The 136,083-nt window shown below is 41.4% G+C and overlaps 2 protein-coding genes across 2 annotated transcripts; one reads left to right on the top strand and one right to left on the bottom strand.

The window, feature by feature from the left end:
- Window positions 1-1,018: 1,018 nt before the first annotated feature.
- On the top strand, window positions 1,019-2,319 carry Ptf1a (pancreas associated transcription factor 1a). Its single transcript, XM_021156819.2, has 2 exons — window positions 1,019-1,793; window positions 2,120-2,319. Exons 1-2 carry the CDS (start codon window positions 1,019-1,021, stop codon window positions 2,317-2,319), a joined length of 975 nt encoding a protein of 324 aa, XP_021012478.1.
- Window positions 2,320-18,043: 15,724 nt separating this feature from the next.
- Window positions 18,044-117,541, bottom strand: CUNH10orf67 (chromosome unknown C10orf67 homolog). The gene is made up of 17 exons (XM_021155844.2): window positions 117,425-117,541; window positions 106,066-106,186; window positions 103,788-103,931; window positions 97,863-97,937; window positions 88,061-88,216; window positions 80,803-80,950; window positions 79,696-79,754; window positions 75,273-75,338; window positions 50,209-50,280; window positions 49,082-49,330; window positions 35,916-35,978; window positions 35,513-35,592; window positions 35,373-35,438; window positions 32,768-32,855; window positions 30,664-30,744; window positions 30,532-30,580; window positions 18,044-18,379 (listed from the first exon to the last, which is right to left on the bottom strand). The coding sequence occupies exons 1-17, from the start codon at window positions 117,529-117,531 to the stop codon at window positions 18,321-18,323; spliced, it is 1,683 nt and encodes a 560-aa protein (XP_021011503.1). The 5' UTR covers window positions 117,532-117,541; the 3' UTR covers window positions 18,044-18,320.
- Between the last annotated feature and the right edge of the window lie 18,542 nt (window positions 117,542-136,083).

Here is a 136,083-nt window from a genome sequence, read left to right as displayed (position 1 = left end):
ATGTCACCACCCAACCCCCACTCCTCACTTCTCTGTGGTGGACAATTCAATTGACTCCTTTTGTAGCGAGTTTATTGCTCAGAACCCCTAGGGTCTGGATTTGCTTGTGGAAGAAACACACCCCACAGTGCTGCTCCGGACCCTGCGCCTCTTGTCTGGTCTCCCTTTCTTGAGGTTGGAGAGGGCACGGAGAGGCAGACTCTTGGACGTGTATCTACTCCCTGCGCTGCGTCTGGAACTCTTAGGTAATGAGACTAGGCCACTACCATCTCCGCACATCCTTCGCAAACTTGCAAGAATCCTTGAGTCTGATGATGGCATGGGAACCCCAAACCTAGTCCAGACTAGAGCAGCGGTTGTGCGCCCCAGGTATGAATAAGAGAAATGTCTCCAATCGGTCTCTAAGTGCCGCCTCCCTTGGATTGCTTGGGCTGGGCTGCGGGCTGGAGGCTGGTTGGGTGGAACACGGTGATATTCCAGCCCAGGGGAGGAAACGCAGCTCTATTCTACGCAGCGCAGCACTGAGGACCAGACGGGACCCTACAGGAGGCGGGCTTGGTGGGCTGTAGGGTAGCCCTGGGAGCTGAACACTGGGCAGGTACCAAAGAACGTAGGAGCGGGAGGAGTTGCACTTCATTCTGCTGCACTGGCTGGGAACCGAGGACAGCGTCCCTGCGGCTGCCAGTCCTGCGGGTCCCCTCCCTGCCCGCGCCCCGCGCTCTGATTGGCTGGCGCGCGGGGTCCCTGGCACGCGCCTGTGGATGTAGTTATAAGAATCCTCGCGTGCCGGCCCTCAGCTCCAGCAAGCGGGTACCATCCCTCTCCAGTGCCAGCCAGAGCCAGCGACCGCGCGCACTCCAGGGAGGCCCCGGTGCGGGGACCCGCGGCCACCTTTGCCTTCCCCAACCCCAACCCCACGAGGGAGGGGCTGAGGGACCTACCCGAACTGCCACGGATCACTCACAAAGCGTCAACCCGAGCAGCCCATTCGTCCTTCGGGGCCTCGGCGGCCGAGGGCATGGACGCCGTTCTCCTGGAGCACTTCCCCGGGGGCCTGGACACCTTCCCATCCGCTTACTTTGATGAGGAAGATTTCTTCACCGACCAGTCCTCTCGGGACCCGCTGGAGGACAGCGACGAGCTGCTGGGGGACGAGCAGGCAGAAGTAGAGTTCCTCAGCCACCAGCTACACGAATACTGCTACCGCGACGGGGCGTGCCTGCTGCTGCAACCCGCGCCCTCGGCTGCCCCGCACGCGCTTGCCCCGCCGCCTTTGGGGGATCCTGGCGAGCCCGAGGACAACGTCAGCTATTGCTGCGATGCAGGGGCTCCTCTCGCTGCCTTCCCCTACTCGCCTGGCTCACCGCCTTCGTGCCTCGCCTACCCTTGCGCCGCGGTGCTGTCCCCCGGTGCGCGGCTTGGTGGTTTGAACGGGGCTGCAGCAGCGGCGGCAGCAAGGCGGCGGCGACGCGTGCGCTCCGAGGCCGAGCTGCAGCAGCTGCGACAAGCCGCTAACGTGCGAGAGCGGCGCCGCATGCAGTCCATCAACGATGCCTTCGAGGGGCTGCGTTCGCACATCCCCACGCTGCCCTACGAAAAGCGCCTCTCCAAAGTAGACACGCTGCGCTTGGCCATAGGCTACATAAACTTCCTCAGCGAGCTGGTGCAAGCCGACCTGCCGCTGCGCGGGAGTGGCACAGGTGGTTGCGGGGGTCCAGGTGGCAGCCGGCACCTCGGAGAGGACAGCCCGGGTAGCCAGGCCCAGAAGGTTATCATCTGCCATCGAGGCACCCGTAAGTGCTTCTGTATCTCAGCTTCTCAGCTGAGGGAATGGGGACAGTAATAGACTCTTGGAAAGCCTGGCACAGGGACTGACTGATGAGGATGCACCGTAGACCATAGGAACCAGGAGTGTGACCTTTCTGTTTTCTGATATTTGACCAAGGACAAGCGTCCTCCCAGACACACACCTCCTTGGGTTCCAGGGTCAGGACGCTGAGAGTTTGAGGGGTGGAATAGAGGGGTGTCTCAATTGTCTCAGAGGGGACCCTAAAGGACCATGGGTAAGTTTTGGGAATATGGTTGAATATTCACAATGTTTTCTCCTTTTCTCTTCCAGGTTCACCCTCCCCCAGTGACCCGGATTACGGTCTCCCTCCTCTTGCAGGGCACTCTCTTTCCTGGACTGATGAAAAACAGCTCAAAGAACAAAATATCATCCGTACAGCTAAAGTGTGGACCCCAGAGGACCCCAGAAAACTCAACAGTAAATCTTTCGACAACATAGAGAACGAACCACCCTTTGAGTTTGTGTCCTGAGAAAGCTCACATCGGGTCGGGCCGCGTCTTTGTGCATATTGTATGTGTAAATAAATACCTATAATGTAAATGTAATTTAAAGACCCCATTTTTCTAATGGCAATCAACTGTTTGTTATTTATCTATTTATTATTCTGTTGAGTTAATGAAATAGATTGTCTTTTTAAAATATATAATTTATATAATTTATCGTGATATTCTATAATATGATTTCCTGAAGCACCTTTCGCAGAACAACTCTGTCCAGGAAACTCCGTGCTTATTTAATATCAGAATTGGTTTATTTCTGAGTGTTGTTAATAAACGTTATTTACATGTGTTTCTATAAGCTGTTGGTTTTGTAGACCATAGGAGTAACTGTTTCTTTCGAAAGAATTAACTTGCTTAAAAGTGGCAAGATCACAGACTCAAATCTAAACCATCTAAGAGTAAACTACATTTTATTTAGATTTGGTCTGAAGGGGAGCAGGTGTGAGTGGGAGGATGCGCCCCAGCTTCCCGATGGCCCCTAGTCTGTCTCCCTGGCTCTAGACAACAACCTGCTGGTATTTGTTTCCTAATCAAATACTCCAAGGAACAACTAGGCCATGGGTTATTTATTATTCCCATTTTCTAGAGAGGGAAAGCTGAGGCTTAGGGACAATGTTTGATGTGCCCCAAGTGACTGCCACAGTGCCTAATCTTAGTGTGTGAAATTGAAGGCTCTGTGTTGGAAGGGACAGAGGTTAGATCCCTGTCTAGGCGAGGGAAGGGGCTTTTCTGCTTGCACTGGCTTGGGAGAAAGAACTGCTTTAGTCCAGAGCTGTGAGTCCAGAGCTCTTCTGCATTTAAGCATCAAGCGTTTGAAAGTAGATTCTCTCTTGAAAAGGGCTGGGTTCGTCGACTTCGCTGAAGTCAGAAGACCGTGCATAACTTTGAGGAGTTTTAGGAGGAGCTCTACCTAGTTATTTCTAAAACTCGCTTTAGTAAATAGACCCCCTCTGCCCACAACAGCAGGGATGCCAGCCTGAGGCGTAGGAGCAGGGTCGCCCTCTAGCGAACTGAAACAGAAGCGCTAGACCCTCAGCCTGAAAGCTTAAGGAGCCAGGGCTGGGCTTGTCCCTCCCCCCTGTCATGGTGGACTCCAAGGCCCTCCGGACGCCCTTGCTCTCCAGCCAGTGGTATCTGGGCTCACGGTGGCGAGTGGAAGGGAGGAGCGTGGGGTTGGGGCAGGAGACGCTCACTTTGGCGTGGAACCTCTGACTCTGAGCCGAGGTCAAGGTGAACTGCTTCTCAGAACAGTCCAAGCCTGGGGAGTCAAGGTACCGTCCGCCATAGTCCCACTGTCCCTCCTACCCCCACCCCCTCTCCACCCCGGCCTGGCCGGAGGACAACGTACAGACAGCATGCTAATCGCTTTAACCTAGTTTCAGACCCACCGAGGGGTTCCCCCGCGCGCGCGCTGCGGGTGCCATGGACTTCATCCAAGGGTAATTAAAGCAAGGCTAGGAGCTGGACCGACCCCGCAGAGCGGCCTGGCCAGACACGCTGAGATTCTGGGTCGCGACGCTCCCAGGAGGCCTTGAGCCCTGGATCCTCTCACTTCTCCAGCTTTCTCCTCTTCTCCTGCCTCCTCTCCCTCTAAAAGTTGGTTTTACACTGGGGATGTTTGAGAAGGAGAAGAAAAATAATTCGATTTTGTCTTGTATTATGGCCTCATTAAACACGAAAGTTGCTTTTGTACAAATGCTACCATCAGGCATGTAATCTCATTACACTCATTAGAAAGTCAAATGTTAGACAGACTTCAACTTCATTATAAGTTATGGAAGTGTATCGTTTTTTTTTTCCCCCTCCTGTGTAGACCTGCTTTTCGATTGGATGAGGCAGTGTGGCACTTCGCAGTTCAAACACTACAATCATTGTGGTGTGGCACCTTTTATTTCGAATGCCACGTTTTTTGTGTGTGATTCAATGCATCAACACATCCTTTAGTGCTGTGCAGATCAAGCGGAAGAGCCCAGCTAAGCGTTCAAAGCACCAAGGTCTCTATCTTGTCACTCTTGTGTCCTGACTTGGCAAGTCCCTTTAAGCACAATCTTCAAAGAGACTGACAGTTTCTTTTTATTTACTCATAATCTATTCATTGCAGTGTAGCAATTCTTTTTCTTAAAAAAAAAAAATACAGCAGAAAAGCAGAACAAACGTATCATTTCAGAGCCTCCTTTGGCATCAGCGAGGCCAGGCCTTAACTGTGCTGGACACAGGGGAGCCAGGCTGGAGAGGCTCTGGCCTGCAGCATCTCTGGCCCATAGATACAGCCTGGCACTGGGAAGACCTTGAGGGGACAACTTGAGTGATGGGTATGCAGCAGTCCTAAGTCAATATGCCCCGCCCCCATCACCACCCCAAATTACAAGAAATGTTATGAAAATAATTGAGGTAGCCAGATTGCTAGGGGGGCAATGGAGGAGCTTTGTGAATCTTTGCTTTTGTGACCCAGTAGCCCTTGTGCTGAACCCTGGCCAGCCACCACTACTAGAAAGACTTTAAAGTTCACTCTGGTGGCCCTCATCATTTAGCATAATAAAGAAGCTGTGAACCCAGCCGGGGGTGTATTTTATGATGTTTACTGCAGAGCTGACTAAATCATTACTCAGTGATCCAGATTCCACTGCTGGTCATGGGCATGTGGGGGGGAGTATTGCAGAAGATGTAATTCTTTATTAAAAGTGGTGTTGCCATGGTATACCTTTCTCTTCGCAACTCTCTACCCTCTCCAGACCAAACCAAGTCTTCAACTCCAGACTACTCTGTTTTTCCATCTCAGATTACCGAACTGCCCTGTCTTCCAGTTTGAATACCAAGGACAATATTCAGTAAAAAGATTCTTTGCCCTGTCCTTCTTAGTCCTTTACACTTCCAGTGGATATCCATCATGGTTTCTTCATGATGCTAAAGGATAGATGTCATGCCACTTCCAAAATAAAAATAAAAATAAAAATAGAAATGTGACTTCTTATTGTCAGAGCCCAGAAGCACAGCCTTCATGCCCTTCCCGTGTTTTTTTTTTTTTTTTTTTTTACTCTCTTGTTAGAACTTCCAGTTTTGAAATGAACTTGGATTGTGGAGACTTTTGAAGTTCAGAAGGCCTAAAGAGGTCAAAAGAGGGCAGGGGGCCACTTCTGCAGCCTGGGCTAAGCAGCCTCTGGAATAGAGCCCCCTGGTGGATCCTTTTTCTGTCCATGGGGATAGCACTCTGGCTTAACTAAAGTCTCCTGGAAAGACCTGGAAGGAGCTGAGTTCTGTGGGTCTCACACAGCTGAGAGAGTAGGTGGGAAAGAGTGAGTGTCCCACTTCAGGCTGGGATCAGAGGGCATAAAGAACCTTGTTGGAGCTCCTGTGAAACCGGCTGCCAGCCATTCCCAGGACTGCTCATCTGCCAGTACCAGGATTAACGCTCCTCCATGGAGAGGGTGTGAAGCCTTTTAAATCCACAAACTCATCCTATTTCCATTAATGGGCCTTTGCAGTAGCACCGAGTACCAGCTGCAAGGTTGAACAGACACCAGTTGAGTACTCCCTGGCGAATCTCTCTGAGAAGAGCCCTTTCCCCTCCCTCTCTCACTTCCCCTCCCCTCCCACTGCCTTTCCAAAGCCTTCTGCAGCCTGTGGGAATGGTCCTAAATAATTCCACAACCAATTGCATTTTTGAGATCTGGAACCACTGGTAGGAAAAGATTCCCACGACAGGATGTGAGGTCTGGCCAACAGGTGTTCGGATTTGGCCCAGTGAGATGGAGAAACCCAGGGAGGGAGAGAGACAGGCCTGCCAGAAAGCAGACTGCTCAGGGCCTCCCGGCTTTACAGGCCGTGGAAGCCGCAGACAATCGAAATGATATCTTTATTGCTAGGTTCATGTCCTGGGCTATAACATATCAATCCCTGTCTTGGTTCTCTGGGATGCACCTGGTATTTCAAACTTGTTCTTTTTGTGCTTCTGGGTCCTGGACTGCAGCTGCCTAAAACAAGCAAAGAGAGAGGCCCTTACAATGTCTCCAAGACGTGTTGGCATGGCCCGCCTGTCTTTAATGTACCATTAACCATTGTCTTTACACAATATGGAGACTGTAAAGCATGACATGTGTTATAATAAAACACATTTTCAATGATACACTTGGACTTGGGGCTGGGGTGTAGCAAACAAACAGGCCCAAATCCTGTTTTGTCTCCCTTGCTAAGCCCACTGGCAATTAAACTTAAGACCAGTGTTTCCCCCGCTCCTCATCAGCCAATTAAGTTTTATGTCTCCTAATTTTTCACACAGAAAAAAAGTCTCAGTGCTGGTCCCTAAAGACATTGATTTTCTTGCTATCACCTGGCGCTCAGATCTTAGTCCCATTTATCAAGAAGGGAACGTCAGGCGTTACATAAAGTGACTCTGTTACCATAAGGCTCTCACCATCCTGGCCCATTGTCTTCCCTTGTTAATAACTCATTACCAGGATTTAACAAATCAACCATTACATATGTTTTGTGTCTCCATATTTTGATCCGTACGATTAAGCAGATGTTACGATTGAAAATTGAAAAGTCCAAGGCTACTCCAGTCTGAAAGAAAGAGGGCAGCCTCAAACAACGAGCTAACAATGAGATTCAGAAGATCTTCAGAAAAACATTTACCACCAATAAACAGACTCCAACCTGCTCCATTTCAACCATTGTGTGCTTTGGGAGAATAATTAAGTTTAATAGGAATAGGTCTGGAGGGTTTTCAATGCCAAGACCACAGGTGCGGGGTGGCATGATGAATGATTTGCCTGATTTTTGCCAAGCTCAAGGGCTCTTCTCTTGGACTTTCAAGCAGATAGAAAATATTGTCATTTCTTTTAATTCACAGCATTACTTTCAAACCGAACAAAGGCCAGAGCCGGGGGGAGGCGGGGGAACGGCCCGGCTGTAATGAAGCGCTTCGGAGGCGGAGGTGCAGCCCAAGAGGCTGAGGCGGCGACGGAGCGCGCTGCTGCGTTTGTGCGCAAGTGACACTCCTGTGCCACACACAAAAGGCCTTCTTCTCCCCACCTTCTGCTGCTTTTCAGCCCTCGGGCCCCTGCCAAACCGGCTCATAGGACGCCCGGGGGCTCCTGGCCCCCTATCCAGGGCAACTTAGCCTTTGGGACATCCATCGCTGCCAAGGCAAACCTCGCCAAACTTTCCCCAAACTCGGACGGCTGGGGAGGGACCCTGGCTGGAGGCGCGCATGCGCCCCGTCTGCTGCTGCCAGTTCCCAGGGTTCCGGAGAACCGGGGTGGAGTCGGAGGTGTAGCCCTAGAGGCCTGCCTAACCCCTACTATACCAAAAGTCGGGGTTCGGGTGCGGTCTGTCCGCCCAGGAGGCAGGAAGCAGCTGCCCGGCACCAGCTCTCCACCATTTTTCTACCTTTGCGCATGGAAATCTCCAAAAAGGGATCCAAGAAGCGGCGAGTTGAACTGGGGGTCATCGGCCTGGAAGAAGCCGGGAATCGGAGCCCAAGACTTCTTCTAAGGAGGCCCCAGGTCCCTGCGCCCCACTGACCTGGCAGGGAGCCTCGGGCATTCCTGCTGCTTGAGGTTGGGTGGCCAGGAACGCAGGTTGTTGGCGGGCTGGTTTTGCCTGGTGGCCTGAGCGCCCGCATTAGCGGCCACAGTAGTCGGGGCACAACCTTCTTGCTGGTCCCACTTTCGGGCTCTTTGGAGCCTACTGTTGCTTCCCAGAGAGGTTTGGCCTCTGAATGATCTTCTCAAATTAATGTCTGCAGGTTTCCTGGTGTGTCCACATCTGTTCCAAACAACCTGTTGCGCTGGCATTGCGTTGGAAAGGCACTGGCACTTTACTTGAGGGAAGCAGGCTATGTTGCTTGTCCGGGCTTCCAGGACAGGGTTTAAGGTTCTCTCTTAATGAGAGGCACCCCTCTCCTTCTCCAGTGATACCTTGCGTGCTTCATTCACCCTATCCTTGTCCCAACAACTCAAGGCACCTGGGCACCCTTGCACATTGCCTCCTCTAGGGTCTCCTCGTGTAATTCTTTGTATGTTAGGTAGCAAGATTAGACAAAGATCCGGATTAGAGGGATACCACAACTAATTCACCCCTTCACTCCCCCCAGCTCACTTCCCTCAACCCTCTGCAACCAGATAGAAAACTTTGGTGTATAAGCTCTGAGAAAAGAAAGCTAGCTCTTTATGAGCTCCTGTCCTAGAAAGACCGACGCTTGGGGGAATTCTCTCTCCTAAAGATTTTTAAAAATGGTGTCTATTTTGCAGCTTCCCTCCAGCCACTGCGCAGGCTTCCATTTCATGGTCATCTCACCAAGAGCTAGTCATCTACAGCTGGAATATGAGAAAAAGCTTTTGAAAACTGACTAGGTTGATAAATTTACCTAGGAGAGGTTTCTAGGAGTTTATTATGAAATCCAGTTGAACGAGCTTTGACATTAAAACAAACAAACAAACAAACTGGGCATGCTTGCACTGGATGAATTCAGAAGAAATTCATGACCCACTAACTGATCTGAAACAAGAATAGAAAATTTTAAAATGAGCCACTTCCAAGTGAAGGGCGCTTGGCTGCAACCTTACAAAGACCACAAGTGTATACGATTAAATATTAGGGCTCAGCAATGAGCATTTGTGGCAATAGCAAATGTGTGACTCCTAGCAGCAATTACTTGGAAGTTTTTCCGTACTTTTGAGAACATACTTGACGCCTCATTTCTTTGATGACTGCTCAATAGACACCCTGACACAGTAGCGGAGCTGCCCCTGCCCCAGCGCCCCTCTAGCTCACAGGGCTTTCATCCAGGGCTTGAATTGTGTTGTCAAAGTTTAGTAGACAGAGGAGGGGGCATGAGAACGGGAGGGTGTCTTGAAAAGTTCTGGAAATCGGTATATTTTGCAGGTGTAGAATGTGCCTAATAGCCATGGCTAGTGCGTGCTCCCCGATGGTGAAGGTCTGACAAGGACAGCTGGCTAGTTTTCAGTGTGAAAACACCCCCTCGGTGGACCAAACACAACGACACTGACCTTTCTGCAGGGGAACCAGAGATGTGCCTTTGACTGAATTAGCCACAAAGACGTCTTGCTATGACTTTTGTTCACCACGAAAGCAAAGAAATATTGCATCTAATATGAAAAATACTGTTCCCAGCTTTTCTGTGCCCCTTAAGAAGTAGTACAGTGCTGAATTACTGGCCCCGTTCTCCAGAAATGGCTGGACACAAGGCGGGGTGGAGGGGTGGGATGTGAGAATGGGACAAGGAGGAGGAGTTGGTAAGTTAAATTGCCTGCTGCTGTTTCCAAGTTCTCTCTGTGCAGCAGCAAATTTATCAATCTTTTCACCTGACAATACTTTGAAATATATCATTGTCATCCCAAGTTCTTTGATAGATTAACTGTAGGAACACAGCCTTTTCCAAGGTCAAGTTGAAGACTCTTGTTTGCTGTTTAACTAAGTTGTTTAAAAACTCAGAACAATGCCTGCCTGTTAAATTTTCACTTGTTCTCATGGGATATTGGAAAGCAAAGTTTCCTGTTGACTGAGTGTGTAGACACTTCATCTTTTTGAGTTAAATTCAGCAAACGGGATTAGCAGTGAGATCAACCCCTTGCAGATACAGAGGAAATTAAAGCTCTCTCTTATCCTTTCAATCTGTGTACTAATGTTTATGTGTGTCAGGGGCTGGTTACAGCCATACATATCATGGTCAGCTTTCTAATTTTATCCCAGTAGGAAGGTACAAATGTGCTCTTCTAAAGCAGGAAGGCACAGAAATTGTGGCCACTCCTGTGGGGTTTTGTTGATTGTTTAACAGAGCATAACCTGTTGCCTTAAAGCTTCTATAAAAATAAAGTCAATTCAAAACCACCATGTTTGTGGACATCCTTATTTCTGTTTTTAATCCCACAATTGGCTTCACAATTTCCTCTATATCTGCAATGATTGATTTTTTTTTATTCAACTAACTTTTATTTACCTTGCAATAATGTTCTGGACCAATGTGATAAATTACAGATATGCAAATTTCTTTGAATGGTGTTGTAAGTGTGTCTAGCTGGAGCTGAATGACTCCTTGCAAGTCAGTCTGTGCCCGCTCAGGACCCCAGGGAGCTGATCAAAGCACCCATTCTCTTTCATCCCCAGTATTCTCCTCCAAACTATTTCGATACAATATGTTTCCATGATGCACTTAATGTGCTAGGGACATAGAACTCATTACAACCTAGCTAGTTCTGCCGACCTCTTTGTTCCCCTGCAGAAAGTCAAAGAAAAAAAGGAAAAAACCCTGCCAGTTGCCAGCTTTCTGAAATGCTAAAGCATGCGTCATTTTTCACCAGGTCTGGTCTTGATATCCTCAAAAGACAAACTATGAAACCGGCCTCAGCCCTTTCTGGCATTAATTACACTGCCGTCCAGCCGATCTGTTTTTCCTATTATATGCATTTCTCAGCAGGGATTTTTTTTTTTTTTGCAAGACTAATGCAGCTGCAAGTGAAACTATGAATGCATTTTTATCACTATGGAAAAAAATGAGTGAAAAGACTTCGAAGCATACAGCAAAAACTTTTGAAAGCATTCTGGTGGGTAACAGATTTAGGGCAGGCTGGGGGTTGGGGGGGGTGCAAGGTCTCTAAATCCAAACTTGACTGAGAGTCTCTGAAGTTTCCAATGCGCTCAGTGTCTGTTGGTGACACATATTGTGCCATTTGAAATTTCCCTTTGCTACCCAGATAAATCTTAAAGGTTAAAGAGTCCCAGCAAAATTTTGGAATGGAAAGTCTTATTACATTCAACCAGGAGGCTCTTCCATGGAATTCTGGTCCAGGATAATGACACAAAGAATATAAATTTTATGTGATTCCCTTCGTTTCTTGGAGGGTTGATTGGTCGGTGGAAATGGCTGGCAGCCAGTTCTGGGAAAGATTCCAGACCTGACTCCGATTAACCCTCTCTGGTGAAACCCTGCTGGAAACCAACTCACCAGCAATTGCCATTAATCTACTTACTAATTAAGCCAATTCATTTCTAAAGGAGAAAAATTCCTTTCTTTAGCCAAACTGATGGGAGGAAATTTGAAAGAAGCGCCAAACTGTGTAACTGTAATTCAGCCAAGGACTGCTAAAACAAGGTGTTGATATATAGCAGCAGATTTAAAACAAGTTTCTAGGGCAACACTCCTTTGGAGGCGGTGGCATATAGTGCATAGTAGATGAAGCTCGAATAATGCTTCCCGGCGCCATGCCATCCCGTGTACTAGCCTTCAAAGTAACAGGTCTCTCTCCAATTAAATCTTGTGCCTTTTATGCACAAATAAATCGCCTCTCCAGCTTTCTTTTGGACCAGTCTATGCCAGCTTTATGTGACAGCTACTTCAAATATATCGCTTGCCACTTAGTTAATAGCCTTAGAATTTTGTTACCCAGATCCTAGGATCAGGTACAGAGGCAGGGAGCCTTGATGTTCACAATCAAGAAAGGACAAAGTTGAACATTAAGTGTGGGAGAAAAGCAGTCTGACTCATCTGGCATGCATGGTTCATGTTCAAGGGCTTAGACCATGAGGCAGGCGGAAGCAAGTTGACTTAGCCTAAGAGGCTAAATATTGGGGGTTGGATAATGAGTTGAACAAATTTAGGGTCTCAATTTTTATTTTACGGTTATTGAACCTCATTCTTTCTCACCTCTAGGCACTGGGGTCAGCCTCTGGATCCCAGTCAGGATATGGCAAGGTCCCACGGGCTCACCCTGGAGGGTTTCTGAATGGCTTAAGAAAGTACAAGTGTGCAAAGGCACTCGTGCACACGCACACGTCCAACGAATCTACAGGCTGATTGGCCAGTTTAGAAACGTCTTGCAGATATTATCACTTGCCAGGGTCGGGCAAATCTTAGGCCAGCCAGGATGAGAAACACCTGAGTCTGGTCCTGGGGAGATCAGATTATGTGGATCTGCACTGCTCCTGGGAGTGAGCTGGGGCTTGAAGGCCTTCTTCAAACTCTTTCTGAGATGTAAATGACCTCACTAGAAACAAAGATAAACAGATGAGATCTTCCTTTTTGCACCAACTGCCCTCTACCCTTCCCCTCCCCGACCCCCCCCCCCCCGCCCCCGCACTTCACAACATTTAAAAATGACTCTTGCCAAGCTGGGGGCTTTTTTAAATCACCAGGAAAATAGGTGGTGGGGAGGTAGATCTGGAGGTCAGATCATCCTGGGGCTTCAAACTAGATGGTGCCAGCCAAATTTTCCATTGTGACAGCTTTTCTGCAGCCCCAGGTTGTAGAGATGGCCTTCAGTATCTGTGATCAAAGCCAGTTCTGCTGCAAAGAACTAGGAGCCACTAAGAGAATAGAGGGAGGGAGACATTTCTTCTATGGAGCTGAAGATTCAGCCCTGAAAGTTATCTAATGTAATTTAACATTAGTGTTCCAATTCCTCTGAGTGAGAAGGAAAGTTAGGAATGGGGAGGAAGGAAAAGACAAGAAGGGCCACTGAGACAGAGAAACTCGAAGATACTGCTCCCTCCCCCAGGGTGCACTCAGCTCTGTAGGGAGGGATGTTTATCTGGTGTGTAAATTGAGAACCAAGAGCTGGGGGTCTGAGGCGGGGAAAGCCAGGACAGGAGAGGTGACGTTTCAGCTTTGAAGGGGAACAAAGGCCTGGAACTAAACTCTGGAGAAAGCCAGGAGCATGGAGAAGCTAACAAAGACTTTGAGCCTGTGACCACTGGTAGGTGTCAATGTGGACACTTACAGAGCGGGCATTAGAAGAGGGGAACACAGAGCCAGGCTGTCAAGCCAAGGCTTAACAGGAACAATGATAAAAACGTGACAACCTCCAGTTTCAATAGTGGTGAGACTCAAAGTGGAGTGCTCCAGAGTCTGTGTGGGTGAAGTCTTGGGAACCGGGGCCTTCCCCTCCTCCCCACTAGGGAACTAGCAAGGACCAGAGCTGGAAGGGCCTTTTACGAGATAACATCTGTCTCAAAGATTTCTTCAAAGTAATTTCACACTGTAAGATGCAAAGATGCAACCCTAGATCTGTGAGGAGAATATATTTGGAACCAGGTTTGCATCCAGAAGCCTCAGGTGGCTGCAAGATGTTCATGAACTTGAACAACCTACCTATCTTTTCCTTAGCATATTCTTCCACATACATTATCATTTGTCCAACTACCTATAGGAGAGGATGAATCTACATGTCTACATCCATGGGTACCAGAGTTTTGAAAGTATCCACCTGACAAGGAAGACTTAACATGTTGATAGAATAGTGGGAATGTGGCGGAGCTCAATAAGCCAGAGATTCCAACCTCTCCATTAGAAATGAGCAGTCTAGGCATTTACCAACAATTGAATCTCTTTTACTTTCTGGGACTGATAATTAGGGATTTTGTAACATGATCATTCGCAAAGATTATCACCCAGGGATTAGTCAATGGGCACAGTAAGAAGTCATGTTTACCCTAAGAACTCCAACACAGACACATTCCCCCCTATAAATTCTAGTAGTAAGACAAAATGCAATTTTTAAAAAAACATAATATTTCAAAATTCTGATTGTCTTTAATCAATGCAGGTCTCTCAAATAATTTTAAAAAGGGGATGTAAAGATCCCTAAAAGACTAATGACATTTCACAGGTAATGCAATTTAGAAAGAGACACTTCCATGTTTTCTTTTCCAACAATGTGCATTTTTGTAAACTGCTATAAATTGCAATTCAAAAGCAGTGATCTCACCACCCCCAATCATTTTTTATACTGATCAAATGAGTGCAGACACTCCCATTTGGGAGGGGCGACATGACATTTCACTTGGCAGTTCTAAACAGGTCACAGACCTTTCACAGACCCTAAGGCAGTGGGAGGGAGCTCTTTACTAAACCGTGTAACCAAATCAAACCAATGGTTACCCCTTTTCAAAACCATTGGAATGGTTTGCACAATGCTATTCACATAGCAGGGCAGAAACTGAAAGGATGGTCATCCAATGGAGATTTCTTTCCTTTTGTTTAAACCTGCACAGCTCGAAAAGTAATACTTGAAGGCAGACAATTACATTTGCCATGATCAAAAAAAAAAATCATATATGGTCCACATGTATTTTTGTTGGCACTGCATAGCATAGCTGTAACTGTCCATTTGTATGCATATATATGCACATGTATGTCTATGTATGTCTATTTATTGGAAATGTTTCTTTGTTTGAAATCATAGGCACAAAGACACAACATGGCTGCCCTGGAGATGACCTATTGCTTTCAAGTTGCTTGAACACATCAGAATTTCTATTGTTAAGGTTGATTAATTGAAACTGATAAGTTACCATGGATAAAGATGGTTTCTCTGTTTAATGTGGTGGGCCTGATTTGTAAATACCTCATTCATGTAGCTTTGCAGGGCAGCATATGGGCAAGAGTCATTCAGTATCACAAACATACACAGTTTATTATGCTTGTATGGGCACGACCAAAAGGCCTTTCTGTTTTAATGACAAAATTTCAATGAGAAATTCTATTTAAAGAGTCACCAGGAACATGAAATGCGATTTTGTAATTTATTCTCAGAGTTTTTGTGGGTGATTTAAAAGATATATTTAAATACAACATACACAGACACACAGACACACACACACACAATGTCTTAGCATTAGTCATTGGAGATAAAGCATTACTTGCCTTAAATGTGAGAAAACACATAAGTGTAGAAAATGTTAGCATCTTATGGTACCTAACCTACACAGGGTTGTTAAAGTTACCGAGGACGTGCCCCCAGTGAGAGTTCTTGCTGCCTAGTTACCAGTAGGAAGGAGAATGGTTTGGTGAATGATAAGTCCATTCAGGAAACCTGTTTTTCTTACTGAAAAAAAAAAAAAAAAAAAAAAAAACCAGAAGGCATTTAAAAAATCATCCAGGGAGTGTAAGCTCCTTGTACTTGAAAACAATGTCTCTTTCATTATATAAAAATATGATTACTTACCAGTAAAGGTAAGGTTGCTCTTATTTTTGAACTATTGTAGATAAACTTTTTTTTGTCTTTTCATTTAGGTTGCTATTCAATAACCAGAAAAGAGTAATAGCTGAAATTATGAAAGCCATGCTAATGAACTAAAGAGCTGATTATACCAGACCATCAAAGGGACAGTTACCATATTTAGCCTTTAACGTCTCATCAAATAAATTCTTTGGTCATTCATGTCCAAGCAGTTCAAGTTCACCCAACATCCCTCATTTACATGAGATGGGTCTTCACAGTTCAGTTCAGAGAGTAATAAACCACATTTGTCACAGTTGACCACCACTAGTATGTGTTTTATAAAGGGCTGGATGTCCACTGCAAAGCTAACGGGCACACCATCACTTGTAAAATCCCCTCCTGTGTTTTGAAGTGATAATCTGTATCTAATTTTTAAAGAAAAATTTACTTTTCTTTCAGTTTTTGGAGGCCGGTTTCTTTGCTGGATCTGAATAGAGATCATGGGTGAGGCAGTGCTGAACAGCTCTAGTGTGTGTATAACAAAAACCCACCTCTTTGTAGAACATAACAAATTATGCAGTGTTCACAGATGCACTTCACATTGTACCTTTTGTGAGAAAATGAAGCCCCACTCTGTTCCCTCCCCCCTCCCCAGGAGAAGCTGTGAATTGTTCTCATAACAGGGGACAAGACATTCTCTTAATATAGAAACTCTCTATGCATTCATTTGGATTTTTGGTCTATGTGATTTCACAAGTATGGATTCCAAGTCACAAGCAACTATTTCTATAAAGAAATGGACAGCTTGGGGGCCTCAGGATTATACTGTAAACAGTTCCCACCTGATACCTACCTTTCACTATTAAATATTAAGTGGAAATGCCATCATTACATAATTATATGCTTGAACTATGTATGAGTGACCACATGTGATGTTTCTTTTTGATTAAGATGCTAAAATATATTGTTAAAACTTTTGACTATTTTCTTTCACCTCCCATTCCCACTGTATTTCAATTCTGGGTTGCTGTTATGAGGAAAAAGCTATTGCTAGGCAATCCTGGGTAACCAGGGCAGTTGCTAGGCAATCCTGGGTAACCAGAAAGCAACTTATGTGGGAATGATGCAGAACGCAGCGATCACTACCCTACTTCCTGGAACCTTTGCAAATCTGACTTCTACTGAATGTTCTAGTCTTGTTGACTGTCTTAGAATATGAATTCCAAGCCTTGGAAAATTCTCTGTATCTTCAGTGCCTAGCTAGCCTCCGGTTTGATTACAATAGATGTTCCTAAAGTCTGTGGGATGAATGGATGAATGAGTGAACGAATGGCAAGGAGAAAGTGAAAGCCAGAAGACAATGCGTCCCATAGAATCTACAGCATTTGTGGCTTTCTCCCACACTGGCCCTGGTTCTGACCACATAATTTTATTTGACTGATAAGAGAGCAAAGGGTGGAGCCAATAGAAATTTGAACAAATCATGTACATGAGATTTGCTCTTGAGAACTTCAAGTCCATTTTGAAGAAGCCTGGAGTAGCCTAGTTGAAGATGGGAGACAAGAACCTGATTGCCTGTGTCAGGCTGCTCATGGTCAGCAGAATACTAAAGAGCCCAGCAACCATGAAGAAGACTAGCCACTGAGGTTAAGACATCTACAAAAGCCCAGAAGCCTAGCATTGCCTGAACCAGCAGTTCACTAGGACCCAGCTGGAGAGCTCACAGTCTTCCAAGAACTTTGTAGAATGGCCAGGTAAGCTCTGCTTACAACATTCAATGCCTTTCTAGTTCAATGTCTTAAGTCATTCTCATTCCTCCTAAAAACAAATACAGGCAAGGTCTTCATAGTAATAACTTTACTTCTGTGCTTACGGTGGTTTCTGTGTTCGTCACTTTTCTGTTGTGATAAAAGTCTGACTAGGACACCCCAAAGAAGAGTTTGCTTTGTCTCAGGAGTGCAGAGAATCTGAGTCCATCACAGTGGGAAAGGATTAGTGGCTGGAGCAGGAAGCATTGTTATGCACACACAGGGAGGTGGGGGAGGGGGCGAAGCCTCAAATGCCCACCCCTGAGATATGTTTTCTCCAGTAGGACTTCACCTTCCAAAGGTTCTAAAACCTCCCCAAACTGCCACCAAATGTGGTATCAAGTACCCAAATACTTGAGCCTGTGACACTTGTCATTCAAATCACCACATTTCCCAAGCTGGTTGACATACATTCTTTCTTAGTTCTCTAGGCTATACACCTAAATTCCAAGCATCTGAAGTCAGAAAGCCATGCTTCCTTTGAGACTGGTGCATGCCTCTCCATAGCTCCTGGTGATGGCCATCAATCTTGGCATTTATCCACTAGCAAGTGAATCATTTCAGCCTCTCTCTCTTGATTTCTTTTCTCTTCTTCTCCCTGTCCCCTCCTTTCTCCCCATCTCTACTATCTCTTTCCTCCTCTCTCTTCTTTTACTCCTTCCCCCCACCCCCCAACTCCAATTTGTCACCATTCAGTGCTTTCCCTGGGAGTGTTGAGAGTTTTGGGGTTTTTTGTTTGTTTGTTTGTTTGTTTTTTGTTTTTTTGGTGTTTTTCTCTAATATTGACACCAGATGCATTGAGTTGGTATAACCAGAGCGTTTAGGATAAAAGCCTGAGTCTGGAAGTTCCAACAAGCTATGGTCTATCAGTTGTCTCTTATAAACCAATTAAAGAGACAAACAATTGGGAAAAGCCGAGGAAAGAGATTTACTTAATGTGGTCACATGGGAAGAACAGGTAAAGGGGTTCATTGACCCCAGGTTCATCTTCAGGGTAAGGACATGAGCTTTATGCTTAAATAGAAAGTCTTGTGCCAAGGGGTCAGAAGAACACGTGATTAAGCTGTCTTGATAAAAGTGTTGCCTCTCTGAATGTTGTCTTGGTTCTGGTACTTTTGCGATATCCAAAGAGGTCGTTCTTGCTTGAATAGCTAAGGTAGTGGTCCTGGGATGATTACATCTGCTCCAAGATGCAGCCTCAGCCTCACGGAAAATGGTCCTCTCTCTCCGGGGAGTCCGTGTTGTTTCTAGAATCCGAGGTGACTGAAGAAGAAAAGTTAAGGGCAGTGACTTAACTCTGTGCCTTCGGCTAAAGTGAAACAGACAGACACAAAATAAAGGAAGATATATATCGTGCTTTCAATCTGCCTTTAGTTACCTATGGGACCAAAAGACAGTCAGTGACTTGGACAAAGGTGAAATGAACCCATTTCACTGATAACCCCCTAATAACTTCATCTTGATTTGTTTATATCTTCAAAGATCCTATCATAGCAAAGAAGATACAATTCACAAGAAACAGATTTGGAGTTTCATTGGTTTTGTTTTGCTTTGTATTCGTAGAAGGGTAGGCTGGGCATAATAACTACACACATGCTTTTTTTGAAAGAGCAACCATGTTTCAGACAGAACAGGTATAAACATTTTTAAAAGATGCAACAGACTTAATGTGAGTTAGTGTGTGTGTGCATGTGTGTCTGTTTGTGTGTTTGTGTATGTGTGTGTGCTTATCTGTGTTTGTGCATGTATATAGATGTGTCTGTCTTATATTTGTGTGTGTTTGTCTGCGTTTCCATGTCCATGTCTGCATATGTGTTTGTGTGTATATGCATGTCTCTCTGTGTGTATTGTGTATGTGTGTCTGTATATTTGCGTGTCTCAGTGTGTGTCTGCATGGGTGTTTCTGTGTGCATGTGTGTCTGTGTCTGGCTGTGTTTGCATGTGTGTCTTCATGTTTGTCTCTGTGTATATATGTCTGTTTCTCTGAGAGTATTGTGTGTGTAAGTGTGTGTGTTTGTGCTTGTATGTCTCTCTGTCTGTATGTGTCTTGTCTCTTTGTATGACGTGTCTACCTGTCTGTGTGTCTGTCTTTGATTGTGTATGTGTATGCATGTGTGTCTCTGTGTGTCTGTATGCTTATGTGTATAACTCTGTGTGTGTCTGGGCATGTGTGTGTGTGTGTATGCTGAGTATTGAACCTGAGAAATAAATATATGTAAGGCGAATGATCTTATACTAGGCTGTGTTTCTAGCTTGGAAGTACTTTTTTTTATTACATAATTTTCCTCAATTACATTTCCAATGCTATCCCAAAGGTCCCCCATTACCTCCCCCCCACTCCCCTACCCACCCATTCCCACTTTTTGGCCCTGGCGTTCCCCTGTACTGGGGCATATAAAGTTTGCATGTCCAGTGGGCCTCTCTTTCCAGTGATGGCTTACTAGGCCATCTTTTGATACATATGCAGGAAGTACTCTTTTAAAAAGTACTTTTAAAAACAGTACTTGAGGAATAATTTTGATGCAGAAGATAAATAATAATTATGACTAGTGATGTTTTTAGGCTAGATTGTATACATTAAGTTTAAATCAAATGAAGTTTCCTTTGTCTAGAATTTGAAAAAACTGAGTTGAATATATAGAATTATTTTGGGGGTGAAGGAAGAAGTGCAATGTTGTAGTGAATTCATTATTTAATATTTCACATGGACATGATAGTAAAATTTAAAAATAAAATTAAAAAGAGATACTGCATAAAATAAGTTTAACTTTTTTGTAGTAAAAAGGCATGTTAAGTAATTAGTCTGCTGTGGTCTGCATCCTGTCTCCTCTAAAGATGTTGAAGTCCAACCTCTTGTGTCAGTAAATTTCTTTTATTATACACAGTACCTGAGGAAATCAGCCTGTGAAGAAGAAAGGCTTGTTTTGAATATGGTTTCAGAGTTTCACTCCACCATCACTTGACCCTACTCTTTCAAGCTGTATCATGATAGAGAATGTCTCCTAGAGCAAAGCTTTTTGCCTTCTATTCAGAAGTAGATTAAAAATGCTGGAGGCCAGCATTCCACAACTCCTTCTAAGTACATGTCCCTGCTAAACTACAACCTCTTGTTAAATTTAGTTTCAGTTCTTAGTTTGGCAACTCCTCAATAGCACTACAGGCTGAAGTAAAGGGCTTGACCACATGGGCTTTGGGAGACTTCCCAAATCTAAATTATAGCACTCCAATACTCCTATGTGGTCTTACTGAGATAGAGTAGTGCAGACCAGCAAGTTAAAATGGGTTATTATGGAGAGAGAGGATGGATAGAGAGAAGATGGAAGGGAGAGGGAAAGAGAGAAATCAACATTTATATCTACAATCCAAATTTCTAAAATAAACACTGGTTTAGAATGCCAAAAAAGAAAACAATGAGGAAGTTGTCAAAACATAAATTCACTGCAGAGAAATTCACAGTAATAAAAGTCTGAAAGTGACTTAATATGTGTATTTATATTCAATGAAATAATTGATAATGTCCATTAAAAAGAAAAACATTATGTCTAAAATACACAAACGCATACCAAAAAACCAAAACCCAAACCGAAACCGAAACCAAAACCAAAAAACTAAGAAAGAGTAGCTACACCAACAATCAATTAAAAATCAAGTATCTTGGAAAGTAAAGTGAGGGACTAAGCAGGGTTTAAATCAGCACAGCTGAAGAGAGAATTGGAGAACTGGAAAACAGTACAGAAGGAAGCACACATAGCCTATATCATGTGTAGCACACGACTACATCCATAATACAGAAGCTTGAAAGTCACGTGGATTCGTAAAGTGCAGAATAGAGTTGGGAGGTGTTTCAAGAAAAAAGAATTTAGGGAATGTTGCATGTTGAAGAAGCAATATTTGAAAAGCTAACAGCTGAGAATTTTCTAGAAGTAAATAAATATATAAATTATCTCAACTATTTTCTCCATATTGACAGCAACTACTATAGAGCTGAGTAGACTGTAGTGGTAATAAGTATCAAGAATAAAAAGTAAACCATAAAAAAGTGAAGAAACCCCACAAATTTGACAAATTGCTACCTCACTTCCCAGAACCCTGCACAGTGGCTCAAGGGTGTTGACTTAATGGCAAAGTATGGAAGTAAAAGCAGCTGCCTGTGATAGTTAATATTGATGGCTAACATGGCCAGATCTAGAATTGCATAGGTGAGAAGCCTCTGAGCACACCTGAGATAGATTATGGTGACTGGGTTGTGGCATGAAGGCCAACCTTCCCCATGGTGACACCATTGCACTGGCTGGGGTCCTGGGCTGAGTGAGGTGGACAAGAACTGAACTCTGCTCCCACTCTTCTTCAGCTCCCTCCGAGCTCTGCTTCCATGTCTTCCCTGCTACGATAAACTGTGTACCCTCATTTACATGGGATACTTACAGAGTTCTTCACAAAGGAGTTATGTGCCAACGTATAAGGATCAAAGTCACCCGCACATACTCATAAACGCATGAACATACAACAACATATACACATAAAAAATAAACATACATGTTTGCACCGTGTCTGTTTTTCAAAAACTTTGAAAGCCTCAAAGTGACAAATTTGGACATCTCTGATTTAAAGACAATGAAGCCAGATGTCATTAGTTAAAGACAAAGTGATTCTGAGAAAATGCTTAGAAAAAGCCATATGCTAAAGAGGAAATGAAGATACCATAAAATACTTAGGTCCAAGTATTGAGTGTTGTTTGTCAAAACGTATGGAATATAGCTGAAATATGTTTTAGAGCTACAAATACGGTTATTAAAATGTGGTAAAAAATGCAATGAAAAATATACCAAGACAGGCATGGTATCTTGGCTCTATTATTATGTGGGAAATCTTAGCCAGGATAGTAAAAGAGAAATAGTCTGTCTATGGATGAGACAAGCCTTTCAAACTATGATTATTGGCTACACAAAAATGGCATTTTCAGACACACTATTATAATGATTATAGTACTTTCTTGAACACAAAATCAAAATGCAGCAGGTATGGTGGCATATTCCTTTTATCCCAGCACTTGGGAGGCAGATGTAGGTGAAGCTTTGGGAGTTCAAGGCCAGTTTGATCTGTCTACACGGCAAGTTCTATAACAGTCAGGGCTTCACAGTGAGAGACCCTATCTCAGAAAAAAAAATATCAAAAAGCAAAGTAACAGCAATACATATTTAGTATACGTAATAAGAAACTATTTGTCTTAGTCAGGGTGTCTATTCCTGCACAAACATCATAACCAAGAAGCAAGTTGTAAATAATTTTAAAAGTCCCACAGTCTTGTATATTAAAGTTCAATCCCTTTAAAATGTCCAGTATCTTTTAAAATTCAAAGCCTCTTAACTGTGGGCTCCACTAAAATACTTTCTTCAGCATTGAGTCCTCCGGGGTGTAGATATAATTTTGATTGATTTGAAAACCTCTCTATCATCTGTAATTATGTTGTATAATCTTTTAGGATGATCTTGCACATCTTTTGTAATTTTTTGAGAACTTTTGGATATGTAATTAATGTATTCTTTATTGATATGTTGAATAGTGTACTAAGACAAATTGGTACCAGAAGTGGGGTATTCCTGTGACAACCTGACCATGTTTTGGGGGAGGACTGTGGAAGGACTTTGGAACTTTGAACTAGAAGATCTATCCAGTGTTAAGAACTCTGTGGGATGTTGTGTAGGAGCTTGGAAGATAATGTTGAGAACAGTGCAGATGATGGAGGCCTGGCTTGTGAAATTTCAGAGGGAAGATTAAAGACTCTTTTCAGGGCTGTTGCTATTTTGATTGTGAAGATTCTGAGGTTCTGGTTAGTTGGGACTGAAGAATCAGCTGTGATTAACGAGATACCAGAACTACTAAAGCAAAATCTTTGCATTACTGGGACTATTGATGCTGGTTAGCTGTAGCTAAGAAATTAGCAGTGATTCAGAAGAGACCAGTATCATTGAGATGACATCTTCTGGGAAGTGTTTTCTGAGAGCACAGAATCTGTGTTTCAGAGATAGCCAAGGTTGTACCTTGTACTGTGGCTGGACTTAGTAATGTGCAAGAGTTACCCAGGTGGTACTGGTTTTGAAGGCATGAAAGAGTCACACAGAGCAGCTGAGGCTCGATACTGTGAGGGGCCACGGAAGGCCATTGGTGAAGGTGCAGCCTCAGTTGCAATTGATGGCCCAGGACTGAAGGGGTCATGCAAAGGAGTTGAGGCTTGGCACCATGAAAAGAGCCTACGAGAGGCTATTGTTGAAGCCAAGTTACAGTGGAAGACAGTAGCGTTTTAGAGATGCCAGATGAGATGACCACCAAGAACAGCAGCAGCAGTGGAGTACAGGCAGCTGAAGCCTAGAAGACAATGTGTGTGCTACAAAGGGCATGGCTGGAGAAGTGACCCAAGCCCTTGGAGGAGCCCAGAAGATTGTGAGTTGGATCCCAGACATTGGATGGTTGGAGATTGATTTTTGCTTTTGATTGTGACTGTGCTCTGATATTTTCCCCTCCCAATGCTATAAAAATATGAATTCTTCCTAGGTTAGTCTTTAATACCAAGAGAATGTATGTATATATGTATGTATGTATGTATGTATGTATTCATTTATTTATTTATTGTTTGTTTGAGACAAGGTTTCTTTGTGTATCCCCGGCTGTCCTGGAGCTTGCTCTGTAGACCTGACTGACCTCAAACTTTTCTGAGATTCACCTGCCTCTGCCTCCTGAGTACTGGGCTTAAAGGTGTGTGCCACCACCACCCGGCTCAAGAATATTTCTTTGCTTTTCTGTTTTCTTTTTAAAGAATTATTTATTTTATGTATATGAGGACACTGTAGCCGTCTTCAGACACACCAGAAGAGGGCATCAGATCCCATTACAGATGATTGTGAGCCACCTTGTGGTTGCTGGGAATTGAACTCAGGACCTCTGGAAGAACAGTCAGTGCTCTTAAACACTGAGCCATCTCTCCAGCTCCCTCAAGAATATTTCTTAATGGAGCCTGAAATGTCTGAGCCTAAACTTCACAATGTAAGGAACTAAGAATGGCTTAGGCAAATTTGCTGACAATGATGGAAAGACTTATTTTACATGGTGTCAAGCCTTATTTTAAAAATAAAAGCTGTTTAAACTATAGTATCAGAGAAGAAAAATAAGACCCGATGCATAGAATGGATAGCCCAGCCCAGAAGCTACTCTATAGAATCCTCCCCCCAAAATTAGCCTCTAGAGTCCTACCATGTAATTCCATAACAATTAGTCCTAGTACTTTAAAAAGCTGAAATATGAAAATCACGTTGATAATATTTTTAGGCACTGTATGTGATAACTTTAGTAGAGTTCAGACAATAGGCTTTTTATTTTTTATTTTTTTAGGAAAAAACCTAAGAAAACAAGATTCTGATTTTACTTATTCAATGCAGTGAGTCTTTTACATACCACACTGTGGAAAATATTGAGTGTTTACAGCAGCTGGAGCATGGGCTCCAGTAGACTGCAAATCTTCTAAATTTCCACCAAAGGAGAAGGAGTTTGTTGTATAGGTTGGTATAGTCACCATCCCAAATTCTTGGGGCAGCATTGTTTTGTATTTATTTAATGGTTCTTTTGAATATATCATATACATCTCATGTACATAATGAACTATCTTGGGGATAGAACTCAAGTCTAAACACAATATTGGTTTGTGTTTCCAGCTGGTGGTGTGTGCTTGATTAGTATTCTCAAGGTCCTGAATTTGACCCCAGCATTACAAAAGAATAAAAGAAATGAATTTATGTCTCATGCCTACCATATAGAGACAGCCTGAAGATTTCATGCAACATGTTAATTTTGTATATTTTACCAAATTTCATAGCACACACATTTCTTTTCTTTTTTCTTTTTCTTTTGAGACAGGTTTCCTCTGTGTAGCCCTGGCTGTCCTGGAAATCACTCTGTAGACCAGGCTGTCCTCGAACTCAGAAATCTGCCTGCCTCTGCCTCCCTAGTGCTGGAACTAAAGGCATGTGCCACCACTGCCTGGCTAGCACACACATTTCTACTTGTGGTGTCATGGATTTGCTTTCAAAGTATTTCTAAATGAGATTTTGAAAGAAATCTGGGTCAATAACTTGTATGTTTGTAGAATAAACTCTACAACAGATAAAATGAGCCCAAGGCATACACCAAAATACTATAATTAAATTTGGAAAGGTCACCTTTTAAAGAAAAAGTTAAAGGCGTCCCACTGTTGTTTAAAGAATTTAAGCAAATACAGTAAGTTTAATAGAAGCAGACTAAATTCCCCCTTTCTAAAACATCATTTAAAAAAGATTAGTTTTGTATGTATGGGTGTTTTGTGTGCATGTGTATCTGTGTACCTGTGTGCGCTGTGCCCATGGAGACTAGCAGAAGTTGGAGACTCTAGAATTGGAGTTAGCAGCCTTGTGGATTCTAGGAGCAGAACACACAGATTCTCCGCTTGGGTTTTCAAAACATGGCTGATCCTCCTGTTCAGTTGCCTTTTTCTTTTGCACGGTCATGGGACTTGAACTAAGGACCTAACAAATGGGAGACAAGCTCTTTACCTTGTAGGTGTCTCCCCCCCCCCCTTGTCATATGTTCAGTACCTTCTCTAATCTACAGACAACTCTTCAGAAAGCCTTTGGATTTTGTCATAGCTTCTTTAATACAGCTGGTTCCTAGACTCTTTCCTACTGAAATACAGAATTTATAGCGTTTGCAAGGATCAACTAAAAGACTACTGATGGCCCAGCTATCAGTTTCTTGTCTACTGCTCTAAAGCTTATGTCACAAGCAGGAACAATCTCTCTGAATAAAAGTATGGAAATAGGAAAAAGTCTCCAGGAAAGAGATCAGCTCAAGAGGCAGGTGACATGTAATTTAATACTAAACCATCTCAATCATAGAGAACTGGTGACAGCAAAGGACCAAAAATTGATGACAATGACATTAACGTTTACAGCCTCTTCATACTCCATACCTAGACAGTCAGGTTAGCCCTGGCATTTAAATATAACTCATGGGTAATACCATCTAAATTTTGTTGTCTGAGGAAGGTTTCAGTTGGTACACCTTCCTGGCTTGGGACCCACTGGGAAGCCAAAGCTGGACCTCAAACTCATAGTGATTCCTCTGTCTCGCTGCCTGTGCTGGGACTATAGGTGTGTGTTCATGTCTAGTCCCTATAGACATGTTAGTGTTTATAGCTACTAGTTAGACACGAAAAGGTACCCTGTATCAGCTTTACATGTAATTATATTTTAAAATACACATTTCAGTGTAAATCTGATCTTTAAAATTCTAATAATTATAATTATAGTTGGTAGTCTAGAAATGATATATAAGCTAACCCTAATTTGTTGGATTTTAATTTTACAGATGCCTAAAGTTACTTATAAACTTTTAATTAACATTTAGTCTTTCCAAGTGATAGCCAAAAGACATTGAAGAAAATACTTTCACGCCCAAATTTTTAAAGGGTGAAAAAGATTCTAAACATTTTTTATCAAATATATCATGGTCCTTCTACTATTCTCCAAAAGTTTTCAAGTGACCTATTGGGCATTTTTCTCCTAGAAATCCCAGAAAAATCAGCCACACAATGTAATCTGGGCTTCAGTTTGGGTTTCCCCTGGGTGCAGATACTGATGTTTGAGCCTTCTCTTCTTGACAAGGAGCTTAAACAGCCAGTGTTACTTTGAGGTTTTATCTGTGGGATTCGTGTCTTTTGGGCTCATTAAGAAGATTTCCAGAGATTACAAAGTCAATAACACCTAATTACTGGGTTGTGAGAAAGGCCTGCTTGAGTACATAGATCAGAGGCAGTGTGGAGCTCACAATGGGAGGCTCACATCCCACATCTCTTCACAGGCAAGTAGCAAACAAATTAATAATCTTAGTTGTGCTCTGCTGGGATAATTACTACCATGTAAGAAACTGCTCTGAGATCTTCCAGATAGTGTTGTGCCTTGTTTTCATTCCCTTCAATTGGCTGGGTTTTTTGTTTTGTTTTGTTTTTTGTTTTTGTTTTTTTTTCCCTCTTAAAACTGGCTATTGGAGGAATGAAAACCTATGGTTCTCTTTAGAACTGTCAGAACTTTGTAACGAAAAAGTCCCTTGCAGCCTGCTCAGGCAGGCCATCTCTGGTATAACATTGTTTTGATTATATGATATTTTTTAAATTCACTTTTCTCAAGGCATAGTATGTATTAGCACTAGATTTCAGTTCATCATGACTAATGGAAAACTAGTTATTAAAGAAACGGAGGTGAAGTTGTTTTAATTTATGCACCTGCTGCTCAACGTCTAGTTGCTTTCACATGGTCAATTAAAATATAGATCTGCCAGATTTCAGTTTAGCATTACATTAGAAATAGCTTGTGAAGTTAAGCAAGTGGAAGAATTAGCTCTGAAAGTCTTCCATAGATTATCTTATTTAATCCTTTTAACAAGTGTGCAGTAGGGTTGCCACCTCTTAGACAGCAGAGGAAAGCTGGAGAAAGCTGCCTAGGGATTAAGGAGTAAACTGAGATTGGAGGCAAAAACTGACAGCCTCCGAACTGCTTACCCTTCCTGGTGCATTACAAGGATGCCATGTCCTATTGACACAAAACTATGCTGGTTTCTACATGCTTTGGGGATCAGACAAAGCAGTTCAGAGGTGCCTGGCACAAAATTTTGGGGCACTCAGTTGAATCCTCAATTTCCCACTGTTGATATAACCATATGTAGCTTATAGCTTATAGTTCATAACAAGGTTTGATACAGCTCTTGTTGTACTCACACAAGCTACCTGCTAAGTGGAGGGAATCAATAGGGAAACCCATAACTCATGAGGTGCTAGTGAGAATCAGAGTTAGATCTTAAAAAGAGCTTGAAAAGAATGTCAGCTCTTCCTACCACATATCGGCTGCATATACTTCCAAGGAGTTTTATGTGAGGTGAACGTGCAGCCTAGGAACTGATACCTTTGATGCAGCATAGAACCCTGTTACAGAGAGAGTTATTGTCTTCATGTCCACTGGGGCATTTTAAATATGAATATTGATACGGATATTTTGAACAACAAAATGAAATGCAAACCAGGGACTTCAGAGTCCAATTTAAAAAGGGTCTGAAGGCATGAGTGGCTAAGAGCCCCTGCTCAGCAAGCACAAAGACCTGAGTGCAAATCCCAAGCACCAGGTAAAGACAATAGGCATGACTGCATATGCCTGTAACCTCAGCACTAGTGGTAGAGATAGGTGGATCCTGAGAACTTACTGACCAGAGCCAAAAAGACATGCCTCCAGTTCAGTCAGAAATCTGTCTGGACATCCATGGTGTACATACCACACAGTCATGTGTATGTGAACATACACACACATACACATGCACAGCATATACATGGTCCCACTTATGAAATGTATACCAGATATGTTATTGTGCACACCTTCATAGTATTTAAAGTGATAAAATTTTGCTTATAACTCAGATGCAAGTTAACTATATAGCTAACTCTTCATTAGTATGTATTTATACATTAGTACTTAAAATACTATTAAAATATTATTTCCTAGGAGCCACAAATGTTAATAAAACCCACAGCTTGGAATGGCCTGCTTGGTGGTGACAATGGTGTCCTCTGATGGATGCTATCCACCCCCAAGCTACCACCTCTGAAAACTGCACTCAGCTAAGAGATTCATCCACTTCCCAAATTACTAAATTATTTATTCAGCTTTCTACCTTATGTTAAACGTGTTTGTTTTTACTCAAAAAATAATGTAAAATTGATTTTTAATAAATTTCGGGTCATTTGGAGCTAATTAACCTGATACTGCGTTCTTCGTGCTATTAATACTTTAAGCAGACCTTTGAGAAATAACTTTTTTGCCTCTGGAAAGTTAATTAGAAATTATGTAGGTGTGTGTGTGTAAAGCCCAACACCTAGAGAAGCAAAGCAAAGTTCTTTACTGAGCTATTTCACCAGCCCTGGGAAGTCAACTGTGGATGCAAACTTTTCTCAACTGGATTGTTTGGTAATGTCCTGCTGTGATTATAATTTTCTAATTCAAGTTTTAGGTCAGCAACAAACTCTAAATTTACCAATCCACATTTTTTTTTGTGGTAAGCCACAAGTATATTTAGATGTTTTAGAAACGACTTACAATATAAGTTGGGATTTCCAATCTAGCAGATCTAAGTCATTATTTAAATACTGACATCTTTAAACATTGCTGTTTCCTAAGCTAGGAAGTCTAGTGTGAGCATGGCTGTAATCTAGTCAGCCTGGGGACATGTCCATCACTGTGTTTGCTCACAGATTCCGTTGTCCCTAGGAAGACAACCATTGACCAGAAATCAACAGTGCATGAAACCACAGGAAACATTCCCACTGCACAGATACCCAGGACAGAGATTCTTCACACTGCCTGCAGAGACTCGCATGTAAGCTCTTCTCATACAGATCCCCCTTGCAGAGTTTCATTAACTAATCTACTTTTAAATGTTTCCAGATGTTCCAAATGAATCACTCATTCAGGAGTTCAGGCAAGATCACTGCTTATAATAATAACTAACAATATTATATTTTATTAATTCTATTTGCTTACTATGCTTTACAAATTTATAAGCTTTAAATAATAAATTACCTCCCCTGAACCCTGAATATTGAACCTGAAGTCTCATATACTCTAATCAAACACTTTACAACTGACATCCACCCACAACCCACAAGTTTCTTTGGGTATCTGTCCTCACCCCTAGCACTCTTACTTAGATTTATTTTGGCTTCCAAGTTCAGAGGAAAGTTTTACAGATGCGTATAGACAAAATAAATCGTAGTGTAAAAGTATATCCAATTTGAAGCTCTTTAAGGACTGATCAAAGAGAAATGTGCAAGAAACAGTTTTCTCTTTCTGACAATTATTAAATTGGATAAATTGGATAAACAGACAGTTAGCTAGTACTTCAGAATTTTTTTTTCATTTTTCTTGCAGTCTAGTAAAAAAGAAATGACATTTTAACTGAGATAGCTTCTGAGTTTGAAACATGGCAAAGTATGCTTTCAATTAGCAGCAGTCAGAACACAGAAAGGCACAAAATGTATAAATTTACTGAAAAATCGCCATTTCATCATGATCCAAAAACCTCCAGCTAAACAAGAAAAACAAAATGGAGGGAGGATTTTTTTGTGAGGGTTGAGGCTAGCCTGGACTGCACACTGAGGCTCAGAAGAGAACGAAGAGGAGGAGAAATGAAGGTTGATCTCTCTTGTACACTCAGGCTATGCGCAAACCTTTTTCTAACAAGACAGGGTCTTCTTGCCTTGCTTTCCTTTGGCGCTGTGAGGGATGCCAGGGCCTCAGATATGCATGGACTATGGGAAACACCTCTACTCCTACTCCCCAGAATCTTACCTCCTGGAAACACCTGATCACTGCGTGTGTTCTCATTGCTGGGGTCCACCTGTACGTTAAACAAAATGTTTCATTACTGAGCTGTGATAATATCAATGGATTAATATTTAATAGGGAAAAACAATTACATACCATTGGTGGATGAGGGACATTTGGAGGAGAGGATGGCTCTGCCATGTTCACAGTGGAGTGCACATACAAGGGCTTAACTTTCTGGAAGACACAAGCATCAGATACTGTGGTTCAAGGGAAAATCACAGTCAAAGCAAAGTGATGTGGACACTGTTAGTCAGGCTCCTCTAGAGAAGCAGACTGATACAGTGAGCCTATGTATATAAAAACGGGATTTATTAGAGAGGTTTACAGATTATAGTCTGACTATGCTGAAATGGCTTTCTCCCTATGGAAAGTTCAAGAATCTAGTAGCTATTCAGTCCATGAGGATGGCTGTATTAGCAATTTGTTGTTGTTGTTGTTGATTTTTTTTTTATATGCTGGGATCCTGAAGAAGTCAGTTCTAATGCTAGCAAAGGCATGAACTGTCCAGTGAGATCGAGGACAATCAGGCAAAGAGCAAGGGCTTCTTTCTCCCATGTCCTTTATGCAGGCTGCCAACAGAAGATGTAGCCCAGATTTAAGGTGACTCTTCCCACCTCAAAAGGTTCAGATTTAGGGTGTGTCTCCTCACTCTGGTGATTCAATCATGATTATCTCACAGAGGAACCCAGGCTGGGTTTCAGTTTAGTCCAGATGTAATCAAGTTGACAACACATTCATGTAGCCATCACCTCTAACTCCTCAAGTAGAACATGATAACCCTGCTGCTAACTTATGTATTCAAATATGGATGGAGAGATACTTTCTTTTAAACCAATGGTGGTATACACCTAGAATCCCAGCTACTCAAGTGGCTAAGGCAGGAGAATTGTTTAAACTCAGACATTTGAGACTAGCCTGGACAATATAGAGATGCCCCAACTCAAATCAACAACATCAGTATTATCACAAACAAGAACAAGAAGCAAAGGTTCACTATTGAGGCTTTTGTAAAGACAATTCAAGAAAACTAGTCTCCTTTATGTCTTTTCTGACTCTCTTTTGATTATACCTTCAACTTGGGATTTTCTACAAGTTGGTCCATGGGCATAGTTTTGTGCTTATAGCTTATAGTGGAGAGAAACACTATAAGAAACCCTCTTAAATTATTTCTGAACTGATCATAGACATATAGACATATTTTCCTTGTTATTATTTCCTAAACAATGCAATATGGCAAACATCTATATAATATTAACTATGTAAATTATTCAATGAATAGTATATTGCATTAGGTAGTTCAAGTAATCTAGAGAGAGACTTAAAGTCTATGGGAGGATTGTAAAACATCTCATACAAACACTATATATATATATATATATATATATATGAAGTGTAGGTCTTAAGCATCCAAGGATCTTGGTACCTGTGTGGTTCTGGAACAAGTGCCCTTAAGATATGGAAGGGCATCAAACAGAAACATGCCAGAAGTCACAAGGTTACTTCAAATCCCAAATAGCTGCTGGAAGCTTCATCTAGTTTCACTAGATGGTGGTTTCATGGAGCAAGCCTGGATTCTCTTGTTCTCTCTGCTTCCTGGCTCAGGATGTGAACACTTGTTCTGATAGACTCTCCTGCCATTGTTGTTTGTCATGAAATGACACAGCCAAGGGGGAGCTCTTACTGCCAGCTTACACAGCATTATTTGGACTTTGAAGCTCTGTGAGCTAAGTGAATTCCTTTATTTTGTCATAGTGATGAAAATTTGCTAAGTGCAGTTTCTAATCCAAAATGAATGACTTGGTGCTCACTCTTCTTCCTTTTGGAGGTGACTGGAGACTTGAAGCATGAGCTTTGATACTCCTCAACATAATATCTGTGGTCAAAGATGAACAAATGGGCAGACACCACTACCCACAATAAGTAGCCTATTCTCTGGGATTTGCACTGGCTTCTATCATAGCTCATCCACCATACTCCATTATAACAGCATATTTCCACATCTGCTCATACTAACTGAGCTCTTTGGAGCCCTGCACTTTGCTCTACAAACAACCCCCCCCCCCCAGTAGCTAGTTGGGTGACTGTTATGTGTTAGTTCCAGAGCCTATGATGTGACAGCAGTTCAGTAAAGGATATATATCTTTCATAGACATAAACACATATATTCAAAGTCCATCTAAGTAGTCTGTGTACTTACAATATAATTGAAGGAGGTGTCACCAGTCATTGCACACTGCCGGTAAAGTGCTTGTCTAGTGAACATCTCATTCTTTAGGACATGAAAGCTATAACAGAAGAAGTGATATAATAAAGTGTTTTGCCATCATAGGATAAGAACAACACATGCTGTGTTGGTTGGAACCACATAATTTAAACTTATTTCTTCATTAAAAAACTACATATCCTAGCTCTGGAAAGGTATAGAAATATAACACTATTAACTATCCCTCCAAGTCCAGACTATAGATTCTCATTGAAATCATGAGGGTATTTTTGAGAAATCTCTGTTTTTAGATCTGGGAGAATGTGAGATATATTATTCTACTAGAAATCAAGGGGTCATCAAAGATTAGGTCAAAACAGTACATTCTTCATCTCCAGGTGGCTCTCACTGACTTGAGACTGGAGAACTTAAGCATCTGAAATAGTAAGAACCGCAATTTGTTACTTAGGAAATAATTAGCTCATTTCCATTGTTGACAGTGCTGAAATGAGGGGATTCATTGTTAGAGACACAAGGTCTAGAGTGTGGCTGGACATGCTCTTTCTAGTGATTGTAAATGGACAGGAATATCACAGCAAAATCTGGAAGTATCTCAGTGGTAGACCATTTGTCTAGCATGGGCAAGATTCTGGATCCCATCCCCAGTATCACAGAAAAATCAAAACAAAAGTCAACACATCAGCTAATGACTCTTTAATCCCCTCCCATACCCTCCCCCTTTGAATGTGAGTGTTGATAAGCGTGATTGACAGCTATGTTAATACAATGCCCACCCTACTTTGCATGTGGGAGCAAACAGGCTCATCCACAGCTCATAAAGAACCTCACTGATCCTGAATTTAGATCATGAGAATGGAGACTTTGAGATCATGAGTCTTAAAAGGGGTTTATACTTGAGCTGACACTGTAATGGGTAAGGTAAAGGAAGAAAGAGTTCAAGTATCTTAGGATAGAATTTTACATGTACTAGAGGCATAGATATTTGAGGTCAAAAGAGTGGCCATGGTAGACTGAAATTGCCACTAAAATGCCTACTCTTTCCCCATTCCCTCTTTGTAATGTGTGTAGTATGCATGTGTGTATAGGTGTGTTATACTTACCCATCACACACCTGATAGCTGCTGATCACTCATTCCATTTTCCCATTTATTTCAACTGCTCTATAATTTCTTGGTTTTCCCTCTCCATGTGCTTTGTGTGTGTAGATATACATATGCTACAGAGCACTTGTGGAGGTCAGATGACACCTGTGGGAATCATTTCTCTTCTTGTACCACCTGGATTCTCCCCGAACTGCCCTAAGTTCAAGACCTGCTTGGGCTATAGAGTGAGACCTTGTATTATACAGAAAAGAATCTAAAATACCTATTTCACTGAGCATAAAATAGTCACCAGCAGACATGTGAAGCAGAACAGGGACACAGAGGAGACATTTTCCCCTGAGGAGGGGATTTGAGCTCCCTATCTGGTATTGCTTTGGGTATCACACGAGATCTCAGTTGCTTGCTAGTCCTAACGATCTCAGCATCTGGTGTAGGATTTTTACAAATATGGGTAGAATGTGCTTATGACACGCAGGGCAAATATAGTATGTTTTCACCCCACAGAGTGAATGCAGTGTGTTGTCATACAGGAGTCAAACTTGGCTACACTGACCTACATCAGCTCATCGCTAACCTTCGTTATTATATCTCTTGCAAAGAAACTTCCGATATGTGATAAATAAGAAATCATGAGGGAAATTTAGTGGGAACAAGTGAACAGGAAATACATTTTTAATGCTCACATGGTAGGATATGGTGGGAAAGGAGCTTTAATCTCCATGGCATTTATACTCAATACAAACATTAGTACAACTATTCAGGATTTTAGTTTCTTACCTCTCCTACTCCCCCTCACTTGATTCTACCTCCCTTCCTCCTGTCTTTTCCTTCCATCCTTGTCATGTTTCTTAGACAGTGTTCCATTTACCTTTCCTAGGTTGTCTATGAACTTACTATGTAGGCAAGGTTAGCTTCATATGCCTAGCAATCCTCCTGCTCCAGCGCTCTAAGTGCTGAGATTACAAGTGTGTGCTACAGTGTCTGGATCAGAATTTCTGCTCTCACCATCAAAAGAAGAAAGAGAGAAGGAGGGGGAGGAGGGGGAGGAGGAGGAAGAAGAAAAAAGAAAGGTAAACAATTCAGGGGGAAGAAATTAAGTGATGTGTGAGTAAAGGTGAGCGAGGGACAGGACTTGTCGGTAAAGGATCCAGTACACTAAGCACTTGTGAAGATGATCCAGACCAATTTTCATTATTAGGTGCAAACTGCTGCTGAGAAAGATGCCTGGATGTGCCAGATTACATTGAGGATAGAAACAAAGAACTAGAGAATGAAAGTTTTGAATTATTTTTTCATTTATATGACTCTGAAAACTTCTCTATTCTAGACCAATTATGTTGTGTTTCATGTTAAAAGTACATGAGGCCCTTTAGCAGTTATTAATATATAAAGAGAGACAGAGGAGTCCTCATTGTCTAAAAGGATGAGTGGCTAGATTTCTACAAGTCCAGTTTATATATATTCCCACACTGTACCTGTTCTTGAGGATAAGAAATTTCTTCTCCCAGTTTTTGTTGGCCTGATCAGCATCTTTTTTAAACCTGGAATACATTTTCGGGTGGTTAAAAAGTGCCTCTGTTGCCAATGGATAGCCCTGAATCATTAAGCCTGGTACCTTTCCAGTCTCTTTCCCTCATCCTCCAATGCAGTTTTTAAAATCTCTATTTGATTCTCCAAAACTTTTTTTTCTTCTTCCTTTTAATAATAACAATGATAAAAAAAAAAACACAGCACAAGGTTAAGGACACAAATGTCATCACTCCTCCCTTCTCAACGAGAAAAGGCTATTTCTGCTAAATAGTAAACAAACCCTGATTACCACCAACAGTGAAAGAAAATGTTGAGATTCTTTTGAGAGAACAATGAGAGACCCTTGAAAGTCTGTGAAAGTCAGAAGTCTTCCTAACCCCACACTTCTACTTCCTGAAAGTGATAGGCTTTGTTACTTCTTAGGACTGGCTGGAATCTATAAGGGACCATGAGGTTAATAACCGAGTTTTTAGAGGTCATTTTCATACCTTAACCGCATGATATTTCAGAAATAATTCTTCAGGCACCATATTAGGTAGTAGAAATGTAACCTGTGGAGAGAAGGAACCACAGTGGAGACAAAACGTCATATTTACGATTAATGCATCAAGATAGTTTTTCTGTCTTTTTTTTTTTTTTTGGAAATAGAGACTCAAAATTTGCCATCTATAGTCCAGAGGTCCTCACAGTCTCAATGAATCCCTAAAATTCAGTGTGCATAGTGCACATACACATTTGGAGATGACAGCTACAGCAGTGAGTTAACTTTTACCATTATATATCTAAATCCTTTGAAAAGACTTACTCTATGTGCATGAGTATTTTGCTTGTATGTACACCACCTGTGTGCCTGAGACTCACAGAAGTCAGAAGGCATCAGATTTCTGGGAACTGGAGCTTTGCACGGTTGCTATAGCCACCATATAGATGCTGGGAATTGAACCAAGGTCCTCTGAAAGAGCAATGAGTGCTCTTAACCACTGAGTCCCCATGCGCCTTTACACTTTTCAAGAAGTGATGTGTCTGGATGACACAAGCTCAGTCACTTACCTGTGTCAGTTTGCTCGAACTTACATGCACAAAGGTGTAATGTATGTAGGTGGTACAAGGGGAGTGTTCAGAGAAATCACAGCATCAGATTACATTTAGCTCTGGATTTTGATGGTCAATCTGTTTTAAAATTATTTTTATTATTTTATTTAGCCTATTTGTGTGTGTGTGTGTGTGTGTGTGTGTGTGTGTGTGTAACATGGAACACAGTTTTGATCACAGAACAATTTTGGGGTTGGTTCTCTCCTGCCATGTGAGTTCTAAACTCATCAGGCTTGGCAGAAAGCCCCTTTACCGAGGTCATGGGTTAATCTTAATTCTCATCTTGACCAGATTTAGAAGTGCTTATGAGATAATTACTGTATTTGTTTGGTGGGAGTGGGTGCTAGGAGGGAGAGAGAGGGGATTCTTGCCCTGTCACTTTCTACCTTATAAAGGTCTTTCACTGAACTTGCAAATCACTGACTGGTCAGATTGGCTGGCCATCAAGCCCCAAGGATTCTTCTGTCTCCACCTCCCAGTGCTGCAATAAACAGGTGCACACTGCTATGCCCAGTGGTGCCGAGAATCCAAACTCAGGTTCTTTTGTGTGCACATCAAAATACTACACAGTGAACAATCTCCCCAGCCCTGCATATGGGGTTAGTGAGGTACAGTGCTAAGCATATCTGATAGAGAATTTTCAACTCTAAGATTCAGCTTCCACATATGTGGCACTATTCTATGGACAGGGTGCAGGGGGAAGCCATGGAACAAAAGGTGAAAATGGGGAAGCTAGCTAGTGGAGGCAATTCTCAGTCTGCATCTCGTCAGCCATGATGTGAGTGGCTTTGCTCCCATTCTACCCTCTCTGATATGATGGACAAGAATATCTGAAGCCATGGGCAAACCACATTTTTCTTTTCTTACGTTGTTTTCTTGATTGATAGTTATGAAAAGTATGACAACTACGTTGATTAACACAATGAAAACTGATGTAGTAAGTAGAGTGTGATGAGATTCAGCAGCAGACCTAGTTCAGGACTGAGGATGTAGCTTGGTTGGTAGAGTGCAGATCCAGTATGCATACATCTCTGAGTTCTATCCCCAGCACGCATAAACCTGGTGTGATGGAGAGGCAGGCAAGCACAGTGGGCAGTTTACTAACTGGGGACTCCACTTAGTTTGGTCTATGTGCATAACCCTCTTCTAACAAAGCACTCGGCATTCTGAGACTTTTATCTTTGAGTGCTATGGGTGCAGCTCATTCTCATGCATCTAGCCACCTGTTAACTGAGGACCCCAATCTGTGTAGAGGTGTACACCAACCCCCACTGAACAATGCCATAAGTTTCTCCTTTCCTTAACAAGCATCAAACTTACACAGATTCTATTCACTGGCACTTTCTTTGTGTCTGGTTACAGAGTAGGAAGCCTCACTGTCTTAAGCTAGTGTTTGGATGTGTGCCTAATAGGGCAAACTATAATATCAAAGTGGCCTTTTAGGAAGGATCCACTGTCTACCATCTTATACCTATGCGTGATTGAGCATCATATGATTCAATTAGATGCATTCTAGAAAGGGACACCCATGGCAGAGAAAACATTTTTGTAACTTAATCTGTCAGTCAAAACAGAGAAGCATCTGAATTGCACTTTTTAACAAGCAAACTTCTTTTAAACTCAATAGAAGGAATTCCCAAGTAATGCTTGAGGCTGTTGAAACCTTCATTTGAGTGGCCTTGCTGTCTAGTATATTCCTTTCTAGTCTCTACTCCTGCTTTGACGTGAATGAAGCTTCCTTGTTACGTTAAGATCTATGTAAGCTTTTATCTCAATTCTTTGAATAAGAAGTCAAGAACATAGAAACACCTGGTCCAAACCCTGATGAGCAAAGCAGCAATACCAGCACTCAGGTATGGAGGAGAAGGGTTAGAAGTTCAAGGTTCCTGGAAGTGAGTTTGAGGCCAGCCTGATTTTATATATATATATATTATATATATATATATATATATATAATATATATATATATATATATATATATATAGAGAGAGAGAGAGAGAGAGAGAGAGAGACTCTGTCTCACAAAGACAAAAATAATGATTAGTCAAAATTAGAGGTTCACCATGCCTGAAGGTATCCTTTTATCCCTGACTTTTAACGCAGATCTTTTGTCACTATTGGAAACACTGGGGGGAGGAATTAAGAAAATGGAAAACAAAACAAAACAAAAAAAAAAGGTCTTCCAAATGACAGGAGACAGACACATTTAAGGGCCACTCCACTCACTTGTCCCCAGCAGGGACGGTCCACTGGAATGGTCTCTCTGCAAAGCATGTGGTAACAAGGTGAACTCAGTTGTAGAACTTTAAGGTCACTGGACAAAAGCTCCAAGCATCTCAATGTTTTTACCACAATGCGAAAGAAATATAAACCAAGTTTTAAAAAGTCCATTTCAGATAATTAAGGAAAGCAAAATAAAAAATAAAATGCCATATCAAAACACATTGATGTCTTATTTTACAGTATCCAAGTTCATGTCAGGGATTAAAGATTTATTTTAACATTCTGTGTTTAAGATTTATGGTGAAATTCAGTAGCAGTTTTTCAGGCTCTATTTTTCCCAAAGGATGATCAACTATGGACCTAGATATAAGTCTGTGTTACAACATATATTCTGAAATGTAAATAATTATTCAGTCTTCCCCAAAGATAGCGCAATCGTGACAATGGCGACACCATTTCTTTTCATTGAAAACAAAACAAAGAAAGCAAAGCACTCATATTGACTAGAATATTTGTTCCTTGTCCCAAGTCAAATTTTCCACCTTGCCACAGCACATTCTGTTTTGCCAGCTGCTGACATTCCTCTTTCTCTGGAATACACATGCTGGTCTTTATGTGGTTATTGCATTGGCGGGTGCAAACACTGGACTGCCAAGCAATGATGGAAATGAAACTGGATGGTCTACCTTTCTGAGAGGGAAAATATAAAATACATGACTCTATTTGTACTATCAAAGGGTAATTATGAATCATTTCCACAAGGATATTTCTTTTTTGAGTTTATAACTCAAATTTCAAAACTGAAAATCCTCATTTCAGGGGCTGGCGAGATGGCTCAGCAGTGAAAAGCAGTGGCTGTGCTCGCTGTGACCCCAGGTTCCATGTGCAGCATCTACATAGTGGCTCACGGCCATCTGTAACCCTAGTTCCAGGGAAGCCAGTGTTCTCTTTGACCTTTGTGGGTACCAGGCATAAATAAATTTTACTTATATTAGATATAACTCATGCTTTTAAAATTTCTTAACACTTATATGAAACAACTTCTTAAATTTGGAGTCAATAGCCAAGGTTTGTAATCAAAGAAGCATCATCATGCTTATTAACTGCCATAAAATTTACTACAGCCTTTGTAATATCCACATATAGCTGTTTTCTTTTTCTTTAATTCCTGTTGGTGTGAAGGTTTGGATACTCTTTCTGAGCTTAGTGAAAGGGATTTCTCCCTCATCATTTTCCTTAAATGCATCATGGTCAAAATCATCTTGTAACTCAGTGTGATGGTTACTTTCAATTATCAACTTGATGAGACAGAATTAGTAAGAAAACAAGCTTCTGCGCATGCTTGTGAGGGACGAGGCAGCCTCTGGGCAGGTCTGTGAAGGGTCATCCTGGTTAGGTCAATAGAGATAAGTGAGTCCCAGCATGACTTACCTTTGGGTGTTAGACTGCATAAAGAGGAGGCTAGCTAAGCAAGAGTGTTCGCTGTTCTCTGCTTCCTGACAGTGCATGGCAATCCACTGGCTGCCACAAGCTCCTGATGTTCATCCCTACAAGGGATGGATGTCAGGAGCTCCTCCCTCGCAGCTACAAGGTGCTGTCAGGAAGCTTCGAGCCAGGATATACCCTTCTCACCCCAAACTGCTTTTGTCAGGGCATTTTACCATGGTGACAGGAAAGGAAATTAAGACACTAAGGAAGAAATGATTTTTTTCTATCTAAATGCTTATGAAATGATCAATCGACCTTTATATGAACATAATTGTTATCTTACTAGCAAACAGCTATCTTTGAACACCACAAATACACCAGGGGTATCCATGGAAGGCGAAGGAAGAAGAGTTAGAGGTACATGGAAAAGTTTAGTATTCGTGGGCAGAACATACAAGGGTTTCAGAGCAGTTCAGATGGTCTGAGAGACTCGTGCGTGCACCCTGTATAAGTTTTGTTAATGACGGGCTTTATCAGTAATAGATATCAAATAATAAATTTAGGAGATTGTATAAGAATATATATATGTATATATATATATGTATATATATATATATATGTAAATTAAGAGGTGGCCTGAGGGTTGGACAACACATGCCCAAATGCACAGCATCTCTGCTGAAAAGCAAATATAAAAAGGAAATTTGGGGGGCTTGGGGGTGCTGGGCATGAGGCCTTGCAGTGCTAGGCAAGTGTTCTACCACTGAATTACATTGCACATAAAGGAAATCTATGCATTCTATAGCTATAGCAAAGCTCACTACATTGCATTTCAGGAAAGTCTTTGAGGACACACAAAAAGAAAACCAAATTTATAGTAGTAGGCTTCTTATCAGAAGGTTGAAGACAATGGGGTCATATCTTTAGACATTAGAAAAAGAAAAAAGCCTGTCAACCTGGCCTTCCAGATTCAGAAAAGAAGGCAAAATGGAGATATCTTTTTATAGGAACATAAGCTGAGAATTCATCATCATCAGACTAAAAGAGAGAATATGATCATGGAGAGAAACTTAGATCTATACAAGGAAATAAAAGCTCAAAAGATGATGGAAATTTTGGCTTCAAATGGAAATATGACTAAGACCAGTTACATAAAATTTTGTAGGAAAAAAGTTATTAAAATATAAGGGCCAGAGAGGTGCTCAGCACTTAAGGGTGCTTTCCAGCAAAGTTCACAGTCTGGGATTGGTCCCCAGAACCCACAGGGCACAAGGAGAGAATGGACTCCTCTGGGTTGTCCTCTGATGGTCACACATGCACTCCCCAGACACATGAAAATAAATGTTAAAAAAGGAAATGGAAACACCTTTTTTTTCTTTTTTATCTTTTGTGGTCTATCATGTTAAGATTGCCAAGAATTGGGCCTTAGATGGGAAACTGCAAATGAACAGCCGTGGCATAATATATATGGCTACATACACATATATGTATACACATACATATCTAAACATGTATGGCTCCAATTCATCCAATGACTGGAAAGATATGTACATATACATGGACAAATGATTCCTACATGAGATTAGTACAGAGGTGTCTGCAAGCACTGGTAAAAATTTTTTTTAAATCCTTATTTTACATTCCCCATCTCTCTCTCTCTCCCCCCTCTCTCTCTCTCTCTCTCTCTCTCTCTCTCTCTCTCTCTCTCTGTGTGTGTGTGTGAGTGTCTGTGTGTATATGTAGGTTCTCTAGGAGTTGATCCAGCTGATGTAGTTTCTAGTAACTTACCTTGAGTCCTCTGCAGGAACAGCAAGCACTTTTAACTCCTAAATTATCTCTCTAGCCCTCATTTTAAAAAGATTTATTAAAAGATAGAATAACATTCTCCTTTTTTTGCTAAGCATAGTGAAACACACTCAGGGGACGGAAGTGGGAGAATTTCTAGCCTCCACAACAGCAAACCAGCCTCTGGTACCCATTCCAGCTGCACAGACAGAGCTAATAAGGACTTTGGATTTGCCTAGTGTACTGGCTGGTTTTATGTGTCAACTTGACACAGGCTGGAGTTATCACAGAGAAAGGAGCTTCAGTTTGGGAAGTGCCTCCATGAGATCCAGCTGTGGGGCATTTTCTCAATTAGTGATCAAGGGGGAAGGGCCCCTTGTGGGTGGAGCCATTCCTGGACTTGGACTTGGACTGGTCTTGGTTGTATAAGAGAGCAGGCTGAGCAAGCCAGGGGAAGCAAGCCAGTAAAGAACATCCCTCCATGGCCTCTGCATCAGCTCCTGCTTCCTGACCTGCTTGAGTTCCAGTTCTGACTTCCTTGGTGATGAACAGCAGTATGGAAGTGTAAGCTGAATAAACCCTTCACTCCCCAACTTGCTTCTTGGTCATGATGTTTGTGCAGGAATAGAAACCCTGACTAAGACACCTAGCATTAGTGGGCTATCACTGGCCACTGAAGTTGTTTGGCAATGAAAGTTGGAAGTAAAATATAACAATTATGGAATAAACAATGTTCCTTTCATAACTTATCCTTCCTTGCTTCTTTAAAAAAAGTTTTGTTTAGAGATTATCTATCTTATCGTTAAGTATACGCTGGCCTCAAAGCTTGTGATCCTCTTGCCTCAGCCCCTCCTAAAGTGCTGGGATTAGAGTGTGCATTTGTCTGCCTGATAAGCTCAGATTCACTAATGAATGAACACATTACATTAAGGAGAAAGCCAAAGGCATATGAAATGGAGCAAAGCTTAAATTTCCAAAGAGAAAAAATAATGATGTCTCTTAACTCTCTAGACCAATTCTTGGATTTTAAGGAAGAAGTTGAGGTCTGGAGCTCTTGGGTGAAAGAGGTCACAGCTGAAGAAAGGACAGGTTGGTGGAGCTAGTAGATCCAAGCAGGGAGCCAATACAGCCCACATGCAGTGGCCACCCCTGGCGTGGTCCTTTCAAGTGTGGATCCTGACGCCTCTCTGGGACAGTAGGCAATGCCAAGCAACAGCCTTAGGCCCAGCAACAGTGGCAGTGTGGATGAGCAGTGGTGTGGGAAAGACCTGTGCCAGTGCTGCCAGTGCTTGGGATCTCTACAGAGGCTCTGGTGTCAGGTCATTGGTGAGAAAACTGGGGCGGGGCTGAAGCCCAGGCAAACTAAACAAAGCCCTTCCTACAGAGTGAGGGTGAAATATCTCCTATGTAGAACCAAGACACTAAGGGTGACATTTCACATGTGGTTAGGACCTAGCACCTGCCACCATGGCTGGCCAAGAGTACTTTGGGGAGGGTAAGGAAATCGCTCAATTTATATATTTCCCACCTTTGGCAAAATGGCAAATCTCCAGTTTTCAGCATAATTAAACTAACATGCTGTGTAACAAAGTTTTACATTTTTTTTTCTCCTCAACAAAACAAGTGAGATAAAGATATAATGTCCGGGCAGGAACGATGGTTCGGCAGGTGTGAGCACTTGGCACTGAGTGTCCCTGCAACGTGAGTCCTTAGGACCCACAGGGTAGAAGGAAAGAACGAACTCTCACAGATAAGTAAATGTAAATGCTATTAAACAGCATAAAGGCCTTCATGTGACTTTTCATTTGCTCAGGAAATATTAAATGCTAACTTCTCTAACAATTTTTAGTTCTAATGAAAGTATGTGTGTGATTTGCCATCAAACTACCCAACATAAGATTCTATGGAAGATAAAAACTACCTTTAGGTAGAGTTTTATTTAATTAATTAACTGGTTAATTAGTTTATGAGACAGACTCACTATGTGGCCCAGGCTGACTTCAAACTCACAGATCTCCTGTTTGTCTCCAGTGTAACAGAGTGTCAGCTTTCTAAACTCAGTTTAAGTTTATATAGGATTCTTAGGTTGGGTCTCTGGGAGCAGAAACTAAAGACACAGTTCTTGTAGGGGCATTTGATTTTAAAGCAAGGCAAGTGTTGTAGTGTGTGATTGATCTGTACTTGTTTCCACAGGGGAAAGTGATTAATCTCACAGAAATGAAGATGCAACTTTAAGGCCAGGAAGATGACTCACTGGGTAAAAGTGTCTCCTGGCCCAGCCTGACAGCCCGAGTTCAATACCCAGAACCAGATATGGAGGCACACACCTGGGACCTCAGCACTTGCTGCAAAAACAAGAGGAGATTAAGACAAGAGAATCTCCTGGAAGCTCACAAGCTAGTTGGCCTGGGGTATGTAGCATACACACACACACACACACACACACACACACACACAGCACATGTATGCACAAGTTCATGCCATAATAAAACCAGTATAAGTGGAATTCTTTTGCATCAACATAATCATCTAAATACAATAAATACCTTTGACAGCCTCCAAAGACCACACATGTCACACACAGGAACTTCTCTATGTGGCTCAGTTACCAGGGGAAACTAATGAAATACTGAAACAATAACAGGTTCATTGCTTTTTTTCCCTTGTACAATTTATTTTCAAGCTTATGTGTCATTTAGCCAAACAAAAGGGTTGAATGGTGGTGATAATAATTTAGTATCATATAATCATTTAAAAATTACTAGCTTGCAGAATTATAGTCATAACTGTAAACTATTACAAAAATATTTTACTAGTCATTATTAAGTGTTAAGTATTAAACAGTGTTTGTTCCTTTGCTTTTTGGCCTACATGAATTGCTTTGCATTGTGAGAATGGGAACAAGATGGACCTCACCCTTTGTCCTATTTCCCACAAGACGGGCCCTGTGCAGACCTAAACACATGCCATATGGCTTGTCATCGTAGACAAGGCTACCCCAAAGGAGGCTCTCAAAGTCCTCCAGAGAAGTATTTACTGGGTGTGACCTTAATTAACTAATTACTTGGGGTTGCCTGAGGGGGAGGGAATGCCAAAAATCCTATTTAACCTTGATACATGAAACCTGAGTATTTGAACTGTTTTGCAGCTATCAAAAAATAAACTTTACATAATTATCCTGTACAAATATGAATCGCATGTTGTGAAACTGTTTATGAGCTGAAATCTGAAGGCAATGTGTGTGCCGTGTTTTTCAGACTGGCTAAACACTGCCTTTATCACTGTTTGTCTCCCCCAAGGCAGCATGTGCTCTGTTCCCACCAAATGACACAGATTTCAAAAATAAGTATGATTAATTAGGAAGTGAAATGGCTGATGTAAAAGTTCCTGCAGTGAGCTTTCCACGTGGTCATTTGCCTGTAGTGGGTATTATAAAGTCTTTTAGAGGTCATTTCAAGAGGTCTAGAGACCCCCTGAGTTAAACATTTAAAAGTGGTCCTAAGCTGTGTGGCACTGACAAAGCTAATATGAAAACGGAAGATGGCTTTGGGACTAGAACTACTAACATAGGTGACAGCAACAATTGTGGACCGGGAAATACATTTAAAATTGAATCAGTTAAGATGTAAGGACCAGCTTAGGTCCTGGAGCCCTCCTCTTGTCCAGTTAGTACTTACTGCTAAAGAGAGTAACCAACTGATAGAATGTTCTCTGAAGCTCTGGAAACCTCTAGATCATTCTGATTCAAAGAGGGTATAATACTAGGAGAAAGGCTGGCTGAAATTATGCTTCTTGGAGACCCTACGTCAGCTTTTCTTTCTCTTTTTGTGTCTTTTCAGTGGAAGACAGCAGTGAGTATGTGTGTTGTGGGGGGGGGGGTCTGTGTCTCTCTTGATGTTGAAAGCTCAGCTCAGCTTGTATCTATATTGAGGGCTCAGGAGCTTCTGACCCAGATTTCTAAGATTCAGTTCCAGCCTTGGGGTCATGAAGGTGACAGGGAGGGCTGCTCCTGCATCTTCCCCTTGCAGCTGGGACCTCAGCTGGGAGCTCAGCTGCTCTGCCTGGCTGTTGATGCTTCTCTTCTGTCCTCTACAGTCAGCATCTAGCATCTTAACCGCAGACATCCTTGACAGGTACCCACTGCATTGGCCACTGGAACATTCACCTAGAACAAGGTACCCAGCACCAGCTCACTAAGCCTAAGGCTTAAACTAGGGCACCATGAATTCAGCTAAGGCCTGGACACACCCATAAATAAAGTAACAAAGTGCTCAAGTTTATTCTGTGAAAAGCATTCCGGAATCCATTTAAAGATGGTTTTCAAACCTACTTTTCAGGAATGAACACTCACAAAGTGAGTGTTACAAGTCAGTGACCTTGTAAGACCACAAGCTCATCTCTCCTTGCCAGGTAAAAACTTCACCAGAAACAGACAGGGAGGCATAATGGGATTCTGAGCTACCCTCCAAACCCTAACACCGCCTTTCTTCACTGTCAAATAGAGCAATGTCTCTTAGATCTGTACTCTTAAAAATCTGTGTCTATGATGTCAGCCTTCACGGTGAAAAACTTGTCTTTTGTGAGTGTTGAAAATAAAACCAACCTATGGAGCCAGACATGATGGGTGACTACACTACCACTGAGCTACATTTCTAGACATTTATAATAATCCTTTTGTTTTGGAAAAGCTAGGTGGTACAACTATGGGTCTTGGGCAAGGAGCTCTTAATCCTCTGCTATGCTCACCCAGGGTGGCTGATTGGTCTCCCTGTTCCTTTTGCAGGTTGTTCTGAACATTCACACCAGTGTTTTGATTTTTGTCTGTGATGTGGTATGTGTGTGTGTGTGAGAGAGAGAGAGACAGAGACAGAGAGATAGACAGAGAGACAGACAGAGACAGAAAGGAGGCAGGAGGGAGGGGAGGGGAGGGGAGGGGGTGAGAGAGACAGGCAGGCAGGAAGGCAGACAGACAGACAGACAGATATGAGGCCTGCCAGAGGAGGGCCTCATGTGTCTTATTCTACTGTGCCCCATTCTCTTGAAACAGGATCTCTTGCTGAGCCAGACACTTCTTTGGCTAGGCTGGCTGGCTGGCCAGTCTCACCTGGGAATGGTGAGAGGCAAGGCATGAGCAGCCATACTTGGCATTCTACATGAGTGGTGGGGACTCCAGCTCAGATCCTCATGTTTTGTCCAGCTTGTACTGCCCTTGGAGCCACTGAGCGATCTTCCCATCCCCTTGATCAGTTTTTGTTTGGTGAGAACATAAAAGAAAGCATTTCTCAATATCAGGATTATAAAACAGTCACTTCTAGAACTGAGTCACTGGTCAGTCATGGCAAAGCCTCTTCCTCAGAGGCTTACACAGTGTTCCACGTGACTCTGCTTTCCAGTAGAAACACTTTTCCTTCCTTCCTTCCTTCCTTCCTTCCTTCCTTCCTTCCTTCCTTCCTTCTTTCCCTCCCTATTTTTGTATCTTGGTTTTCTTTTGTTTTTGAGACAGGGCTTGCAGTGTAGTCCTTGCTGTCCCCAGGCTCACTATTGTAGCCCAGGCTGGCCTTTGCCTCATAGTAATCTGCCTGCCTCTGCCTCTCTCTCTCTCTCTCTCTCTCTCTCTGCCCCCCCCTCTCTCTGCCTCTCTCTCTCTCTGCCTCTCTCTCTCTGCCCCTCTCTCCACCCCTGCCTCCTGACTCTGCCTCCTGCCTTTACCACACCAGCTGGGAATGACTTCTCTCACTTCTTGATTCTTCCTTCCAGGTGGACAGACTTTCCCTGATAAATTCTGGATCTCTCTCCTCCTCCTCCTCCTCCTCCTCCTCCTCCTCATCCTCCTCCTCCCTCTCCCTCCTCCCTCCTCCTCCTCCTCCTCCTTCTCCCTCCCCTCCCCCTCTCCCCCTCCCCCTCTCCCCCTCCCCCTCTCCCCCTCCCCCTCTCCCCGTCCCCCTCTCCCTTCCTCTCTCCCCCTCCCCCTCTCCCTACCTCTCCCTACCTCCCCCCTCCCTCCCCCTCTCCCTTCCCCTCTCCCCCTCTCTCCTGTCCCCTTTGTGTAGCAAAATGCACACAACTGTATAATTCTGCTCTGTCTTTCCATGTCCTATAGTTAGGCAGATTCTGCTACCTATAGGAAGAAGAACATGGAACCTTGCAGAACATGACTCAGGGACACAGAAGATCTAAAGGCCTAGTATACATTGGCCCAGTGAGTTACCAGTTGGATCTAAAATCTTGTTTAGTTAAACAATTTATGGTGCCCACAAACTATATGCACCAAGATCTATCATTATCCCCACAGCTAAGGACAAAGAAAGTCCTCCCCAGGGTCATTTGAAAGAGTAGTCTTGGGGAATACAGTGCTGAGTAATAAGCTATACCTTTGCTACTTGTTGCTCTTGTTAAATACCCTTACAAAAGAAACTTAGGGGAGAAAGGATTTATTTTGACTCTTAGTTCCAGGGTACTACCCATCATGGCGAAGTCAAAGCAGAAAGAAGTTGTATCATCTAGTCATACTCTATGCACAACCAGGAAACAGAGGGACAGTAATACTTGTACTTAGCTAGCTTTCTCCTTTGCATGCAGTTTACAACCTAAGCCCATGGGGATGGTGCCGTCCTAACTCTCACAAGCCACCAAGCAGCAGAACTTCAGAGAACTGTTTCTTAACATGGTTAAGGAGAGCAACAGCTTATAACTTATGCATGTCTGTTCCCAATAGTGTTGTTTAATCTAGCTGAGAAGTGTGAACCCTTGTGGAAACAAAAGTACCAGCTTCTTTCATTTCCTTCAGCGAGACATCAGCAAGGGGTTATTGCAATTCGCCCTAGTAAGCACTTAAGAATGTAGGTCTCAGATTTTACTAATCCAACAGAGATTTACAAAGTCTTATGAACTAACCTATACAATGCAGTTTACTGTGGGTAACAGTATCATTTTGTGAAAGCGAGGGACTTACCAAGATACCCTGGTCAGTTTCCAGAGCATGCACTCTTAAGTGAGTGTTGGGTGTGTTTGACAATGGGCTAGAAAGTGGGAGACATGGGGCCTGAAAAATGCTGACAAGACAACAACCCTGTACACATGAAGTACTTGAAGTGCAGTAGACAGTGATGTTGTGCATGGTTCTTACATGCTTCTCTGAAGGCTTTGCAAGGAGCTGTGTGAAAATTTCAGCAGTGGCAGGAACAGTGACTGTTGTCTCAGTGACTGTAGCTTCAGGAACAATTGCAGTATTAACATATTTCTTCGAGGACAACTTCCTTTTCATCTTTGGAGATACACTGAGGGACGCTGCAGGAGGCCGCAGAAAATGTACCCCCTCTCTGGTTTGATGTGTTGTATAGATAGAAGCTTCTCTTCCTTTGCCAAATGTTCCTCTCTGCCCCAAAAGAGCCAACAGTTATTCTCATTTTACCTTAGCGTTCCATCCCTTACCTGTCCTTCCCTAAGCAGGAATCCCAGAATGGGCAGTTTCACTCTCACTGGATGCTAATCTGCCTTTGTTACTAGTTGCACAGCCCTCCTGTGCCTGCGTTGAGTGGTAACTGGAACTGGGTGTCCCTCTATTCCACTGTTCTAGGAAAGTACATTGAAACAGATACATTCCTTGGCAGCAGCTGTTGGGACAGTCTTTGTAAAGCCGGGGAGGTGACAGTCTGAGGTTTGTATAAAGGTGGGAAGGAGGGGGAAGCAGAAAGGGGAAAGTGTGAGGCAGGAACTTGGAGCCTAGGGTTTACAGGAGCCTGTCTGAAAACATGGCTTGGGGGTTATACTGTTTATTTCTTTCCTCCCTCCCTGTTTCCCTCACCTTCTATCTCCCACCTACCAATCTTGTTTCACTTTCAAGCATCTTGTTTTCTTTGTGCGTGCGTGCGTGTGTGTGTGTGTGTGTGTGTGTGTGTGTGTGTGTGTGTAGGCATGGATGCTGGTGCCCTCAGAGCTCAGAAGAAGATATTGGATCCTTTGGAGCTGGGGTTTGAGGTGGTTATGTGCTAGGAACAAGGCTCTTCTGCAAGAGCATTACCTACTCTTGATATCAAGCACTTTTATTTAAACTCATATATGAGAAAGCAATGGCATGTTCTTGAACCCAGAGAGATAACAATAGCAACAGAGATAGATAGATAGATAGATAGATAGATAGATAGATAGATAGATAGATAGATGACAGATGAGAGATGGATGATAGATAGATAGATAGATAGATAGATAGATAGATAGATAGATAGATAGATAGATAGATAGACTCCATACAACCTTGCCTCCATAATGGCTGCTTATACTGGCAAACTTTCTTTTAACTTCAATGTCTTCTTTCTGTCTGTTGATCTGTAAAAAATCAAGAGCCATATTGTCATTTATCATTTGCAAAGATTAAAAAGAAGAAATTGTTACAAAACATCTGAAATATATCATATGATAAATATAACTAGAAAACAAACTTGTACCCAGAATAAAGTTCCTTAACATAAGTGAACAGAAATGCAAGTGTGATTATTTCAGTTGTTAGTATCTATTTATCCCTTTCACATAATATATTATATAGATACATGTGATGTTTGCTTTTTAAGTATATTTTGATATATTATTATATTCTTATAATCCTCATTATAAATTTAAGAAATACAATTTAATAGCCAATTCTCAACAATATAAAGAATGAAATTTTGCTTTACACGTTAATACTGATTTCCAGTCATAAAAATAATTCTAGCAAAATATTATATTTTATTAATGCTTGCTTCAATAATAGACTTGTTTAATATAAAGTTATAAGTTATGCCAATGATTATAATCATCGCTAAACTTATTCAAAGTTAAAAGGTGCTGGGAAATACATGTAGTCATTCATCTCATAAGTGTCTGAAGCATTGATCAGAACTGAATAGAAACGTGTCTAATAACACCTTGCTATCTGAGAGGACAGTTACTGATGTCCAGGAGGGCCTATATTAAGTAGTATCAGTGGGTTTGAAGTAAAACCTAGTATTATAGTTAAACTCTATTACAATAATTTAACATTTTTTCTCCATAATATTCGATATGACCATTGTCAAATTCAATCGAGTTTTCACAATAATTTAAAAGTTCCTTAGCATTCAAATACCCAACTGCCTCTCCCTGCTACTCTTCATAGTTGAGTGCATTTGAAAAAAAAACTCATGGAGAAGCTAGAGAAAGTACCCAAGGAGCTAAAGGGATCTGCAACCCTATTGTTGGAACAACATGATGTACTAACCAGAACCCCGGAGCTCTCTCTTGTCTCTAGCTGCATATGTATCGAAAGATGGCCTAGTCGGCCATCACTGGAAAGAGAGGCCCATTGGACTTGCAAACTTTATATGCCCCAATATAGGGGAATGCCAGGGCCAAAAGAATGGGAATGGGTGGGTAGGGAAGTGGGGGGCGCTATGGGGGACTTTTGGGATAGCATTGGAAATGTAATTGAGGAAAATATGTAATAAAAATATTAAAACTTAAAAAAAAAAGAAAAAAAAACTCGACAGCCATTCATATAAAGAAAACAGTTCTCAAGAAACTAGTAATAAAAGAAGGTCCTAAATTTGACAAATGCTTGCCATAAGGAAACATAGACAACATGAATTGATGAATTAACGATCTATTCTTCCATACTCCTAGGAATGAGGCATCGTTGCTTTTGAACATCATATTGACAGATGAAGTAGAAGGATTTTTTCTACAAATGGTACTGTAATAAATGGATAACTACTTGGAAAAAACATGAAATTTACACCTATCTCACAGAATATACAAGATATTTAATGCTAATAATATTCAACAAAAGCTAAAACCATCAGAGTTTAGAAAACATAAGAACTATCTCCCTGTATGTAAAAGCTTTTAAATATGCCCAAACAGAATAGAAATCCACAAACCAGGCTTTACAAAGTTTAGTCATAAAGTACATTTTTGGTTCCTGGTACCCACATTGGTGGCTCACAACTGCCTGTAACTGCAGCTCCAGCAAATTTCAATGCCCTCCTCTGCCCTCCTTGGGTACTTGTACTTATGTGCACCCCACTCCCTACAAATAATTAAAAATTAAAAATAAATCTTTTTTAATGAACAGAAAAAGTACAGCTGGGTAGAAAATATCTAGAAATATGTTAGAAAGGTTACTACTTGGGAAACAGTTTGTGGGTTTTGTTAAGAACTACCAAATTTTGTCTGGTTTGGCAGCATTTCCTCACCAATAGTCAACTCAGTGCATTAAAGTGGACCATTATTTTGAAATAATTGGAGAGCCATATGCATCTGTAATAAATTGGAGATCTTCTGATGTTTACCCAATTTCCCCAAAGGAAACACCTTGCAAAGTATAGATAGTATAATTTCTCTACCAGAAATTTGAAGTAAACTCTAAGTGGACTTTGACTATTTTGTGGGTTCTTCTCTCTTCCACCCTCCTCCGCCTTTTCTACCCTTCCAACACTAGATAGGGGGAGAAAGGATTGGGAACAGAGGGGGTGACATTATTGTTAGACTACTTCCTGCTGATTGGGGCATTGCAAGTTTCTTGGGACAAGTTTGGTTTCCCCATTGGGATGTCTAGTTTCTTTTTCTTTCTTCTTTGTGCATGACTACTTACTGAACTGTGACCAACAGCAAACAATCAACAACCCTTATATCAGGGCCCTAGCAGTTATATACCTTCTGAAAAGACCCCAGAATTCCAAATGTCACACAACCACAAAAACTATCTGCAGTTGGCAAAAGCAGCCCCTGTTAGAACCTGAGGCAAATCATAGTCAGCTGTGGTGAACAATCTGAAGCAGCCCCACATCCCACACCTGGGATAAAAACAAAAACATTCTTCTTATAACATTTCTGTGTTTGTTCAAAGAAACCAAAACTCCAAAATGGTCACTACAATGAACACAGTAGAGATAGGCATCATTGTGTCTTGTCTGACTGTCAAACTGGGCAAGGCCAAATGCTAGGGACTCCTGCTTCTCACACCATGTTTCCTAATTATCTCCCAGGCATGAATCCACACTAGTCAAGTGACCCACAACCCCCAGACCTTATTCAGTGTGTGTGTGTGTGTGTGTGTGTGTCTGTTTGTGTGATGTGCAGTTAGTTCTATGAAATTTTATTCCACCCATAGGTTTTCAAATTTTCCACTACAGTCACAGGACAAAAGAATTCCATGACCACAATGACCTTGAGTTACCTTTTTATAGTCACACTAAGCTACCCTTTTTCTCTCAGCCCTAACCCTGGCAAGGACTATTGCGGTTTGCACACAATTTCTAAATTATATCTTTTCAAAATGTTATTTTAAAAAAATGGAATAGTGCAAATGATATGTGTATTCTCCTGGTGGCCTAGCCTTTCCATCTCACAGGGTTCTTTTGAGCTTATTCCAAGTTGTTGCCTATGTCACAAGTTTATGTTTGTTTATCGTGAAATTGAACTATATGGTTATAGAAATTGCATAGTACAGTCACTCAGCTGTTGAAGTATAGATGGATCAATGTTTTTGTGCATGGATGTAAGTGTTCATTTTCTCTATGGAAAAATTCATGATGTTTGATTGCTGGATGGTATGGTATGTTTACCAAACTTTCCCTTATGTTAGGGATTCTTCTTGCTAACTCATCTATAGATATTGCTATTTTCCTTTCTTTTAAAACAAAGAAATTTGTGGCTTTAGTATACTCCTTCCTCCTGGTTAATGTGATTGGGCATCTTTTTATATTTTTTCAGGGGAACATCTGTTTATGTCTTTTGACTATTTTCTTTTATTTGTTTTCCTTTTTTAAAATTTTAATTAGGTATTTTCCTCATTTACATTTCCAATGCTACCCCAAAAGTCTCCCATACCCTCCATCCCCACTCCCCTACCCCCCACTCCCACTTCTTGGCCCTGGCATTCGCCTGTACTAAGACATATAAAGTTTGCAAGACCAATGGGCCTCTCTTTCCACTGATGGCCGACTAGGCCATCTTCTGATACATCTGCAGCTAGAGACATGAGCTCTGGGGAGTACTAGTTAGTTTATATTCTTGTTCTACCTATAGGGTTGCAGACTCCTTTAGCTCCTTGGGTACTTTCTCTAGCTCCATTGGGGGCGCTGTGATCCATCCAAGAGCTGACTGTAAGCATACACTTCTGTGTTTGCTAGGCCCCGGCATAGCCTCACAAGAGACAGCTATATCAGGGTCCTTTCAGCAAAATCTTGCTAGTGTGTGCAATGGTGTCAGCGTTTGGAGGCTGATTATGGGATGGATCCCCAGGTGCGGCAGTCTCTAGATGGTCCATCCTTTTGTCTCAGTTCCAAACTTTGTCTCTGTAACTCCTTCCATGGGTGTTTTGTTCCCAATTCTAAGAAGGGGCAAAGTGTCCACACTTTCATCTTCATTCTTCTTGAGTTTCATGTGTTTTGCAAATTGTATCTTGTATCTCGGGTATTCTAAGTTTCTGGGTTAATATCCACTTATCAGTGAGTACATATCATGTGAGTTATTTTGTGATTGGGTTACCTGACTCAGGATGATGCCCTCCAGGTCCATCCATTTGCCTAAGAATTTCATAAATTCATTCGTTTTAATAGCTGAGTAGTACTCCATTATGTAAATGTCCCACATTTTCTGTATCCATTCCTCTGTTGAGGGGCATCTGGGTTCTTTCCAGCTTCTGGCTATTACAAATAAGGCTGCTATGAACATAGTTGAGCATGTGTCCTTCTTACCAGTGGAACATATTCTGGATATATGCCCAGGAGAGATATTGCAGGATCCTCTGGTAGTACTATGTCCAATTTTCTGAGGAACCGCCAGACTGATTTGCAGAGTGATTATACAAGCTTGCAATTCTATCAACAATGGAGGAGTGTTCCTCTTTCTCCATATCCTCACCAGCATCTGCTGTCACCTGAATTTTTGATCTTAACTATTCTGGATGGTGTGAGGTGTAATCTAAGGGTTGTTTTGATTTGCATTTCCCTGATGATTAAGGATGCTGAACATTTTTATCAGGTGCTTCTCAGCCATTCAGTATTCCTCAGGTAAGAATTCTTTGTTTAGCTCTGAGCCCCATTTTTTAATGGGGTTATTTGACTTTCTGGAGTCCACCTTCTTGAGTTCTTTATATATATTGGATATTAGTCTACAATCTGATTTAGGATAGGAAAAGATCCTTTTCCAATCTGTTGGTGGCCTTTTTATCTTATTGATGGTGTCTTTTGCCTTGCAGAAGCTTTGCAATTTTATGAGGTCCCATTTGTCAATTCTCGATCTTACAGCACAAGCCATTGCTGTTCTATTCAGGAATTTTTCCCCTGTGCCCATATCTTCGAGGCTTTTCCCCACTTTCTCCTCTATAAGTTTCACTGTCTCTGATTTTATGTGAAGTTCCTTGGTCCACTTAGATTTGACCTTAGTACAAGGAGATAGGAATGGATCAATTCGCATTCTTCTACATGATAACTGCCAGTTGTGCCAGCACCATTTGTTGAAAATGCTGTCTTTTTTCTGCTGGATGGATTTAGCTCCCTTGTCAAAGATCAAGTGACCATAGGTGTGTGGGTTCATTTCTGGGTCTTCAATTCTAATCCATTAGTCTACTTGTCTGTCGCTATACCAGTACCATGCAGTTTTTATCACAATTGCTCTGTAGTACAGCTTTAGGTCCCGTATGGTGATTCCACCAGAGGTTCTTTTATCCTTAAGAAGAGTTTTTGCTATCCTAGTTTTTTTGTTATTCCAGATGAATTTACAGATTGCCCCTTCTAATTCGTTGAAGAATTGAGTTGGAATTTTGATGGGGATTGCATTGAATCTCTAGATTGCTTTTGGGAAGATAGCCATTTTTATTATATTGATCCTGCCCATCCATGAGCATGGGAGATCTTTCCATCTTCTGAGATCTTCTTTAATTTCTCTCTTCAGAGACTTGAAGTTCTTATTATACAGATCTTTCACTTCCGTAGTTAGAGTCATGCCAAGGTATTTTATATGATTTGTGACTATTGAGAAGGGTGTTGTTTCCCTAATTTCTCTCTCAGCCTGTTTATCCTTTGTGTAGAGAAAGGCCATTGACTTGTTTGAGTTATTTTTATATCCAGCTACTTCACTGAAGCTGTTTATCAGGTTTAGGAGTTCTCTGGTGGAATTTTTAGGGTCACTTATAAATACTATCATATCATCTGCAAAAGGTGATATTTTGATTTCTTTTTTTTTTTTTTTTGAGGGAGGAAAGAGTTTATTTCGAGTTATACCTCCTGATCACAGTCCATCAATGAAGAGAGCAAGGTGGAATTCAAGCAGGGCAGAAACCCGGAGGCAGGAACTCAAGCCAGACCATGGAGGAACCTCTGCTTGCTGGATTGGTCGAAAGCTCAGGTTCAACTATTTCTTTTTTTTTTTTAATTTTTAATATTTTTTATTACATATTTTCCTCAGTTACATTTCCAATGCTATCCCAAAATTCCCCCATAGCACCCCCCACTTCCCTACCCACCCATTCCCATTCTTTTGGCCCTGGCATTCCCCTATATTGGGGCATATAAAGTTTGCAAGTCCAATGGGCCTCTCTTTCCAGTGATGGCCGACTAGGCCATCTTTCGATACATATGCAGCTAGAGACAAGAGCTCTGGGGTACTGGTTAGTTCATCATGTTGTTCCAACTATAGGGTTGCAGATCCCTTTAGCTCCTTGGGTACTTTCTCTAGCTTCTCCATTGGGAGCCCTGTGATACATCCAATAGCTGACTGTGAGCATCCACTCCTGTGTTTGCTAGGCCCCTGCATAGTCTCACAAGAGACAGCTATATTTGGGTCCTTTCAGCAAAATCTTGCTAGTGTATGCAATGGTGTCCGCGTTTAGAAGCTGATTATGGGATGGATCCCTAGATACGGCAGTCTCTAGATGGTCCATCCTTTCATCACAGCTACGAACTTTGTCTCTGTAACTCCTTCCCTGGGTGTTTTGTTCCCAATTCTAAGAAGGGGCACAGTGTCCACATTTTGGTCTTCATTCTTCTTGAGTTTCATGTGTTTAGCAAATTGTATCTTATATCCTGGGTATCCTAAGTTTTGGGCTAATATCCACTTATCAGTGAATACATATTGTGTGAGTTCCTTTGTGATTGTGTTACCTCACTCAAGATGATGCCCTCCAGGTCCATCCATTTGTCTAGGAATTTCATAAATTCATTCTTTATAATAGCTGAGTAGTACTCCATTGTGTAAATGTACCATAATTTCTGTATCCATTCCTCTGTTGAGGGACATCTGGGTTCTTTCCAGCTTCTGGCTATTATAAATAGGGCTGCTATGAACATAGTGGAGCATGTGTCCTTTTTACCGGTTGGGACATCTTCTGGATATATACCCAGGAGAGGTATTGCTGGATCCTCCGGTAGTACTATGTCCAATTTTCTGAGGAACCGCCAGACTGATTTCCAGAGTGGTTGTACAAGCTTGCAATCCCACCAACAATGGAGGAGTGTTCCTCTTTCTCCACATCCTCGCCAGCATCTGCTGTCACCTGAATTTTTAATCTTAGCCATTCTGACTGGTGTGAGGTGGAATCTCAGGGTTGTTTTGATTTGCATTTCCCTGATGATTAAGGATGTTGAACATTTTTTTCAGGTGCTTCTCTGCCGTTCGGTATTCTTCAGGTGAGAATTCTTTGTTCAGTTCTGAGCCCCATTTTTTAATGGGCTTATTTGACTTTCTGGAGTCCACCTTCTTGAGTTCTTTATATATATTGGATATTAGTCCCTTATCTGATATAGGATAGGTAAAGATCCTTTCCCAATCTGTTGATGGTTTTTTTGTCTTTTTTTTAAATTTTTAATATTTTTATTACATATTTTCCTCAGTTACATTTCCAATGCTATCCCAAAAGTCCCCCATAGCACCCCCCCCCGCACTTCCCTACCCACCCATTCCCATTCTTTTGACCCTGGCATTCCCCTATATTGGGGCATATAAAGTTTGTAAGTCCAATGGGCCTCTCTTTCCAGTGATGGCCGACTAGGCCATCTTTCGATACATATGCAGCTAGAGACAAGAGCTCCGGGGTTCTGGTTAGTACATCATGTTGTTCCAACAATAGGGTAGCAGATCCCTTTAGCTCCTTGGGTACTTTCTCTCGCTTCTCAATTGGGAGCCCTGTGATACATCCAATACCTGACTGTGAACATCCACTCCTGTGTTTGCTAGGCCCCGGCATCGTCTCACAAGAGACAGCTATATTTGGGTCCTTTCAGCAAAATCTTGCTAGTGTATGCAATGGTGTCAGCGTTTAGAAGCTGCTTATGGGATGGATCCCTGGATACGTCAGTCTCTAAATGGTCCATCCTTTCATCACAGCTACGAACTTTGTCTCTGTAACTCCTTCCCTGGGTGTTTTGTTCCCAATTCTAAGAAGGGGCACAGTGTCCACACTTTGGTCTTCATTCCTCTTGAGTTTCATGTGTTTAGCAAATTGTATCTTATATCTTGGGTATCCTAAGTTTGGGGCTAATATCCACTTATCAGTGAATACATATTGTGTGAGTTCTTTTGTGATTGTGTTACTTCACTCAGGATGATGCCCTCCAGGTCCATCCATTTGCCTAAGAATTTCATAAATTCATTCTTTTTAATAGCTGAGTAGTACTCCATTGTGTAAATGTACCATAATTTCTGTATCCATTCCTCTGTTGAGGGACATCTGGGTTCTTTCCAGCTTCTGGCTATTATAAATAGGGCTGCTATGAACATAGTGGAGCATGTGTCCTTTTTACCGGTTGGGACATCTTCTGATATATGCCCAGGAGAGGTATTGCTGGATCCTCCGGTAGTACTATGTCCAATTTTCTGAGGAACCGCCAGACTGATTTCCAGAGTGGTTGTACAAGCTTGCAATCCCACCAACAATGGAGGAGTGTTCCTCTTTCTCCACATCCTCGCCAGCATCTGCTGTCACCTGAATTTTTAATCTTAGCCATTCTGACTGGTGTGAGGTGGAATCTCAGGGTTGTTTTGATTTGCATTTCCCTGATGATTAAGGATGTTGAACATTTTTTCAGGTGCTTCTCTGCCATTCGGTATTCCTCAGGTGAGAATTCTTTGTTCAGCTCTGAGCCCCATTTTTAATGGGGTTATTTGACTTTCTGGAGTCCACCTTCTTGAGTTCTTTATATATATTGGATATTAGTCCCTTATCTGATTTAGGATAGGTGAAGATCCTTTCCCAATCTGTTGGTGTTTTTTTTGTCTTATTGATGGTGTCTTTAGCCTTGCAGAAGCTTTGCAGTTTCATGAGGTCCCACTTGTCAATTCTCGATCTTACAGCACAAGCCATTACTGTTCTATTCAGGAATTTTTCCCCTGTGCCCATATCTTCAAGGCTTTTCCCCACTTTCTCCTCTATAAGTTTCAGTGTCTCTGGTTTTATGTGAAGTTCCTTGATCCACTTAGACTTGACCTTAGTACAAGGAGATAGGAATGGATCGATTCACATTCTTCTACATGTTAACAACCAGTTGTGCCAGCACCATTTGTTGAAAATGCTGTCTTTCTTCCACTGGATGTTTTTAGCTCCCTTGTCGAAGATCAAGTGACCGTAGATGTGTCGGTTCATTTCTGGGTCTTCAATTCTATTCCATTGGTCTATTTGTCTGTCACTATACCAGTACCATGCAGTTTTTATCACAATTGCTCTGTAGTAAAGCTGTAGGTCCGGCATGGTGATTCCACCAGAGGTTCTTTTATCCTTGAGAAGAGTTTTTGCTATCCTAGGTTTTTTGTTATTCCAGATGAATTTGCAGATTGCACTTTCTCATTCGTTGAAGAATTGAGTTGGAATTTTGATGGGGATTGCATTGAATCTGTAGATTGCTTTTGGCAAGATAGCCATTTTTACAATGTTGATCCTGCCAATCCATGAGCATGGGAGATCTTTCCATTTTCTGAGATCTTCTATAATTTCTTTCTTCAGAGACTTGAAGTTTTTATTATACAGATCTTTCACTTCCTTAGTTAGAGACACGCCAAGATATTTTATATTATTTGTGACTATTGAGAAGGGTGTTGTTTCCCTAATTTCTTTCTCAGCCTGTTTATTCTTTGTGTAGAGAAAGGCCATTGATTTGTTTGAGTTAATTTTATATCCAGCTACTTCACCAAAGCTGTTTATCAGGCTTAGGGGTTCTCTGGTGGAATTTTTAGGGTCACTTATATATACTATCATATCATCTGCAAAAAGTGATATTTTGACTTCATCTTTTCCAATTTGTATCCCTTTGATCTCCTTTTGTTGTCGAATTGCTCTGGCTAGGACTTCAAGTACAATGTTGAATAGGTATGGAGAAAGTGGACAGCCTTGTCTAGTCCCTGATTTTAGAGGGATTGCTTCAAGCTTCTCACCATTTACTTTGATGTTGGCTACTGGTTTGCTGTAGATTGCTTTTATCATGTTTAGGTATGGGCCTTGAATTCCTGATCTTTCCAAGACTTTTATCATGAATGGGTGTTGGATCTTGTCAAATGCTTTTTCCGCATCTAACGAGATGACCATGTGGTTTTTGTCTTTGAGTTTGTTTATATACTGGATTACGTTGATGGATTTCCGTATATTGAACCATCCCTGCATCCCTGGGATGAAACCTACTTGGTCAGGATGGATGATTGTTTTGATGTGTTGTTGGATTCGGTTAGTAAGAACTTTATTGAGGATTTTTGCATCAATATTCATAAGGGATATTGGTCTGAAGTTTTCTATCTTTGTTGGGTCTTTTTGTGGTTTAGGTATCAGAGTAATTGTGGCTTCATAGAATGAGTTGGATAGAGTACCTTCTGTTTCTATTTTGTGGAATAGTTTGTGAAGAACTGGGATTAGATCTTCTTTGAAGGTCTGATAGAACTCTGCACTAAACCCATCTGGTCCTGGGCTTTTTTTAGTTGGGGACTATTAATGACTGCTTCTATTTCTTTGGGGGATATAGGGCTGTTTAGATCATTAACCTGATCTTGATTCAACTTTGGTACCTGCTATCTGTCTAGGAACTTCTCCATTTCATCCAGGTTCTCCAGTTTTGTTGAGTATAGCCTTTGGTAGAAGGATCTGATGGTATTTTGGATGTCTTCAGGATCTGTTGTTATGTCTCCTTTTTCATTTCTGATTTTGTTAATTAGGATGCTTTCCCTGTGCCCTCTAGTGAGTCTGGCTAAGGGTTTATCTATCTTGTTGATTTTCTCAAAGAACCAGCTCCTTGATTGGTTGATTCTTTGAATAGTTTTTCTTGTTTCCACTTGGTTGATTTCGCCCCTGAGTTTGATTATTTCCTGCCGTCTACTCCTCTTGGGTGAATTTGCTTCCTTTTGTTCTAGTGCTTTTAGGTGTGTTGTCAAGCTGCTAATGTGTGCTCTCTCTAGTTTCCTTTTGGAGGCACTCAGAGGTATGGGTTTTCCTCTTAGAAATGCTTTCATTGTGTCCCATAAGTTTGGGTATGTTGTGGCTTCATTTTCATTGAACTCTAAAAAGTCCTTAATTTCTTTCTTTATTCCTTCCTTGACCAAGGTATCATTGAGAAGAGTGTTGTTCAGTTTCCACGTGAATGTTGGCTTTCTATTATTTATTTTGTTATTGAAGATCAGCCTTAGTCCATGGTGATCTGATAGGATGCATGGGACAATTTCAATATTATTGTATCTGTTGAGGCCTGTTTTGTGACCAATTATGTGGTCAATTTTGGAGAAGGTACCATGAGGTGCTGAGAAGAAGGTATATTCTTTTGTTTTAGGATAGAATGTTCTGTAGATATCTGCCAGATCCATTTGATTCATAATTTCTGTTAGTTTCACTGTGTCCCTGTTTAGTTTCTGTTTCCATGATCTGTCCATTGGTGAAAGTGATGTGTTGAAGTCTCCCACTATTATTGTATGAGGTGCAATGTGTGCTTTGAGATTTACTAAAGTTTCTTTAATGAATGTGGCTGCCTTTGTATTTGGAGCATAGATATTCAGGATTGATAGTTCCTCTTGGAGGATTTTACCTTTGATGTGTATGAAGTGCCCCTCCCTGTCTTTTTTGATGACTTTGGGTTGGAAGTCAATCTTATCAGATATTAGAATGGCTACTCCAGCTTGTTTCTTCATACCATTTGCTTGGAAAATTGTTTTCCAGCCTTTCATTCTGAGGTAGTGTCTATCTTTTTCTCTGAGATGAGTTTCCTGTAAGCAGCAAAATGTTGGGTCTTGTTTGTGTAGCCATTTGTTAGTCTATGTCTTTTTATCGGGGAGTTGAGTCCATTGATATTAAGAGATATTAAGGAAAAGTAATTGTTGTTTCCTGTTATTTTTGTTGTTAAAGTTGGCATTCTGTTCTTGTGCCTGTCTTCTTTTAGGTTTGTTGAGGGATTACCTTCTTGTTGTTTCTAGGGCGTGGTTCCTGTCCTTGTATTGGTTTTTTTCTGTTATTATCCTTTGAAGGGCTGGATTCGTGGAGAGATAATGTGTGAATTTGGTTTTGTCGTGGAATACTTTCGTTTCTCCATCTATGTTAATTGAGAGTTTGGCTGGGTATAGTAGCCTGGGCTGGAGTTTGTGTTTTTTAGTGTCTGTATAACATCCGTCCAGGATCTTCTGGCTTTCATAGTCTCTGGTGAGAAATCTGGTGTAATTCTTATAGGCTTGCCTTTATATGTTACTTGGCCTTTTTCTCTTACTGCTTTTAGTATTCTGTCTTTATTTAGAGCATTTGTTGTTCTGATTATTATGTGTCGGGAGGTATTTTTTTTCTGGTCCAGTCTATTTGGAGTTCTGTAGGCTTCTTGTATGTTCATGGGCTTCTCTTTCTTTAGATTTGGGAAGTTTTCTTCTATAATTTTGTTGAAGATGTTTGCTGGTCCTTTGAGTTGAAAATCTTCATTCTCATCCACTCCTATTATCCGTAGGTTTGGTCTTCTCATTGTGTCCTGTATTTCTTGGATGTTTTGAGTTAGGATCTTTTTGCATTTTACATTTTCCTTGATTGTTGTGCCGATGTTCTCTATGGAATCTTCTGCATCTGAGATTCTCTCTTCCATCTCTTGTATTCTGTTGCTGATGCTGGTATCTATGGTTCCAGATTCTTTCCTAGGGTTTCTATCTCCAGTGTTGCCTCATTTGGGGTTTTCTTTATTGTGTCTACTTCCCTTTTTAGGTCTAGTATGGTTTTGTTCATTTCCATCATCTGTTTGGATGTGTTTTCCTGTTTTTCTTTAAGGGCTTCTACCTGTTTGATTGTGTTATCCTGTTTTTCTTTAAGGATTTGTAACTCTTTAGCAGTGTTCTCCTGCAATTCTTTAAGGGATTTTTGTGCTTCCTCTTTAATGTCTTCTACCTGTTTACCAGTGTTCCTTTGTATTTCTTTAAGTGTGTTATTAAAGTCCTTCTTGATGTCCTCTACCATCATCATGAGATATGCTTTTAGATCTGTGTCTAGCTTTTCTGGTGTGTTGGGGTGCCCTGGACTGGGCAAAGTGGGAGTGCTGGGTTCTGATGATGGTGAGTGGTCTTGGTTTCTGTTAGTAAGATTATTACGGTTACCTTTGACCATCTGGTAATCTCTGGGGTTAGTTGTTATCGTTGTCACTGTTTAAAGATTGGAGCAGACTCTGTGTTCCACTCACCCGAAGTCTCAAAATCCTGTGGCAGGTGTCGTGGGTAGCTGGCGGGTGTCAGCTGTCCCTGCCCTCTAGCTGCCCCGGTGCTGGTCCGGCCGGAAGAGGCCTGTGGCCCTACGCAGGCCGGTTTTCTGCTTCCCTAACTAATGCAGTCTCAGGTCCCGCGCGAAATTGGATTGGAGCAGAAGCTGTGTTCCACTCACCAGAAGTCTTAAGATCCTGTGGCAGGTGTTGTGGGTAGCTGGCAAGTGTCAGCCGACCCTGCGCTCTAGCTACCCAGGTGCTTTTCTGACCAGAAGAGGCTTGTGGCCCTACTCAGGCCGGATTTCTGCCTTCCCAATCAAAGCAGTCTCAGGTCCTGCGTGATTGGACTGGAGCAGAAGCTGTGTTCCACTCACCAGCAGTCTCAAAATCCTGTGGCGGGGGTCGTGGGTAGCTAGCGGGTGTCAGCCGACCCTGCGCTCTAGCTACCCCGGTGCTGGTCCGGCCGGAAGAGCGATATTTTGATTTCTTCCTTTCCAATTTGTACCCCCTTGATCTCCTTTTGTTGTCAAATTGCTCTGGCTAGGACTTCAAGTACAATGTTGAATAGGTAGGGAGAAAGTGGACAGCCTTGTCTAGTATCTGATGTTAGTGGGATTGCTTCCAGCTTCTCACCATTTACTTTGATGTTGGCTACTTGTTTGTTGTAGATTGCTTTTATCATATTTAGGTATGGGCCTTGAATTCCTGATCTTTCCAAGACTTTTATCATGAATGGGTGTTGGATTTTGTCAAATCCTTTCTCCCCATCTAACGAGATGATTATGTGAATTTTGTCTTTGAGTTTCTTTATATAATGGATTATATTGATGAATTTCCGTATATTAAACCATCCCTGCATCCCTGCAATGAAAACTACTTGGTCAGGATGGATGATTGTTTTGATGTGTTCTTGGATTCAGTTAGTGAGAATTTTATTGAGTATTTTTGCATCGATATTCATAAGGGAAATTGGCCTGAAGTTCTCTATCTTTGTTGGGTCTTTCTGTGGTTTAGTTATCAGAGTAATTGTGGCTTCATAGAAGGAATTGGGTAGGGTACCTTCTGCTTCTTTTTTGTGGAATAGTTTGTGAATAACTGGAATTAGATCTTCTTTGATGGTCTGATAAAACTCTGCACTAAACCCATGTGGTCCTGGGCTTTTTTGGTTGGGAGACTATTAATGACTGCTTCTATTCCTTTAGGGGATATAGGACAGTTTAGATCATTAACCTGATCCTGATTTAACTTTGGTACCTGGCATCTGTCTATAAATTTGTTCATTTCATCCAGGTTTTCCAGTTTTGTTGAGTATAGCCTTTTGTAGAAGGATCTGATGGTGTTTTGGATTTCTTCAGGATCTGTTGTTATGCCTCCCTTTCCATTTCTGATTTTGTTAATTTGGATGCTGTCCCTGTGCCCTCTAGTGAGTCTGGCTAAAGGTTTATCTATCTTGTTGATTTTCTCAAAGAACCAGCTCCTTGTTCGGTTGATTCTTTGAATAGTTCTTGTTTCCACTTGGTTGATTTCGCCCCTGATTTTGATTATTTCCTGCCGTTTACTCCTCTTGGGTGAATTTTCTTCCTTTTTTTCTAGAGCTTTTAGGTGTGTTGTCAAGCTGCTAGTGTGTGCTTTCTCTAGTTTATTTTTGGAGGCACTCAGAGCTATGAGTTTCCCTCTTAGAAATGCTTTCATAGTGTCCTATAAGTTTGGGCATGTTGTGGCTTCATTTTCATTAAACTCTAAAAAATCTTTAATTTCTTTCTTTATTCCTTCCTTAACCAAGGTATCATTGAGAAGAGTGTTGTTCATTTTCCACGTGAATGTTGGCTTTCTATTATTTATATTGTTATTGAAGATGAGCCGTAGTCCATGGTGATCTGATAGGATGCATGGGACAGTTTTAATATTTTTGTATCTGTTGAGGCCTGTTTTGTGACCAATTATATGGTCAATTTTGGAGAAGGTACCATGAGGTGCTGAGAAGAAGGTATATCCTTTTGTTTTAGGATAAAATGTTCTGTAGATATCTGTTAAGTCCATTTGTTAGTTTCACTGTGCCCCTGTTTAGTTTCTGTTTCCACGATCTGTCCATTGATGAAAGTGGTGTGTTGAAGTCTCCCACTATTATTATGTGAGGTGCAATGTGTGCTTTGAGCTTTACTAAAGTGTCTTTAATGAATGTGGCTGCCCTTGCATTTGGAACATAGATATTCAGGATTGAGAGTTCCTCTTGGAGGATTTTACCTTTGATGAGTATGAAGTCTCCCTCCTTGTCTTTTTTGATTGCTTTGGGTTGGAAGTTGATTTTATTTGATATTAGAATGACTACTCCAGCTTGTTTCTTCAGACCATTTGCTTGTAAAATTGTTTTCCAGCCTTTCACTCTGAGGTGATGTCTGTCTTTTTCCCTGAGATGGGTTTCCTGTAAGGAGCAAAATGTTGGGTCCTGTGTGTGAAACAAGTCTGTTAGTCTATTTCTTTTTATTGGGCAATTGAGTCAATTGATATTAAGAGATATTAAGGAAAAGTAATTGTTGCTTCCTATTATTTTTGTTGTTCAAGTTGACATTCTGTTCTTGTGGCTGTCTTCTTTTATTTTTGTTGAAGGATATTTTCTTGCCTTTTATAGGACGTGGTTTCCGTCCTTGTATTGGTTTTTTTCTGTTATTACCCTTTGAAGGGCTGGATTCGTGGAAAGATAATGTGTGAATTTGGTTTTGTCGTGGAATACTTTGGTTTCTCCATCTATGGTAATTGAAAGTTTGGCTAGATATAGTAGCCTGGGCTGGCATTTATGTTCTCTTAGTGTCTGTATAACATCTGTCCAGGATCTTCTGGCTTTTATAGTCTCTGGTGAAAAGTCTGGTGTAATTCTGATAGGCCTGCCTTTACATGTTACTTGACCTTTTTCCCTTACTGCTTTTAGTATTCTATCTTTATTTAGTGCATTTGTTGTTCTGATTATTATGTGTCGGGAGGAATTTCTTTTCTTTTCCAGTCTATTTGGAGTTCTGTAGGCTTCTTGTATGTTCATAGGCATCTCTTTCTTTAGGTTTGGGAAGTTTTCTTCTATAATTTTGTTGAAGATATTTGCTGGCCCTTTAAGTTGAAAATCTTCATTCTCATCTACTCCTATTATCCGTAGGTTTGGTCTTCTCATTGTGTCCTGGATTTCCTGGATGTTTTGAGTTAGGATCATTTTGCATTTTGCATTTTGATTGTTGTGCCAATGTTCTCTATGGAATCTTCTGCACCTGAGATTCTCTCTTCCATCTGTTGTATTCTGTTGCTGATGCTCGCATCCATGGTTCCAGATTTCTTTCCTAGGGTTTCTATCTCCAGCGTTGCCTCACTTTGGGTTTTCTTTATTGTGTCTACTTCCCTTTTTAGGTCTAGTATGGTTTTGTTCATTTCCATCACCCGTTTGAATGTGTTTTCCTGTTTTTCTTTATGGACTTCTACCTCTTTGGTTGTGTTTTCCTGTTTTTCTTTAAGGACTTGTAACTCTTTAGCAGTGTTCTCCTGTATTTCTTTAAGTGAGTTATTAAAGTCTTTCTTGATGTCCTCTACCTTCATCATGAAATATACTTTTAAATCTAGCTTTTTTGGGTGTGTTGGGGTGCCCAGAACTTGCTGAGGTGGGAGTGCTGGGTTCTGAGGATGGTGGGTGGTCTTGGTTTCTGTTAGTAAGATTCTTAACTTTGCCTTTCGCCATCTGGTAATCTCTGGAGTTAGTTATTATAGCTGTCTCTGGTTAGAGCTTGTTCCTCTTGTGATTCTGTTAGCCTTTATCAGCAGACCTGGAAGACTAGCTTTCTCCTGACTTTCAGTGGTTAGAGCACTCTCTGCAGGCAAGCTCTCCTCTTGCAGGGAAGGTGGACAGATATCTGGCGTTTGGACCTGCCTCCTGGCAGAAGATGAAGGCTCGAAACAGGGCTTGTCCCAGAATCTGTGTAGCTTCTGTAGTCCACACTCTCACCTGTGCCGCCTAGTCTCGCTGGAATCTGGCAACCCAAGATGGCTCCCCCAGATGCTGTGGTAAAGCCCTCCAGGGTGGGGCGGACACCTCTCCTCTGGCAAGGAAGGTGCCCGGATATCTGGAAGCTGAAACATGGTCTGCCCCAGAAGCTCTGTGTCTTCTGCCTGTCCCAGAAGCTGTTAGCTTCTGTAGTCCACACTCTCCCCTGCACAGACTAGTCTCAGCGGGATTCAGGAACCAAGATGGCTCCCCCAGATGCTGTGGCCAACTATTTTCTAATTGGATTGTTTTACTGTTGAGGTTTGAAAAGCCTTTGTATATATTAGATACTACACCTTGAATAGATAATATGTTTAGTTTATCTTTTCATCTGCTTCATGCGTTCTTTCATGGAGCAAAGCTTCAAATTGCACTGACCTGGACTTGAACATTTGTGTTCCTGGAAAGTTGTATTTTGATGCAAGAGAGAGAGAGAGAGAGGAGAGAGAATTATATACATAATATATTATATGTATGAAGAGATTTATTAGAAATGCTTATAGGCTAAGGTCTAGCTAGTCCGGCAATGGCTGTCTACTAATGGAAGAGCCAAGAACCCAGTAGTTGTTCAGTTCACCAGACTGGATGTCTCAGCTGGTCTTCAGAAGAAGTAGGGTCTAAGAACACTGAAGGAATGGACTTGCTAGCAACAGGGAGATGGCTTCCACCTTCCATATTTTTTATATAGACTGCCACTAGAAGGTATGGCCCAGAATAAAGGTATATCTTTTCACCTCAAAAAGTCCATATTGAAAGTGAATCCTCCCACTTCTAATGATTTAATTAAGAAAAAAATTCCCTCTCAGCTGTACACAGCCAGTTAAGTTTTAGTTAATTTCAGATGTAGTTAAATTGATGAACAAGAATAGCCATCACAACTTTTGTCAAACTTGAACTATCTTAAACACTGCTAATAAACTTTACTGAGCAACAACTCACAATTCTTTTTATATGCAACAGATTTCCATTCAGTGGTATCGGTTAGCATCTCTGTCTAGATTTGTCATCATGGGGAAATTTCATGAGCTCATTGGGAAGTAATACTTTCTTTTCTAGAACACACTGAAAAGCTATACGTTTGATAGAAATTTCTCATGAAAACATCTAAACCTGGGGTTTCTTTTCTGAGGAATTGCTTCCAGTTTTGTTTGTGCTGGCTTATTTTGTTGTTGATGTTGGTTTCCCTTTTCTTTTGTTTTTTTTTTTTTCAAACAGTGTTTTGCCATGTAACCTTGGCTGGGCTATTTGGCCTGAAACTTTCTGTGTAGACTAGAGTAGACCCAAGTTCACAGAATACTTCCTGCCCTGGACTTCCAATTACTTCATCTCTTAACACTGAGAAATCAAGGAACATAAAATTGTTTGTCATTGGTTTTTTAATGTCTTTGAAAAACCTTTTAGTCCTTTAAGAATTTTCTACAGTGTTTTTACAATGATTGTAGTCACTCTCCTCTTCTCTAAGTGCGCAGCCTGGGGTCCTTGGTTTTTCTTCACCCATCAAGTCCATTTGCATTGCCTGTATTTTCTTAAATGTGTGACCTTCCACTGGAGTATGGTACACTCACCCAGGGCCAAATTCTTAAAGATAACTGCCTCTTCCCTCCTAGCAGCTCAGCTCCTCACCTATGGATAGGACTTCCTGTATGCACACCCTTTCCTTGCAAAGATTTGGTCTGGCTTGAGGTTGTATGGGATTTGTGTATACTGTCTCAATTACTATGATTCATATGTGCAGTGGCCCTGCTGTTACCCATGCTTGAGGAAACTGATCTGTATAGTCATCGACTGCCTCCATTTCTTATGCTCTTTCTGTTCCTCTTTTGCGATGACTCCTGAGCCATGGGAGGACATGATGTGAGCCAGATGTCCTGTTTTCTTGAAGGTTGCATTTCTTGTCTTGGTATGGCATTTCATCTACCATTTTGGAGTTTTGCCCATTTCTTTATACAATTGATAATCTTTGTAGAGCGTTATCCATTGTGTTGATTTCTTTCAGGAACTCATCTCTTTGTTCATTAACTTCTGTTATTTTTCTATTTTCAGATTTAATGATCTCTGCTATGATCTTTGTTATTTGTTTCTTTATATTAATTATATATCTAAAAATACTACTTATTTGCGAAGTTGGGAGTCTGTGGGACTTCCCTATGGTGATGGCAGTACTGTTCATCAGTGGAGTTAACTTTGAAAACTTTTTAGCAAATCAAGAATTAACATTAAATTACAATGGATATACCATATAAATGGCATGGTGCCAGGTCACGTGCACAGACAGCTCAGGACCTTCAATGTGGAACCCTTCAGAATGTTTCTTTTCTAGAGGAAGAACAGCATCAATTGTTGTGGGAATCTTTCTGGAAGAAGCACTCCAACAAGCCAGTGAATTGAAGGCAGGACAGACCCCGAAAGGCCTTAGTCTCAGATCCAGTTTTTGTTCCCATTTTATACTCTAAAACCACAAGGTGAGGAGGGCAAGCAAGCAGGATTTTACAGAAGAGTATGTGGTGGCCACCAGGTTGTTAAGGGCAATGACCCATTGTTTCAGGTATTTCTCTATGTCATTCTGTTCCATGTAGCAAATGAAGTCATGCTTGGCAAATAGGCTGCACCACCACTGCTTTAAGTCACTAGATAAAACAAGAAGTCAGTATTTAACAACTGGTCTTTTCTGCCTTATCTAGTGGAGAGCAATTCTCAGGGTGCTGTAACAACACGGGTGAGTCTTTCTCACAAAATGAGGCAATGTTTGCAAAATGCAAAAGAAATGCTTTTTAATGATTGGATATAAGATATTAATAAAATAGCTGATGTGATCAGATATAAGGAGAAAATGGTATGGTTATCTGAATAGATGTATGGTTACATGAATAGATGTATGCAAAGTATTTGAGAAGAAGAACATCTGATCTTCTGCTTCAGTTCACACACCCATTCTCAGGGGTAAAGACAACTCTTCAGCCAGGAGTAAACCCTAGAGCATGTATCATTCTTGATGATGAAATACAGACTCTTTAACATCAATGCCAGTCAAAATTCATCTGCTATCACTCTCAGCCTTAGTTACATGGAGATTTTGGCCAATGTGTTTATCTAAGCATAAGGATCAGCATTGCAAAACTGAATGTTCCACTAGGAGCTGTCTGATGAGGGATGTCTCTCAGGGGAGCACTGGGGGCTGAAGTAGGAGAGATAGAAACAAAGCAATCAGTATGGACAAATGCCTGGAAGATCTGCAAGGGTCTCACTCAGGACCTGCTTAACATTTTACCAAGGAGTCATCAGATTGAGAAAATAAAAGCAGATTCTAGGCTATGGGTGTATCATCCACACAATAATGTGTGAAGTCCTGAGCATCCTTAAAGAGAGAGATGGGCTCTGCACATTTATATTTAACAGTAGTTATGGGTAGAATGTAAAGTTTTCTCTGTGCACTTGTGTGTTTCAACCCTTGGTTCCCAGCTGTTGGTTTTGTTTAAAGAGGCTGTAGGAACTTTGGGACAGTGATTCTCAGCCTTCCTAACACTGCAACCCTTTACTACAAGTGCCTCATGACGTGGTGACCTTTTACTATAAATTATTTCATTGCTACTTTCTGTCATTTCACAACTGTTATGAATCACAGTGTAAATACCTAATGTACAGGATATCTGATCTGTAATGCTCATGGGGGTTTCAGCCCACAGGCTGAGAACCACTGCTTTGGGATATATATATATATATATATATATATGAAGTAGAAAAGACAGGAGGATAGTGTTGGATGTTCTATCACTTTCTTCTTTATCCCTTTGAGACAGATCTTTTACTGGACCTAGAACGTACTGATTTTTAAGTGGATTGGCAGCTAGCAAGCCTTACAATACTTGTGGCTCTATCTCTGGCTCCCTGGATCATGCATGGAAACCCCTGGAACTCAGGTGCTCATGCTTGCACAGTGGATCTTTTGCCACCTCTCTAGCCCTAGTATTTGGAACTTTCTGCTTGAGCCTAATATTAATGGCACAGTCCATGTTAATATAGCTGGGCATAGTGGTATACTGTGATCCTTGTACTTGGGGGGCTGAAACAGGAGAATCATAAGTTTTAGGCCAGACTGAATGAGATAGCAGGATCCTGCCTCAAAAAACATAATAAGAAAAAAATGAAAAGAAGAGAAAGAAGAGAAAGACATGTACTAATGTATAAGTTTAACAGTGCTTTGTCAAGGAAAAGTTATTACTGGATAAATGAATTGGAAAGAAAGAAAATAAAAAATATAAAAGAGAAACGATTCTTTATGGCTCTATCCATCTATCTTAGAAAAGCTTTCCACTTCAGGTTTATTCTCAGTACTTCACAGAGTACTTGCAATGTTAGTGATATGGACACCAACAGTTTTTCAGATACAACTTCCTGGCAAATATTGTTTCCAGACAAAATAACCAAATAAAACACAATTTCAGGAGATGATGTTGTCACACTCCACCCCAATTATGAAGCTAGCGGTGGTTAAATCAGGAACATAACCCACCCAGAGAGCGTCCTCTGTGCCCATACACCCACCTGGGAGAATGCCAAGCTAGCAGTGGTTAAAATCAGGAACATGACCCGCCCAGAGATCGTCCTCTGTGCCCCCACACCCACCTCAGGGAATGCCCCCATAAACTGCAGACACCAAAGTGAGTTACAAAACTCACTTTGGAAAAGGGAACTATTTTTCTAATTTTGGCCTTAAGATTGTTTTGAAATGACTTAAAAAATCTGGTGAGTATAGTGACAGAGGCAGGAAGAAGGGCTGCAGTTGACAGGCTCCACACATCTGAAGACCCTCTGTTGGGGAAAGGGGAAAATGCCAGGAGCAGGGCTGTTATATAAATAAGGGTCTTTCCTCAAGATTGGTAGTGTTTGATCCAGGTGTATCCCTGGAGAAGACTGGCTTGTTTACAATGTCTTCTGTAAAATAGAGTTGACAATCTCCAATGATTCATTTACTAAAACAATATCAGAGGGGTTCATGTGTTTTTTCTAAAAGCTCGTCTACTCTGTCATTCAGATAACCAATTTTCAGAATGTGTTCAACATTGGCTACACCATTGGCCATCCCTAAGTCTCCTTGGGAGTCCCTGAGCAGAATGATGTTTCTGTGGTCTTTCAGCTGGCTGAAGTAGTCTAACCCTAACCCTAACCCTAACCCTAACCCTAACCCTAACCCTAACCCTAACCCTAACCCTAACCCTACCCCTAACTGTAACAATAACCCTAACCCTAACCCTCCCAAGCCTCATCTAGGGATACAATTTCTCCATATGTAATTGTGGGGATATGAAGTTTCCCCCAAAAGACTTGTGTGTTAAAGGCGGAGTCTGTAGAAAATAAGTCCAATCACAGAGAAGCAATTGGGTCATGAGATCTCTGGCCTCATCAATGGGTTGCTATAGCCAGGGATTCATAAGTGCCAGCATTGTTAGGAAGTAGCTGAAGCCTCAGGTTTTAGTTAGAGAAAATATGAGGCATGCCCCTATGGACTATATCCTGTCCCTCTGTTGGCCTCTTCCTTCCACCATGAGTTCTGCTCCACTTTCTCTCCCTGCAAATGTTGTACTACATCACAGGCTTAGAAACAATGGAAGTAGAGGGTCACAGAAGGGGACCTCAGAAACCATGAGCCAATATAGCTCTTTCTTACTTTGATTTCTCTATCATTTGTCTTGTGACAATTCTAACATACCATACATGATTGCTCATGTATGCTTATTGTGTGTTGTATGTTGCTGTTGTTGTTGTCATTCTTAAATGTGCATTTGCTTTTTACATGAGACTCTTAATAGGCCAGAAACTATTTTGGGAAACAGTAACAGAAAACCAGAAGTCTTTCAGTAAGAAATGAGATGTGTATAAAATAATGGCCAGTTCTACTTTCTTCCTCTCCTTTTCAGTATACCCCTACACTCCGGTTTTTGGACAAACACAGGAGAGCATGAAACAGCACTGCCAACGATCCCGAAAGCTGTCTCCCTCTAATGCAGCTTCAATGCCTGGGGGAGATGGATGGAAACTAGTCCACCATGACAACCTTGGTCCCAAGGACAGATTTAAACTCATGCTCATACTGAGAACTCAAACCCCCAAACTGTAAGCACATTAAAATTCTAGCACTATGCTGGGGTTTTTTGTTGTTTGTTTTTGTTTCAGGCTTTTTTGTTTGTTTGTTTTGTTTTGTTTTTATTTTGTTTTGTTTTTGAGGCAGATCCTTGCTGCTTGGCAACAAGCTTCAGGCCCAATAAAATAAAATGGGATTGGTCACCACCACCACCCTTCCCCCTGTGAGGAATGCAATAGCATTCATCTATTGAACTCTTAGGTGTTTTTGTTTTTGTTTTTTTTTTTAATAAAGAGAAAAAGGAAGGAAGGAAGGAAGGAAGGAAGGAAGGAAGGAAGGAAGGAAGGAAGGAAGGAAGGAAGGAAGGAAGGCAGACCAGAGCTTGGAGTCTACTCCCAGTATAGGCACAAATTCCCTGCTAGAGAGTTCTTTCAATTGCTACTGACAAACTAACAATGTCACATTTACTTCACGCCCAATAAAAAACACTTCCCTTCCCCATAATACTATGTGTGTATTTAGCTGTTTTTCAAAGCAGAGGCTGGACTTTGCTAGAAGGGCAGAGGAGGATAGACTGTGAGAATCCCATCAAGTACACCCAAAGGAGGGAAGGCTTTTTATATGCAGGTATTTAAAAGTAAAGGACCCCAAATAACACATTTGCTAACACATGGTGTTTATGAACAGTGGGTCTGAAATTTCCCCCCTTGCCTGCATTCCCTAGTTGGTTTCATAGAAGGCTTCATTGTAATCCAGGACCATTGTTTTGCATTAATTTCTATGACAAGGAACCCAAAACACAGGGTGCTCCAGGGTAACAAAACAGAATTAGGGAGACAGTCACAACTTGGCACAAGTCTGACAAGCTGTGGAAAAGCGAACGTTTCAGTGTGTGAAGTGGCATGGATTTCCTGGGAGCGACCATTCTCCTGCACACAGTATCATATTCTTTCCAAGCACATTTCAGACCCAAGTCAAGCTGTGTTTTATTTTTTACTATAATAAACACAGTTTACTGTAACAAAGACATACTAGTGGTGGTCAGCTGACAGGCAGCGCTGCCCCACGAGCTGGTGGTGAAGGCCTGGGAGTGGGGAGTCAACTGATAAAAGACCAGCCGTCTGGAAAGTTCTCTTAAAAGAACATAAAAAGGCAGTGTTTTCCTGAGACTAACACGGAATGCCAAAATATCTAGCTGTGCTCCTTCCTTGTTGCTGTTTACCGCAATTTGTAACTAAAAATAGCAAAGCCTTCCAAGACTGGGGCTTTCAAATTCTGATTGGTTTTTAGATTTCCGGAATAAATGAAAATGTTTTATACATCCATCTTCAGTGGTGACACTGTTTCTTACCGCAGAGTTTACCCCCTGCTTATCAAAGCAATATTCCAACTTTTCCTACAAACACCTATTTAAAAGTCTCTGTAATTTTACATACACGTTGGGTCTCAAGGAAGGAGAAGTAAGCTGCTCACAGCAATGTGAGCTTCACGTGCGAAGCACCTAAAACACTCAGGTTAGATTAAAGCCAAGTTAAATTGAAATCAGGTTCCTTAGGGAAACTAGAAATCATCTTACCATGTCTTGAATGGCTACTTTTTCACAATCCAGCTCATACCTTAGTCTCTCTCTACTATCCATTAACTGTAATAGAGAAAAATAGGACATTTTGACTAAAGTGAAGGACACAACACCTAAGCTGTTTTCCTTAGCAGAATGTAGTAAAAACACATTTTAATGTGGGAGAAAAATGGATCACAATGTGATCAAAGGGCAAATTAATTTCCTATAGATTATTATGTTCTGATAATCATATACAAACACACTAACATACAAAACAATGTCAATGTTCATTAATTAGTAGTGCTTAATTATTACATTACTAATATAGTTCATAATAATAGTGAGTCATTAATAATGCTAATATGTTACTTACAACTTTTCTCAACACATTGGTCTCCAGTGTGACAACATGATGCGACAGGGTGAGTGAGTCAGCCCCGTAACAGCTTTGCTTAGCTTTCTGTATGACACATTTGCTTGCTTCAGATTTTGATGATATTTCTATTTGCACATCAAGCCATTCATCTTGACTGAACACTCTTCTTAAAAATCACTTTTTACCTTTGCCTTTACAAAGCTTTTTTTTTTGTAGTTGAAACTACAAAAATTGCTGTTTATGTTGGTAAAATTAAAACCTTAATTTAGACCTTTGTTCAACTCAATCAATTGTATTTACTAATCTGATAAACATCTCTAGAGTCACCATTCAAGACTTTGTATTGTTTACTGTTTATCCAAGTTACCTATTGACTTCTCACCCTGCCTCTTTCCTCTTTCTTCTTCCTATTCATCTTGACGAAGCGCAAGTCTGAACCTAGCACAGAGTCCGGGTTTCTCCAGGAATTCAGAAAGCATCCGACCCTTTGGTATAAGTGACCCTGTCCAGTGTGCCTGACTACCTCTTCCTCTTATGCACTCCCCAGCTGCTGAAAACATACACCTCGCCCTTTAAGAAGCTGCTTCTTGCTGTTCTTAGGATTCCTTTCTGTTCCCTCAGTCTCAGCTCTATCTGGCTTCCAGCTCAATGCCTTTCTTTTGTCTGGCTTTAACCCTCCTACCACCCAAGCTGAGCAGCTGAGCTTGCCTCCTTCAGTTGCTCAGCTTGCTGGGTACCACATTTCTACTGTGCTCTCAGCCTCCTGATCTGCCATATACTAGAATAAGATCTCAAGAAGAGATTGTGAGGTGGCAGTAGATGGAAAACAGGCTTATAAACTCTCTTGTTAAATTAAATACGAATTTTGAATTACAACATGAAAGCTACTGAATTCCACTCTGTGGGGTGCTTATCCCGGACTGGATCTCATCTTCAGCTTGTTCTTTTATTACACCTACTGCTTAAGGAAGGAGCTCTTGTCTCAGTTGAAACTATGGAGTTTGTCTTTTCCATTCTTTGTTTTTCTGCCTGCCTCCTCCCCAGGCTCCGGTCATCCTCTTTGTGCTCTACCACGGGTTCTCATCTTGTCATCTCAACATGTCCCTATGACACGAGCCAGCCATGCCACATTTCCAGAATTCCTACAACACACCTCACACTGCACACTTACACTCGGCTACTGCCTTCTGTGCCCTCCTGCTCTCTGGAGAATAACAGCTCAGGCAGCCCTCTCAAGAGGGCTGTGTGAGAAAAGGAATGGGACTGTTTGCAAAGGGGTTCTAGAACCTACAAGTTGAAACCAGGCTTCTCTTCTCCATGTATCACCGTGCTCTTTGGTCTTGGTCTGTTCCTTCCCAGCAGCCACCCCCACCCCTGCAAGAGTTTGTGTGTGTGTGTGTGTATGTGTACATACAAACATTTATATTTTTTTCTAGCAAAAGCACAGTGTGTGACACTCAAAAACACCCAATAAACAACACCATTGAACTAATTTACTGAAAGGTATTGGGAACAAAGCAAACAAGGTCTATTCTTTCTTGTTCAACAAGGTCTGACCTGCTTTCCAGTTGACAAACCACCTTCACAAACATTATTATCTCTATATACATAGTAAGCCTGGGAGAAAGAGAAAGGTGTGGGAGTGGCAAGAACTAGTCCACAGGGACACAAAGTCAGAAATAAAGCAGGAATGAGGGGAGTCTAGGTTCTTTCCTCTCAGTGAGTCTACGCTTTGTGTCTCTACAGACCTCCCGTGGCTGTAAGGAAAAGCAAAGGAGAAACACAGGACTTGTAGAGGAAGACCGAGATGAAGGAGATCTGCTGTATTATATAGAGCAGATTAGTTACCGATTGGCTGACCCTTTCATAGGGACCACATAGCAGACATTTTGCATATCAGATATTTTCGTTAGGATTCATAGCCGTAGCAAAATTACATAATTTTGTGGCTAGGGGTCACTGCCACATGAGAAACGATATTAAAGGGCCACAGCATTAGGAAGGTTGAGAGCCATTGTACTATAATCATCTAGAATAGAGCTGGCAAACAGAAATGCATTGTGAGTCATACACATAAATTCAATTTTATAGAAGCCTCGCTAAAAAGTAAAACATGTTACAATTATATTTTACCTATCTGTATATGTACCCCAAATATTAATATCAACACCTAATGGATATTAAAATTATGAGATAAAAATCTTAGATTTTACATCGAATTTTTAAAGAAAAACACTGTGTATATCTTTTTGAATTCAGGACAAATTTGAGAGTTAAATTTTTATCTATGTAGATTTTAGAAAATTTCCAAATGAGAAGGCAGATTCATTATATAAATTATTGAAAACAGGAAGATTTTTTTTCCTATTCATTGAAACAAGCATTGTTTTTTTTTTTCCCATCTAAAACTGCTCAAAATGAATCCTTTCAAATGTTGCAAATGTCCAGGGGCTCAATGTGGCCAGAAGGCAGTCCTGAGCAGTAGAGATCTAGAACCTGAGGCAGCCTGTGGCTGAGGGATTTCAGCTGACACAAGGCATGTTTAGTACCCTTAAGGTCTTCCAGGGGACATTTCTGGCTTTAACTTCAGATTATATTCCACACCGACTAGACTGTAACTCATTGTCACTAGAGGTCATGAAGATGAGTGGCCTGAGGAACTTTTTAAATGAGCAGTGTGCTTCCCTGGTAGCAAAGTGAGGCCGGAATCTGGGTATTATCCCGAGAATCTCCAGTCTGACTGTCTGCAGAGGTTAGTGATACTCTGTAACAGCAGGGTTTACAGTGCAGCTGTAGGAAACTGGGTGAAGCCCAAGAAGATGAAATCATTCATGGAGACCTGCTCAGCAGATGAAAACATGCCCTGACTCTAACCTATCTGTGTTAACTACAGCTCTTGAAACTAATTTTATCTAAACTCCAAGAATATCGGTCAGTGCAAAGTCAGATCAGATCAGAATCTGACCCTAACTTGGGGCCATGTGGCCACCATGCTTTTGAAGTGTGGCTTATGTAATTGAAGAACATATATCTATATCTATGTCTATGACTATGTCTATATCTATATACACATATATTTCTTTTTTAATTATTTTTAATATATAATATATATGTATATATATATTATATATAGTTGTGTTGCTTGCATCTGTGTCTATACACCAAGTGCATACAGTGTACTTCAAGGCTATTTGGTCCACTGCAAATGGAGTTACAGCTGGTTGGGAACAGAACCCAGACCTCTAGAAGAGTGGCCAATGCTCTTAACCAATGAGCTATCTCTCCAAGAACCATGGTTTTAATTTTGCCTAATTGAACCTAAACTTTGTACCTTTAGTGGAGTAATTTGGAGATGTGTATCTGCCTTTCATCTGTAGTTCTATGAACTACAAATGCATCTTCAATCTATGCACCACTACAGGTATATATTTCAGGGTGTGAGAGGTATGGCCCTCAGCACAGGTGAGATAGGCTGCTGTCTGCATGGGGCCTCACAGTGCAGTGGAGAAATATTGCTAAGAAGACTTCAAGCAGGGTTATCTCACCAGTGTGGGCTGAGGAAAGAGTGCATCAGATGCACCAGGGAATCTTGTTTTTCATGACATTGAAACTTTTCTTGCCTTAAATGAAGATCGATCTAACAGAATAAGCCAATTCATTCTTGTAAAGAAAAAAAAAAAAAAGAGCATCTTTCAACATCTGGCCTGAAGATAAGATGTGACTGTGTTCTCATTCTTAGTTATAGATGCTTACAAGCAAAGTTAGGAAGCTCTCAAACTTCTGTAACTTGTCAGTTCATTACAGTCAACAAGATAGATGCTAATACATCCCCAAATAGGTGATTACCAATATACCAATGGGTTTTTCCGTCAGAGCCCTTACTTATTACTATACACTTTATGCCAGATAGCAAGGAAATATATTGTTAAAAGAGCATAATGGAGAAATGCATAAGCCAACTTTCTCTCCATCTGAAGACACCTTGGCATGGTGTCAGTTAGCCAATGGTACTGATATTTCAATTTAAAAAGAGTCATTTATCAATATAAAAGATCTTAGTACCTTTTGAATAGTTCGCTGATCCTGGTCTGAAATCTCTTTCAGATACATAACTTCATCCTCTGTAAACAAAAGGAGAGAGGCCAACCATGAAATTACATGCGTAGGCCCCTGTATTCCAACTGCCTGCTTTGAGGCAGGCTTTAGAGGGACCGGCAGGCCTGGTGTTCACAAGTCTTAGCAGGATTGTGACCTTCACAAATGCCCTTGACATTCACAGCTTTCTTCCTGCTGTTAGGATGTCTGCTCAGATATGGAGTAAGAAATAAGTTCAAGATACAAGTGTGGCTGAGGGCTAAATGCTTTTCATCAACACTAGCAGTGGACATTTTTTTTTTTTCTGTTAGTTACAGCCAATACAAACTGCTTTATTTTAGCAGGTGGCACTTTGTGACTTGCTAAGAAAGACCACTACCTGAAAAGTACTGTCCCACCACATCAGGAGAGAAATGGATTCACAGTGCTGTGCCATCCTCCTGTACTAAAGGGACACTACAATGGGTCTCATTTCACCAAAGTTCATACCCATGTTTTAATCTTTGCTATGCTCTCAGAGTGAGCATTACCAGAATGTCGTAGAAAGAGGGAAAAATACCTCCCACAAATACAATGCCAATAGTTAAATCTAAAGGCACTTTAAAAGCAGTGTACTTCTGGAGATAAAAATCCATATTTTTTTACTGATGTTTATGGTCTGAACAAAATGAAACCTAAAGTCACAAAAGGAAAATTTGCATTTAAAATTCATATCAAAAATGGAATCTAAATATTGAGTCCCAGCATTTTGCTCTGAAGGGCTAAGCCTGCCTCTCCACAGCATATCCTGACATGCCCTCTTATGTAGGTTAATAGTTTAGACCATTGCACATGTGTCTGTTTACAGAACTCCTAAGGGAAGTAGGGCAAACTGAGTAGCACTCTTTTCTTTTCTTTTCTTTTCTTTCTTTTCTTTTCACAAGACAAGGCTCAGTAGCACAAATATAGATAAATCCTATGTTCCAAGCAAAGAAAGCTATCTTAAAAGAAAGACTGATAGCTATCAAACTGATTTCTAAACATATAATGTTATAATGAAATACATATATTACGAAAAATGGTTGACAACATTACCTAATATTGCGTTTTCTCTTAAGGCTGTCCGTGATTCTTCCTCAAGGTCTGCGATAATTTGTATTAACCTTTCATTCTCTGCCCTGCAGTCTATAAGTTCCTTTTCTGAGATTGTTTTTGGAGAGATGGACTCCTTGGCAAAAGAGTCCTGAAAAAAACAGGGAATTCCATATTTCTAAGCAGGGAGCCAAGGATTTAAATACGCAACTCTAGGACAATGCAGATACAGAGGCACGATCATATAATTTTCTGAATTCTATTACACACATAATATGAATAGGAAAAAGGAAGGGGGATAAATAGAACTGGCTGGAAGAAAGGCCACAGTACATTCTGTATAAAGACCCCAGCACATGGGGACATTTTATTGACAGGAATAATGCATATCATACTGTTCTTGTGCCCTCCTCATTCAGGTCAATTCATTATGGAGGCTGTGTCCGGGGAGGCAGCTGGGGCCCCTCCACCCACACTTCTGAGTGTCTGGAGCGCTGTCCCCTGTAACTAGGCAGGCTGGGGGGACCATGGATGGGCAGCGCCAGGGGGTGGCAAAGTATAGGACTAAGGAGGGGGGCTTGTTGCCTTTGTGGCATTTCTCGGTGTCAGTGCCGCCAGTGTGGTGAGGAGCCCATCACATGTCAAGGGGTGATGTGTGCAGGCTGGGAGCCGCATGGAGTCCATCAGGCTCACGGATATGCACACAGTTGGTTTTCTGCTGGGTGGGGGAGCCACCCAGAGGCAATTCATATTCTGAACATTAACGTGGCTTTGCATGCCTGTCACAGGGGCTGTGCAGGCGGTTAACGCTATTGAAGACTTCAGCTTAAATCTCTATGCAAAGTGATTACCTTGTAAGAAGGTTTCAGGATAACTTACAACAAAAGACTTTAAAGTTATAGTTTTAGTAAAGCAAACTCATTTACATTTTTATTATGTGTGTCTTTTGTTTAAATCTTGCCATGTCTATTATGATGGAGGCTTTTTCCTGTGCAATAGAAGTTTATTTGGGAAGGCTACTCTCTCTTTCTTCTTCCTCTTGTCTGTTTCAAAGCTATTGAAAACATCTGAATATACTTTCCTATGGTTGTCTACGTTTTATGGACACACTTAAAAAATTAAGATGTCATGGATCAGGGAGACTGATGCAGAATTTTATACCTCATCATGGATCATGCAATTTCAAAATAACAGTCACATTATTATGCTAAAATAGGAAAACAATTCTACATGTTTTGTTTTGAAATTACCATGGACTTTAAAAATACGTTTGAACTTAAAGGTGACCTTAGCTGAATTATGAGTTGTTTCTTTATAGTAATTCCATGATCTCAAGTAAATAAGAATAACTAGACACTCAAAAACAATGCCATCTTCCCAGTATGCTGACTTCCTTCGGGATCTCTCCTCTGACTTAACTTTAGAGAAACCAGAGGTAAATTGTTAAAATATTTCTCTCCGTGATGATAATGATTCAGAAGAAAAACAAGTGTTGAAGTATCTTGTAATACATTAATAATACCCTCTAAAATTAACTCCTTATTAATGGAATTATAATCATATACATTGGATTTCATAGCATTTGACATATGCTGTTGGGTTTTGAACTAAGTTTGGGTACAAATCTTTGAGCTTTTAAAACTTTATTCTATTTAAATTATTCCAGCATAATTAATTTCTAATTTTATTTACTTACTGTTATTGAGACAGATTATCACTATATATCCCAGGCTGGCTATCTTGTTTATGTACTTATTTGTGTGTATGGTGTTTTGTGTGCATGCAGGTTTGTGTACCACATGTATGTCTGGTGATCTTGGAAGTCAGAAGACGTAGGCTCCCCCAGAACTGAAATTGCAGACAGTTGTAAGCTGCCATGTGGTTGCTGGGAATTGAACCCAGGTCCTCTGTAAGAGCATCCAGCACTCATAACCATTGAGGCATCCCTCAGGCCCATGGTATTAAACTCTTTATCCCCCTAACTAGGCAACTATAAAACTTGGACTCTAATATGCATAATTAAAGGAACACTAAGCGTTCTAACAAGCAGTTAAGAAACAGCATGGGTTTCTCTAAAATAAAGGGAGACCCTTAATATTGATGTGTCTCACTTAATTAAAATTGAAACTTTTTCAGAGTGTGTTTATGGTCCAACAGGATTTCTTAAAATATAAACAAAACAGGCTGATTCGAATCTGCTTGAGCCTCTGTTTTCCACCTGGCGGATCATGGCCATCCACAGAGGATTACATGTGTGCCTGTTATCATTCATAACCTAAGAACTGCGGGAAGAAAAATCAGATGACAAAGTGGTAGCAGCTTCCAGCAGACATGTTTTCTAAGCCTCTGGGTGGGAAAACACATTAAAATGAGGCGCTTTGCCTCCAAACATTCATCTACAGCCTCAGTTCTCCAGACCTTAGCCTTCAACTCTGTCCCCACCATCTGGCAACTGCAGGAACTGCAAATAATTAACTATTCAGACTCCCAGGGCAATGAGGACACTTATTAGCAAAGGGGACAAAGCCTTCCTCCTGGCTGCGGCTTTCCTCCCTCACACTCAAGTGGCAAGTTTTGTGGCGATGTTCCTTCTGCCATCTGCCCTACATTGCTAGCTCTGTCTTGCTTACACCATGAATCTCCTTAACAATAAACTGTGTTCATAAAATGAGGTTTAGAATGTAGAGACCACTAAAAGAAAGTTAGCTGGGTACTAAAAATAGTACAAGTCAGGACAGTGTGATTTACAAATCATTCTGGAATTTTAAATCCCAAAAGTTAACTTCCTACTTTCAGTTCTCCATAATTTTATGAAAATGAGCCTTTTAATAGGTGGGATACGCAAATTCTCTTGGGAATAAGGGTTACGATATGTCTGATTCCAGCTCTCAGAACTCTGAATCTGGAAAGAAGTGCCTCCCAAAGCAGGACAAGGCAGAGCTCTCCGTGTGCTCTTGACCAAGTGCCTAGGCATCACTGAACAACTTGCTGGAGACATGTCACCTCAGGTTCCAGCCCAGACCTCCTATGTGAGTCTGTATATGAACAATCTTTGCAGGTGATGCATATGAACCAGGGTCTGAGAAGTTCCTTGCCCAGATCTCTCCATGTGCCTTCTTGGCAGTTCTCTTTTGTGATGTTAGCATCTCAATTCTGCAGACTACATGGATGGCACTTGGACATCTCAATTTGTAGATGGTGGGGGATGAAGGGGGTGAGGAGGCAGGATTCTGATGCGTGCCCTTGACAGCCACATAGAAGAGCAGGTGCTTCCCCATTGAGTGACAACCAGGAAAGTGGCACCCTAGGACAGCGCAGTCCTGCAGAGTAGCCCTTCTTGAATGATAGCTCTGTCTTAGTGTTGTTAGCAGCAAGCAGATCTGTTCATCACTGGAGGGTGGGTAGATGGTGGTTGCACAGCCTGGCCATAATTGGGGTTAGAAGGAAAAATGAAAAACCAATCCAATAAAGAAACCCAGATGAAATTAAAGTCAATATGTGGTATGCACAGGCAGGTAAGTGTGTGTGTGCACACAAGCACACATATATACACACATGCATTGTATATACAGACACACACATATTCTAATGGGGTAGCTTTTTTTTTTTTTTTTTTACAATTCTCACAGAGAGTATTCAACAGACAGCATGGCAAACCAGAACCCACAAAAGTCTGCAGCTAAGTCACATTGATTTCTCACAGAATAAAAACTGGAATGAAGTTGCTGCCAGGTAAACTGGCATTAAGAATATCATCTGGAGCACAAGCTTCTGTCATTTGGAGAGACTCACTCTTTGCCTGCCACTGGCCACACAAGTGACTTGGACTACTTTTTGAGTGAACTTTTCTTTTTCTAGCCAATCTCATCAGGTATCCCTCAGAACCAAGCCAGGAGGGATAGTTTGACCATTTATTGACATAAATAAGGTACTAATGAGATTTGTTTATCAGAAGAATTATTCAGTTTTATGTTGACTAAGCAAAGCCAGCTTATTTTCGAATGTTTTCAAAGTGTTCCTCTTGATATCACTAGTAACGTGTGTGTGTGTGTGTGTGTGTGTGTGTGTGTGTGTGTGTGTTGAGGGTGGGGCATGAGTGAAATGGCATGTGTGTGCAGGACAAACAACTTTGTGGCATCTGTTCTCTCACCTCTAAGGTTTTTTTTTTAGGGATGGAACTCACAGTGCTTGTGTTACAAGCACTTTTATCTGCTGAGCCGTTTCTGGTCCTCCCCTCGACACCTTAACTACCTCTCTATGGTTCTGGCATTTGAATCCATTTGCAGGTTAGCATTGTGTGATGTCTCAGGGGAATTTTTAGCCACTAGAGGGGGCAGCTCTCTACACTGAAACTTCAGATGGAAAGCTACAGCAGGTAAGTTAGTTTGTTCCTAGAGAATTTAGTAAACTGTTTTCCACAGATTGGTTGATAGGGAACGATGCTGAGCCACTGAGAGACGAGAAAGAAAAGTGTTTCTGGTGAGTTCTTGCAGAAAGAACTTCAACCTCTCCTTTCTGTGGTCTTGCACTTCCCAGTTGTCCCCGCTGGCTCTGGGTCTCAGCAGAAGGTAGTGCCTGGCTAGGGAGACCCATCAGTAGGGAATCTGACATATTTTTCCCTTCTCCTCATTGATTTAAAAGTCATTTTGAGAAGCTGGAAAGAACCCAGATGCCCCTCAACAGAGGAATGGATACAGAAAATGTGGTACATTTACACAATGGAGTACTACTCAGCTATTAAAAAGAATGAATTTATGAAATTCATAGCCAAATGGATGGTCCTGGAGGGCATCATCCTGAGTGAGGTAACACAATCACAAAGAAACTCACACAATATCTACTCACTGATAAGTGGATATTAGCCCAAAACTTAGGATACCCAAGATATAAGATACAGTTTGCTAAACACATGAAACTCAAGAAGAATGAAGACTGAAGTGTGGACACTTTGCCCCTCCTTAGAATTGGGAACAGAACACCCATGGAAGGAGTTACAGAGACAAAATTTGGAGCTGTGACGAAAGGATGGACCATCTATAGACTGCCATATCCAGAGATCCATCCCATGATCAGCATCCAAATGCTGACACCATTACATTCACTAGCAAGATTTTGCTGAAAGGACCCAGATATAGCTGTCTTTTGTGAGACTATGCCAGGGCCTGGCAAACACAGAAGTAGATGCTCACAGTCAGCTAATGAATGGATCACAGGGCCCCCAATGGAGGAGCTGGAGAAAGTACCCAAGGAGCCGAAGGGATCCGCAACCCTATGGGTGGAACAACATTGTGAACTAACCAGTACCCCGGAGCTCTTGACTCTAGCTGCATATGTATCAAAAGATGGCCTAGTAGGCCATCACTGGAAAGAGAGGCCCATTGGACATGCAAACTTTATATGCCCCAGTACAGGGGAACGCCAGGGCCAAAAAAATGGGAATGGGTGGGTAGGGAAGTAGGGGGGAGGGTATGGGGGACTTTTGGGATAGCATTGGAAATGTAATTGAGGAAAAGATGTAATAAAAAAATATATTAAAAAAGTCATTCTGTCAGCTGCAATGGGTGTAAGGACAGTTCCACACCATCAAGGGCAATGTCCTGATGACTTTCCTTGCCTTTTAGGGACATCCCCTATGTAAAGGCAGACCTTGACTTACGCCACCGAAGAGATTTTCAAAATGAACTCATTTGCAGCAGTCTTGGAGCTCATTCAGAGAAAAAGTTTACCATGCATTTAAGCACGGGAGATCTAACAGAAAGAACAACTTAAGGAAAGAGTAAGAGACATTGGTGTGGCTATGAGCTGCTGTGACATTGTCATATGTGTAATTGTCATATGTGATTGTGGCACATTTGATTTTGTGGGTTCTTTCTCTTCAAATGGTTGCTAAGGAAAGGGCATAAGACCACAAGGTAGTTCTTGAAACATATTGAACAGGATTACAATTGATAAGAAGTGAGAATTTCTTCAGTGTAAACCAGTTTTGTTTGTTAGACTCTTAGAGAAGAGTGCACCTGAGAGTGCATATACTCCCAGGCCTGTGTGTCTGTGTGTCTGTGTGTATGTCTGTGTGTATGTCTCTGTGTGTGTGTGTGTCTGTGTGTCTGTACGTGTGTGTTTGTATGTATGTGTCTGTGTGTGTCTGTGTCTTCCTGTGCTCATGCGCACATGCATGTGTGTGTACATTGGTGTTTTTGGAGACCAGAAGGCATTGAATCTCCTGCTGCTGGAGTTACATCTGGTTTGCGAGTAACCCAACATGGTGATAGGCACAGAATGCAGGCTCCCCGGAAGAACAGCCATCGCTCTTAAACCTTGAGCTATCCCTTCAGCCCCTGAGAGAGTCTCTTTAAGACAAAAATCTTATCCACTGTCTTTATAAGAAGTATTACTAAATTGCATAAGAATTCTGGGTTCTCAGCTGGCTTCTGCCTGATTCCAGACTCCCAGGTCTTTTCACTTCCCCATAACTTCCCATCTTTTCTGTACCACCTCAGTTCTGTTCCACCCCAGTTGGCTTTTTGGAAGCCTCTGACCTGTGGAGATTTGCTTTCTTCCCCTTCAGCTATCCTGACTGCGAAGGGGATGGAAGTCTTAGAAATTACAATAAAACGCATATTGTTATTCTCTAGAATGGAAAGGGTTTTTTTTTTTTTTTGTACTGGCTGGAGGGTTATTTCATTTCTATTATAAGATAAAATTTGAAGACAATTATAGTGCTCCTCTTTATAATTACTAGGGACTTTCTGGAATGTGCCATGGAGTGATAACATCCTGGGCTGGCTTACCCTGTGGAGAGATTGCCAAGAGACCCTGAATCACCTTTGTTCCTTTCTTTCCTTCCGAGTCGGTGTGTTTACATGTGTGCATATGTTTACATGTTAACCGGTATGTGTGGGTTCCTGTACCTGTGCACAGGGGCTGTGGAAGCCAAAGCCAGAAGGTGATTTTTTTTTTTTTTTTGAGATAGAATCTTTCCCTGAACCTGAAAGTCACAGATTTGTCCAGTGATGGCCAGTGAGCCCGGGGGATTCTCTCATCTCAGCCCCTCCCGACACGCTGTGACCACAGGGACACACCACCATGCCTAGCTTTCATATGAGTGCTGGGACTGAATGCAGGTCCTCGTTGCTACATTTTACATCTTCTCCTCAGCTCAGTTCTTACTAGTTTTTAACCAGGGTTATTGCTCTCCGTGATCCTACTGAGATGGATTAACATCAGTTGTAATTAATTTTTTTATGAAATGAATGAAACTTACAACTTTTTTAAATCCAAAATCTTCGTATAGTTCTAATTCATTCTTTAAATTCTTAATAACTTCTTCTTTCTCTTTCAGTTTTCTCCTCAAAACATTCAATTTGACATCGTCTGCATCTTGCAGGGCAGCTTTCTCATCTTCTATTTCGAAGTATTTCTGGAGAGAAGAGAGAAACATCACAAATCTGACAAGAAACTTGTTGAGAGCAGACCATGAAGGGCCTTGAACCCATGATTTCCAGAGAAACCAGGAATGCTAAGCACACACGATTGTCTTTCCATCTAGAAAGTTAAGAATTGGTAATGATTAACTGTCTGGTGATCTGTGATATCTGTTGGGCCAGGCCATATCAAGCTCCTATAACCAGAACCAGAGGTGGCTAATAACCCACATGACCTCTATGGCATCTGTAAAACTGAAACCAGGCCAGACTCTTAGGCCCTTAAGCTAATACAGGTAGCGTAGCTCTAGAACTCATTGTCTTAGAAGAAAGAACATGCACCCTGAGTTGAGTTTCAATGTAAATATGCTTCCTTGTGCACCGGGGATTGTATTACACCAGAAAACTCTTTTTTCCCCCAAATTGTACTGGGCTTAAATACACTGGAAATAAACGTCCTGTTGTTGGACTCCCTGAAGTCTGATTCAGGTCGAGAAAGTCAATGTGCACTGGGTTTTCATTCTTACCTCTTCACTTCTCCAAATGACACTTTCAAGGACCCCCTGGGAATATGTTCAATTTTATTCTTTTCCTTGTAAAACTATTTTGTTTTTTTTTTTTTGTAATTTGCCCAAATTTCTTGGCAAATCATTCTAAATTAAAATACACAATAAAGCAATATAGTACCATGTTATCTGGTAAAATGCAAAGAGTGGCATGCTGTTCAAATTTTATCTGCCATACAACTAATGGTGAAGAAGAGGAAGATGACTAAATAGGAGGTTTCCCACCGAATACAGGATTCCTCCAGGCATTCCTCCCACAGCCACAAGAATTTGGTAGCCATTTACCAACAAAAGGGCCTACCCAGCTAGAAGGTACATAACTCTTGTTGACCTCAGAAATGATGGTTTTGGGAGGATAAGTCTGTACCCAGTGCTAGGCTCTACCATAACAGTTATGATGACAGTCATAAATGGACTCTCTACACTGTGGACTTATCAATAAACATCTGGTCTTGGTCCCACCACAGATACCAGCTGCTAATGAATTCAAGAGGAGACATGCCCGCCTGTAGTCTCTGGTGTAGTCAGGTCCACAGGCCTACTATGGTAGCAGACTCTGAAGTGGCCTTGAAACTCATCTAATGTAGATCTCAGCTATGACTTCAGAGCAGTCTCACCTTCCCAGGAATTTAGCAGGAATCGCACTAGTCGATTCCCTTCAGTCAAGCCATTGTTCTCAGTCATGTAGAAAGCTCCGAGATTCCCTGGAACAACCCTGGCTGTCCTCCAGCAGTGACAATCCCCCAAGGGACCTGCAGGAATGTTTGTGTCTCCATGCCTTCAGGGGAGGGTTTACTGATTCATGTCTCATTGTAGATGGTGTGTAGCACTGCCTTCTTACCCCAGCCCCAGTGTAACAGTAGCCATGTACATCCAGACACCCATTAGGAGACACTCACACAGGCCTCCTAAACAGGCTTGTTCAATTTCCTACTTCAGGGAAGCCCTGAAACCCAGCTTCAGCCCCACAAAAGACAGGATCCAGGGCAGCTCTGAATCCTCAGGAGTCTAGAAGGACACAGACTTGCCTGTAGTATTCAATCAAAAATACTAAAAGTAACTATAGCTATAATAAGTAGTCAATGGATCAATGATAGTATAAAATATTAAACAGGAAAATATCAATGTGTGCAGAGTTGTATGGCATTTAAATTAGGTTATATCCTTCTCTCCCTTCCTCCTTCCTTCCATTTCTTCCTCCTTCTCCTAGCTTCTGCTTTTTTCTTTCTTTTCTTGTGTGTGTATGTGTTGTTGTTGATGTTGCTGTTGTTGTTGATGATGTTGTTGTTGCGACAGGCTTTTAAACTATAGCCTGGGCTGAATGGAGCTCACAAGGACTGACCACAAAGTCATAACAATTCTCCTGTTGCAGAATCCCAAATGCTGGGATTACAGGCATGTGTCACCATGGTTTGCCACAAATGGAGTTTTCATTTTTATATAGCTAGGCTCGGCATTTCTCAATTTTGCCTTCCTTTTATACATCAATTTCATGTTTAAATGATTTCTCCCCTTCTATTTCAGTTTTCATGGTTAAAAGCAATCTTAAGTATATTTTTTTAATTTATTCTTCTCTCATATATTACATCCTGAATGCAGTTTCCTCTCTCTCCCTCCCTCCCTCCCTCCCTCCCTCCACCCTCCCTCCTTCCCCTCCCACTCTATCTCTCTTCAAACCCCACCCACTCTTCCTCCATTTCTCTTCAGAAAAAAGCATCCCTCCCATGGATATCAATCAAACTTGGCATGTCAAATTGCAGTAAGGTTAGGCACCACAAGGTGGTCTATTTAGACCACTACAGTACACTATGATAAAGAGAAACAAAACAAAGCATGCTATTACAAAGGATCTGAAAAAAAAATGTGATAAGACAACAAGAAAGCAAGAAGGGAATAAAAGGAATACAAACCAGAATAATCAATAAAATGGCAATAGTAAGCTCTTGCCCTCCAGCAATTACTTTAAGGTGTAAATGAATTAAAGTATTTCACCAAAGGTAAGTCAGTAACCGAATCACAGAGAAACAAGATCCAAGCTTGTTTTAAGGATACTCAGGAGTCGAAGGTTTAAAGGTAACACAAGATTTTCCCTGCAATTTGTAGACCAAAGAGAATGAGGACAAATACACTAATTTCAGATAAAACAAACTTGGATTCAGTTGTTCTCACGAGAGAGAGAGAGGTCACTACATAATAATAAAAGAATCAATTTATATAAAGAATGTAACAGTTGTAAACTTATAAACACTCAGCGCTGAAAAATATAAAATAGATATTACCAATTTAAGACAGAAATAGCAATAAGAAAAGTGTGTGGGGCTTTGGTAGCCCATTAATTTTTTTTGTCAGTCCTTGGCATTGAACTTAGGACTTCACACATCCTAGGCAAGCATCCACTCCTGAACCACACCCTCGGCCAAATGTTCCACTTTCAATAACAGGAGAAACATACAAGTTCAGTAAGAAAACTATAGACCCGAATGCGTCAGAAATAGAGAAGAGGCTCCATGTGGGAGGTTCCCAAGGAGGTGACGAATAACCTGAAGTGTGCAGATGATGGCAAACCGCTTGATAGTGTTAAAGAATGAAGTTTTGGTCAGGCGTGGTGGTGCACGCCTTTAATCCCAGCACTTGGGAGGCAGAGACAGGCAGATTTCTGAGTTCGAGGCCAGCCTGGTCTACAAAGTGAGTTCCAGGACAGCCAAGAATACACAGAGAAACCCTGTTCAAAAAAAAAAAAAAAAAAAACCCAAAAAACCACAAAAACAAAAAACCCAAAAAGAATGAAGTTTTGGAATGACAGAAGCAGGGAGGGGTAGTGGCCTTCTATCTCATGCCCGGGGCTCAGACAGTCCTACATGTATGAAACACTGCATTAGTGACCCTATAGAATAAGAAGGGATTAGTGACCCTATAGAATAAGAAGGCAAAAGAAACACAAAGCAAATCTATCAGAAAGCAGGGAGCTCAGCCCCACTGAGCCTCCTTGGGAAATGGAGGAACTCCCTTCCCCTTGACAAGACAAGGAAACACCTAGAAGTAGAGCTAATAGGTTAAAGATGTAGGGAAATGTTCTAAAGTAAATTGTGCTGGCTTCACAGCAACCTCAACTTGTGCACTTTCAATGGGTACATTTTATGCTATGCAAACTGCATTTCAATAGGGTTGTTACATGATTTCAATACAATATACCTATGCTTTCAATATACATGAATAATAAGTTGAAAAATTTGCCAGAAGAGATCACATCTTCTAAAGAAATAAGCCATAACACTCAGGGAACAAACTTGGCTGTATAAACTATCTACAACTTCTATAAATAAAATAATAAAACTTTTTTGAAATATAGAAGACAGAACAGAATCAATAACCCAAGATTGGGTTTTTGTATGTAAACTATAATGGTAAAACCTCCACAATTCATGAATACATTTCTGAACCATGAAACTTCAATAAAAGTGAAAAACAGGAAGTTTGTTGATGATGGAATAACCACTCCCAAATTATTTTATTTTATCAGAAAGGATGAAAAAGCTATAAAAATCATAAAGAAGGAATAGAAGAAAAAAAATAAAACAAACTTGCTAGATCACTTGCCTAGCTGTAAGGTCTTGGATTCCATCCCAGCATGCACACACACACACACACACACACACACACACTCAAAGGCACATGCACACATACAGTATTAGTTTAAAAAGCACTATAATTCCAAAGGGTAAATAGACTGTTTCATTTGTTAGTTTAAGAAGAACTGTCTGGCCTAGAACTAGCTGTGTATACCTGTCTGGATTCAAATTCATAGAGATTGCAAACCTCTGCCTCTCAAGTCTGAGATCAAAGGCTATGCCACCACACCAGACTAGTTCTTGTTGTTCAAATATAGTTTTCTATAGGGCCACAAAATATCTAGACTTAAAGGGAGTCTAAAGCTATCAATGAAGGACAGATCACAAGTCATGGGAAAAGGAAAATATCCAGTAAATGGCATTCTAACATGATGCTTATTAGTTTGAAAGCTGGCGATGGCATTCTGTTATCCCTCTGTTCTGCAGGTTGTATAAATACCTAAGTTCTTGTATTAAATTCCCATGTGAAAAACTGAGAGTGGTTTCATTTTTTACCAGAACTTCAGCAAAATAATACCTTTCTGAAAGAAAAATATAAGTATGATATGAATGTTTAAAGTTTTCTTTTTGCCAATAAAACAACATAATATCTCACACAAATTAAAAGTTAAGTTTAGAACCATGAGCTGGGAGAAGTAACTACACCCTTAACTGGTCTCTAGGGGGCAGCAAAGAGTTGGTTACTCTTGTAGATGGTTAAAATTTCAAGGCTCACCTGTTTCCATATGACTAAGCCTGAGCAAAGTAGGTGGCCAGGAATAACAAGGCTTGTGAGGTCATGAGTCAAATCAAAGCTAACAAGCCCAAGAGAAGATTCAAATAAAGACTTTAACTTAACCTAATATAAACAAATGTTTTCATCTGATAAAGCACCTAACCACAACTAATGTGGTTTACTTAAACATGGTGAACTAGCACATGTTTATGAAAAGTTGGTAACAGGCAGAATTTACTACTTCCTTTTTCCATTCCCAGAAATAGAAATTGTACTTATGAAGAGTAATGGTCATTATTCTGTCGTACTTTTGAACATTTGATGTATGTTAGAAGACATGAATGATGATTAATACCTGTTCTAATAAGCCATAAATGTTTGAATTACTCTTACTGTAAACAAAAATTCCAGAGAATTCTTGTGTGTGTGCAGGGGGTTGGGGGGTGGGTGCACACTGGTATGTATTGCACATTGGGGGGTGTGTGTGTGTAAAATGGTGTGTATGTATGTGGGTGCACACTAGTGTTTGTGGGAGGATGCACACTGTTATGGGTGTGTGGGGAGGTGCACTGATGTGTGTGCTTAAGTGCTCGCTGGTGTGAGTGTGGGTTGCACACTGGTGTGTGTGAGTGAGAGTGCACACTGGTGTGTGTGGGGAGATGCACACTGGTGTTTGTGAGGGGATGCACACTATTATGTGTGTGGGGGGAGGTGCGCTGATGTGTGTTTTTAAGTGCATGCTAATGTGTATGTGTGTGGGTGCACACTGGTGTGTGTGTGTGTGTGTGTGGATTGCACATTGGTATGTGTAGGTGGGTGCACATTGGTGTGGGGTAGGAGTGGTGCACACCAGTGTTTATGTCAGGGGTGGGGGGAGAGTGCACACAGGTCCCATGCAGATGTCAAAGAAGAGTGTTCTGGGTTCTACTCTGTCACTCTCTGCTTTCTCAGTTTGAGAGAGTCTCTTACTGAACCTGGTCACCCAGGAGCCTCAGCAGTCTTCCTTTCTCTACTTTCAACTACAGAAGGGCTCACAGCTACTCTGAACTTCTTACAGAAGTGCTGGGATCTCCACTTAGGTTCTCAGACATGTACATTATCCCCATTACACTATCTTTCAGGTCCTGGAGGAGAATTCTATGGCATCGGGTTCCAGCTCCCTACCGGCCATAGAGAAAAGACAAGGAGTCTTTGTAAGAGTGTCCTATTAAAGGTGGGACAACTCAGGGGCATGGGTGGCCTTTCACTGTAGAAAATACCCACCTTGAACTCTTTACCCACCGCACACTGCCAGTACCTGCATGGAAACTGGCTATAAGAATAAAAATGGCAAGGAAAGAAAAAACAAAAACAAAACAAATGCCTTCTGAGTCACTTTCTTCTGACGCTCACACACCTGGCTAGTCTAACACACATTCCAGCTGAGGATTCCATTCATTCAGCACAGACCCACAGAGTCTCACAGAAGCAAATGCAAACATTCTCTGAAGAAACCTCCCTCAATCCCAGGGTTCAAAGGACTCTCAGAAAAGCAGAAATTCATAGTTAAAAATTATAAAGTTCAAAAGCATGTACCATCTAGTTCTTGTGAGAGCCAATACTTGCCAGACCCTCAAACATGGAAGATTTGTAAATTATGAAGGACAAACTATAAGTGTATGTAAATGTACTAATGCATAATAAAAAGGTGATCTGAGAGCTGGAGACAACTCTTTTAAGAGCTGAGCAAGCACGAGGACCTGAGGTCAGATCTGTAGCACCCATGTAAAAGCCTGGCCCAGTGTATGTATCTCTGACTCCACCATGTGGGCACAGACAGATTTCTAGGGCATGCTGGTCAGCCAACAGAGCTGAAAAAAATGTCAAATTTTAGGTTCCCTGAGTGATTAAGCAGAAGATGATGAAAGTAGAACTCTTCACATCCTTCTCTGGCTTTTGCATAAACGCTCATGTGCACACATAAAACAGACATGGATCTCTGATCATGTCCCATCCTCTTCACATGCTATTAGATGTGGGGAACAATTTTGCTCAACTAATTTTACCTAACCAGCACTCCTCCTTCTGGGTTGGCCTCTCCTTAACATTATGTCCTGGGTTGGGTGTGGTTCTAGACTGGCTTGAGGAAGGGACTAATACCAAATAAGATAGATTTCTTTTGCTTGCCAACAAAAAATATTCTAATATATGCTTGCATAACTGTCTGCCCAGACTCCCATTAGATTTCTTGCCCACCAACTCTGAGTTATTTTTGTCAAATAAGACATTGGACAAAGGGAGACAGGTGCAACCTTCAGAGGGAGACATCATGAAAGGTTTTGTTCACTAAGTCCCGTAATTTTATACCCAGCACAGGTATTACCTACTCAGGGATGTCTTCACAAAGTTACCAGCAGAAATAGCTGTTCATTTGTGATAGTCCCATAAATCCTACTATATATGTTTATCTCTGCACACTTATATTTTGTGATTTATTTATGGTCTCCCTCTCTGCTTACTCCTACCTCATCTTCCTTCACAATGTCAGTATCTGGCGTATCATACCAGAGAGTATTCATTTGAAGATACTGTATGCCAAGATTTGATTTACTTAAAGATACATTTCCTGTGCAATTTCTTCCTTGCTTTGCTTTAGATGTATTAAAATAATTAAGATTATTTACACTATTTATTGTGTGAAAGTTATTTGATTTTTGACTCCCAGAATGGGAATTTCATATGATTCAACATAACAAATATGAATAGTGGTTATGGAGGTTATGAAAGCATTTCATCTTGTACTCAGTCAGCAGGCAGAAGGCTGTGAGCCCACATGCTAAGATAGGTTCACGATAGACAGAGAAACACAGCATCACTAAGACAGGAGGACTATGAGTATGTGCAGCGACCTACTTTACACTTAGATTTTACCCACCATGGTCTGGATACTATTCTAAATGCCTTGTAAAGTTCAATCTGTGTTACTCTTGGAGCATGTTGGTCTAGCTGGTATAGGCCATCATTAGTCTCATTTTACAGCAGAGAGAACAGAAGCAAACTGATTAAGTACTTTACCTAAAGTCACATAGCAATTAAGTGGTAAAGCCAGGATTTGAACCCAGGCAGTTTACTTCCATAGTACTTTCTCTAAAACATTCAGTTTGTTGACTCTTAACTAATCCATGCAAGTAGAAAACAATCAGAAAAGTAATCTATCTGACAAATACAATCAGAAAATTGCATGTTACTGTGAATATAAAGATCCTGGTTTATTTCTACTTACCAGTTAATGGCATAACACACTTTCTAACAGATAGTGACATAAAAGACTGCTACTTACAATAAGGATTGACATTCTGGCTTAGGGAATAATGGCATCAGTGGCAGAGTTGTCTTTATCTCTGTTCCATAGGTTCATAACCTCACAAGAAAGGATTCTAACTCATGGTAGCTTGTGGGAAAACTCTGCTAATTAAAGTTGAAGTCTACCATGACCTGATAGCTCATCTGATCTTGGCACAAAATGGAGGATTCCCTTTACTAGGAGGGCTTTGGGCTTCCCCTTCTCTGACCTTGTCTGAGGATCCATGATTGGGGAACATGATTGGGTCTGGGTTAGTAAGAATGACTCAGCCATTGAGCTGCTAAGGATGTGTTAAAATAGAAGGCTGCGCATGCACACGCGTGTGAATGTGTGTCTTTCATCTGTGAATTCAAACCAATTGGGTGAGTGTAGAGAAGGCACAAGCACCTATGGAGACGTTAGAGCAGATTGATTTAATATTGCATCAGCAGCTCATCTGCTGATGCTATTGACCAGACCTGAATTCTGGTGTCTGCATCATTGCTACAAAGAAAGCTAGGGTAGAAATAATGTTTTCAGATTCTATAAAAGTGCAAATGCTTCCGCGAGTTTAAAGAAGAGGAGAGGATGTGCAGCTGGTAAGAATGATTGAAAAGCAAGCAACACCAACAGCCACAGATATCCACTCATGATTACTGACTGATGGTTAATGATAAGTCATGCACAGAGCTACAAGGAGAGAATGGCCACACCAGTGAAAGAGCCATCATCCTTATCTTCTCTCACAGAATATGTAGTTACACAGTTAAATACAGATGTGCCAAATGCTATGCAAACAAACATGATCAGTGAGCCAGTCATCCATTAGTATAATAATTATTAGTATAAATAATTATTCACTGAAGTATATTGAAATGCAAGATGAGATTGTAGATGTAAATAAAACAGTGAGGCATAAGGCACTTACTAAGTCTAAAAGTCATCTTTGAAAGTGTGTATTTTTCCACTCCATGCAGGAATGAAGCACCATAGTGGGCACACAGTCGTATCCTTCATCCGGAAGGTTACTTTATCAAGGGCCACAGGCCAGTCACTAGTATTCATGACTCATCTTTTGAACACTTGTCTTATGAACATCTGACCTTCTTGTCTTTAGTTGCTTCTTCACCAAGGAACTTTGGATGATTTGGGTCCTTGCTCAGGTGCTCAGGAAATGAGATGCAAGTTTCCAGTTTCTAGAAAGTTTTGTCTGTCATTGTGTGGTGGTATTTTTGGTACATTTAACGTGAGCATGAACAGCCTAAGCCAGAAGTCTCTGAGATGACTTGAGATTTTTGAAAACATACCTTCAAAGCTAAAAAGTACAGACTGAGAAATCAAGGTGAGCTCCACTCCTGGCACATGCAGGAGCCAAAGTCTGCCTTGTCCTTGGCAACATCTGACACTCACCTTGTACATTCCTTTGATAATAGCTATGGCATCACATAGCTGCTGTTGAAAGCTTTTTCTCATGATATCTTCTCCCTACAAAACAAAAATAAATGCAATAAGCACCATTGCACTTCAGAATACAGCCCACACTTCCCAGGGAAGAAGGCATAGCAACGATTCATCTTCCAACGCATCCACCTCTTGAGAATTTCCATTTATCGTAGTTTCTTCTATATGGCAGCTATTGTAACAAATGTAATTTTTATCCATTCTTAACCAAGAGCAATGCAAAGATGCTCTGCATAAGATATAGATAATCTGACAGAGTCTCATTATACACATCAACTGAAGTCCTAAAACTGCCACGGAGTAAGAGCCACTTGTATTCATGTGTTGTTATAATCCCTTTTATCATTTTTGTTTTTAATTTTAACCTTTTTAGATGTGTTTGGTGTCTTTCTTGCATGCACATCTGTGTCTCATTGTACCACTTGTGTGTCTGGTGCCTAGGGAGACTGGAAGAGGGTGTCAGAGCCCATTGAATTGGAGTTCCAGGTGGTTGTGAGCTGCCATGAGTGTGCTGGGACTCAAAACCCAGTCTCATGAAAGAGTAGCCAGTGCTCTTAACCACTGAACCCTCTTTCCAGCCAATAGTCCTTGTAGTTTTGAATAGGATAGGCTCATAAAAAGAAGGTTATCTTCTTGATCTATAAAAATCAAATAAATTTGATTATATCTGTGTAGGGTAAAAATGAAACACTTTTTTAAAAAAAATCCTTTATTCTCATAACCATTATTCTGATTCTAGCATAGTGTGTAAACAACAAATAAGTGTTAGAGTCAGAAAGGATTGAACTTACATACTGTACCCCCACCCATGGTTTGAGCTGATATGCAAGATTAACCTTGACAAGTTTAGTTTCTAAAATTTGTATCTCAGGGATAACAGGAATTCCATTTGGGGATTTGGATAGATTTGTAGGTTATATAAGTGTATTCAAAATGTTAAGCAAAGTATTTACTATGAAGTGGTCACTAAAACATGAATCTTTTTTTATAGCACTAAAATAATACCAGTCGCACGCACACACACACACACACACACACACACACACACACACATGACATAATAATACATAAAATTACAAGTCTCATTGTGTAGATCAGTCTGACCAGGGGCCCTAGAAAAAGTCGGTAGCTGGAAAGAAATTATTAAAATCAAGGCAGAAATTAATGACCTAGTAACAAACAAGTAACAAAACCAATACAAAGAATTAATGAAACAGAGTTGGTTCTTTGAAAATGAAATCGTGGTTGACAAACTTTTGGCCAAATTACCCAAAGAAAGCATGCAAGATGGCTCCCAAAGTAAAAGAACTCTACTAACCCTGAAGACCTGTGTTTGAGCCCGTGAATCTGAATCATGAACAGAGAGGATATCTGACCTCCACATGGGCACCCCCTACATATGAGCCAAAACAAGGAAGGAGAAGACCCAGTTTATTTTGGTAAATATGACCAAAATTAAACCAATTTAAACAGATCTCCTTAATATAATCAAAATATTTTAAATGGCAAAAACGCACAGCATTTTCAGTGAAGTCAGGAACAAGACCAGGGTACTTACTTTCTCCACTAATATTTAATTAGCACTGGAAGTCTAGCTATAATAAGACAAGAGAAGCAAATAAAAGGAATATAAGAGCTGGAGGTACAGCTCAGGGGTTAAGATCACTTGTTGCTCAATCATGAGGACCAGAGTTCAGATCCCAGCACACATGCTGGGTAGGTCACAAACCCCTCTAACCCCAACTCTAAGGGATGTGACATTTGCTTTCTGTAAGTACCCATACTCACATGGGCACATCCGTTCCCACAGACTTATGCTTTGTGCATATTTTTTAAAGTATATAAATATAAAATAAAAAAGCTGAACTATCCTTATTTGAAACGATATGGTTCTATATCTAAATATTTTACTGGCAAATTCCTAGGATCATCATACAAAAATGAGCAGCCTTCCTATGTAGCAATAACAAAAATACTGAGGACAAATGAAAGGAGCAGTTCCAGTCTCCAAAGTTTTAAACAAACAAAGATAACAATGAAAAAAAGAAAAAAAGAAAACAAAACAAGAAACAAGAGCCCAACCTTGGAATAAACCTAACCTAGGAAGTGAAAGATCTCCACAACAAAAACTTTAAAGCACCGAGGAGTGAAATTGAGGAAGACAGTAGAAGATGGAGATACTCCCATGTTCCTGGATCAGAAGTATCGGTACTGTAGAAATGGCTGCCCTAACTAAAGCAAACCCAGCCACTGCAATCTCAAAGTTCCAGCACTGTCCTTCAGAGTCATAACAATGAAAACTACTTTAAAATTCATATGCAAGCACAAAAAAGCCAGGATAGCCAGAACCATCCTGAGTAAAAAGAATACAATAGAGCTATCACCAGTCCCGATTTCATTTTATTCTACAGTGGCACAGTGATACAAACAGCACGGTACTGGACAAACACATATTTATGTATCAATAGATGATTTAATTAGGGTTTTATTGCTGTTAACAGACACCACGACCAAGGCAACTCTTATAAGGACAACATTTAATTGGGCTGGCTTACAGGTTCAGAAGTTCAGTCTGTTATCAAGGTGGAAGCAGGGCAGCATCCAGGCAGGCATGGTTCAGGAAGAGCTGACAGTTCTATATCTTCATCTGAAAACTGTTAGTGGAAGACTGATTTCCAGGCAGCTAGGATGAGGGTCTTACAGCCCACACCCACAGTGACACACCTATTCCAAGAGGGCCACACCCACTCCAAGAGGTCCACACCTTCTAATAGTGCCACTCTGTGGACCTGGCATATACAAACCATCACAATTGACTAGGATAGAAAACTGCTATATAACTTTCTGTGACTACAGCTACCTTTTTTCTTGTTTTATTTTTTGGTGCTTTTGTTTAGTTTTATGAGGACACTAGAAATACACATTGGAAAAAGGATAGTACCTTTAATAAATGATTCTGGGAACACTGGGTATCAACATGTAGAAGAATGAAACTGGACACTTTGCTGTCTCCAACTCTACACAAAAATCAACTCCAAATGAACCAAGAACCTTAAGACAAGCGCTGACATGCTCCAACTGCTAAGGAAAGAGGCGAGTGCATAGAAAAAGACAAGCATAGAAAGAAGTTCACTCAGAAATATGACCAACAACTGACAAATAAAATCTCATAAAATTAAGAGTTTCTGTAGGGCAAAGAAAACTGTCAAATGAGTAGAGAGGCAGTCTACAAAGTGGAAGAAAATCTTTGTTGGTTGGTTATCCAACAGAGGATTAGCATCTAGAATTTGCAAAACAAGAACAACAAAAACAAAAACAAAAAACAAAACAATCTTCAAGAAACTAAACATCAAAGTAGCAACCTAATTAAAAAAAAAAAAAGGTCTGTGGAACTGAACAGAAAGTTTTCAAAGTAACAAAAGTCATAAATGGCTAATAAACATTTTAAAAAGTCTTCAACATTATTATCCATTAAGGGCAATGCAAATCAAACCACTCTGAGATCACTCGAGTCAGAATAATGGCTATCATCAAAAGACAACAAAAGATGTTGAGGGTGTGGGGCGAGGAGAACATTTACCTACTCATGATGAAAGTGTAATTTGGTATAGCAACTCTGTAAGGCAGTGGAGGTGTCTCACAAAGCTAAAAACAGAGCTACCACATGACTGAGCTAACCACTCCGGGGCATATGCCCAAAGGACTCCATAATCTCCCACAGTGATTCTTGCTCATCTTCACTTATCATTGCTCTACTAACAATGCTTAGGAAACAGAATCGGCCTAAGTGTTTATCAGTTGATTAATGATAATGAAATATGCTGCATATACACGATGGAATTTTATTCAATAGCAAAGAAATGTGAAGTTTAAAGGAAAGTGGATGGAACTAGAGAATATACTAAGTAAACTCAGCCGGGCCCCCAGAGATAAATAACATGTTCTTATCTGCGGACATTAGCTTGGCTTGGTTTTAATTTTTTTTTTTTTTTTGTAGTGTCTGTGGTGGTCAGGGAGCTAGAGAACTCCCATGTTAAGGAGGAGGGAAAGAAGACAAATTGAGAGAACGCAGAACATATGTGACATAAACGTCGGACAGATTCACCAGCATGACAGCCCAAATGTGAGCAGACAAGGTTGATACCAATGGACATACAAAACTGGATGGAGGAAAAGGATCAGTCTGAAAGCCTATGTACCAGTACCAGTAGACAATTATTAAGTGAAAATGACAGGTATGGGACACCTTCCTCTGACCTACTCATCAATTGGGATACAGAGGACTCTCCAACAACACAGTCTGGTGCCACTGATGGCTCCGACTCGCCCATTGTAACTAGATGATAAGATCTCGCTCCTGAAAACACAGAACATCTTTGCATCCTCTATGTATTTAGTGCATAGAGAAATCACCCTGGAGCAGACTTGGAAACCTCTTCCCTGCTGGGTAACTTTCAAAATGCAGGCTACTTGGGGAGCAAAGTCATCAATGGTCTCACCCAGTGGTAAACCCTGCAGGTATAACACTGACCTGCCAGGCAAGATGTAACCACAGTTGTAATCACAGCATGACTGCTATGGGGGGGGGGGGAAATCAATTGTTTTCTGATTGGATTTGAAGCATGTTTCAAGGGACAGAATGCATGACAGCTACCATAAACCAATGGCTGTGGCTGGAAAGATGGCTCAATGTTTAAAGAGTACTGGCTGCTTTTCTAGAGGACTGGGGTTGGATTCCCAAAACCCACAAAAATGTTCATGGGAATAGAATTCCAGTTCCAACACCCTCTTCTACATAGGCACCAGACACCACACACAGGGAGCAGATATACACACAGGAAAACACCCATACACAAAATAATAAAATAATTTTATTATGGCTCAAGTCATAGGGTCCAGGAGTGGGTAACCTACTACTATGACTTTTTAAAACAGGCATGGTGTTAAACTGTCTTTCTAAAAAGCCCCAATAGCTTAATGAATAAGACCTTCTCAACATTTATTTTTATATCCATAAGTTAGTGATGCTCTGAACCTTGGAGATTTCTGTTTGCAGTGGCAGCCATCAGTGCAGAGACACACAAGTAGTCAAATTGCTGAGAATACATAAATGTTCAGTCCTAAATAAGATACCTGTGTTATCCCTCCAAATTTCAGAAAGCATGAAGAGGGAGCTGAAAGAGTGTATACTCCAGAGAATATGGAGAGGTGCTGTGAGATGCTGTGTTCTCCATGTGACAAGGCCACCATAGCCATGAGTTTGCAGCAGCTAACATCCACCTAAACAAGACCTGCATAAGATTTCACAGGTCAACATTCCAATATGGGTAGGGAGGATCTCATGGAGTTCCGCCCTAGCTGAACAGCTTTTAGTACTGTGGGTGGGTGGGGGGAGGAGGCCATTTTCCTTTGGCTCTATGGCCACTGATAGCTGCATATATTCATGGAGTACTGCCCTAATTAGACTGATCAGATCCATCATAATAATAAGAAGACATGAAAGTATGGTGCGCATATGTTGGGGGAAGTTGGAATAGATATGGTTAAAATACATTCTATATATGCATGAAATTATTGAAGAATAAACAAAAGTATTATATTCTTTAAAACTTCAAAAGCAAGCATCTGGCACAGACTCTAAAGTTCTGCTGCCTGCCTGGTAATTGTGAGCAAATTAACCTGTTTATCTGTAGTAATTAAACCCATTATACAAGGTAAATTGGAAGACTATTGAGGTCATCTGTGAGGTCTTCACCAAAGTTCCTAGAGACACATGGTACATAGCAACAGCCTCACTGGTGGGTTACCATGTTTGCACTCATATCAAAGGCAAAATCAACCCAAGTACCAAAGAGAGGATGAGAGAGCACCCACCTGCTGGTAATGCCTCTTCACCTCTAACATTTTGTCACAGAGCATACCAACAATTTTCCAAGACTCCTCTTTAAGTCGTTCCTCGAACTTCAGTTGAACCAAATCTTTGAGGAACCCAAAATCCACGTGAAGTGATGTAATAATCTACCAAATAAAAAATCATTAGTGTAGAGAGTGGGACCCTGGGTGCCAGTTTTCCAGCACATTCCTTGGTTCCAGCCATTTGACCTGGTCCCCAGCTTTTCTTTGAAGATTATCTCTCAGGTATGGTATATTGGAGAAGTCTATTCATTCTCTCTCATTGTGTCTAGGTTTTCAAAGTGATGTCTAATTTGAAAACTAAGATATGCCAGTGGAGTGTTAGGGTTTGAGTGTGGCCTGTTCCTTCCAAAACTTATGTGAGAGTCTAATCTCAATCATAAGACTTTAAGACAGTGAAACCTCAATGTGACTATGTATTTACAGGTGGGAATATAGGGATATGGTTGGGATTAGATAAAATCCTGGGGCAGAAGAGAGGGAGGTGGGAAGGAGGAACCAGAAGAGGAGGCAAGGGCAGGCAAGCCAGTGCTTATGAACTGTCTCAAAGGTTCCCGAAGCTTCACATGCCACTGCCATCTCAGTCCTCCTGACTAAAACTTAGTATGGGTACACCCAGCTATCAAGAAAGAAATTGATAAAGATATTGCTGGAAAATAGGCCTTTCTAAAAGCAGATGATAAAGTGACAAGTGTGTAGCTAGGGAACATCTTCAAAAGCTCTTAGCAGAGAGAACTGGTGCAGTCTCTCTCAGCAGGGCTGTTTGGTCATGCCCTCCAAGGTGACTAATGTATGTATGCTCTGACTCACAAATTCCCTTTTAAGAATTTACACTGCAGATTTCCTGGCGCTTGAGAGTGTGCAGGATTATTCATCACAGGAGATTAGAAACTGTCCGTCACTGCAGGGATAGAGAAATATATGTTGTACATCTTGTGACATAGTTGTGACATAAACAAGGTACAGAATATGAGATCCAGGACAAGCTGGACAAACACCCCCACACTATGCTCACCTTGCACGTGCTGGAGAAACACTCTCATATTATGCTCCCTTCCCAGTTTTTCTTTGTTTTCCCTTTTGTTTTTTTTTGTTTTTTGTTTTTGGTTTTTTTTGGTTTTTCGAGACAGGGTTTCTCTGTATAGCCCTGGCTGTCCTGGAACTCACTCTGTAGACCAGGCTGGCCTCGAACTCAGAAATCCGCCTGCCTCTGCCTCCCGAGTGCTGGGATTAAAGGCGTGCGCCACCACACCCGGCTTCCCTTTTGTTTTTAATTTAACTTTTGATATAGTATTTCACAAAGTTGCCCAGGCTGGCCTCAAACAAGTGACTCCCCTGTTTCCTGATTAGCTGGGATCCCAGGAATGTATTACACTATTCAACTATGTGGAAGATCTTTATATGTAGATATAGCATGATCTCCAAATAGATAAAAAATAAAATTAAGGCAACTAAGACTATTTATAATAGTATGCCAATTCCTGTGGTGGTTTTAATAACTCAATATCTTATACTATGAAATGCTCTACTCTTTTTCAGTCTCTAAAGATTTAGGAGGAATGATATGATTTGATAAAGCTATACCAGTAGAAAGTTATTTAGTGTCTCACTGACTACAGTTATTTATATGTAAAATTCTCTCCACTTTTCTTAGTGTATCTTAAGCAGAAAATATTCACAGCTGTCAAAAGAATAGAAATCCCACATATGTAAGCAGACTCACATATACAAGTAAGACACAAACATGACAAATATAGATTATGGCTTCCATCAGTTAAAAAGTACAACTGAAATGGTGGCTCATTGGTTTAGAGCACTTATTGTTCCCACAGAGTCTGGGTTCAGTTCCTGGCACCCACAGAGTGGCACACAACCATCAGTATCTCCAGTTCTAGGGGATTTGACCTCAGGCATACAGGTAGTCCACAGACATACATCAGGCAAAACATGTACACGGAATTAAAATAAATCTTTAAAATTTAAAAGGAATACAACTGTCACCCTACTCATTTTCCCAAAGACCTTCATCTTTTGAAACTGTCAATTATTTCAGTATTGTAACTAAGATATGTATGAGCATACACGTCTAGGGTGTTGTTCATTGACAGTGCTTCATAACCTCCACGAAGCACTGAGCTTGATCTCAGGGCTAGATTACAGCAACCCCTCCCTCACAAAAACTGACCCCCCCAAAGGCAAATAATACATAAACTCATCTTAGATGTCACACAAGACTTACACGCATTAACTTTTCTGTGGATTGAGTCAAATCTTTCAATGGAAAAACTTCACTGCAGTCTGTCTGAGTAGCATGGTCTGAAGTAAAGAAGCCAACCTTTAAATCATCTGAAATAGCCAGCCTGAAAAGAGAAGAGAGGTGTTAAATTTCCTTAGAAGAAGGCAAGCAATCGTATTTGGAGGTACATTTGTTATATTCACATTACTCTAAGAGGTCATGAAGTAAGGACTTCTGGGCTATCTGGTCATGCATGAGCTGGGGACTCAGCCTTGTTATCAGGCTTCCTGCACTGCGAGGCTCTCCTCTCTGTGCACCCCCCCCCCACTCACTTTTCTGGCATATGATGACCTTACATCTATTCTCTTAATATCTTATCCTGTTATTGATAAAGATGATTATAATTTATTTATGGCATAAGATAGAGATTCTCCTGGAATGATCTAAGAACCTTTGGGGTTCCAGAACACTCCATAGGAGAATCCACGAGAGGAAAATTATTCATAATATAAGGAATTTGTCATTCTCCCTATAATTTTCTCATAGTAGTTCACTGACTTGTGCCAGTTACTCCAAGCTGTGTGCCTGATAGAATACAGAAGCAGCTCAGATGAATCATTTGCCTGCCTTAAAGCCAGGCATAAAAAAGATTTGCCAAATTGAAAACACTGACACTTTTCACCTTTAAGTTTGAGTTCTGAAAAATATGGTTACATTTTCTTTGAAGTTTGTTATTTATATTAACACATGGTTTTTATCACTATGCTAAATGAGTTATTATAAATATTTCTTTCTAATTTGACTATGACAACTATCAATAGATACAATGAATGTAAACCAAAGTTCTTTGGGGTTATCAATAGTTTGAAGAAATTCTAGCAGGCTCTAAAGCCAGAAGGCTTGAGCCCTGCTTTAGAGAATTCCATCCTATGACTATCAAACTCTACTCCTGAAATGTTGGCAGAAGCCAAGCGTCAGCCTCTGCACATCCTTTCCATGGCTCAATAACAGTAAGCATCGTAAATGGTCAATAAGGAAGCTCACTCTCTGGACATACTTATCAGCTTGATCAAACTGATCACCACCCTTTGTTTCCAAAATATCAGCTGGGGCTGTGTGGAGGGAGGGAGGGAGGGAGGGAGGGAGGGAGGGAGGGAGGGAGGGAGGGAGAAAGGAAGGAAGGAAGGAAGGAAGGAAGGAAGGAAGGAAGGAAGGAAGGAAGGAAGGAAGGAAGGAAGGAAGGAAGGATGCAAGCAAGTGAGCCAAGAAAACCCAATAGAAACGGGGACTCTGATGCAAAGTGTAGACATTTCTCTTACTCGTCCTCCGAGGAGCAGCAGAGGAGACACTGGTTTAGTGGCAGAGCAGTAGATGCCCCCAAACTTGCTAGTTCTGAAACCTTCCATATCCCTGCTCTTCCTGTATTATCACATCATATGTATCTCTTGTTGGCAGTTTTCTGTCAACCACAGTGAACACATCCTATTTAACACTGCAACCACGTAACCTCAGGGGAATTATTTAACTTTTTCTTGCCTCAATTTCCTCTTGTATTACTACTTTTTAAATGCTATGTGTGTGTGTGTGTTGCCTTTACTTATGTCTGTGTACCATGTGAGTGCTTAGTGCTGTAAGAGGCTGGAAGACAGTGTCAGATCCCCTGGAGCTGCCATTGCAGTTGTGAGCCTTCATGTGGTGCTGGCAACCAAATGCAGTCCTCTTAACTGCTGAGCCATCACTTCTCCAGCATGCCCAGTTTCTTCTTATGGATAACCAGAGGGTCACTGATAGCCCCGAGTGTATTAACCAGAGGGTCACTGATAGCCCTGAGTGATCACTTTGGTGTGGTACTTGATGTACATACAGTAAGCCCTCAAGGAACTTTGTCACTATTGGTGCTGAAGGGAGTTACTATACTACTGCCACAGTCAGGTTTTCTCCCTTCCCTTCTCTTCCCTTCCCTCCCTTCCTCTCCTTTCCACCTCCCCTCCCCACCCCTCCCTTTTTTCCCTTCTGTTTTAGGGTTTTATTGATGTGAAGAGATACCATGACCAAGGCAACTCTTATAAAGGACAACATTTAACTGGGGCTAGCTTACAGGTTCAGAGGTTCAGTCCATTATCATCAAGGAGGGAACATGGCAGTATCCAAGCAGGCATGGTGCAGGAGAAGCTGAGAGTTCTACATCTAGTTCCAAAGGCAGTCAGAAGACTGTCTCCCACATGGCTAGGAGCAGAGTCTTGGAGATCTCTCCAACAAGACCACACCTTCTAATAGTGCTACTTCCTGAACTAAGCATATTCAAACACCCACACCTTCCCCTCCTTCCTCTCCTCCCTTCCTCCCTCCTTCTCCTCTTCTTCCCTTCCCCTTTCCCCCTTTCCCCTTTTCCTTCTCTTATCTCTTTCTTTATCTCTTTCTTTCTCCCCCCCTTTCTTCCTCCCTCCTTCCCTCCCTCTCTCCCTCCCTCCCTCCCTCCCTCCCTCCCTCCCTCCCTCCCTCCCTCCCTCCCTCCCTTCCTTCTTTCCTTCAGAAAGGGTCTCTCTACTGTGTAGTTCTGAATGTCTTAGAATTCACTGTGTAGACAACAGTGGCCTCTAATTCACAAAGATTTACTTGCCTCTGCCCCGACACGTACCAGGATTAAAGGCACGCACCACTAAATGCGGCTGATAGGTCTTCAAATATAATTTGTTCATTTTATTTGAAGCAAACTATAAAAGCTCTGTAGTGTTCAACTATGAAAAGCTAATCTGAAACTTAAAATTTAATACTCAAAGTAATGACTTTCAATTAATCCCACTAAATTCTCAGTTATGCTTCCAGGCACATCAATAGTAGGATGACAAATTTTGTCTTTAGCATTATCTAGACAGAAATGTAGCAAAATTTCTGATTTTTTTCCCAGATGAAAGTGTGTTTTGGATTTAGTTTAATTCAGTTTAGGAGCTTGTGTGTTTTTCTCCTGACATAATATTCTGGAACTCTCCACAGGGCCTTAGCATCACTGAATTTCCTTTAGGAGAAGCCAAGACAGAGAAGTCTTTCTCCAGGCCCCTTCCAGGTTATGTTTCCACAGTAGCCTTAAAGGATAGGTAACATCTCACTACCAAGAAACAACCTGTTCCTTATATAAAAACAGCAGCTGGGCTGCAGAGATGCTTGGTAGATAAAAATACTTTATGGCCTTGCAGAGGGAGTGTCCTGACCTGGTCCTAGAACCCACACAACTACTAATAACCAATCAGGAGCTTCAGTTCCAGGGGAGTTGGCTCCATCAGCTGACCTCCTTAAGCGTCGGGCTCATATGCAGTGTACCTAAATACATGCAGGTAAAACACTCCTACATGTAATAAAAGTAATAAATCAATCTTTAAAACACATAGTGGCTTCTAAGCCCTGACATGTTCTCCTTGAGTGTAGCTCACTGTGTGTGTAGATGCATGTGATGGGTCTTTCATGTTACCTCTTTGGGAACTGGGAGTGAGATAGGAAGCTCAGTACAAACAAAAATGGGGTTCTGGGTTCTGCCTTTGGATGCAGTTACTTGTTTCTGCCCTTGGCATTTATGTTGCCATCATGGAGGAAGACCTGTCCATGACTGAGTATCATGAGGTCTCAAACACGCCTGGACAAGCACTTGACCCAGAAAGACCAATGGGTGCGGTGACGCATACCTGTAATTGGCAGCACTGGATGCTGAAGTATGTGGACTGCTCATTTGAGACCAGCCAGGATTGAATATTCTCATTAAGACCAATTTACCCTGATCAATTGAAAGGATTACCAATGTTTAAGGCTCTGGCCCCTATGAAATATATAGCCAACTCTGAAAATAATTCGTGAAAAAGACTCTCAAATTATAATGACTATGTAAAATTAAGTAGAATATTGTACGTTAGACAATCACAATTAAACATATTTTTAAATGCTTTACAAAAAAACGTTAGGAGGAAAGCAACTTTTAGCAATGATAACAGAATTTCAGAAAAGCGTTTTTACTTCAAAGATGAGAGCTATTGATAATAAATTGTTTTTCAGAGAAAATGAATTTTAAAAATTTAAAGGTTTTCTCATGATATATTTGAGACTATTTTAAGACATAAAACAAGAAGTCAGTACATTTTTAAATGTGTACTCACAAATATAGATAACCATATAAAGTCTTCCTAACACTACCATAAATCTCTAAACATTTCTTCACTTTAATAATTTCAAAAGATATTTATTTACATATTTATATATTCAGATGTATATATACATGCCAGGATCCACATGTCAAGGCCAGAGGGCAACATGTAGGAGTTGGTTTTCTCCTTCTACCATGTAGGTCCTGGGGATTGAAATCAGGTCATCGGGCTTGGCGATAAATGTCTTAACTTCCTAAGCCATCTCTACTGCCCTGAACATGTCATGTATGTTTGTTTGTATGTATATGTATATAGATGTTAGTGTTTGGTTTTTCTTGAGACAGGGTTTCTCTGTGTAGCCCTGGCTGTCCTGGAACTCACTCTGTAGACCAGGCTGGCCTTGAATTCAGAGATCCACCTGGTCTGCCTCCTGAGTGCTGGGATTAAAGGAGTGCACCACCACTGCCCAGGTTCTAAACTATTATTTTTTTTTAATCAGGAGACATTTTCATTGTCTCCTGAGGTAGCTTTCTAAAGTCTACACAGTGTACATCCCTTCCTATAATGGACTTTGTTTGACGGATTCTCATCAAACAAGAATTAAATTCAGTCTTCTTCTTCTAACCTCTAAAATCTGGATCCAAATGAATGATCTGAGTTTCCTGAATTTAATACATAGTATGTGAGGCCAGCGGCTTGCCTTGGCACTGAGAATAATCCCAGTGGACAAGGAAAGATCCTTGCTTGTGGCATTTACATTCTAATAGACCAGGTACCCAAGTGAACAGAACTTCAATGTATATTCTGAAGGAGCAGTAAGCCTTGTCCCTCAGAGACTCTATCTACTCTTCTCATCTGGAATTGAAGATTCTTCTTGCCAACAACACTCTCAGTCTGGCCTTCTGTCTGCCCATACTTTTACCTACTAAAGTCATTGCTCCTCAGTTCCCTTTTCCATGTAGTTTTCCTTCCAGGCTCTCTTAACTTCTCATAGTGGAGGAGTCAATGAGATAGTGAGGTAGCCAATAACATGGAGTGGGCCCAGTAGCTAAGGATGAAGATCTGATGGGGGGTAGAACAAGAGGAGGCAGGAGAGACCCAGGATGACTACAGGATTGTTAATGCTGAATGAACAAGGAAGTGAATTTAAGATGATAGATGTGAAGTTTTCAGTCTCTGAGAAAATATTCATAAGTGTATAAAAGGCATAGGCTAGAGTGGGCTCTGAGACAGTGCAATCAAATTAGAAAAATGGGTATAAGCTCATGGTTTTATAGGAATATATGTGCATAAATACAAATGTACTTAGGTTTACAAACAATTACAGGTAAATGTATGTGGCTATGTGTGTAAACATGTATCATCTATGTACGTATACATTTGGGGACCTACAAGAGTATCCACCAGTAGTAATGAGCATCTTATAGGTCCAGACACTACTGTATAAATGGCAACCTCCCCTAAAAGGAACCATGCCCCCTTAGAAAGAGACTGACTTGAGAGTGTTATTAAAGTATAACATCATGCACACACGTAAGTGTAAAATGAACCCTAGCACTTTAACAAGTATTCCATGCACAGTGGTGAGAGTTATCTGAGGGTTATGAGAAAATGAAGAATCTGGATGGAAAAAGTCCCGCGGGCTGCAGGGAAGACAAGATAAGCGTCAAAAACAAAAGATGTAAGTACTACATTATAATGTATTGAACAAATGTAGCCCACTGACGGTGTCAAATTATAAGCAACGGAGTAGAAATGATCTGTACTGATGTGAATGAATAAAAATTGAATACAGCATAATAGGAGACCCTATTATGAAACCAGAATGAGTATTTGGCAACCATCGCAAGGGTGAGCAAATGAGATTGAAGTCATGGTGATGACTAAGGCCACACAGTGAAAATTCATTTAGGTAAAGAAAATCTTAAGACCATCAGCAAGACAAAACTCAGCACAACAGGAAGAATGGCACATTTAAGTTAGAGAGCCTTGGAAGACACTAACTAAGCAGGGTCAGAGTTATTTGTGTGTGTTTTTGGTTTGTTTGTTTTTCAAGACAGTGTTTCTCCTGGTACTCACTTTGTAGACCACACTAGCTTTGAACTCACAGGGGTCTGCCTGCCTTTGCCTCCCAAATGTTGGGATTAAAGGCATGCCCCACTATGACCAGCTCAAGGTCAGTGTTATTAATGAGGCCTAACTGAACATCTTTGCCAACTTTGAATCCCTGAAATGAGAACAGCTCTTCTTTGTGGCATTTCTGCTGTAAACACATGACCAGAGTCTGATCGTGTAACAACATATGAGCCGGAGTTAAAGCAATTCGAATGCTGTAAGGAATGTGAGATCCATAGGAACTCTTCTTGACTGAATGTATCCTATGCCCTCATTCAACACTATGACGAGCTGTCTGGAGAAGAAGAACTGAAGCCTTGTTAACAGGTGGGTCTGCAACCCATCTAGAGTCTCACAACCCATCCAGAAGTGACCGTGAGTGAGAGCTCAGAAGGAAGGCTCTCGCAGTCAGCATTTGAAGTGGCTATTTGTCCGTCTGCTTCTTTCTGGGTGAAGGGACTAGTGTAGATCTCTAGATTAAAAGCTAGCTGGATGGCCTGGAAGCTGACAGGAATGAGCTTGATGGCAAAAGCATGGAGGGAAGAGTTATATGAATAAACTTTTAAGAATAGGAACAGACTATAAATGCCTCTGTCAGATATGGTGACTCCATTGAGAGCCATGAAATCTGGCTGTTTTGTGATCCTTAGACCATTAAACCAAAGGCATAAGAAAGGGATTGCAATCTTATTATCAAGAGATACGTTGGTGGTTGCCATCAAACAGAGTCATGACTGACTCTCACTGTGCAACCCGTGGGTTCAGCAAAGTGCCCTTTAGAGTTCCCATGCCCAATTGAAAAACATAGCAGCCAAAATGACAAAAAGATCTCCTGGCTCGGTAAGGAGCTTTGGCCTAACTGTGCCTTTTGGTGTTCCTTAGGCACTGGGCAAGCTGTCCCTGCAGACCAGAGCTGCTTGCAACCTCTGCCAAGTCTCTTCGCAGTAGTTGTCTGAAAGTTTTAATGACTTTCAAGTCCTCTCCAAAGAGGTCTTAATCTCAGTCTCTAGGGTTTGGGGCAATTCTGAATTCTTGGATTCCTCCTTGCTGACTCTTCCTAATTCCTGAAGACCACAGTTGCTTTCTGGATGTATTGTGGTTCCACTGCCTAATTAGCGTCTTTTTTTTTTTTAAAGTGCTATATTTTACTTGATAATAATCTGCCTTAATATTTAATAAGGGACAGGAAATAGTGGCTCTTCAAATTCATGATAAAATGCATGCCTACTGTCTAAACATAGGTGCTACATTAATATAACAGATAGAACCCACCATCTTATGTACCCTGTTTCTCTGTAGTCTGCTCACTGTGTATTTAACCGCCCTCGGAGGCTCATTTTTCCAGTCTAGAGCTGTAATCCCGGACCCTCCCCCAGTGCTCAATGGCTTCTTTTCACTATTCAACTTCATTTTCCCCTTAAACTTGAACATTTATGTTCTTTTAATCCTTCCTAGTTTAGGCAAAAACACTTAGGTTGAGTAGTCGGTTTGTAGAATGTGGTTGTTTTTTATTATCAATACAGTTTTTCAGTCTATGGTTTAGAAACTTAGTAGAATGTGTTTGGTTATTCCTGATGTTGCTGTAATAAGACAATACAATATTTAACTTTATAGGTAAACCCTCTGGAGTGTTTGTTTATAGAGTAACTCACCCCACAGGCTTTGTGAGGATGCATGCTTGAATCTGCACTTTTTCTTCTCCTGGTAACTCTCCAACATCCTGTCTCAAAGATGTGTAAACTCAGGTGCAACAAAAGTAAGTAACTCATCTAAAATTGTAAGCCAGGGGTGCAGACAGATCCTTCCTCTGCATCTTTGGTTTAAACAGAACTGGGATTGTAAGCTCCCCTGTGGCCAGTCTTAACTTATTGTATGATTGATTTAGAAGATCTGGCTTACCCAGAATCTAAATAAAATATGAAGGCTCAGTCTTCAGTCTCTCTTCAAATTGGAAGTAGCTCTAATTTTAGATGTTAAATCCATTGCCTAGAACAGAAGCCCACATCACAAGAGCTTAGCAAAGTGGTTCCTATACAGTCCCTATTTATAGTTCAAGCGATTCTCCCAAATAATAGTTTCCTTGTTATGCATAAAGCATGGTCTTTGGATATAATGGTTATGTTTAATAAATTAGACACAAAATTAATATGCTAACATACAAAATAGACACATATAGATTTATTAATAGACTGCAGCAACACATCCCACTGAGCCCTAGAATAGTTTGTCCTAATGAATGTTCATTAATGAATTAGTCAATGAAGATGACGTCAGAGGTGCTAAATTTTCACTGTGGTGAATGGCTCAATGTTATTTAAAGAAAATATTCCCTTTTTTTCTGTTTCAAAGTGATTGTATATATACAATTGTGCATCTATATATTTTTTTCCTGGTTGATCTCAACAAATCTCATAATTTATTTAACATCTTTGTACAAAATATTTCCTTTGTGCAAAACATGAAGGACCTCTCTTGCAATCTTCAGATCCTACGACTAAACTGCTTAAATAGATGTTTACCAGTCACTGTTGGCATTCTGCACCTCAAGACGAGCTTATCATGACTCTCAGTCCCGTTCCTCACATCCTCTCCCAATAAAGTTAATGGCTCCATTTTTCCAGCTACTGGGCTCAGAAACTGTTGACCCTGTCCAATGCTCTGCAGGTCACCAGTGAACTCCATCACTCCCTTTCCTATTGACTGGCTAGAATCTGACCACATCTTCAGCACCTCCAAGCTGCCTCCTGTTCCCCCATGTCCACATTCCTCCTTCTGTTCCTCTTCCTTTTGAGTGCTATCTGCCTGTGTATGGCCTGGGCACTTGCCTGCAAGCCTGTGCGCTGTGAAAGCCAGAAGTTGATGATCATCTTCCTCTACTGTGAGCCACCTTATTTTTTAGAATAGGACCACTTGCTGAGTTCAGGTTTCAAGCTGTATCAGCTACCTTAGCTGGTATCAAGTACCTGGCATCCATCTCTCCCCTCCCTCTGTGCTGTGCTGGGGTCACAGATGCCCTTCACTGTGCTTTGCTTTGTACATGGCTAGGGATACAAACTCAGGACCTCACAGCGAGCATTTTACTCAGTCCTTATGGCCGTCCTCCTTGATAGATATTATATAAAGTCTCCTAACCGGTTTCCTGACTTATGCCTCTTCCCTGTTATAGTCTATTATTAAAACAGCAGAACTATCCATAGTCAGAGAATATCAGGACACTGGGTCATCCCCCTCTGGCTTCCCATCTCCTTTGAAATGAAAACTTGAGCCTTTATGTTGATCTAAGACCCAGAAATGTGGCCATCAGTCTCTCCTCTGCCTCATATCCAGGAACCCACCCTGCTTGCTCTGTTAGAGCCACAACGGTCTGGTCTCCTTGCTTTGCCTAAACCCAGAATCCCTACTTTCACTACCTGTTCTCTCAGCAGAGAACATTTTGGCTCCAGATGTATGCGCCTGGCTCCTGCTGTTTCCTCTTAATGTCATCTCAGAGAAGCCTTTCCTGAGAGCTATGGTGACTTGGGGGTGTGTACACATGCACACCAGTTTCCTCTGCTACCTTTGCTTCTGTTTCTTCTGTCACTTGTAAATGCTGTCTGACTCATTATGTGGTTACTGACTTAACTAGAATGTATCACTTCACCAAGGCTGACCTGAGTTTATGTGAACTACCTGGCCTAACCCAGCTAGACCAGATCCCTGGGTGTCAGCCAGTATCTAGCTTCTCCCATTCATATCAGAACTCCAACCTAGTTCTCTAAGCCTTTGAGTGGAAAAAAAAATGTTATGGACATTAGTGGTTCCTTAGTTCAATCAACGTGTGTTAGTAGCACTTGGCAGAGATCAGTTTGCCCCATGAGTCTGGCTGGAATGTTCTGTTGGGTACTTATTCCACTGCAGAATGTCAAGGAATCCAGGAGAGAAAGGGGCTCTTAGGAACAGATTAGACACAGCATTCCACTGTTGTCTGCCAAGAGCTGCCTGTGTTATGTGCTTTTGACAGTTTTATCAAAGGTCTGTTGGGTACCCTGACTTGGTTTGGCCAGCAAACCTATTAATGAATAGTTGGGGTAGAGAAGTGTAGTTCAGCAGGACTGGGTACTGGTTCAGGCACACCATTGGGCTGGTCTAGCTATAGTCAGTCCCTTCCCCTGCTCCCTGTCCTGTCCCTGCTCCCTGTTCTCTCTCTCGTCCTCAGTGTGGGATTTGCCTGGAATCAATAGCCTGGCTCCCTGAGGTCTCTACTTATGGAATTGCATCATGTGGCAGTTAATCTAAGGCTACGTGCTTACTACTTTGAAAGAGTGTTTTAAGAAAAAAAAAATTCCCCATAAATGTTGACTCTACATTATCCAAATAAAAATAGGGCTGAAGCCAAATGATCGAGAGAGAGAGAGAGAGAGAGAGAGAGAGAGAGAGAGAGAGAGAGAGAGAGAGAAAACCTAAGGACCATGAAATAATGATTCCATTGATTGCCTGGCAAAGGCATATGGCTTGTTGTCTTTATATATTTGGGAGTGCTCCAGTTCTAGGAAAATCCATGTCAATGTCCTATTTTCCAAAAGTGATGGCCTCTGGAGGTGAGATCAAGGGAGATGAATAGGTAGTGAAGTGGGAGCCTCATAAATGGGGCTGTTTCCTTAAAAAGAGCCCAGGTGGAGGATAGAGAGTGAAGAAGTCAGGAGATGGCTCTCCTGCTGATCCCACTAGGGGAGGATGCAGTAAGAACGGGTTGCTTACAAGAAAGGACCATCAGACATCAAATCAGTGCCCAATTCTTGGACTCCAAGCCTCCAGAATCGCAAAAGAAATCTGTGTTTAAATGGGGAGTCTATGGGATCTTCTTAAAGCAACCTCATACCATTTCTGTATGGCTCTTTTCTAGACTGTACCTCGGTGAAATATTTAACAGGCCCTGTGGTCTATGGAGTAGGCACAATTAGCTACTGTTCTGTTTCCCAGATGAGCTAATAAGAGGCATAGGACCCGGTGAGAAGCTAGACGAAATTAGAACCCAGACCTGAGTCTGAGCTTGTGGTTTACTTAAGAAATCAAAGGCCAGGAGGCTGTGGAGAACAGGTGGCCAGCTCTGAAGCGCGTGCACGTAGCGGGCAGGTCACCTGGAATGGAATTTGAATTGCTCAATAGCCCCCTCGAGGGTCTGGAGAATCTTCCTGCATCCACGTGTCTTCGTCCATTCCTCAGTCTCAGTCTCAGCCTCCGCCATGCTCCCAACTGCTCGCTTGGAGTTCAGAGAATCTGAGTCCCAAAGCCAGAGTCCGTTGCCATGGCGACTCCCAGAGAAACCAGAGACGGGGGTGGGGGTGGGGTTGGAGGGGTGAGGCTCAGGGGCGGGGCGGAGAGCGGGCGGGGGTGGAGTGGGTGAAGTGTAGGGCGGGCTCCGGAAGTGCTCCTCTGTCTCGCCAGGCCACCTGCCCCACCAGACATAAGCCTTGCGACAAAGAGCCTTCTCGGACGCCCACAAGCCAACCCGTTCCTAAATGTCTCTAAGCAAAGCTGCACCCTGTAAATAACTCTGCTGCGGCCCACTACGCCTCCGGACCCTTTCTGCTTCCTTCTCCTCCAAGGCTCTGAGCTCAACCTCCTTTCTGGTTGGACTCTGCATTTGGGAAACTGAAGTTTCCTACGTCAAAGCTCCTCCCACGTGCCTGTCAGATCTGCAGCTTGCTTGGCTCTCTCTTTTGCTTGGCCTCCTACCAAGTGTCATTCACTCTCTGCGGAGATGGAAACTAGTGACCCCATCCAATAGCTATCTCACGATATAAAGAGGCCTGGGCTTGTCAGCAATACCACAGGAGAGCAGATGGCCTGATAAAATACTGACACCTGCCACTTGAACACACACACACACACAGGAGTGTTGCTGAGTGAAGATTTTAAGATTCAGAGATTAAACAGGCCTACATCCTTATTTAATACAAAGGACAGAATGTAAGCCATGACATTTTACACAATATCATGTAGTGTGGAATTCAATTCACTATCTACTTTTATTAAGAGAAGCTATTTTAAGCGGTAAAACTATCATTTATTCTTAACTGTGTGCCACTTATTGACAAAGGACCTAAGCTTGGTGTATCATTGCTTTTAGAACTAAGTATTTTTTCATCTTCATTTCACTATATTGTCTGTAAGAATATATTTATATTTATGTATATATATATATAAATGTGTGTGTATGATGCATATGATATATGTGTACATGTATAGTGTATGTGTATATGTATACTTTCTCTCTCTCTCTCTCTCTCTCTCTCTATATATATATATATATATATATATATATATATATATATATATTCCAAATTAGCTGGATATTAGGAGTAGGAAACAGAAAGAAATTCACTGTAGCTATCACTGTCTTTAAAAATTTAAGGCTATTATGTGCCTGCATACAGTGCCCTAGGAGATGAGAAGAAGGAAATGGAGCTGGAATTTCACATGGTTCTTACCTGACTAGTGGCGACTAGGAACCATACTCCCTAGCCTTCTGTAAGAGCAACAAGTGCTCTTAACAGCTGAGCCATCTCTCCAACTCCATCACTCTCTTATGTTTACAGACAGCGATGAGTAGTGTGTGGTGGCCCAGGCTCATGATCCCAACATTAGGGACAGAGGCAGAAGGCAAGAAGATGCAGACTTTAAGGTCATATTAGACCATATCATAGTCCCTATCTTGAAAACAACAACAACAACAACAACAACAAAACAAAAACAAAACAAGGAAAAATTGAGTTGTGATAAGCCCTTGGCTATTTGGCTCATTTATAATTATAAATGATATTTTGAAACTGACGTAAGATCTCAAAGTTGAAGGCTATTACTGGTCAGGGCTATGTGGCATTTGTTGATCAGGCTGCATAATTACACCATCCCCCAGAAACAAGAAGCAAACACACATTTTTATTGGAGCCTTGCAACAGCCTATCCAGGAGATGCCAGTTTCAGCATCTAGGGCATTAAGGAATGAGGACCACAGTTTGAAACTAACAGTGTGACATTTCTTTTCTTGTCAGCCACCTGCATTTTATCTCTGAGTGTTCTAGCTCAAATCACTGTTCATTTCAGACCAACATCCCACCTACCCCAAGGAGTCCTGGCACTGTCAGAGTCTTTGTCAGATTGAAGCCAGTCTTCTTTCATCAGATGTGGAAATCATTGGTGGCTTTTAGTGGAGAAGGCTCATGGACTCAAAGATAGACATTAAAAATGTATTAATTCACTTTTGAATATTGGTCTCATATATTTATAATTCTCAAGATTCTGTTTTTATTTTTTTTTATCATTATAAGCAAACCCTGAACAACAAACCTTGCTCTTACACTTTTGGTTGTAAGCCTAGCCTTTAACGGCTGAGCCATCTCTCCAGCCCAATAAATCTTTCTTAACAGGCATAAACTACAACGTGGGAAGAGCTCAAAGCCCTTGTCATACACAGACTCCAGCCAGCCTATGAAAAGAGTGCCTTCCTTTTCCCAAACCACCCCTGAGCAATGTAACTGCAGCATCCAAAGTTTTCAGCTTTCTAAAAGTTGAACAGCTCAAAAGCGAGAACGACCCTTCCCTTTCTCAGTCCACAGGATGGATGGCACAACTTATGCACATGAGTATATAAATACACCATGGCTTCCAATGAAAATGTCACCTGCCAATTAGCAAGAATGATTGCACCTCAGATTAAGTAGCAGGGGGGTTTGATTAAGAGCCAAATGGTGGCTCTGAACGTTGTAATTTATATAACCCAGTTGGACATTTTCAGTTCTGTAACTCTAGTAAAAGCCAAGAGGTTTCAGCTTAGGTTTGTAATTTAAATTCTTTTGAGAGAGTCATGCTATAGGAAGTGCTTATTTTTTCTTTATCACTAGCCATAATATATGATTATGTGGTGCGGGTGCTGTTATGTAAACTTGTTTTATGTAATGCTCTGTCCCTAACCAAAGGTCTGAAATAAAAGGTTGGGAAAGGAAGCAGTGAGACTTGAGCCAGAACAGTTTTATGCCACTAAATCCTTTAGAGGTAAAGCTAAAGAGACTAGATCACGTCTTAAGCTGGCTTGCAGCAAGTTGCCATCTCCACTGTGAATATCCACTAGTGAGTGTTTGGCACCTGGTTGAAATGAAGGGGACAATGCTAGGCAAAGCAGAGAGTCTGGACAGATGTGATCCGTGTTAAACTTGGGATGTTGGCTGTCAAATGTCCTTGATCACTAGAAACACTGTTTGCTCTGCTTGGAGGTAACTTTAAATCTTGTGATTTAAAGACTTGAGAAAGGAACAGGAGCCAAGAGAGAGAAGAAAGGTAAAGCTTTCAGAAGGAAGCTCCCTTGATAGGCATGTGAACTCAGTGCCAAGGGTAATTCAGACTGGGCCTTCTATCCTGGCTATGGCCTCAGAACACTTTCATATGCTGCCATTGCAGTACAGAGGGAGGTGCTTGGCACAAGTTGATATCTGAATGGAGAATAATACAGGGACAGTTATCATATTTAATGGCCGGGAAGACTTAATCCTATGTAAGATACATCTTTATTTTACTAGATGTTAAGAAACAAATAACAGCTACAATAATACTTTAATGTAGACTAGCAACATAAGAACATTAAAGACCCTGACTGGGGACTCTATTTCATCATGATCCAGAGGGGTCTCCTCTCCTAAGAAGTGGGGCACCCCCATAACCTAAATAACTCACCCCATGGGACCATCAGATTGCTTGTTCTTTCCCACTGTCATAGGCTGTGAGCCAATGAACAGTTAACATTCTCTGTATATATACATGATAAAGACTTAATCTAGGCAGAAAACATAACTTTGCACATAGTGAGTCCTGAAGACTCCATATCTGTGACTTAACTCTCTGTGGTTTAAGTTAACCATTACCTCCAAAGATAATTCCAGATCTTACATGGAATACAAAGCAGGATATTTTGAGATACTATACTCATAGAACTTGTATTATAGTATACTGTTCTAACTACCCTGATTTAGCCAGGTGTGGTCACATGCCTTTAATGCCAGCACTAGGGAGGCAGAGATAGGTGCATTTCTGAGTTCAAGGCAAGCCTGGCCTACAGGGAGAGTTCTAAGATAGACAGGGCTACACAGAGAAACCCTGTCTCAAAGAAAAAAAGAGAGAGAGAGAGAGAGAGAGAGAGAGAGAGAGAGAGAGAGAGAGAGAGAGAGAGAGAGAGAGAGAGAGGAAGGAAGGAAGGAAGGAAGGAAGGAAGGAAGGAAGGAAGGAAGGAAGGAAGGAAAGATCCTTCTGTTTTATTAATAGTTATTACTGTGTTTAATTTATAAATTATCATATATATCAAGGAAATACACTTTCTTCGTTAGCCTGTCCTAAACAGCCTGTCCCTACATCAGGTCTAGAGAATCACGAGGTCCCCACTAGGTGTATTAAATCAGATTTTATCTGGCAGACAGCTAGGCTCTCCCATTAACACTCTCTGCTTGCAATATAGTCTCTCTCTCTCTCTCTCTCTCTCTCTCTCTCTCTCTCTCTGAGATAAGGTCTCAGAATATACCTCTGTCTGTCTGTGTAGACCAGGGTGACCTCAGACTCACAGAGATTCCTTCCTCTGCCTCTGGAGTGCTGGGATTAATGGTGTGGGCCATCATGGCCCACTAGAAAGGAATGTTTCAAGTTCTACTGTCACACAATGCTAAGTCACACTATGCTAAACAATGTAAGAAATGTCAATGCTTTCCTATTGTTGGGTTGTTGTTAATGTTGTGATTTCTTCTGAAGTGCTAGGGACTGAGCTCAGGGCCTCATGCACTAGCCAACTCGGTCAAGGGTTGAGCTTCGTGGTGCCCAGTCAGAAGTGGTTTTACTGATTTAGTACCCCATTGATAACCAATAAATATTAAAACTAGACTCACATTGCGCATTTTGAGACACACAGATTAGATAATATAGTTCAGCATCTCCTGCCTATGCACAAACAGTTGTAAGAATCCAACATGGCCTGTAACTAAAGCCCTGAGGGATGGGACTTGAAATTTGTTTCTTGAACGGTCCTCTGCCAGCCTTTGCTTCTCATCTGTTGATTATTGGAGAACTGAGCATCTTGCATCTAGAATGTCACAACATTCATTTCAAATGAGTCAGTTGTGTTAGATGGTAGAAGGCTCCTGGGACAGCCTTCATACATTGTAGGTGGCCGCACACCTAAAAGATGACGCCGACCTCCGGTACACCGGCGCCGTAAACAACGCCATTGCGCAGGCGCTAGCCCAAATCTGGCGCCAACCCCTCCCAAGTGGGTGCATACGAATCAAAGTGCCGACCAATCCCAGGAGGACACATAGCTCTCCCCAGTGCTGGGGTGTATATAAGCAGTCCTCCCGGGGTTTCCGGAGTTCCCCGTAGCATGGAGGTGTTCCTAAAATAAAAAAAAGGCTGTTGAGAAGAATCCGACCGTGTTGCGTTTTTTCTTGCTGGACGAGGTGAGCGCAACAATACTTTTCTTGGGTTCTCTGTAATCAGAAACATTTTTGTTTAGTTCATTGAGATTTTATTAGCACATATTCATTGTAGAATGCAATGGTTTTCATAATGATGTTTCTGTTCAAGCATACCTGTGTGCACTGTGGCCACATTCACTCCTTGTTGCCTTCTCCTGTTCCACTTGCTAGACTCCCTCTTTCCCTGAGCAGTCTCCCTTCTGCTCTCAAGGTATGTACAAGTATGCACACAGGTGTCCGTACATGTGCACATGCACACTCTGAGATCCATACATGAGAGGACAGTAATTAGTTTTCTTTTCGAGTTTTGTGTAGCTGTTTCCTCGAGATTGAGACATTCCCTCCTAGAAGGAGAAAGAGGCTCAGGGCTCACAAGGCATATCTTCCTAGAGCAGGGAAGGAGCTTACAAGACCCAGGAAACTGGCAACATTTACAAGACTCAAAGCTGATCGGCCCCATAGATTCCACTCAGTTTCCTTCAAATAACCTAATTTCACTGATTTTAATTTTCAAATAACCTAATTTTTTTCCCTCATAGTTCTCTGAGACTTGTGTTTATTGTTGCCTAAGATCAAAGTTACAATACAGAGTAGTAACTTGTAAATGGAGGATTACTTCCAAATTATTATTACTAATCAGGCTTGAGAGAGTAACAGGAGAATTCATGCCAAGATCTTATAACCACTCTCTCTGTGTATGTGTGTGTGTGTGTGTGTGTGTTTATCCTATAGGTCCTTTGCATATACAGTATGGCTTTCAGTACAGTGTTTTTATGAGATTGTTGAGCCCCACTTCTCTTTTCTTTCTGTTTTCTTCAATTCTGATGAGTTAGTTTTTGCTTTACCTTATTATATTTTACTCTTATTTCATAGAATCCTGTTTGTTTTCCAGTGAGAGACAGAAAGAAGGTGAATCCAGATGACAGGGGAGGTGGGGAGAAACTGAGAGAAGTAGAGGGAGGGGAAACCATAAGCAGTATGTATTATGTGAGAAAAAAGTTTTTTTCAATGAAAGGAAAAAAAAAATAAAAAGGGAAAGAAAAGAAGGAAGGAAATTCCTTCATGGGAAACTTCTAAGAAATCTTGCCTAAAAAGCTGATGTAGAGTCAAGAAGAAGGCTGGATATAGGTGGGACAGGTAGGAAGGGACGACCTAGAGAAATGCAGTGTTCTTTGTTAGAGCACTATTGGAAATGGACCTCCCTCCTGGCAAATGAGTAAAGAGATAAGAAATTGAGAACAATGTCCTCACTACACACACACATACACATACACACACACACACACACACACACACACACAGAGAGAGAGAGAGAGAGAGAGAGAGAGAGAGAGAGAGAGTTCATGCTGAGAACTTTAAAAAAAAACAGGGAAATACTAAGATTCAGACTCAAACTGCTAGATTACTGGTGTCTTCAGGAGAGGTCTTTGTTTTCTCTATGTAAATGGAGAGGTCGTGCATTTTTACTGTATTACACAGTACAAAATGTTTAAAACTGTTTCAGTGATGTGGCTTACCATTTTACATAAGATCATCAAAGAGAAATTCCCATAGGTAACTCAAACTTTTCATGAACCTATTTGTTAGTAACTTGTAAGTAGAAGATTACATTCCTAATATTCTTTTCTCCAAATTACTGATCAGTCTTTCGACTATAACAGGAAAACTTATGCCAAGAACTTTCACCACTCACAAAGTACCCAGGTAACAGAGGCACATGAGTCTTTGGGACTCTTTGTTAGCCTATTACCTGGGGAGAACATGTGAACTATGTCTGAACCATTGCCAAGCCAAGAGAGCATTCTCTCCTTCAGCTCCTTTCCCCTTGAATAATTCATTGTCACAGACCCTTCTGCCTGCAACAAGCCCCAACTACAGCTTCTTAAAGGGTCTTAATGAATGTTCATTGTGCTCCTCCTATCTCTACATCAACACTGCTTCCTTTTTCACTATGTCTTAAGTGTTTTTTGGTACTAATTCTTCAGACTCCAATACAGTCTGTGATTTTAGATTTTTGTTTTCATTGTCGTCCCAGATAGTTTGGCTGAAGGGAGGTTAGTATGCTCAAGTCTGTGGGCTTGACCTCTGATGTAATCTGATCCCACCCCCAAGGGTGCTTATATAATAATGATCTAACTGCTGGATTATTGGGAGTGGGGTGGAAAAGTATAGTGACACTCTACTCCATTGAGCTGCCTTCCTGATAAAGGGCCATTAGTCCTTAACTGATCATTAACACAGCGATCAGGCTCTCCCTTACAAAAAGAAGATAGGAGCTAATGCAAATAAATATGAAAAACATGCACCACCTTGTGAAAACAAGACACAGAATTGCTTGTACCCTCTTAGTAAAACCATATAGAGCACCTGCAGTTACAATGGGCAAAGACTTTTTTTTTTTAAAGCACAGAGTATGGAGGCTGAAGAGATGGTTCAACAGTTAAGAGCACTGACTGTTCTTCTAGAGGTCCTGAGTTCAATTCCCAGCAACCACATGGCTCACAACCATCTGTAATTGGATACAGTGTACCCTGCTGGTGTGTCTGAAGACAGTGTACTCACATATATAAAATAAATAAAAATCTAAAAAAAAAAAAAAAAAGAAAAAAAGAAAAAAAGAAAAAAAGAAAAAAGGAAGCACCGAGTATTTTTTTAAAAAAGATACTGCAGAGGTGGAATTAAAAATGGGTTTATTTTTAATTTAGGGGAGCAGGACACAGTATCAGTCAGATACTGGAGGGGGGAAGCAGAAAGAAGGATGCAAAGAATGAGTGGAAACCTAGTTAACATTTGGCAGAAAGCTTGTTCAGAACAAGATGAAAAATGTTTTCAGAGGACAGGAGATACCAGATTCCTCACTCATGTTCATGTTGATCAGATGCTAAAATTTCTGTACTTTGGCAGAAACTAGAGATTTATCCTTGGTGAGGTTTAGAGAGAGGTCTGAACTAGAGTACTCCAAGCATGGTGGAGACAAAAGGACAATCCCTATCATGGCTAATGAGATCTCCAATATGATTCCTTGCTGGACTCTGAAGAACACTGGAAGACCTAAGAATATGAGCTGTGATGACTAGTTTTATGCTGACACAAGCTAGAATCATCACTGTAGAGGGAGAAAATGTCTGCATAAAATGGGCAAGCCTCTAAGGCGTTTTTTTAAAAACTAGTGATTGATTTGGGACAGCCCAGCCCACTGTGGGTGGGGCCATCCTGGGCTAGTGGTCTTGGGTTCTATAAAAGAAAGTAGGCTGAGCAAGCCATGGGGAACAAGCCAGTAAGTAGCACTCCTTCATGGCCTCTAGAGCTTCAGCTCCTGCCTCCAGGTTTCTGTCCTGCTTGAATTCCATGTCCTGACTTCCTTCAGTGACTGACTATGATGTGGAAGTGCAAGCCAAATAAAACCTTTCCTCTCCAACTAATTTTATGTCATGGTGTGTTATCACAGCAATAGTAACCCTAACTAAGACACAGGCTGGGAATTTTTCCCAATAAAACACTCCACAGATTCAGAAGGCTTCCATATCCCTCTTCTGTCTTCTAGCACAAGAACATACACTGTAAAATATAAACCAATTTCTAAGAATCAACAAAATACTTAGGGAAAGTTAATCAGAAAAGAGAAACAAACCAACACGAAGATTAAAAAAACAAAAACAAAAACAAGTTGAAAGCAAAAAGACAATTCACAAATGAAAACTTGTAAAAGATCCATCACTAGATTCCTGATACTCTGAGTGGGAAAACCATGCCTTGGCCGATGCCATGGGAACTGGAACTGAGAGCTGGTATCTGCTACTTCAGCCCACCAGCCGGAGGCACAGGGTGAAGTCTGAGATCCCTATGTTCATTAATTTACCAACATTTATGGACAGCTGCTCAATGCCTGCCCCTATGGTGTTCACAGGGGACCCAGCAGTGACAAGACAGACAGAGAGCTCATTGTCTAGACCATCACTCACTCTGAATTCCCACAGCACAGTGCACCCCACCCCACCCCCACTTTCCTGACTGCTACAATTCTACTCTGCACCTTGGAAATTCACATTGTATGTTTCATACAGGAGCTCTGATAAGTCATGAATTAAAAAAAAAAAACCTGAGTATATGTACTTTTCAGTGCTGCCTTTTGAGAAACAAAGAATTGTCCTTTGCCTGACATGATGCTCATTAGCATCCATAGAATGGAGCTGGGCCAATGGTAGAACACTGTAAAGCACCAGGGAGTAAACCCCCAAGTGCCCTCTGATGGTTATCTCAGGCTAGTTCTAGCCCTCTGTAACAGCCAGTCCTTTACTACCTCTCTGTTGGAACTAACATCTTATAACTAATAGTTAAATAAAAACAAACAAACAGACAGACAAAACAAAAAAGACCCAAAAACCAAAACGTTTTAGAATCTACTGGCCTAGCAGACAATGAGCTCCCACCAAACAGACAGCTAGAATGTCACCATATAACATCTTAGCCCTATAGAAAAACCTCGCCAATCTCTAGGTACCTGCCTCTATGATGTGCCCACCAATGAATTTTATTAAACTTGCATTGATTTACGACTTTCTTTGTTCTATAAAACTATAAAACGGAGCCGGGCGTGGTGGTGCACGCCTTTAATCCCAGCACTCGGGAGGCAGAGGCAGGTGGATTTCTGAGTTCGAGGCCAGCCTGGTCTACAAAGTGAGTTCCAGGATAGCCAGGGCTGCACAGAGAAACCCTGTCTCGAAAAACAAAACAAAACTATAAAACGTTATGAAATTGCTTCCAGGTTGGAACATAACATCTAGGGTAACCTAAATCTGTATGCATGGGCCATCAATACTCAAAATTGCTTCAGGATGCCGGGCGTGGTGGCATAAGCCTTTAATCCCAGCACTTGGGAGGCAGAGGCAGGCGGATTTCTGAGTTCGAGGCCAGCCTGGTCTACAGAGTGAGTTCTAGGACAGCCAGGGCTATATAGAGAAACCCTGTCTCGAAAAACCAAAAAAAAAAAAAAAAAAAAAAAAAAAAAAAAAAAAACCCAAAACAAAACAAAATTGTTTCAGGATAAACTATCTTTTACATCCTTTAGGATGAAAGCCTAGGTCTTTGCATCAACACAGGAGAAACCTAACAGCCAACTAAAATGATAGAGCTTGCAGGGAGAACAGATGCAGTGCCCAGAACAACCCATCACAAAGCTTAAGTGGTATAAGGGGTGGATCTCCAGTGTATCCACCATCAAGGGAGTGTTTGAACAAGTGCCACAGTTAATACTTTCAAATAAAGACTATGTTTTGGATATACGTCTTTTAAAGTCCCCTTTGCTTCTGTTACCACTTAGAATTCAGGTCTGGCCCTGGCATTCTAAGTTCTATGTATTTGTCAAGCTGTCTCATTGCTCCAAGAATATAGTATATAAAAATACATCTCAAGTTGTAGTGTGCAGTGTTAAGTTTGAGTTCCTGGTATCATGAATGTAAATTACATGGATGACTAGCATACAGTCTTCTGTATAGGCAGTCCTCAGTCCCCTGTCTGGCAAGTGAAGATCTTGCTTCATTCTCTGTAGTTTCTGCTTTATAGCCTGGCTGCACTCCAGAGCTAGTCATCTCTTAAGTCTTCTATGACCTGAGACCTGCAATTGTCGTCCCTACTTTAACCTCTCTCCTCCAGGCTCCATTTACTCACCTCTCTGGACCCTAACTCCCTCCCCCCAGTCACTCCCATTTTGTTTTCTTTCAGTACTGAGGTTCGTACTGAGGCTCTGAGGATGCCAGGTTAAAGCTCCTCTTCTAAGCCATGTCCCCAGTCCCTTCCTCCAGTAATTCCAAGAATTCTTACTCCAACACCCTACATATCACTTCGAAATGAACTTGTCTTGATCTCCATGAGTCTTTCTAGTGTCCAGTCCAGTGCCCTTAAGCTTGTGTTTCATGTCCTCCAGAATAAAGCCTTCGTATTTCCTTGTGCAGAATACAGCACATTTGAGCTGCTAAGCCGAGATAGGACTGCCACCGAGGTCAATCCTTGGCTGGCTAGCTCTGAAACCTGGATTAGGGGTGGGGGTTCCCATCATTTCTGAACTGGTAAGAGTTTTTCAGTGTGTTTAAACTGTGCAAACAGTATGTTTTATATCAGATATCTTTAGTTCCTGTGGTTTAGAATTTGTACACTGTTAGGGAAAACATGTCGATGGTAAAATCCTTCTGTAAAACCCTTGGGTATTGACTCTGCTCTACTAAACCGTCCTATGCTGTTATCTTTTGCTGCAGGAGAAATTAAACAACACATCATGTAATTTCCAAGAAGCACAAAAGCTTGCCCAGTTTCATCCAGATGTCTCTCCATGCATCTTCTCTTTGCTGATTTTCTTCTGCCCCTTTTTGTTCATAGTCACAATGGAACTGCCTGAGTAGTCTTATGGGTTCATCCAGTAAACCGTCCATTGATTCTAGAGATGGCCCTACGTGTTCCTGCTGTACTTTTCATGGCTTTGGGTTTGTTTTTTGTTTGTTTGTTTTTGTTTTGATTTTTTCCCCCTCCATGGACTCTAGTTTATCCAGTTCACTCCAAACACTCCTTGGGCATGTCTGGTCCCGTAGACTTACTCAGCCTCTCTGCCTGAACTACCTCCAGCTCTGCCAGGCTTAAAGGCTCTTTTTTTTTTTTTTTCAAAAGCTGGGCCAAGCCCTCTGTCCACCAATTTGCAAAGAATGGGACAGCTCGGGAGAATGCTTCTTTTTCTGAACATCAGTTGGCATTTTGAATTCAGTCTTGATCATTATAAATTAAAATGTACATATTTATGATCTGCCTTCTTAATTCACGCATTAATCCCCCCCCCAAGTGGGGAAAATGATGCTTTGTCTATTTTTTCCAGGCAAAGTCTCCTATTCATTTTAATTTTTCTGGGGATATTTAAAAGCTGTAACTGGCCTCACATGCTGTCCAAACTGTTCTGGGTTTATTGATTCAAGTGTCCCATTCTCTTAGATGTCCATAAATGTTAGCTGGAAGGTTTTTCCCACCCCACAACATTTGACCCTAGAACCGCCAGGAAAATAACCTTCCCACTATCTCGACTTCTGTCTTATCCTTTCTTCCTCTGTTACTACTTAACTTTACTTACTGAGAATTTGGTCATTGGCTTGACTGTTCATAGTGTATATAGCTAGCTGACTTCTAATTTACTCTTCACTTCCACACAGGGAGGATACAGCTATGAGAGTCACAGCATGGGGATTGTTGGTTTCCCCATAGACCTTGGTCAGCAATCTCAGAGTTTGTACCTGCCAGGAGCTGTCATGTCAGACCAGACAGAGTGGTTCAGTTCCTTGGTAGTTGTTAACAATTTTAACTGGCTAAGAGTCCCTACTCAAATGACACCGACAGTGTCTCAATTAATTAGTTTATTACAATAGACAGAAAAGCAGAATAAGCAAAACTAACAAAGTATAAATTTAAAAATAAGTAAAATAATTTGGTGGTATCATATCTGTAATCTTGGGAGACTGGGGCAAGAAAATCATGAGTTCAAAGCCAGCCTGAGCTGCATAGCAAGCTTCTGTCTCAAAGCAAACACCTCCTACCTCTGCACATACAGGTATAGTGCAAGTTAGTATTTAGGATACAGCCCATTGCTAGAAGGTTTGCCAAGCCAACCATATGCTAGATCCTGAGTTCAATCCCCAATAGTGCAAAAATAAAAAGAAGCATCTAAGTGCAGAACACCAGTAATGAGCCAAATTCTTTGCATCTCTGTGGAAGAAGTTTTTAAGAGTGAGATGTGTCTTAAATGGCAGTCTGAGAGCCCTGGTGTTTATAGTCTTAAGGAGGTGTGTTATCTTAACTTTCAGATATCAATCTTTGTTAGAAAAAAAAGTTCCAGCACCAACTCTACTTGTGTACCAGTTCATGTTTCTTAAGGTGACTCTCAGACAGCCCTTGGCTCTCTTAAAGCGTAGGTTATATGGAACTTAAAATGGAATTAGTGCTATCAAAGCATAGTTACATTAATCATAGTTAAAATGCCAATATACTTAGATCTACAAAAGTCTTAACATAGCAAAACATACACCCCAACAGGAAACAGGTGACTCACATCATAGGGGCTAAAGGAGGCCCAATGATGGGAAGACCTAGGAAGGTGTGGTTCTGCTGACGGAAATCCAACAAGAGTCCATCCCTTCACCCATGGGAACCTCGAAGGCATGCCAGAGCCCAGCCATGACTAGGGCAGGTAAGGAGCCTGCCTGCCCACTTTCGCTCTCCTGCCGGTGCCTCAGGTTTACCAAACCAGGCAGAACTAGAGAAGGGAATCTGATTGAAAGTGCATCCAACTTGGCTCTCGACACCAGATCTGGGTGGAGGACAACTGAGATTTAATCTGGAGACCAGAGACTAGCCAAGCCCTCAGGACCAATCCAGATACATGGCCTAACTTACCTGCAGAGCTCTTTCAAGCCTCCTTCCCTCCACACCTCTGGTGTCCCTCCCTAGTCTTTCCTCTCATTATTTGAGCCTCATTTTACTTCACAAACCAACACAGAGTCCTTTAAACTCCCACCACCAAACCCACTAGCTCGGTGGGATTAGCATTAAGTTCATCTATGTGGAAATAGCCATCCAAACAAGGATATCCCAAACACAAAGGGTTGACTGTGCTTTTTGTGTAGAAGTTGGAAATCCTGAATAGTGGGTGGCTCCACTCCACCAAACCCCAGCTTCCATGTGGTCACCTTATTGCTCAAATTGTTGTTTCAGCCCTGGCCTGCATACCAGCCAGAGGCAAAGAAGAAAGGGAGAATGTGCCAAAAGGCAGAGAAATTAGCTTTCAGGGAGCTTTCAGAAGACAGGACTTCCATTGGATTTCCTTAGCAGAGCTTGGACTAAATGGCATCTACCTATTAAACAGTAGCTGTAGTTAATTCTGATTGGCTATGTAAGTACTTTAAAGGAAGGGGTCCTTTATTATTATAGAAATGAAGCCAATCTGATGGGGACATAGATAACACTCCTTTGCATGCCCACCTATGTGTGTACCCAACTATTTGCCTCTTTGATTTATCTTGCTTTTAAAAATGTTTCAATCTCTTTCCTTTGTAAAACAAACACATTTGAATATATTATTTTCAGTTACCTTCTCATCTGACATTTTAGAGCCTTTTCTGGCCGGTCTCTTTCTTTGGAAACCCAGCAACACCTTGGCTTCTGTTTTAGGTTCATTTTAAAATGTTTCCCAAAACTGTCCATTTGTTAAAGACCTGGTCAGCAGCCTATGCACTTGGAAGACAGAGGCAGGCGGATCTCTGATTTTGAAGTTAGTCCCCAGCCTGGTCTACAAAGGGAATTCCAGGATGACACAGAGAATCTCTAACTCAGAAGAGAACAAAACATATTCAGCAACACATGTGCAAGCATGCTGGGTGGTGGTAGTGCTATGAAAAAAGAATAAAGCAGGAGGGCCTGAGAGGTGGCTCAGGGGTTAAGAGCACTGGCTGCTCTTCCAGAGGACCCAAGTTCGATTCTCAGTACCTACACAGGGGTAACTCCAGTTCCAGGGGGTCCGATGCCCTCTTCTGGCAGGAAGGTACATGGTGCACAAACATACATGCAAGCAGAATATCCATACATGTAAAATAAAATAAAATAATAATGACAAAATTTTAAATAAAGCAAGAAAGAGAAATGCAGGATAAAGATGAGTTGCTGTTTCTGTCCTGGTAGCAAAATACTTGAGAAAATCAACTTAAAGGAGAGAAGATTTTTTTGCTCCCATTTTTAGTCTGTGGTCTCTCTATCTCTCTCTCTCTCTCTCTCTCTCTCTCTCTCTCTCTCTCTCTCTCTCTCTCTCTCTGTTTTTTGTTTTGTTTTTCATACAAGGTATCTCTGTACTAGTAGCCCTGGCTATCCTGGACTCATTTTGTTGACCAGGCTGGCTTTGAACTCACAGAGATCCACCTGCCTCTGCCTCCCTAGTGCCGGGATTAAAGGAATGCTCCACCACACCCAGCTAGTCATTACAGGCTTACAGTGAGGCAGGGTGCCACAGCAGAGAACCTGTGGTAGAGTAAAGCTTTTCATCACATGGCAGGAGGAAGCAAAGAGCAAGAGAATGATTTTATTAAAGAGCCCCCCTACAAACCTTTCAAGCTACAAATCCAGCAGTGAGTTTATCCCATGATGATGTCTGAGCACTTTTGATCCAATCACTTCTCACTCTTTTTAAGGATTTATTTATTTATTTTATGTATATGAGTACACTGTTGCTGTCTTCAAACACATCAGAAGAGGGCATCTGATCCCATTACAGATGACTGTGAGTCTCCACGTGGCTGTTGGAAATTGAACTCAGGACCTCTGGGAGAACAGTGTTTTTAACTGCTGAGCCATCTCTCCAACCGCTACTTCTTGGAAACAAGATGCAAACCTGTTTTAGCCAGTATGGCCATGGAAGTCTTTTCTAGAACAATGATTTCCTACAGCTGAGAGTGAAGTCTAGTACAAGATAAACAGGAGATTTGAAAAACAGTCTCCCATTCACTTAATCCTCCATTAAAAAGACAAGAATAGATGGTGAGGAAGGTGAAGGAGGTCAATTTATGGGTAACTGGGGTCCCTTGATCCCACAGTGTCAATTGTGCTGGAAGCTGCCTTTCTGTCTCAGGCTGGCTGGCTGCAGTGGTCCCCACATACAGACCTGATAAAGCTTCCAAACTCTCTAAGGTGAATGTCACTCAGTAAAATTTGAGACAATGACAAGAATGCCCTTCTGCTTCATCCATAAACGAGTGAATTGTAAATACTTCCATGCCTCCCGAATGGGCTGTCCCTAGCTAGTCACACACTCTGCAGGGAACATGAGCTTGTGTGGGGTCTGGGTCAGATCCGCCAAGTGACACTCTGTCTAACAGGTTCACATAATTTCCTAGGATTTCCTACAGATCCCAGGTAAGTAGCTAAGAAAACCTCCAACCATCTGGCTCAATGCTGTCTACAAGGAAAGTCCTGAGAACATGATACCTAGCCCATGTTACTAAATCTTTGTGAGAAATGGGCCGCAAAAGACCCATGGAATAGTTTTTGTGAGAATGATCAGGCATTTTGATTCTGTAAGTGAAAGAGTTCTCTTTTTAAGAACAACAAAATCAAGAATGTGTTGAGTGGCCCTCCTGTCCCCAGGCTTTGCAAATGCAGGTAAAACTCAGCCTTAACGAGCTGGCTGGCTTCAGTGCAATCACTTCTCTCCACACCCAGCCTGCCTTTGCTTTCTCTTCTTCTCTCTTTATAATTCATTCAGTGTTCATACACAAACCTGACAAGCTGCATTCAGGACAGCTGTTAACTGATACACCTTGAGGTTTCTGAAAACAAAACAGCCTGAACAGTTTGTGTGAGCCAAAGGAGGGAGGAAGCGGAGTTTGGCCAGTACTCTGTGCTTCATTCAGAAACCTACTTGGAGAGATTTCCTGACAGGGAAGGTCAATTTGGCCTTTGCCCAATCTACCCAAAGACCGTTAAAATAGAAAATCTATTTTTAAAAAAATGGATGCAGGGTTGGAAGTTTATTAAACTAATGTTTAATTAACAATGACGTGGTGGAGAAGCTAGAGAAAGTACCCAAGGAGCTAAAGGGATCTGCAACCCTATTGTTGGAACAACAGGATGTACTAACCAGAACCCCGGAGCTCTTGTCTCTAGCTGCATATGTATCGAAAGATGGCCTAGTCAGCCATCAATGGAAAGAGAGGCCCATTGGACTCGCAAACTTTATATGCCCCAATATAGGGGAATGCCAGGGCCAAAAGAATGGGAATGGGTGGGTAGGGAAGTGGGGGGCGCTATGGGGGACTTTTGGGATAGCATTGGAAACGTAATTGAGGAAAATATGTAATAAAAATATTAAAAAAATAAAAAATAAAAAAAAAATGACGTGGTGACTTCTTCAAACTACTTCCTTCTAGGAGATCATCTGCATCTCTGCTCTCCTTATGCCAAGCTGATGCAAATCACAACCCTCTTTACGTTTGTATGTGGCTCTAGAAACTCTTGGCATTGGTAAAGTTTAGTTCTTGAACTCTGTGGTTTGGTTTAAACAGAAAGATCAAAATGTATTCTTCTACAGGCTGGCTTTGGCACTTGGATTATTTAAGATTATTTGAGTGAAAGGACATTGAACTTCAATAAGTAGCTATATTGGCTCATGAACCTGAGGAGTGTCCAGAGATAAGATGGAAGGCTCTTCCAGTAAGTGGCTCAAAGCAGCAGTTGCAACTCTAGCTCCTTGTATCCTCTTGGCTCATTTTCAGGCCCCAGTCACCATCAATGTCCAGAAGGAAGAAGGGAGTTACTTCCAAATGTGTTTTCAAAAGACTGCAAAGGAGGGGAAATATCCTCTTACCTAACAAAGGCCACAGTTCTGAGTCTTGGAGTCTTCAATTTTCAAAGCTTCCCATGCTTCATAAATCTTCGTTAAATAAATCTGTTCAGTGCTCCATTTTTAAAAAGAAAAGAAGCTGGACTAGCAGTGGTGGTGGCTGGCACACACCCTTAACCCCAGCACTTGGCAGGCAGAGGCAGGCAGAGGCAGGCAGAGGCAGGCAGAGGCAGGCAGAGGCAGGCAGAGGCAGGCAGAGGCAGGCAGAGGCAGGCAGAGGCAGGCAGAGGCAGGCAGAGGCAGGCAGATCTCTGAGTTTGAAGCCAGCCTGGTCTATATACATAGTGAGTCCAGAACAGCCAGGGCTACACAGAGAAACACTGCCTCAAAATTAATACATTATTAAATTAATTAAAAAGAAAATGTTTGTTTTATATTTTAATTATGTATACACATCTGCATCTGAGTATAGGTGTCTCAGAAGACCAGAAGAGGGCATCAGATCCCCTGGACCTGGCTTATGGCCTCTGAATGTTTAGTGCAAGGTGCTACCCCTGATCTCTCTCCAGCCCTGTGAAGAGATTCTTTTCTTTTATCCATCTGTCATTTGGGATGGAGGGTGCAGCTATGACCTTTGAAAAGGGTAAGGGCGTGGTATTACTTTCTCTTCTCTATATTCTTTGATATCTCTCAAGGAATTGACTCCTTCATTCTTTCTTATTAAACCCTAGATATACTACACTAACTAGAAGAATCCAGAAAACAAAACCCCACATTTTATGATTCCATTTGCATGAACTATTCAGAATAGGCAAATACATAAAAGGAGGAGGGAGGGGGAGGAAGTGAATAATGGTTTCCTGGGGGCTAGAAGAAGGCAAGGTTAAATAGAAGGCTTCTTTTGAGAATGGTAAGGATGTGCTGGAATTTG

Source organism: Mus caroli, unplaced genomic scaffold, assembly GCF_978045245.1.
Source record: "Mus caroli unplaced genomic scaffold, Mus_caroli_1 scaffold_2, whole genome shotgun sequence".
In the NCBI taxonomy this organism is placed as follows: Eukaryota; Metazoa; Chordata; class Mammalia; order Rodentia; family Muridae; genus Mus; species Mus caroli.
Note: the sequence above shows the minus strand (reverse complement) of the source record. Positions and strands in the feature narration are given on the sequence as shown.

Excerpts from the sequence above, each read along its gene's own strand:
- CUNH10orf67 (XM_021155844.2), bottom strand. The coding sequence starts at position 117,531 with ATGGCGGAGGCTGAGACTGAGACTGAGGAATGGACGAAGACACGTGGA. Across the intron at positions 80,951-88,060 it reads ATTTTGGATTTAAAAAAGTT|GACTCTTTTGCCAAGGAGTC; the intron begins GTAAGTTTCATT and ends TGTTTTTTTCAG. Across the intron at positions 30,581-30,663 it reads ATGTCCCTCATCCACCAATG|GTGGACCCCAGCAATGAGAA; the intron begins GTATGTAATTGT and ends TTTAACGTACAG.
- Ptf1a (XM_021156819.2), top strand. The coding sequence starts at position 1,019 with ATGGACGCCGTTCTCCTGGAGCACTTCCCCGGGGGCCTGGACACCTTC. Across the intron at positions 1,794-2,119 it reads CATCTGCCATCGAGGCACCC|GTTCACCCTCCCCCAGTGAC; the intron begins GTAAGTGCTTCT and ends TTTCTCTTCCAG.